The 136,870-nt window shown below is 49.3% G+C and overlaps 6 protein-coding genes and 3 non-coding genes across 13 annotated transcripts; 7 read left to right on the top strand and 2 right to left on the bottom strand.

Annotated features, from left to right (window-relative positions):
• Window positions 1–7,073: 7,073 nt before the first annotated feature.
• On the top strand, window positions 7,074–26,211 carry ZNF398 (zinc finger protein 398). Its single transcript, XM_066362969.1, has 6 exons — window positions 7,074–7,331; window positions 9,950–10,345; window positions 14,221–14,347; window positions 14,885–14,998; window positions 18,897–19,010; window positions 20,602–26,211. The coding sequence occupies exons 1-6, from the start codon at window positions 7,308–7,310 to the stop codon at window positions 21,753–21,755; spliced, it is 1,929 nt and encodes a 642-aa protein (XP_066219066.1). The 5' UTR covers window positions 7,074–7,307; the 3' UTR covers window positions 21,756–26,211.
• Window positions 26,212–33,436: 7,225 nt separating this feature from the next.
• Window positions 33,437–54,126, top strand: ZNF282 (zinc finger protein 282). Of its 2 annotated transcripts, none has more exons than XM_066362968.1 (8): window positions 33,437–33,761; window positions 35,914–36,333; window positions 42,441–42,567; window positions 43,606–43,725; window positions 45,064–45,177; window positions 46,542–46,655; window positions 48,447–48,560; window positions 51,777–54,126. In XM_066362968.1, exons 1-8 carry the CDS (start codon window positions 33,597–33,599, stop codon window positions 52,541–52,543), a joined length of 1,941 nt encoding a protein of 646 aa, XP_066219065.1. In that variant the 5' UTR covers window positions 33,437–33,596; the 3' UTR covers window positions 52,544–54,126. The 2 variants fall into 2 exon arrangements, with proteins under 2 accessions (XP_066219065.1, XP_066219064.1); XM_066362967.1 differs by having other exon boundaries at window positions 33,440–33,761; window positions 45,058–45,177.
• Window positions 54,127–59,638: 5,512 nt separating this feature from the next.
• On the top strand, window positions 59,639–70,462 carry ZNF212 (zinc finger protein 212). 4 transcript variants are annotated; one of them, XM_066362965.1, is made up of 6 exons: window positions 59,655–59,785; window positions 61,494–61,621; window positions 66,033–66,422; window positions 66,510–66,636; window positions 67,601–67,690; window positions 68,464–70,462. In XM_066362965.1, exons 3-6 carry the CDS (start codon window positions 66,171–66,173, stop codon window positions 69,306–69,308), a joined length of 1,314 nt encoding a protein of 437 aa, XP_066219062.1. In that variant the 5' UTR covers window positions 59,655–59,785; window positions 61,494–61,621; window positions 66,033–66,170; the 3' UTR covers window positions 69,309–70,462. The 4 variants fall into 4 exon arrangements, with proteins under 4 accessions (XP_066219061.1, XP_066219062.1, XP_066219058.1 ...); XM_066362964.1 differs by lacking the exon at window positions 61,494–61,621 and having other exon boundaries at window positions 59,639–59,785; XM_066362961.1 differs by lacking the exons at window positions 59,655–59,785; window positions 61,494–61,621 and adding an exon at window positions 60,318–60,504 and having other exon boundaries at window positions 65,989–66,422.
• A 7,833-nt stretch (window positions 70,463–78,295) lies between these two features.
• On the top strand, window positions 78,296–98,583 carry ZNF783 (zinc finger protein 783). Its single transcript, XM_066362960.1, has 7 exons — window positions 78,296–78,454; window positions 82,014–82,415; window positions 82,499–82,625; window positions 82,788–82,916; window positions 86,135–86,245; window positions 87,279–87,389; window positions 89,104–98,583. The coding sequence occupies exons 1-7, from the start codon at window positions 78,431–78,433 to the stop codon at window positions 89,964–89,966; spliced, it is 1,767 nt and encodes a 588-aa protein (XP_066219057.1). The 5' UTR covers window positions 78,296–78,430; the 3' UTR covers window positions 89,967–98,583.
• LOC136396422 (U6 spliceosomal RNA) lies at window positions 79,491–79,597 on the top strand. Its single transcript, XR_010749709.1, has one exon. It is a non-coding gene; the product is annotated as a U6 spliceosomal RNA (small nuclear RNA).
• Window positions 96,135–96,206, bottom strand: TRNAC-GCA (transfer RNA cysteine (anticodon GCA)). Its single transcript has one exon. It is a non-coding gene; the product is annotated as a tRNA-Cys (tRNA).
• Window positions 96,964–97,035, bottom strand: TRNAC-GCA (transfer RNA cysteine (anticodon GCA)). Its single transcript has one exon. It is a non-coding gene; the product is annotated as a tRNA-Cys (tRNA).
• Window positions 98,584–99,581: 998 nt separating the features above from the next.
• ZNF786 (zinc finger protein 786) lies at window positions 99,582–111,953 on the top strand. Its single transcript, XM_066362959.1, has 4 exons — window positions 99,582–99,662; window positions 103,029–103,155; window positions 107,085–107,237; window positions 108,854–111,953. The coding sequence occupies exons 1-4, from the start codon at window positions 99,645–99,647 to the stop codon at window positions 110,950–110,952; spliced, it is 2,397 nt and encodes a 798-aa protein (XP_066219056.1). The 5' UTR covers window positions 99,582–99,644; the 3' UTR covers window positions 110,953–111,953.
• A 4,851-nt stretch (window positions 111,954–116,804) lies between these two features.
• On the top strand, window positions 116,805–136,407 carry PDIA4 (protein disulfide isomerase family A member 4). The gene is made up of 10 exons (XM_066362958.1): window positions 116,805–117,147; window positions 122,991–123,168; window positions 124,372–124,577; window positions 126,137–126,275; window positions 127,372–127,577; window positions 127,694–127,852; window positions 129,529–129,680; window positions 132,793–132,949; window positions 133,252–133,485; window positions 134,893–136,407. The coding sequence occupies exons 1-10, from the start codon at window positions 117,060–117,062 to the stop codon at window positions 135,306–135,308; spliced, it is 1,935 nt and encodes a 644-aa protein (XP_066219055.1). The 5' UTR covers window positions 116,805–117,059; the 3' UTR covers window positions 135,309–136,407.
• Window positions 136,408–136,870: the final 463 nt, after the last annotated feature.

Below are 136,870 nucleotides of genomic sequence, written 5' to 3'. Positions count from 1 at the left end.
TTCAACTAATAATCGTGTTCTTGAGGCTAGTTATCAAATTTCTTTATTCATCACTAAAACTGGAGAAAATCACACTATAGGAGAGAATTTAATAAAACTGTCAATATCAGCATTTCTTAAAATGGTTCTTGAAAAAGATGACAAAGATGTAAAAGCTATGCCACTCAGTGACAATACTGTTAGCAGAAGAATAGACGAAATGAGTGAGGATATTGAAAAACAACTTATTGAAAAGCTGAAAACAAGAAAATTCTCCTTGCAAATGGATGAATCAACTTTGAGAGACAGTGAGGCAGTATTGATAACTTACATAAGATATATTGATAAAGGACATTTTGCTGAAGAAATGTTGTTCTGTAAAAGATTAGAAAGCACCACTACCTCCAAAGATATATATAATAAGCTAAAAAACTACTTAGATGTCAATGATATACCAATGAAAAATATAACATCCTGTGCTGCAGATGGTGCTCCCAATATGATGGGCAATAAAAATGGCTGCTTAAAATTGATGAAAGATGCGAATCCAGAAATGATTCTTGTGCATTGTGTTATTCATAGGGAAAACTTGGTAGCTGTATTAAAATTATTTGGAATTTAAATTTCTGTTTTTCATTATATGTTTTGAAATTTTACTTACTATGTTTTGTTAACAATTTCATAGTGATTTCTTCCTAGAACCTATCATTTATGTTTATTAAGTGAACAAATCAATTTTTTAATGTTAAAAATTATGTATGTTACATAGGGGGGGGACATAAAAATTTTAGAAAGGTTGCCCTGGCCGGTTGGCTCAGCGGTAGAGCGTCGGCCTAGCGTGCGGAGGACCCGGGTTCGATTCCCGGCCAGGGCACATAGGAGAAGCGCCCATTTGCTTCTCCACCCCTCCGCCGCGCTTTTCTCTCTGTCTCTCTCTTCCCCTCCCGCAGCCAAGGCTCCATTGGAGCAAAGATGGCCCAGGCGCTGGGGATGGCTCTGTGGCCTCTGCCTCAGGCGCTAGAGTGGCTCTGGTCGCAATATGGCGACGCCCAGGATGGGCAGAGCATCGCCCCCTGGTGGGAAGAGCGTCGCCCCATGGTGGGCGTGCCGGGTGGATCCCAGTCGGGCGCATGCGGGAGTCTGTCTGACTGTCTCTCCGTTTCCAACTTCAGAAAAATGAAAAAAAAAAAAAAAATTTTAGAAAGGTTAAGGTGGGGCATGGGAAACACTGGAGTAACCCCTTGTTTGAGCCAGCGACCTTGGGTCCACGCTGGTGAGCTTTTGCTCAAACCAGATGAGCCTGTGCTCAAGCTGGTAACTTTGGGGTCTCGAACCTGAGTCCTCCACATTCCAGTCCGACGCTCTGTCCACTGCGCCACTGCCAGGTCAGGCCAGAGCCTGAGTTTTATAGTGAGAAAGATGTGGGTTTGGATTCTGCTCTAACATCTGCCATCTTTTTTTTTTTTTTCCATTTTTCCGAAGCTGGAAACGGGGAGGCAGTCAGACTCCCGCATGCGCCCGACCAGGATCCACCCGGCATGCCCACCAGGGGGCGATGCTCTGCCCCTCTGGGGCGTCACTCTGTTGCATCCAGAGCCATTCTAGCGCCTGAGGCAGAAGCCACAGAGCCATCCTCAGTGCCCAGGCAATCTTTGCTCCAATGGAGCCTCGGCTGTGGGAGGGGAAGAGAGAGACAGAGAAGAAAGAGAAGGGGAGGGGTGGAGAAGCAGATGGGTGCTTCTCCTGTGTGCCCTGGCAGGGAATCGAATCTGGGTCTCCTGCACGCCAGGCCGACGCTCTACCACTGAACCAACCGGCCAGGGCCTACGTCTGCCATCTTTGTGACACCAAGCGAGTCCTTTGGACTCTTGGAATCTTAGTTTCCACATCTGAAACATTAGTGTGTCTAAGAATTACCGTATAGCCCTAGCCAGTTGGCTCAGCAGTAGAGCGTCAGCCTGGTGTGTGGAAGTCCTGGGTTCGATTCCCCATCAGGGCACACAGGAGAAGCACCCATCTGCTTTTCCACCCTTCCCCCCCTCTCCTTTCTATCTCTTTCTTCCCCTCTCGCAGCCAAGGCTCCATGAGAGCAAAGTTGGTCCTGGCGCTGAGGACGGTTCCATGGCCTCCGCCTCAGGTGCTAGAATGGCTCCAGCTGCAGCGGAGCAATGCCCCAGATGGGCACAGCATCGCCCCCTAGGGGGCATGCCAGGTGGATCCCGGTTGGGCACATGTGGGAGTCTGTCTGACTCCCTCCCTGCTTCTAATTTCAGAAAAATTCAAAAAAGAATTATGGTATAAACTTGTATAAAACCGTGTGCACTGTACTTTATCAGGAGCAAGTTGAGAGATGTTCAAGGTAATTTTGACTTTATAGTATATGACTTTTGTCGAATATGCTTGCTTTCTGCTAAGCCATTTGCAGGGAAGGAACACAGGCCAAGATCAGGCCAAGACTTGAGAAAAGAGAGCCAAGGAGACTTCCAGGAAAGGAAAAAGAAGGGCCTGTCAGCACAGTGGAAAATCTGAGGCCAAGCGACATGGGAAGCAAAGCACAGAAAAGAATAATAAATGTTAATGGAGAAAGACAAGAAGAAAAATAAATGCGTCCATCTCAGAATTTTGGTGGCCATTAGTGGTAAAAATACGAAATAATTTCAGCCTATTTACACCACATAACTATAAAATACATCTTTAATTTTAAAATAACATTACTAGTTTGGCCTGGGTGGGTAATGATCACGTGGAAATAGTCATCTATGATCACAGTGATGAGAACACCGCGTAGCTGCCTGGTCTTTGGAAATGCCCGGATGAGAACTGTGTGCATGTGTACTGGGGGCGCAGTGACTTTTGGCTTCAGGCTCGGTGTTTGGCCAAATTCGGCTCTTTTTTTTTTTTTTTTCATTTTTCTGAAGCTGGAAACGGGGAGAGACAGTCAGACAGACTCCCGCATGCGCCCGACCGGGATCCACCCGGCACGCCCACCATGGGGTGAGGCTCTACCCACCAGGGGGCGATGCTCTGCCCATCCTGGGCGTCGCCATATTGCGACCAGAGCCACTCTAGCGCCTGGGGCAGAGGCCACAGAGCCAACCCCAGCGCCCGGGCCATCTTTGCTCCAATGGAGCCTTGGCTGCGGGAGGGGAAGAGAGAGACAGAGAGGAAAGTGCGGCAGAGGGGTGGAGAAGCAAATGGGCGCTTCTCCTGTGTGCCCTGGCCGGGAATCGAGCCCGGGTCCTCCGCACGCTAGGCCGACGCTCTACCGCTGAGCCAACCGGCCAGGGCTTCGGGCATCTTTGACCGGAACATGAGTAATGACTGTGCGATTGGGTAGGTTTCCACCACATCGCATCAGTGCATCCATCTTCAGTAATGGAAACATGGCATGTCATTCACAGTTACGGTTCATCTCTGAATATCTACTTTCAAGTTTAGGTGTTCTAAATTCTAGATGTATCTCGAAAAGTGCAAAATCTGATGGTGAGCTTTATATGTTGAAATGCTAACAGTCTGTTGAAGAGTAGGTGACTGTATTTTTAACATTGCCAAAGTCAAATGCTATAATAAGTACTGAAGATTAATAAAGGTGTTAATATGGAATTAATGAGAAATTTCAAAAAGCTTAATCATTATATTAAGAGTTAATGTGACTATCGGGAGAATGTTATCCAGATAACTTTAGAAAGGACATTATATTGCTTTTGAGCCAAAAGATGTTTAGAAAAATATAAATATTACAACAGGGGAAAATAATGAAGAGTAGATTATATCATTATTCTAATTACTGTAAAATTATATGGTACAATTGCATTCATTACACTAAATAAAATAGTCTATAGAATCTAATGTTTACTTATTAAATTACACTTAGTCTGTGAATCTTAAAAAGAAAAGCCCTGTTTGGGACCTCTTATATATTAAGGGGATAAATTAAAAGCAGAATGTCAATATGGCCACCTCAAAATTTCACAAGGAAAAAATACTCATGTAAAACACATGTATGATAAAGTTTCTTTGATTGAAACATGATTAAAAATATAGAGAGAACATAAAGACAAGTTGAAAGTTTAGATAAAAATGAGACACCCCAAATATACTTGTTCTTTCTAAACAATGAACTTTACAAGAATGCTTTTAATAAGACAGTGCCTAGTGGTTTGGGATCTGGGAAGGCTAATATTTTTTAAAGCTTGCAGAAATAATTGCTTTAGACATAACCATTTTCAGCAGTTGAAGTAAAAAGGATATTTGAGATTTACCCAAGCTATAAATTCTAAATATTGATTTCCTTTAGAAAAATTTCTGAAAACTTTTTCCTGATTTATAATATGTGGTGTGTGAAAAGATTAATGAAATTATTAAATATGCTGTCACAATATATGGTATATGTGACATTTGGACATGAAGAATAAACCTTAATTTTTTTTAGGTTTGACAACATAGAGGAATAATGATTAATTCAGCTATGTTACCACTTTCCTTACTTGGAAGATTCCTGGGTTCACTCACATAGTGAACCTGACTTCAAGTAATATTTGTGGCACATAAAATCAGTGAAGAGAAATGCGTGAAATTATCATTGACTGTGGAACAAATATGTGAAGGCTAAGAGCACAAGCAGACTATAATTTGTTTACACCTTTTAGTTTATATTCAGGGATGATTATAGGTTTAAAAAATATAATAGGAAATGACTAGCTTCAGGCAGAAAGATTGTCGACCACTTCCTCCAGTAACAAATTAGGTGATACACAATAGATTTGGAAATTGTCATTACATATACAAAATATTGAAACAAGATGAGACAGCAGTTCTTAGGTCCTTCCAAGGCTTATAGAATAAAGAAGACCTTAGTTTTGTATTTTCCAGAGGCCATTGCGTAGTAAGACTTACTAATAACCTCTGGTTACTTGCAAAGAGAGCAGTGTGTAGGAACTTGCTGAATAAATTGACAGGCCTCCATGATTCCTGCTGAAAAGGTTTCCCTTTGATTCTACTCTGGGGAAGATGCTACAGTTGGTGGGCCTACAAGGAAAGCTAAGATGCAGGCAGAACCCTCAATTATTTTCTTAACTTTAAAATCAACTCAATTGCTCCATTGTTACATTTCTAGATCCAAACTTTAAGAACAAATCTTTCTCTAGTGATTGTGTATAGCAACAATAACAGGTGAAAATATGAGAAATGGGAAATTTTAAAAAACGAGTACAACAATCTTAAATCTACTTCTGACAATATCTATCTTCCTGAAACAGTGTGCAAAACTTTAGTCCGTGAAATTGCTTCAAAAAAATGCCATCACCATCCAAAAAATTTTCAAGACCAAGAGTTAAAAAGAAATAAAGTATTTTTAATTTTTTTAAAGTGAGGGGAGAGGCAGAGAGACAGACTCCCACATGCGTGGGGACTGGGATCTACCTGGCCCTGGCAAGCCCCTTACCTGGAGATGCTCTGGCCATCTGGGGCTGCTGCTCCATTGCTCGGCAACCAAGCTATTTTAGTGCCTCAGGTGGAGGCCACAAGGGCCATCCTCAACACCCAAGGCCAACTTGCTCAAACCAATCAAGCCATGGCTGCAGAAGAAGAAGAGGGAGGGGGTGTGGAGAAGCAGTTGGTCACTTCTCCTGTGTGCCCTGACCAGGAATCGAACCCGGGACTTCCACACACCAGGCCGATGCTCGCTGAGCCAACCGGTCAGGGCTAGAAATAAAGTCTTTATCTTAATAAGTTTCTGTTAGAGGAAGGACTATTTAATAAATTGGTGGAAATGTTACCATATATATTGGCAGAACTACCCTTGCTGCCTCAGTTGAAAGTATCTTACTTAGTAATGTCACTGTTTAATGGCCGTAGAGGTATCCAGCAGTTGACAGGGCTGTGAAATTACTGTTCTTGCAGGTCAGTCAAACTTTAAAATTTTACTATCTACATTTTAGAATGAACTACAAAAATTAATTTCCTTACCAGGAAAATTTAGATATTATTTCCTTTTTTTCCCTAGAAATTCATTGTCATGGTGATATTCTGATTCAGAGAATTGCAATTTTTAATTGCCAAACATTCCATTTGACCAAAATACATATTAAGGTAGACCTCAGTTTACATCCTGCAGGGTGTAGTTACTGTCTAAAAATACTTTAGTATGTAGGTGTCCCAACGGGATGGGTCTCATACTGTTGTGATTAATGTACTCTGACTGTTATGGACATTGGCTTGATTCGGTGGTTGAATTACAGGTTTGAGTAGACTTTTTAAATTTTATTTTATTATTTATTTATTTATTCATTTTAGAGAGCTGAGAGAGAGAGAGAGAGAGAGAGAGAGAAGGGGGGGAGGAGCAGGAAGCATCAACTCCCATATGTGCCTTGACCAGGCAAGCCCAGGGTTTGGAACTGGTGACCTCAGTGTTTCAGGTCAACGCTTTTATCCACTGCGCCACCACAGGTCAGGCTTGTGTGGACTTTGATTCATGTTCATAATATTTTAAATGAGGACCATACCATTAACTATGGGTAATATGGTTGTCAACCGGAAACACAACCTCCATAGAGAACGCATGTTTTCTGTCCATTAGCACAAACCCAGCAAACCATAACCTCAGTGATCTGTACGTAAGAACACTGTACAGTACGTTTTGGTCGCTTTATCTTGACAGCCACATTTGCGATTTATGCAAATGAAGAACGTCCTGTTCATCACAGCCGTGTGCCCCTGTGTCACTCATTCTAGCCCGCAGGCTCACAGGCAGCAGGCTCCTGCCCTCCGCCCATTTCCACCTTTCTGAATTGGGCCCCCTCCTGCCCCAGGGCCCTTCCAATTAGCTGTGCCCGGCAATTGGGCCTCCAGGAAGAAAACACTACCCGAATCAACCCTGGTTTGCGTCTGAGCCTTAAGCTTCAAACCTGTTGAGGGCTCTTGGTGTGAGAAAACAGCACGCTTGGTTCCCAGAGCAACCGCCCACCACGCACCAGCAGAGCCGACGCAGCCGTGGCGCGGAACTGGCCGCCGGCCGGCAGGGGGTGCGCTGCGCGGCGTGCAGGCGGGTGGCGCGTCTAGGCGGCAGCCGTGCCCGGCGTGCGCTCGGTGCTCACAAAGCGCCAGCTGAGGGGCCGCTGCGGATTGGGGGTTGAAGTGCTGCTGAGCTTCCCCGCCACCCGAGGTCCTGCGACCGGCCGCCTGTGCTTCTGTCGCGTCTCCCCGCGCCCCGAGCAGCTGGGCCCGACGGCCGCGCGAGCCCAGGCGCGGAAGTCAGGCCGGACGAGTGCCGCCTGCGGGGGGCCGCGCGGCGGCGGCGACGGCAGTGGCGGGCCGGACAGCGTAGGACCATGGCCGAGGCGGCCCCGGCTCCGGTAAGGGCGGCCCGCGCGCGGGGGGCTGCGCTCCCGGCGGTTTCGGGGTGCCTCGGGCTCGGGCCCCGCGCCCGCGGGACTGGGGGAGGGCGGGAAGCCGGGCCTGTCAGACGCAGCCCGGGCTGCCGAGCGGCGAGCGAGCGGCCTGGGTGTCGGGGCGGCCCGTCCCCTCCCGCATGGCGAGGCCCGCCCTCGGGGGGAGGCCCCGCTCTCCGTAGCCTCTCCGGGGTGCCCGGCGCGTGCAGGGTGGGGGACGCTTGGTGTGGCGTTGTCATCGGCCACTCTACAGCGCTGGGCACAAAACGGCTGTCAGCGCGGCCCAGACGAGCCTGGCGCAGCCACAGAGGCAGCGTGACGGCGACACAGGCGTGTCGGAAGACTGCGTGGGGAAGCGGGTCCCCAGGGCCCGGCACGCGGCGGTGCGGACCCGCGGGAGCCCCTCCATCGGTGCCCGGGGTGCGCGTCCCGTTCCTGCTTATTCATTTAGGGGGCATGCTCACGGCAGGCCCGCGGGCGCCGAGCCCCCCGCAGATGCTGGGCCGCAGGGAACCAGACAGGTAACGTGGCTGAAAAGTGTGGCGTGCGTTTGCCAGCGAAGCTAGACCCCGCCTAGGGAGAGCCAGACTGGGCTACCGAGGAGCGACTGGAAAGCAAGAAAGAGTAGAGGAAGAAGAGGGAGCAGTAGCGGGGGGAGGGGGGGGCACACACACAGAGTAGAGGGGAATGCCTTCTCTGCCATTGAACCTCCTTTTTATTTTCCAATTTTTTTTCTTTAATATGGTAGAGGTTATATGTGTCTGTGTCATCCCTGGCCAACAGAAAGATCACCGGAGCCACCTATATCACTTGGCGTTTGCTAATGGTCTCCTTTGAAAAAGCAAAAACAAACATGAAATTAATCTTAACGACCTATTTTATTTAACCCAGTGCCTACACACTTCTGTCAACGGGTGGTCAAAATTAAGAAACAAATCGAGATTTGCATTTTTCCTCCCCACCCCCATGCTACGTGTTCAAAATCAGGTCTGTGTTTTATACTCATAGCACATGTCAAAGTAGCCACAGTTCAAGTGCTCAGGAGCTACGTGTGGGCACCGTATTGAACAGTGTAGGTCTGTCCTACGGAGAAGCAGCATGAGAGATTGAAAAAAGGGGGGGAGGGGGGAAGAGCAATGAATGTACCTAAAAATGTGAAAGGAGTTGGCATGCAGAGCATGAATGGAGAGATGCATTTGAAATAGGATAAACCCTTTTCTTGTGGGAAGGAAAGAAGAAAGCATGGGTTGGTTACCTTATTAATGAGACTGAAGTGGGAAGAAAAGAAAAAGTCGACAGAGTTTTGGTCTAATTACTGTAATTTTTTTTTCTCCCTGGCATCTAAAAATGAGGGGCCCTGCAGTGGCCACCTCTTCCTTCTCAACCTGTGCTCCCTGCACTAGCAGCCTCCACATCACATCACCCAGGAGCTTGTTAAAAATGCAAAATCTCAGTTTTCCTCCCAGACCTACTGATTCAAAGTTTGCATTTTAACAAGACCTCCAGACGATTCTTATGTACATTAGTTTGAATCACGCTATAGTAAAAGTGTAAGAAGAGGGCTTGGGGGTTGCAGTGGCCACTGAATGGAATGAGGGGCACCAAGCCATGCTGGGTCCCCGCTGAGCTTAAAGACTACTGTGTAGTGATGCCAGTTTACCCGGTTGTGTGGCTTACCAGAGACGGATCAGACTGATTCAGACCTGGAGGTTAGCTGAGCAGGTGAGGCGGAAAGACAGGGTTGAAGGTGACTGAAGTTATCAGCTGAAGAGGAAAGCAAAACTTGGAGCAGGCTGGTAAACCTGGAAAGGTTTAGTGGGACTGTAGAGCAGGTGAAATGAAAATGGGTGGCTGAGCTGGAGAGGTGGGAGAGTGTGGCCAGAGGACCGGTTACCATAGTGTCAGAAGTCTTTGTAGAGTTCACATTGTCCAACCTCCTGTTTGTTGTAGGAATTTCTTTTTTAAAATATGCTGTTTCAATGAACATTTAGTGATGGAACGGCCTGTTATTTTCTTGGAAGATCTAGTTCAAAAGTTACTTATAAAAGCCAAAGTTTGCCTGCCTAAAAATACCACCATTGGTTCTAATGGTGGAGTAAGACAGTATAAGATTAAACAAATCTGTTCTGTTTTCTGCATTCACCTTCAAAGCTTACTCAGCTGTTCCTGACTGCTGCAGTTGTGGTTTGTAAGCAGGGTGGTGGACAGGGCCAGAGCATAAGTCAGTGAGGGGAAAGTTCCTGGGGTCCGTATGCCTTTCCCACACACAGATAGAGAACACCGCAGCAGCCTGAGCGAGTGGATGATTGGCTGATGTCCCTTGCCTCTAGAGAATATTCCAGGCTGGTTCTTGATCCAGTTTCACTCACTGTCTTAACCTAATCCATCCCTGACCCAGCAAAGCTGTTCTCTTTGCTTTTGATGCCAGTGAGCTCCATGAAGATGAGGCTGATGCAGGCATTACTAAAACTGTATTTAGATGAATCTCAGGTGGCCAGTTACACAGTCCTTATCTCATCTGAGTTTGGTTCAGGGCTCCTTCTAACGCTAAATGTCTTGTCTCATCTCTCCACCGCACACAGACTTCTGAATGGGACTCCGAATGCCTTACATCCCTTCAGCCCCTTCCTCTTCCCACGCCCCCAGCAGCAAACGAGGCCCACCTGCAGACTGCAGCCATCTCCCTGTGGACAGTGGTGGCAGCTGTGCAGGCTATTGAGAGAAAGGTGGAGGTCCACAGCCGGCGACTCCTGCACCTAGAGGGACGGACAGGGACAGCCGAAAAGAAGCTGGCCAGCTGTGAAAAGACAGTGGCTGATCTCGGGAACCAGCTGGAGGGCAAGTGGGCCGTGCTGGGGACCCTGCTGCAGGAGTACGGGCTGCTGCAGAGGCGGCTGGAGAATTTGGAGAACCTGCTGAGGAACAGGAACTTCTGGATCCTGCGCCTGCCTCCGGGTATTAAAGGAGATATCCCGAAGGTAGTACTTCACTTCTAGATGGAAAGTCCTTAGTATGGGATAGTCTTGGGAACCATAAAGTTGTTCTGTGTTTATCTATATGGGAAGCATTTCATGTTCAATTTAGCAATCATTTGAAGTGTCAATTTTCAGATTGGAAAACTTTCTAATACGAAGGTGGCGATCTGGCAGGTGGATTTTTTTCTCTTTTGCTTTCTCCCACTCATTACCCCTAAGTCACTTTTTTCTTTGTTAACCTGTCTGCCATAGTCTTGGTGTAGAAAGTAAATTAAATATCATTGAACTCCGTCAATTTGAAGTAATTGGCAATTCTGGTGAAGAAATCAGAGGGAGGACAAGGGAAGGGTTGTAAATGGTCAATGTAAGGGTTCGGGGTGATCGCTAGGTCTAGGATTGACGTCGACCCTGTCCTTCAGCCCCTTTACAGAAGTGTACTGCAATGCCAGAGCCCAGCCTTTCTGGAGGGAATAGCCTTTGAAACGATAGGAAATAACTGTCATACTTAAGTTGTGGAAGAGGCTGCTGGTTTCCAACCATGCCTGTTCATTCGTTCGTTCATTCATTCATTCATTCAACAAAAATTTTTGGACACTTACTGTTTTGTTTAATACCTGAGTTCTGAAGGTCTAGCAGTAAACAATTCATGTAAACTCTCCTGGAGCTTAAATTTTAGTGGGGGAAGAAAGATAATATAAACTAACAAGAGAATTGATACATTTAAGTGGCTTTGATAAGAATGAGGTGCTAGCTGGTGATTTGTTTTAGACTGGCTGTCAGAGAAGGTCTCCTAAAGGAGCTAATATTTAGGCTGAGACCAATTGACAGGGAGGACCCAGCTGGGAGAAGATCTGAGCAAGAGCTTTCTGGCAGGAAGAATACCTAGTGCAAAGTCCCCAAGGCACAAACGAACTTGGAGCATGGAGGAGAAGGGAAAAGGCCAGGTAAACAGGAGTATGACTGGAAAAACAAGTAGGGTCATGTCATTTAGGGCAGTGGTTTTCAACCTTTTTCACTTGGAGACCGGAGTAAACAGAATTATTTCAGGAACTGCTAAGGCAGAGATCACCCTGACCATAAGCAAATTGGACAGAGATCATTTGGTCTATAATCTTCATACAGTACAAGAGTAGTTAACTTTTGCGAATGGGCACAAAATTTCTGGTGGACCGGTGGTTGAAAAACACTGATTTTAGGCAGTTTTCAGCCCTGCCTGTACACTGGCATCACCGAGAGGATTTTGAAATTTTGATTGAGAGTTTGCAGCGGGCACTGAGAATAGCTTGGTTGGTCCTAGCGCATCAGCCTAAGGCACTAAAAAAACCTCGATTGATTCAAGCATCAGCCCCAGACAGGGGTTGTCAGGGTGGATCCCAGTCAGGGCACATAGGGGAGTCTGTCTCACTATCTTCCCCTCCTCTCATTTGGAAAAAGAAAAAGAAAAAAAATTTTTTTAAGCTATGCTAAAACATATAAAATTTACCATTTTAACCCTGTTTAAGTGTACAGTTCAGTGGCATTAAGTACCATTTACCTTGTGCAACCATCACCACCATCCATCTCCAGAACTTCCCGAACTGAAACTGTCCCCGTTATTTCTCTCCATTCCCCTTAACCCTACCCAGGGTCCCCCCTTTCTACTTTATTTCTCTCTGAATTTTATGACCCTCATACAATATTTGTCCTCGTGTGACTGGCTTATTTTACTGTATAACATCTCCAGGTTCACCCATGTTGTGGCATATCAGAATTTCCTTCCATTTTAAGGCTGAATAATCCATTTTTCTCACAATTTTAAAGGCATTGGTCCTTTGTCTCACAACATCGAATGCCATTGATGAAAAGTTTGCTACCAAATCCATTCTCATTTGTTTGTAAGAAATCTATTTTTTCCCTCTGGAAGTTTTTATCTTCTATTCATACTAGCGGTTCTAAAATTTATTGAGGATATGCCTGGGTGTGGGTCTGTCTAAATTTGTGTTGGGCAGTTGGTGTGACCTTTCCATCCAAAAACTGGTGTCTTTTTAGCCCTGGGAAGTTTTCCTCTATGAGTATATTTGTAACATTTCATCCCCATGTATTAGAGGTTTGATTTTCAGTTTATTGTTTTTTTTTCTCTAGGATCACTTGTGTTTGTTCATCTTGGTGCTATTAGTTTTTTGTATTTTTTCTTAATATTGAGTAGTCCTTGCTTGTATATCCATATCTGTTAAGTGGAGGAGTTGATTAATAAGTTAATTATAGAAAGCTGGCATGTCTTGGCCACTGCATAAGTCTGTTTAGCTAAAGGCTCTTCCCTTTGCAGGAGAGGGCTAGTTCTGTAGGTGCTCAATGCAGATGGACTTCACTTTAAGGTGCCGTGGCAGGGAGCAAGTAGGCAGTGCAGGGACCACTCAAGGCCGGGAGTAAGGTGGTACTCCTAGTTCTCAGCACCCATTTTAGAGTCCTGTGCTGTCTTCAGGCAGGTGGGTAAATTTCTTTACAGAAGAGGTTTGTGGTTTCAGCTTTGTGGGAAATGCTGTTGTTACCTGACTCTGCTAGAGCTGATGGGGATAACATTTGGGGCTCTGTTATTTTAAAGACAGACATTCAATTGCAGTTTATAGCCACTCATTGTATCTGCTAGCTTTGAACTTGGAATTCTCTGGGTTCTCTACCTGCAGTTCTTTCCTGTACACAGGGAGGTGCTGCTTCCTCATGGTCCTTGGGCCTCAGCTCGCGCCCATCTGCTGGGTCTCAGTGAGAAACTCGTCTTTCTCATTCTTAGTACTGTTCTAGGTACAGACTCTCTCGATCTTACAAATTGTCGTTTCAGTGGAACTCTGGGGAGAACGGGAAGTACATGTGTGCTTAGTTCACCTTGAGCCAGAAGCCCATCTTGACCCTTTATTTTTGTCATTATTTTATCATCTGCATTTTTGTTGTAAGCTATCATAAATTTTTTGTGTAGTGAGGTTAGATATCTATTGTTACCTACATTTGCCCTGAGACCAATTTTAGGTGCTGAGCAAAATGTAAATGAGCAATGAGCAATATATGGTTCTAGCCTGTTTAACCCACCTGTCCAGTATTTCCAAAATTTCTTGTCTGTCATTAATTTGAATACAGCCATGCACTCCTTTTGGGCAAAACGCTTCTCTTTAGAATCCTGATTGCTTAGGATCAGCGTTGTACTTAGTGAACATTCAGAACATGTCATGTGAATTGAATATTGCTTCTCATTTGTTCCTGTCTCTGTGAGTGACTGTAGCCCTGAAGCTTATCAGCTTTTTCCTTGAAAACATTGTCAATTCCTGGAGGTTGGATCTGTGTCTTAATTTTTTTTTCTGTATCTTTTCAGCAGCTCACATAGTTTTTTTTTTGTTTGTTTGTTTTGTGTGTGTATTTTTCTGAAGCTGGAAACGGGGAGAGACAGTCAGACAGACTCCCGCATGCCCCAGACAGGGATTCACCGGGCACGCCCACCAGGGGCGAAGCTCTGCCCACCAGGGGGCGATGCTCTGCCCACCAGGGGGCGATGCTCTGCCCCTCCGGGCGTTGCTCTGCCGCGACCAAAGCCACTCTAGTGCCTGGGGCAGAGGCCAAGGAGCCATCCCCAGCTCCCGGGCCATCTTTGCTCCAATGGAGCCTTGGCTGCGGGAGGGGAAGAGAGAGACAGAGAGGAAGGGGGGGTGTGGAGAAGCAAATGGGCGCTTCTCCTATGTGCCCTGGCCGGGAATCGAACCTGGGTCCCCCACACGCCAGGCCGATGCTCTACCGCTGAGCCAGCCAGCCAGGGCCTCACATAGTTTTTTATAACTGGAAGACACTTAGTATAGATTTACTGAATGATTGAATTGTAGTGGGAGGGACTGACCCCAGTGTCATTGTAATTTCAGGTGCCTGTGACATTTGATGATATCTCCATCTACTTTTCCACTCCAGAGTGGGAAAAGTTAGAAGAATGGCAAAAGGAACTTTACAAGAATATCATGAAGGGCAACTACGAGTCTCTCATCTCCATGGGTGAGGCTAAGTTGGCACCTTGTGAGGTGACAGCAGCCCCAGGAGGGCTCAGGGGTCCACCAGTGGTCCTCATTTTCATGCTGTCCTTACACACTTCAGATTCTGGTTCCAAGCCAGAGATCTCCTGTTCACTCTGGATAAGTAGGAACTACAATTTCTCCTTGTGCCAGTCACAGGAGAGAATGAAGCTCAGGGTTGTGAGTATGCCAGCTCTGGTCGTTTCCGTGGGTAGCCTTCACTTTGAGAGGGACTTGATCCCTCCCCTTGAGACTCACTGTCACTCCTACTCAGTGAGAACAGCAGGCAGGCTGTGCTAAAGTAGCATGTGTGCTTTTCCCACAGTACCTCTCGCCTTACCTGCTTCCCTGACAGATATCATCCATAGTTGGAGGTGACTGCATAGGGGGAAGTGATGTAGAATCTAAAAGAAATCCCCTTGGACTGTGGACCTCAAAGCCTTCAGCTCAGACTTGTTGGCAGTTAGTTGTCATTGTCGTTGATCTCTTTGTCATACCCACTCTCCCTTCTCCCTCCTAGATTATGCCATGAATCAACCTGATGTCTTATCTCAGATTCAGCCGGAAGGCGAACAGAATACGGAGGAGCAGGCGAGGCCGGAGGAAAGTGAGATTCCCACCGACCCCAGTGAAGGTAAGTGGGAGGAGAGAGTCGCCACTCCCTGTCTTTCTTTCCTGGTCCAAAATGGTGGCTCAGAACTAAGGAAGCAGGGCTAGTGGCGTCCAGAGCTGCTCAACACTCCAGCAGCTAGACTGGGTCAGTAGGGGTGCAGGCTCACAGATCACCTTGTCCCATGCCATCACTATTATGCAGCTGAAGGCTACTAACTGCATTCCGTGAGGAAGGTTGCGAGCCCCAGTTATTTAGAAAACAAACATGTCCCTGGACGGTAGCGCAAGCAGCAGTGCTCGTCGAGAAGGAAGTGACTCCTGGGAATGGAAACCTGGTCATTGAGAGGTGCTGGAGGGACTGGGAGTCTGCACGGTCCCTCAGAGCTGCACTCAGCCGGAGGACTCCAAAGCAGGTGTTGCCTGGTGTGGGAGCCAGCCGTCATTAATAACCCTCCCTGATAGTTTTGATTGACAGCTACTTGATATTGTATGGGAAAGACAGCTAGCCAACATCCAGCTGTCTCATTTCTTTCAAGTCCAGCCTCTGCTAGCAGGAAAATCTCATACCATGTTTGCTCTTTGCTGGATAGAAAGCTCACAGAAGGTTTATCCTCCAGATGTCTCTACCAGAACAAGATGAAAAAATTATTTAAAGGGTTAGAATTAAGTGGAGAATAATCTATCAAAAAGATATTTTAGCCCTGGCCGGTTGGCTCAGTGGTAGAGCATCGGCCTAGCGTGCGGAGGACCCGGGTTCGATTCCCGGCCAGGGCACACAGGAGAAGCGCCCATTTGCTTCTCCACCCCTCCGCCATGCTTTCCTCTCTGTCTCTCTCTTCCCCTCCCGCAGCCAAGGCTCCATTGGAGCAAAGATGGCCCGGGCGCTGGGGATGGCTCTGTGGCCTCTGCCTCAGGCGCTAGAGTGGCTCTGGTCGCAACATGGCGACGCCCAGGATGGGCAGAGCATCGCCCCCTGGTGGGCAGAGCATCGCCCCTGGTGGGCGTGCCGGGTGGATCCCAGTCGGGCGCATGCGGGAATCTGTCTGACTGTCTCTCCCTGTTTCCAGCTTCAGAAAAATGAAAAAAAAAAAAAAGATATTTTATTAGTTCTGTCACTGAAGTGGCCTAGAATTATTCTCTTTATTGTATTCATGTGAGACTATCTGTTATGCACCAAACAGTTTAATACCATTCTCCACTGAAAAAAAAAACAGGACTTTTTAATATGTAAGGAGAACATAAATCTACGCAGGCCTGTGTTATAAAGGCCTGCTTGCAGGGTTGGCGCCTGTCTGACAAACAGTTGCCTATGCTGATATAAATCCTCCCCTAAATGTTAAGAGTGCCACACAGGGCCTACATGTTCCTTCTGGGAGTCTGGAAATTTGGTATGTGCTTGGCAGAGAGTGCCTACGTGACCAACTCTTAGGAGCACCTTGGGCAGTGGGTCTCTAATCTCCTGTGGGAGACAGAACCCTGCAAATCTATTCACAAGTCCGTGCTGGAGGAATCAGGAGAGTCCTCTACAAAGAGGGCTCTGGAGGCGCCTCTGCCTTTCTCCAGACTTTGCTTTGTGCCTTTTATCTTTGCTGTTTTGCCTCGTATCCTTTTGCTGCAATAAACCTTAGCCCTGAGGGTGACTATACGCTGAGTCCTTTATGTCCTCCTAGTGAATTACTGAACCTGAAGGTGGTCTTGGGACCCCACACACAGCTACCTATGCAGGGAGAGAGAGACTAGAGGTGGAAGCTAGAGCTCTCTGAAGGTATCATCTTTTATAGTTTCAATTTTGGAGACTTGTAGAAGACCGAGAAGCAATGACAACCTATTAGCAGTTAGCATCTTTATCCAGACTGTGGTCTCTACATTCCATTTATCAGAGATCACTGATTGTGTGCTTAGAGCAGGAAATGTCCAAGGTGAACCTGGGATAGTTTGTGATATCAGAAATAGAAAAAAAACAGATGTTTGATAATGTGAAATGACATAGGCAGGTCTGAGGGACTCCTGTTGGCCAAAGAAGGGACAGTTTGAGCATTAAAAAGAATAATGATTACAGTGGATTGAAACTCATCAAATATATAACATTCTAGGAGTTCATAATAATAAACCCCCCAAAATGTCAAAACCACTTGAATCACTTTGGAAGTTTCTAGAGCACCAAGTAGTTATTCAGAAAATTGATGCAGAGAAGCAATTAAACATTTTTAAATTATCATATTTTTGAGTAGATAGTTCATCCTCTGTTTAAAGATCCTTTACCTTATACTTACCCTTTCCCCTCCCGCTTCGTGTGTGTATGTGTGCGTGTGTGTGTGAGAGAGAGAGAGAGAAAGAAAGCTGGAAGAGAAAACTTAGGTTTGACTGTTCAATACATTTCCGCCTTATAGCTCAAAGTAGGAAGTTGGAAAGGCAACCTGCTGCACGTGCTAAGTCCTATGTCTCTCCAGTCTCTCTGTGTGACCTGACAGTCTCCGAGGCCTTAGTCTTGTCCAGCCTCTTAATTTCCGCTTTGGGTATACCGTTAGATTTCAGTGGTCTCTGGTTGACTTAAAGGCGTTGGGAAAACCAGTGAGTTCTCATTTGCTAGGAATAAAGCCCTAACCTGCCTACAAGGCTTTTCTGAGAAATAATAGAGAGTGCATGAATTTACTCTCTGGACCTTGTTGGCTTGCCATCTTGCCCTTTTAGGCCAAAAAAAGGTTATATAGACCTCAGTTGGATTGGTAAGCGCAGCTCTCTCTGCACTGACCAAATAAGGCATGTTATGTGCAGAGCCTTTAGGGGCTGTTCTTTTTTCTTTCTTTCATTCCTGTGGCCTGAGGGGCTTACAAAAACTGTCTCCCCCTCCCAGTGTTAGGAAACAATGACTTGTATCATTTAATAGAAAAGGTAATATGATTTCTTAGATAGAGCCTAGAGCTGGGAACCAGAAAAGTATGTTTCTGAGGAGTCAGGTCTGTATTTAAACTGACCTGACTTTGTAATTCTGAAAGTTTGTTTTTTAATTAACATTTAAGAAAAAAAAATTTGGTCAGCCTCACTTCTTTGCTTTTATGTGTGTGTGCTGTATTTTTAAAGTAAACTTTTAATAATGTGTTTTACCATAAATACCTGTCTATTTATTTAACATCTGTGGGGCCTTCTCTACTTAAAAGGAGAGGATATTTCTGATTTTATTATTTCATAAAAATACTATGAAACAAAAAAATGAAAAGATGTTTAAAGTAGTTGTGCTAATAAAAGGAAAGGTTCTATTGATTTTAGGTTATTTCAGGGTGTCACCTCCAAAATAAAAATTGATTTGTTTTAAAATGGGTTCACTGAAAATAGTGACTTAAACTGAGTACATTATATAAAAATAAATTTGGTTTCATTTTGAATCAGTTCTCTAGGTATGGTATGCATTTTTTTAAAGGCTGACTCAGGTTTTTTTTGTTGTGTTTTTTTTTTTTTGTATTTTTCTGAAGTTAGAAACAGAGAGGCAGTCAGACAGACTCCTGCATGCGCCCGACCGGGATCCACCCGGCATGCCCACCAGGGGGCAATGCTCTGCCGCAACCAGAGCCATTCTAGCGCCGGAGGCAGAGGCCATAGAGCCATCCTCAGCACCCGGGCCAACTTTGCTCCAATGGAGCCTTGGCTGCGGGAGGGGAAGAAAGAGACAGAGAGGAAGGAGAGGGGGAGGGGTGGAGAAGCAGATGGGCGCTTCTCCTGTGTGCCCTGGCCAGGAATCGAACCCAGGACTCCTGCACGCCAGGCCGACACTCTACCACTGAGCCAACTGGCCAGGGCCTGACTCAGTTTTGTTATAGCTAGAGTTCAATTATTTAGGCAAAATGTAGTATTCAGCAAACCAACAGGATTATTTTCACTTTGTGATTTGTCCCTGAAGGCCATTCTCTTTCCCCCACATACAGAGCCCAGCATCTCAACGTCAGATATTCTGTCTTGGATTAAACAAGAGGAAGAGCCCCAGATTGGGGCCCCACCAGAGTCCAGGCAGAGTGACATATACAAGGGTACCTATGCTGGTGAGTAATGGATGGAAGAGACCCTCCTGCTCAGGTCCAGCTCACCGCAGGGCTGACGGAGACACAGCAGGTGAACAGGGCTGTGGAGACGAGGAAGTGGGAGAAGAGTGGGGGGAAAGACAAGCTCAAGTCAGTCAGAAATGAAACCAAAACCAAACTAAGGTAAATGTAAAGTGAGAAAACACACTCTTAAGTGTAGAGACAAATTAGAATTGTCAGAGGAAGTAAAGTAAGTATGGACAGATAGACCAGAAATTTGAGGATAGGGAAAGACAGGAAAATATTTAAAGACCACGGAGAAAGTATAGAACAGAGTGGGGGCACAACAAGCAGTGGAGACAGACAGGCCATTGGGAAGGCACAGATGGGACATCAGCAAAGAGCTGGCCCTCAGGAGAAGTGATGGGTCAGACACCTACCTCTAAGGTAGCTAGCACCATCTTTATTTTGGAAGGGGACCTCAAGGGCAGAAGGGACCCGATTGTTTATGTAACATAATGTTACCTGATTTTTAATATCTTTTATGGCTATGCCTGATATACTTTTAGACTCTAGGAAATAAGACAGTTTCTGCTCTTTGAGATATTTCTATTGGGAACACATCTGTCAGTACTAGGCGTGCCTATTGTTAAGTGCCAAGGGTGACTGGGATGGGTGACTTATATATAAGGAAGGAGAAGTTTGGAGAACATACATTGGTTTTAGTTTACGTTCTTAAGATAAGATCTGAGGAAGAATGTGAAGCCACAACTGGCCTGGGAAGATTGCCGTAATCTGGTTGGGTGTCATTCGGAAGAGGGGATGCATTCTATAGAAGTGAAGACAGACTGAGCAAAGATGGGAAACAGGAATGTGGGCTTCATTTTCAGGGGCAGTAAAGAGAGACCTAGCAACTGTGATGGATTTATCTGGCAGAATAAAGAGAAATAGGAGTAGCCTGACCAGGCAGTAGTGCAGTGGATTGAGCATCGGACTGGGATGCAGAGGGCCCAGGTTCGAAACCTCGAGGTTGCTGGCTTGAGCATGGGCTCATCTGGTTTGGGCAAGGCTCACCAGCTTGAGCCCAAGGTTGCTGGCTTGAGCAAGGAGGGGGTCACTCGGTCTGCTGTAGCCCCCTGGTCAAGGCACATATGAGAAAGCAGTCAGTGAACAACTAAGGTGCTGCAATGAAGAATTGATGCTTCTCATCTCTCTCCCTTCCTGTCTGTCCCTTTCTCTGACTCTGTCACACACACACACACACACAGGAATAGGGGTAAATTAATGCATAGATGTAGGCCATGTCACAACAAGCAACAGAGACTCTTCTAAACTTTGTGAGCAGAGGAGGAACATACTGAAAGGAATGCTGCTAGGAAAATTGATGTGAGGTTGTTCTTTTTGCGAACAGGGAGCACTGGCAGTTCAGCAGTAAATTCCCTGATGATTTGGCACAGGGACAGTGGCCAGCCTGCTGACTATCTCAACCCCCTGCGAGTTTCTCACTGGAGCCTATTGAGAGCTCAGGGTGGTCTGTGGGAGCTGGGGAGGGATGCCCAGGGTTGCTGTGTGACCTTTGTTGATGGGTGTGACTCTGAGTCCTTTCTTTCAGATGAACAGCTTGTCATCAAAGCTGAAGGCCTGGCCAGAACCAACTTGTGCACGGAGGCTCCAGTCACTTTCTCTTCCCCGCCAGCAGCAGCAAAGGACACTTTCTCAGATGTGGCTTTCAAAAGCCAGCCGTCTGCATCCATGGCGCCTTTCGGACGCCCAGCCACTGACCTGGCAGAAGCCTCTGAGGGACAGGTGACTTTCACACAGTTGGGTAGCTACCCCCTGCCGCCTCCAGCTGGGGAGCAGATGTTCTCATGCCACCACTGTGGCAAGAGCCTCAGCCAAGAGATGTTGCTGACCCACCAATGCAGCCACACTGGGGAGCACCCCCTACCCTGTGCCCAGTGCCCCAAGCACTTTCCTCAGCAAGCGGAGCTCAGCAGCAACCCCCAGGCCCACTCCAGTGAGACTCCCCCAACCTGTCCACACTGCGCCAGGACTTTCACGCACCCGTCTAGACTCACCTACCACCTCCGGGTCCATAACAGCACTGAGCGCCCTTTCCCCTGTCCGGACTGCCCCAAGCGCTTCGCAGACCAGGCCCGCCTCACCAGCCACCGGCGAGCGCACGCCAGCGAGAGGCCCTTTCGCTGCTCGCAGTGTGGCCGGAGCTTCAGCCTGAAAATCAGCCTCCTGCTCCACCAGCGCGGGCATGCACAGGAGCGGCCTTTCTCCTGCCCCCAGTGCGGCATTGACTTCAACGGCCACTCGGCCCTGATCCGCCATCAGATGATCCACACGGGCGAGCGCCCTTACCCGTGCACAGACTGCAGTAAGAGCTTCATGCGCAAGGAGCACCTGCTCAACCACCGGCGGCTGCACACGGGCGAGCGGCCCTTCCAGTGCGCACACTGCGGCAAGAGCTTCATTCGCAAGCACCACCTCATGAAGCACCAGCGCATCCACACGGGCGAGCGGCCCTACCCCTGCACCTACTGCGGCAGGAGCTTCCGCTACAAACAGACACTCAAGGACCACCTGCGTTCGGGCCACAGTGGAGGCTGTGGGGGTGAGAGTAACCCGTCTGGACAGCCACCTGACCCCCCAGGTCCACTCCTAACTGGGCTGGAAACCTCTGGCCTAGGCGTTAACACTGAAGGTCTAGAGGCCAATCAGTGGTATGGGGAGGGGAGTGGAGGGGCAGTTTTGTGAACATCCGTGAGCACCCAGGGCAACAGAAAGGCCCTCCACCCCCGCAGTAATCACAGTTCGCACATTGATGCGTTTGGGGTCCTATGCACTTGACTAGACACATGCTTTAGTCTGGGAACTTCACAGCATTATAAGAATACCACATTTTGAAAACTGGAAAGCCCTGGGAAGGAGCCCAGCTTCCCCGTCTTTTAAAAAATGTGACCTAAGCAGAAGTTGCAGAGAGATAGGAAAGCAAGATTTGGCCTCTGGTAATTCATTGCAGGGTGGTAGGTTGAGAATGATTGCAGCTCTAGGTAGAGACAGGTGCATGGCAAGAGCCTCGAAAGCTTGAAGCCCATCAGAGGCAGAGCACGCTTCACTGAGCCTTTCATTAGTTTCCTGATGGAGAGACAGTTGTTAGGAGAAAGTGCTCAAGCCTCAGTCCATGTTCCTAACTCCTCCGGACACCATCTAAAGTCTGCTCATGTGCTAAAGGATTGCCTCTCTCCAAATGATAGTGAAATACGACCTTCCTAGGTTGCCTAGACTAATTCTTTTAAGTACATTTTAAATACTGGGTAAGCAAGAAATATGACTTTAAAGTATTCTTAAGGAGAACAGTTCTTAACTTTCATCAGCTTGATTTGCAGCCTTCAGCCTCTCACTGGATTTAAACTGCTAGAAAGCTCTGCCCAGGTCCTGGCTAAAAAGTTGGGAGCAGTGTTCTCAACCCCAGCTTTAAAAGCTAGAGATCCTAGAGAAATGACCGACAGCCTAACATTTGGGTGTGTTTGAACCATGTTTCTTAGAGTTATTTACTTCAAACTCTTCCTTATTATTTACAAGCCAGTAAGACAGCTTTTCCATTTCTGGTGTTTGATATTCTTGACAATCCTCAGCAGAAATGATCACTTTCCAGAAGCATTATGGAGTTTCAGAAAGTGCCTTGGGACACCCAGCTTTCATTTGCTCAGTAGTGAGGTACTAGTGTGATAACGCAGCCTTCTTGAGCCATCAAGAGAGAGGGTGTTCACCCCTCTGACTGTTCCCGCATTGTGGGTAGACAGATTGAGGAACTTCATAGATCCCCGAGAACTAAGCACCAGATACAAATAGGGATGGCCTCTTCCTGTTTGTTTTGCTTTTCGAGACCTTGACTACTGTGTGTCCTTTTGTCAGGGTCATTCAGTCACTTGGGAGCATCTGAGCTTTGTTCTGTTCCTAAGTGGCTTTGCATAAGTCCCTTTCTTTCCCTTTGCAGATCTCAGATTTTTATCTGCAAATTGAGGCTAGTGAAAGGGAAAAAGTGAGCTTCTAAGAACACTTTTTAAAAAATCTTGTGATACATTCCTTCTGCCCAAATCCTCTCTCTGTCTCTGGCTTCCATCCAGGCAAAGCCAAATAAGCAGAAAAAGCAAAGCAGAGACATTCCTGCTGAAACTTGACTGAAGTCAGTTTGATTTATTGTTTTACTTGTGCGTGGAGCCTGAGGTGGAAGACAGAACGTAGAAGCCCTAAATCTTGGACAGAAAAGCTGTTTATACTCACACTCAGGTTTGTTTCCCCTGAGTTTTCCTGAAATGCCTGGAAAGGGAGGTCTGCTAGTAGTTAGGACATGTTGCTGATGAAACTAGGAAGAGAAGGACCCATCTTTTCCTTGTCACCTAGCCCAACCTTTACCCTGCCTGGTTGTGTGTATCCACACTGGGGAAAAGCGTTACCCAGCCAGCTCTGCTCCCAGGAAGGCTCTGTCTGAACAGGCTGCTCTTCGGGATACTCAAAGTTACAGCATCTGCTCTGGGACATTCACAGTACCAGGGATTGTGGGAGACCTAAGGGATGTTTGTGAGTCAATAACTTAGTCTGAAGCCAATGAAGAAACTCAAGGTGTAGAACAAACTGAGACAGATGAGGAACAGAACACTGGCACATTGGGAGCTTTCCAGCTAGGATCTAGACTCATGCTATGAGAAAATGAGAGGGCTCTGGGAATTCCAGTTTCATGGGTGACTCACTAGGAACTTGAGTTGAGATCCAGCTCTAGTTTGCATCTTGATCTCCCTAAAGGAAAGAAGAACCAAAGTGCTATCTTTAGGTGATGCATTCCCTTTTCTGAACAGATTTAAAGAGACCTGTGGGCTAAAATGCTGCAAATTGCTTCTCAGCCCCTTCTGCAAGGAACTGGAGTCAGCAAGGTCCCAAACTTTGGCAAGAAGTGAACACAGTTCAGATACCAGGGAAACAGGGGCCATGCCAGAAAGATGGAGGGGGCTGCTACCCTAATTTTTGGCCCTGGTACAGACTAGGAGGTCAGCGTGGTGCATTCAGTCTCCTTTCCTACCAGGTAGAAGTCCAGGCCAGCTCCAAATAACTTGCCCAAGATTCAAGAATGGATAAGTGGAATGGATTGGTAGAAAAGATAAAGTCCAACAGAAAGGTTTTGGGTTGTGGAGAAACTTAGTCCATCAAAGGCCTGCAACTCAGCAATTAAAGAAGTACCTGAAGGTTGGTTGTCCTGAGCAGACGTGATAGGAAGGAGGAAAAGCCAGAGATGTGCTCTTCAGTCTGCCCCCTGGACTAAGAAGCCTGTACTAGCACATAAACAGGCACCATCTCGCTGCGGTGGATCCAAGTGTTGACCGTAACCAGATTCACTCTTTGCCTACTAGGTTTTTTATTGGCACCATAAGATGAAACTCTGGTTTAGCTACAGATGTGAAAATAAATGGAGGTTGACTGTCTAGAAAGTGAGGGCTGATGGTTGATCCTTTCCGCTGGATATGTGATCCTGGCAACACCACAGCTGGGCTCTCGCTAGAATAGTGCTTTACATAACTTCCCTCACCAGAAACTATCTGCAGAGTTCCCATTGTGGATCTCTGCTGTGCTGGTGTTTTTGGAGCATTTTTGACAGATTTGAATGTCCATGCCTATCTCAATAGGACCAGACCCTGTGGCTTACTGGGGAATAACAAATGCTCACTGTCTGCAGAAGCCGTGTTGATATAAAAGGAGCGGATTCCATTATCCATTCCAAATGGTGTGGGGAACCTGAATTCTGCTCAGATTCCTTCATGAGAAGGGACAGGAGAGTATCTTATCCCTTCCCTCATTTCCTCATTTTGTAGCTTCCCCCAGTAGCTAGCTGCCCAAGAGCCACTCAGTAGCAGTGAATTACAGTAGGTCTTTCCCCACAGGACTCTTACAGACCAGGAACTGTTATCTTCAGATTCGAGTTTTGTCTGTATGCTTGGTGGATACCTTTGACCCTGTTCTCTTCACTCTACAAAGCAAACAGGGTTTGCACACAGAGGACAGTTTTTGACTAGCGAAGTGTTGGGTTCTTACAAGCTAAGTCAAGTCAGGGGGGTGGGGCAGTGCACAGGGCCTTAACGTGAGACCGCATCGCATGGTTAATATAGCTTCATTGTTTAGAGCATGGACTCAGACCTAGATTCAAGTCCTGGTACCAGCTGAAGTAATGTAATATACATGTATTATTTATCATGAGCCTAGTTTTCTCACCTGTGAAATAGGGAGAATGGTACCTCTGTCTCCAAAGTGTTAGGGGAAACCTTGACACGTAGAAGGTATCAAGATGGCAGCCATCAAGAGGACTGTAGGACCAACAGAGAGGGCCGGAAAGCTGTGGAGCTGGGAGCGTTGCCCAGCTGAGGCCTCTCTGCATAATCACGTGATTCTTGCTGTCTCTGTTTTTTGTTTCCGTGCAGTCTGTTCTCTACCTGTTGTGTAATCCTGGCTCCCACGGCTACTGTGTGCTGTGCCACCATGAGCTCTGGTTCCTTTAGTTTTTCTTAGTTCACATTCCAAGCTGTGGGGTCTGGCCCTGCTCCTCTGACTATACCAGGCCACAGAAGTTTCTGTCCAACCCCTGGATTGGCTGCCCATGGGTTACATGCTCATCTTGGTTCAGTCAGCTATTGTCGGGAGGGAAGGTCCTGTGGTCCCCACACCAGGATCTGTGACTTGGAAATAGGCAAATGGTGGCACAAGAGGGCATTTCTAGTACTACCAGGATGGAAGAGAATTTGCTGTACCTGCATCAGGGTTTCTGAAGACTTCTACTTCATTAGCACTGCCAAGAAACCAGAGCTCATTGTCCCTTGCATAAGGAACCTGGAAGGGGAAGTTTATCTTGAAAAAGGAGTAATTTGTCACTTTCTAGGGTGTCATTTCTTCCTGTCTGGCCCTGCTCCAGTATTTTTAAGTGTAACTCTGGCCAAAATTTTATACACACACACATGTAAACATCACACATACACATACATATACACAATGACTTTCATCAACTTGGTCAGATTGTCTGTTCAAAACAAAAAGTTCACCCCTGAGACCACCCATCCACTAAATGCAGAAAGATGCAGTCTCATCAGAGAACCCTCAGAAGCAGTGTGCTGCAATGCTTTGGAAATTGCCAGGTTACATTTCAAATAAAATATTGGATAAAACCTCACCGGGACTACGTGACTTTGTGTTTATTAGCAAAGCCAGTATTTGCTGTAAAATCTCGAAACTAGTCTAAAAAACCATCCAAGAATGGAGGCTATGTCTTATTTTATGTCCCTCAGTGCCCCCTGCTGTTAGGGGTGTGGATGCTCCATGAATCTGTGTAATGGGAAGACCACTTGTGCGCCAGGGGGTGGGAGTGGGGTGGAAAACTGGATGCTGGTCCTAGCTTAACATTTTCTACCTTCTTGATAGGGAGCAAGCCACTTAATTTGTGGAGATTCATTTTCCTAATTCAAATGTGCACATTGAACAGGATGGTAATATGAGGTCTCTTTCAATTCGAACATCATAGACTTCAAGATTTTACTTGCCGGTCCTGTTGTCCTTGTCTGGTTTCTCTCCAGATTGTTCCCTGAGTGATGGCCTCGCCTCAGCAGAACGAACGCTGTGGAGAGGTGAGCATCCTAACTGAATGGAGCGTCTCATGCTACTCATATTACGATTGCGCCAAAGCCACAAAACCTGACAAAATTTCAGCAAAACTAAAATTTTGTTTTAGATACAGAGGATGCAGTTGATTGCATTTTTTAAGAATAGGAAAACACCAAAATAACAATGGTTGTTCTAAGGCTCTGGGGACATTCAGTGGTTATTTTTCCCTGTAAACTCTGTACAATGTAAAATATCTTCTGTATAGATAGCATCCTTAATGGTTTTATAAGAACAGGGATTATTTTAATGAGAATGGCCCTGGAAAGGAAGTCAGGAGGCCCGAGTTTTAATCCTGCTTCGGTGTGCAGTGAGAGGGTAATGTGCACCTTACCAAGTTTACATAGGTATTGTGAGACTCAGAAGAGAGACAGTCTCAGAAAGTGCTCTGAAACACATTACAGGCTTAAGAAGAAAGTGTTGATATTGTAGGTGCAGGAGAAATACTTGTTGACCAGGGAAACAGTTTCTGCAATGTGGGTGCTTTTTGTTCAGGACTGGGCAGTGCTTATTGATTTGCTTCCAGCTGGTTTGCCTGCGCTAGGTGCTGGAGAGAAGCTGCCTGAGACTGCATTTGGGAAGCAGTGGGAGAATAGAGGTATATGTGGGCAGAAATCGAATACAAAGTGGGATGCAGAAAACACCAGGTTGACCTATATAATGTGTTGACTTCTACCAGCAACTTGTGCAAGATAACCAGTTATGTATACAGGGAATTATAACAAATCAGGAAAAGGCACATTACTGGAGATTGGGTTAAACAAGCAGAATTCAAAATTGAGGATGTACATAAAGCTATGTTGGGTTTTTTTTTAAGTCCCCCTAAGTGACTCTAATGTGCCTGTGAGTTTAGAAGATCATGGAAACAGTGAATTATTAAACTGGAAATGACCAGTTAGCCTGCCTTACTGGTGTGGGGAGCTGTTCACCAGAGATTGATGAAAGGTCTTTGAATCCACAGTGGGAAGTCATAATTTGATTCTAGAGGCAGGGCTCAGAAGCGAACATGGCTATGGGAATGACTGTTGAGAAAGTCCTGACATCTCAGTCAGCAGCCCCGGGGCCCGTGGGAGGGCAGCCACTCACCTGAGCTGTGCCCACTGCAGGTGCTGTGACCAGAGACCTGGCACATTGAATACCGTCAGGATACCCGGTGAGCACAGATGGGAATGGTCCCAGGGCCTGCACCTAGCCTTCCTAACCTCTGTGGCTGGGAGGCCAGCACCTCCTTATCAGAGCAGTTTGCTGAAGAACAAAGAGACCTCGGTGATGTCATTACCTACCAACTCAGATTTAATAGTAATACCTGGTTTTAATACCGTATCTGTTGCTTTTAGAAAAAGCAGTATTATTCTGCTTGAACGCTAGACTTTATTTTGTTTTGGGGTTGTTTTTTTTAGGTTTCATTTTTAAAGATCTTTGACCATTTATAGTAATCAAATCCGCACTTAAAAGTTGAAGGGTTGCCCATGGATTCAAGAGAACATACTGCAATTATTCCCAATATAAAACATGTCTTCTGCCTGACGTGGTGGTGGCGCAGTGGATAGAGCGTCGGACTGGGATGCGGAAGGACCGAGGTTCGAGACCCCGAGGTCGCCAGCTTGAGTGCGGGCTCATCTGGTTTGAGCGAGGCTCACCAGCTTGGACCCAAGGTTGCTGGCCCCAGCAAGGGGTTGTTCGGTCTGCTGAAGGCCCGTGGTCAAGGCACATGTGAGAAAGCAATCAATGAACAACTAAGGTGCTGCAACGCGCAATGAAAAACTAATGATTGATGCTTCTCATCTCTCTCCGTTCCTGTCTGTCTGTCCCTGTCTATCCCTCTCTCTGACTCACTCTCTGTCTCTGTAAAAATAAATAAAAAAACAAACAAAAAAAAAAACATGTCTTCTGCATAAAGGGTTTTAAGCTGTAGATGCCTGTTGCATTAGAACTGTTAAGTAGCATACTCAATTACCCCAGTGATTACACATTTGTTAAGACTGAGGAAAGAGGCCCTGGCTGGTTGGCTCAGTGGTAGAGCGTCGGCCTGGCGTGCAGGTGTCCTGGGTTCGATTTCCGGCCAGGGCACACAAGAGAAGCGCCCATCTGCTTCTCCACCCCTCCCCCTCTCCTTCCTCTCTGTCTCTCTCTTCCCCTCCTGCAGCCAAGGCTCCATGGGAGCAAAGTTGGCCCGGGCGCTGGGGGTGGCTCTATGGCCTCTGCCTCAGGCACAGAGCATCGCCCCCTGGTGGGCATGCCGGGTGGATCCCAGTTGGGCACATGCGGGAGTCTGACTGCCTCCCCGTTTCCAACCTCAGAAAAATAAAAAAAAATAAAAAATAAAGGACTGAGGAAAGAGCCCTGGCTGGTTGACTCAGCGGTAGAGTGTTGGCCCGGCATGTGGAAGTCCCCAGTTCTATTCCTGGCCAGGGCTACAGGAGAAGCGCCCATCTGCTTCCCTACCCTTCCCCTCTCCTTTCTCTCTGTCTCTCTCTTCCCCTCCTGCAGCCAAGGCTCCACTGGAGCAAAATTGGCCTGGGTTCTGAGGATAGCTCCATGGCCTCCACCTCAGGCACTAAAATGGCTCAGGTTGTAACAGAGCAATGCCCCAGATGGGCATGCCAGGTTGATCCAGGTCGGGCGCATGCGGGAGTCTGACTGCCTCCCGCTTCTAACTTCGGAAAAAGACTGAGGAAAGTACCATAGAGCCATTAAGAACTGAAGAAAAAAAAAACCAAAAACTGAAAACAGAAGCCAATGAACTTCACTACAATGTCAAGACTTGTAAGGAAGGTGATGAAATGCCTATTTGAAGAAGGCTGAGAATAAATGGAAGAAGGAAAAGGTAACATTTTCTCTGAACTTTACACAGGTATAAAGCAGAGATGTTCAAAAGTTAGAAGGAGGGAGAGGGAGTGAGAATGCATGTGTATGTGTGTGTGTTTGGCATAAGTTTGAATAAAAATGGTGGCTAAAAAAATGGTGGATCAGAAGAAAACTATTGAAGACTCATTAGCAAGAGCAAATTGACCTTAAAACTGTATAACACAAAATATTTGACTGTGATCCCTACATTAGCACTAGGTGCCTGTTCTGAGTTGTCTTGGAGCTTTACAACCTCGCCCACAGCGCCCTTCCCTTCCATAAAGCTCTGCCTCTGATTTGTAGTCACACTTAGGATGTCAGGGACTTTGACACCTAAGAAGTTACCCTTCCTTGGAGGTTGGCATAAGGGACGATTGTCCTAATGTGGAGACAGATTGTAACCATGGTCATGCCAGCAGGCAAGGGGAGCTTGAGGACTCCAGACCGCCATCATCTTTTCTTCATCCCATCAATTATTGGGTTGGGGAATAAGTTCGTAGCGTTTTTATATTTTCTTTTATTTTACAACGATTTGTTTGCTGTTTGGCAAAGGGTAAGTATTCATTCGATAAAACTCTTTCTGCTCTACAAAACTATGTTAATTGTATTTTTGAGTTATTTAATTTTTTATTAGTTTTGAGGCTTAGAAATGGAATACCCAGGAGGCAAAAATCAACATTTTCGACAACTGCTCTTCTTTGCTTTTCATCGAGGTCAAAAAGCTGCCGAAGCAGCCTGGGACATTTGCAACGTGTATGGAGAAGGTGTCATAGGTGAGTCTACAGCACGGAAATGGTTTGCAAAGTTCAAAAATGGCGACTTTGACGTCGATGACACGTGCCACAGAGGAAGGCCTTCTGAATTCGATGAAGAACTGGGAAATGCTCGAAAAGAATGCCACGGTCAACAAGGAGCTCTACATTGCCCAGCTACACCGCGTGAATGAGGCTATTCGACTGAAAAGACCTGATCGACATGGTCAAACCATACTCCTTCACGACAACACCAGGCCCCATGTTGCACAAGTCGTCAAAGCTGCACTCCAAGAGCTCGAATGGGAGGTCCTTCAGCATCCGCCGTATTCTCCCGGACCTTGCAACAACTTCCTTGACACCAGACCAGGCGATTTTTGGCGGAACGGCATCAACAAAGTGGTCGAGAGGTGGGAAGAGGTTGTAAACAGCAATGGCGAATATATAATTGATTAACTTATTGATATAATTATTGTTTTTTGTTTAAATAAAAGTCTTCAGTAAAAACACTACGAACTTATTCCCCAACCCAACACATTGTAGTCCTTAAGCCAACTTGTGAAATTAGGCATGGGAGACACCAAGATAGAAGTGCAAATCTGGTTACTTCCTCTTCCCTCGGCTAAGAGTAAACAGAGGTTTTCGTCCTCAAATAAAGCTTGTAGTTGTTGGAAAGGCTTGGAGTACACAGGGAGCAGCGAGGAATCTTAGGAAATGGTAGAGGTCTCCAGAGAAACAGAACCAAAAGGCTAAGAGGTGATTTATTACAGGAATTAGCTCCTGCAGTTATGGAAGCCAAGAAGTCCCACCATCTGCCATCTGCAAGCTGGAAAACCAGGGGAGCCAGTGGGGTAATTTATTCTAGCCAGGAGCACCGCTGTCCAAACGCAGGAGGGATAAAATGTCCCAGCTCAGAAAAATAGCAAGTTCACCCTTCCTCTGCCTTCTATCCCAGCCCTCAGTGGATTGGACAATGCCCATCCCCCTTGGAAAGGGTGATTTTTACTTGACTACTGATTCAAATGCTAAGGTTTTCTGGAAATACCCTCACAGGCACACCCAGAAATGTTTTCCCAGCTGTCTGGGCACCCCTTGGCCCAGTCGAGTTGATACATAAAATGAGCCCTCATGACACGTAAATGTTCTGGCATTTAAGAGTTCCCTCTCCTTTGACCTCTCCTACATCCTAGGGGTCAGCACCTATCACGTTAGATGCCCTGTCCAGAGCAGTAGTTTAGGGGCTCACCACTCTCCCGCTGGGTCCACTTCCACATTTTGTGGCCTGTGGTTGCTAGGTTGGGGATTGTAAAATAATGCTAGTACAATGAAGCCAGTTAAATTCTGTTAGAGTTGCCTGACCTGTGGTGGCGCAGTGGATAAAGCGTCGACCTGGAAATGCTGAAGTCGCCGGTTTGAAACCCTGGGCTTGCCTGGTCAAGGCACATATGGGAGTTGATGCTTCCAGCTCCTCCCCCCTTCTCTCTCTCTCTCTCTCTCTCTCTCTCTCTCCTCTCTAAAATGAATAAATAAAAAATTAAAAAAAAATTCTGTTGGAGTTGATAGCTTTGCTCATGATGGTGAACTGAATGTTCAGCCCTGGGCAGCCACAATCCCCCCAACCCCCCACCCTCACCCCTACCCCTGACACTGCAAGGGGTGAAGGTGTGGATGGCTGTGTGAAAACCCACCCACTGGCCACTGGGAAGGGGAAACAGGAAGTGGATGTACCCTCCCCATGGTGTCTTATTGTTTAAGAAGGGAAGTAATTAATAAACTGCATTAAACCCTTGGGATTAACCTAGCCTCTCCCTTCCACCTGAAGGCTGGGGAAGGCAGCTGATAGTCCACAGGTCAGAGTGTGTGCTCTGAAATGTGTCTCACTGGTGGAAATGAATTCACCCGGAGCTTTCCAGACTATACTTGCCTGGTTCTCCTGCTAATGCTGGACATGATGTTTAAAACTGGGGGCAGCCTCTGGCCAGGGAACAGAGGGAAGGAAACACTGACGTCTGGGAACATAGCCTTTGCTAGCCTGCATGCCCCTTGAGGATAGAACTAAGTCCACGGGGGTATTCATGCTGTATCCTGGGGGCGTGTCTAACAGAGGAAGTATTTGATAATTGTTCTTCTGAATATGGGGCTCTGAGGACATGTCTCACTTGGGCCAATAATGCCCTTTGTTTAATAAGTAGTACAGTGGAACAAAAGGGTGCCAGTCTGAGGTAGCTCTTTTTATTATTTATTCATTTATTTATTGGGGGGTACTTCTGCAGCAGGTCTGTTTCCATATAGGCAATAAATAAGCCTTGGAGATCTCCAAGTTAACAAGGTAGGGACACATCATGTAGGAATACAGAGTTGACACTATTTTGAGGATAATTTCAAGGACTTACCTTTTGGTGGTGACTGCCTTTGTTGAGTACTTCCTATGTGCTAAGCACTGTTCTGATCTTATTTGATTTTATAACTTTGGAGTTGACATTTTTTTATTGTTTTCATTTGTGTATGAAGAGACCAAATGAAGCTCTGCCTAAGCAGTACATGGTGCATAGTAAGTGCTCAGTAAATATTTGTGGAAGGAATGAATGAATTTCTCTTCTCCCTTCTGCATTTGCCTACGCTGGCCTCTCCCTCATTTCTCCTCTGCCTTGGCCTGACATTTCCAATTGGCATTGAACAGCACTTCAAGGTTTGGGAAGAGGCTGTTGTTGAAATGCAGTGTGCGTTTCCCAGGAAGAGTTCAGCCTTCTCCTGACACATTAGCCTATTACTTCGACATTATTCAGACCAATGCACACGCCTGGGACCAGTCCAGATAAACTTGGATTGGGAAACCTGAGATTGGGTAAGTTAAACCTGCAAAGGAGGGATGGAAAGGGAAAGGCCAAAAGAAAGAGTCTGGAGGCAATTCTTTGCAACATTTTCAAAAGGCTTAGACACCATTTTTCTTGGGATGCCCAACACATTTGTAGAATTAGCAGAAATCAGTACTATGCATTGTTTAGGACGTTAGGGCAGACCATCCCCGACTGAAGGACACTAACGAGCACATCCGCCCAGGGCCACTTTGGGTGGCGGTGGCCCCGGCCCGGGAGTGGTCCCGTCGGTCCTGCGAGGCGGGCAGAAGCTGGGAAGCCATTGGCTGACGCGCTGGCGGCGGAGGGGCGGGGAGCGCCGCTAAAGGGGACTGTTTGCTCCTACGGGCTGTAGATGGAGCTGTCCGGCCCCGGCGAGGGGGAAGGCGCCTGGAAAACGTTCTTCTTCTCCCTGGCCGGCCCGAGCGGGGAACAGCACTCCCAGGATGCAGTTTGTGTCAACACGGCCGCAGCCTCAGCAGCTGGGCATTCAGGGCCTGGGGCTGGACAGCGGGAGCTGGAGCTGGGCCCAGGCTCTGCCCCCGGAGGAGGTCTGCCACCAGGAGCCGGCGCTGCGCGGGGAAATGGCCGAGGGAATGCCGCCCATGCAGGTGGGTGCAGCCCCAGCCCAGCGCCATGGCTGCGCCGCCTGGCCGTGGGGGCGGGGCTGCGGGCACCGGACGGCTCCGGGCGTGTGGGCGCGGGAGCGGAGGCCCCGGGTGGGCCGGGGCGCGGGCGGGCTCGCGTGGCAAGCGGGCGCCGCGGGCCCAGAGGCGGGCCCGGCCCCGATCCCCGCTGCCCTGGCCGGTCGGGCCCGCGCGCCGTTGAGCCGCAGGCTCCCGAGGCCGCGTGCTGGCCGGGCCCAGTGCCGGTGCCGAGAGTAGGTTCCGCTGGGCGAAGGGCCCGGAACGAGTGGTTCCCTGTCCCCACCCTGGCTGGCCTCACCTCTGCGAGTCAGAAGGGTTTGCTGGCAGCATCCGGGCCGCCTCCGCAGGTTTACACTAGAACCACTTTGATGAAAAGCCGTTTTAATTGTATTACCACGTATCACCAAGTATAACGAGTATAATTCACTTTTCCTTTGCACCGATGTGACGCGGCCACTGAGAGGTGACTTTGCCTTCTACCCAGCGGTTGGCAAACTTGGCTGCACATTATAATCACCTGGGCAACTCCTGCTCCCCAAGCCTCATCCCAAACCAGTTAAATCAGGTCTCAGGCTGCAAGTAGGCGCAGGTCATTTCTTAAAGCTCCACAAGGACCTCAGTGTGCAGATGTGCAGAGGAGTCTGGGAGCCAGTGCTCCAGGATTGTGTACAAAAACCGTGGTCCCGAGGGAGGCCTGGAGGGGACTGCGGGAGCAGGCCTGGGGCTGGACCCCCAGAGCCCCTCTGCTGATGGCCTGGCTCTCAGCTGGTTCTGACCCGGCAGCCAGGAGTTGTGTTTGATCCTTCTTCAGCTTTAGGTCTCCAAACCTCAGAAAATTTAGCTGGGCCTGCTGACTTCCTGGACTTGGACTGTCAGCCCTTGCCCCCTTCTGCGGGCCAGACAGGAATGAAACCTAAAGGAGCCCAGCGGCATAGCTCTAATGGAAATGCCACCACCGCCTCTTCCTCAGCAGAGTCCAGGGCCCAGAGCCCTGGTGCGCTTTCTCCCATGTCCATGATTCCCTGGAAGCTGTGGGCTGTTCCTCTGTGGCTGTCACAGCTGTCCAAGCTAGAGGGCAGTTGGCTTGCCTGTCCCAGGCCTGCCCAGGTCACCTCTAAGCAGCAGTTCTCTGCTTTGCCCAGCCTGAGGGCCTCTTAAGCAGCAACAGGGAGAACAGAAAATGACACCTCCTCCGGTCCCTGGTGGCAAGTAGAAGCCGTTATTAAACCTGCCATTGCCCAGTAAGCCCTGGGTGCTGGTAAGGTATGGGGCCAGTTCCCAGGTCACCAGTGAATGGTCACCACCCTCACTTGGTCATAGGACTCAGCCTGCACCATGGGACCTCGCCTAGCAGGGTCCCCTCCCCAGGAGACAGGTAGGGGGCTAGAGGGTCTTTCTTCCTTTTCTCTTAGGGATGTCCCCTCCTCAGTGAGTTATATTTTCCGGCAAACCTATTTGCCTTTTGGAAAAACGAATCAACAGTTCTATATGGAAAAAGGGCTGCTTGTCTGTTCTCTTGCTTGGGCTCCCTGGTATCCCCCTTGGCACGGCCCTGCTGGGGAGGCGTGAGCAGTGCTGACCTGAACCATGTTTTTTGTTACCTGTGGTGGCACCTAGAGCCGCTCCAGGAGGCTGTGAAGCAAGGGGCTGTCGAATGACCAGCTACCTGGGTAGCTCTGCGCCTCGATCCCATCCTCCTTAAGGCAGAGATTCACCATCAGTACCCTAACCTGCCTAGGGTTTGTTGGGAAGATCAGTTAGGGTCATGCAACTTCCATGTAAATTCTTACTTTGAAAAAGAAAACACTAGGCCACGCAAAAGGGTTCATCCTTACGTCTAGCCCTGAAGGACAGTAGCTGTTCTGGTCAGAAAAAGTCATATGTGACATTCTAGTGACCAGCCTGACTCCTGCAGGCAGGAATTGGGGAGGTTGAAGGGGAGGCCGCTGGAGGTATTGCTGGGGACGTTCGTGAACACCGTTGCCTGAGCAGCAGGGGCTTGGCAGAAGGATGAGAATCTTTGGAATTGATTCCCTGTGTTGTTAGGCCGCCGTCCCCCTCCCCCACTTCACACAGGATCTCATCCGGGGCTGTCACTTTCTTCCTCTGCACCCAGGCTCAAGAATGGGACATGGACGCCCGGCGACCGATGCCCTTTCAGTTCCCGCCCTTCCCAGATAGGGCGCCTGTCTTCCCCGACCGTGTGATGAGAGAACCCCAGCTGCCCACTGCCGAGATCTCCCTCTGGACGGTGGTGGCCGCCATCCAGGCTGTGGAGAGGAAAGTGGACGCCCAGGCCAGCCAGCTGTTAAACCTGGAGGGACGGACAGGGACGGCCGAGAAGAAGCTGGCCGACTATGAGAAGACGGCCGTGGAGTTCGGGAACCACATGGAGAGCAAGTGGGCCGTGCTGGGGACCCTGCTGCAGGAGTACGGGCTGCTGCAGAGGCGGCTGGAGAACATGGAGAACCTGCTGAGGAACAGGAACTTCTGGGTCCTGCGGCTGCCCCCGGGCAGCAAGGGGGAGGTCCCCAAGGTATGTGATGGCCCCAGGGGCAGGGATGGAGGCGGGGACCAGTACGGATAAACCAACCCTTAATGTTGTCATTCTCACAAACTTTTCTGGCTCCCCGTTGTCTAATTTAAAATGTCTTCTTAAAGCCTGTCTCTTCTAAACAGCCTAGTCTGGAACATTCTCCCTTCGTGTGTTAGCCTCCGTATGGTCCCCGTGGAGTCTGCTATTTCTGTCTTTGAGCCTTTACCCCCCTAGGATGTCTGAGTGTCACAAATTCCTGAAGTTCTCATGCTTGGGTTTTCCACTTGGCACTGACAAGTGACCACTGTCATTGGTTATCTTTATTTATGCTTGTCTGAACGGGACTGGAATCCCTCGGAAGTCATGGCCACTAGCCTCCTGAGTCCCTGCTCGCAGTTCAGAATTCATGTCCCGGTTCCTGTTCTGTTCGTGGTTCCTTGACATATCAGCACTGCATTTTCGGTCCATGATCCCACTTTCTGTTCACTGAGAAAACAGACAGAGTCAGCCATGGCCTGCGTCCATCCATCCGTCCGTCCGTCTGCCTTGTGCACTCTGCCTGCTCATTCCTGTGGGCTCACAGTGCCCTTACTCTCTAGGAAGTCACTCCAGCATGTCCCCTTTCTCCTCTGCATCATCAGCTTTTCCTGTCTATGGGACTGGCCACCTGTGCGACAGAAAAGACCCCTGACACCTTCATCTCCCTCCAGTTAGTGCCTTGGATCTCTGTTCCTCCATAGAGCAGAATTCCATCAATGACTCATCTGTATGCCTCCAATCCTTGCTTCCCCTTTTTCTCTCCTTCCCTTTTTAACCTGTTCACTATAGAAAATTCAAACATGGCCCTGGCCGGTTGGCTCAGCAGTAGAGTGTTGGCCCAGCGTGTGGAAGTCCCAGGTTCGATTCCCGGCCAGGGCAAACAGGAGAAGTGCCCATCTGCTTCTCCACCCTTCCCCTCTCCTTTTATTCTATCTCTCTTCCCCTCCCACAGCCAAGGCTCCATGGGAGCAAAGTTGGCCCGGGCGCTGAGGATGGCTCCATGGCCTCCGCCTCAGGTGCTAGAATGGCTCCGGTTGCGGCGGAGCAACACCCCAGATGGGCAGAGCATCACTCCCTAGTGGGCATGCCGGGTGGATCCCTGTCAGGTGCATACGGGAGGCGGGAGTCTGTCTGTCTGGGTCGTGCCTCCCCCCCACTTCTCAGTTTGGAAAAATACAAAAAAATTTTTAAATAAATAAATAAAACTCAAACGTATATCAGAGTAGATAGACAAGTGTCACGAACCCTCATGAAATCATTATCTAGCTGTAGCAATGACCAGCTCTTGGCCAATCTTGTTTATTCTAAACTCCTACCCATGGCCCCCTCCCATTTTATGTTGAAGCAAATCTCAGATGTTAATTATTGTGTTTATAAATATTTCAGCATGTAGCTCCAAAGGGTAAAGACTCTTTTTTTTTTTTTATAGAGACAGAGAGAGAATCAGAGAGAGGGACAGACAGACAGGAAGGGAAGAAAGATGAGAAGCATCAATTTTTTTTTCTCGTGTGGCACCTTAGTTGTTTGTTCATTGATTGCTTTCTCATATGTGCCTTGACCACGAGCCTTCAGCAGACCAAGTAACCCCTTTCTCAAGCCAGCTACCTTGGGTCCAAGCTGGTGAGCTTTGTATTTTTCTGAAGTTCGAAGCAGGGAGGCAGTTAGACAGACTCCCACATGTGCCCAACCGGGATCCACCAGGCATGCCCACCAGGGGCGATGCTCAGCCCATCTGGGGCGTTGCTCCACTGCAACCTGAGCCATTCTAGTGCCGGAGGCGGAGACCATTGAGCCATCCTCCGCTCCAGGGTCAACTTTGCTCCCTTGGAGCCTTGGCTCCAGGGGAAGAGAGATGAGAGAAAGGAGAGGGGGAAGAGTGAAGAAGCAGATGGGCGCTTCTCCTGTGTGCCCTGGCCAGGAATTGAGCCTAGGACTTCCACACACTGGGCCAACACTCTACCACTGAGCTAACCGGCCAGGTCTCATTGATTGATTCTTGTATGTGCCTCAACTGGGGATTGAACCCTCAACCTTGGCACATCAGGAGGATCCTCCAACCGAGCTACCCGGCCAGGCTCTGTAATTTTTTATTTTCCATTTGTTTGTTTGATTCAGAACTTAAGGTCTCCATTGTGATTGCTTTGTCTCCTAAGTCTTTTTTTTTTTAATCTGTAGGTTTCTCTTTCATCTCTGTCAATGAGTTGATGCTTCTCTTTTGCCCCTTTTCTTTCCCCTCTTTTTCTCTATCACAAAAAATTAAAAGAAGAAGTAAAGTATAAGTCAATAATAATTTAGGAAATTCCCAGCTGGTCTCTGAGCTCCAGTGTTCTCATCTGGAAAACGACAGTGACAACATGCTTAGTGTGTGGAGTTGTGAGGATTCATTGACTTTGCTGATGGACAACACTGTGTCTTAGTTACCTATTGCTGTGTAGCAAGTTACCCCCAAATGTAGCTGCCTAAAAAATGTAATTATCGACTTGCAATTCCTGCGGGTTAGGAATTTGGGAGCAGCTTAGCTGAGTGGTTCTGGCTCAGAGTCTCATGAAGTTGTTATCAAGCTACCCACTGGGGCTCCAGTCATCTGAAGGCCTGACCGAGGCGGGAGGTTCTACCCACCCCCCCAACATGGCTCACTCACTTGGCTGTTGGTAGGAAGCCCGACTTCCTGGCCATGTGGGCCTCCCAACATGGCAGCTGGCTTCCCCCAGAGTAAGCGAATAATGATGGAGCCAGAATGGAAGCTGCAGTGCCTCTTGTGACCTAGTCTCAGAAGTCATATGTGGTCATTTCCTTTTTATTTCTCAGAAGCAAGTCATCAAATCCTGCCCGTGCTCAAAGAGGGGAGAGAAGTGGGCTCTGCTTTTCAGAGGGACTGTCAAAGAATTTGTGTACATATTTTAAACCGCCGCCACCATAGAGCACCATGAGAATGTAAATTCATGTTGCTAGCAGTAGTTATCATTCATTGTGGACTTTTGGCCGTGCTGGATGGATGCTCTTTGTCAGGTTCAATTCAAGGACTCTGTTGGCGCTCAGGTCCTCTGTGCCTCTCCGATGCTGTTGTGTCTGTTAATTGGTTTCCAGATCATTTGTGGGTAGTTATTTTTTTTCCTATCCATCTAGACTGTAGGCTTGGGCCATGTCTCAGACATCTGCTTTGTCCTGGTGTGGTGAAGTTTTCACAGAGTGACGTCTGTTTCCAGCTGTGAGAATATGATTTCAGAATGGTGACCGTCCACAGGAATGGTAGAGTAAGGAAGAGGAGTTGGGATGTCGGAAAAGATCATGGACTTGGTTTTGGATACATTTAGTTTGAGATACTTAAGAAGCGATTATTAAAATGGAGCCACTCAGAAGGCTATCGAAATGTGAACTCTGAAGGGGGCGAGGAAGGTTGAAGCATGTCTCATCTGCAAAGACGTCACTGCTGAAGTTGTGGAAGGAATGAAATTATAAGGGAGGAGTGAAGAAACAGGGAAGGGCAAGGGGCAGGACCTTGGGTCTTAGGGGAAGGAAAAGGAAGCTGGAAGGAAGTGAGCCCTACAGGCAGGAGGCAGCATCGTTGTGGAAACCAAGCAAGGGAGAAATCCCACAAAGGTGGGGTGACCTTTCAAAAAGGTCTGAAAGTGTGAGTTTAATAGCAGGAGGCTTCCAGAGACCTTTTGGTGTGAGGTCCTAGAGAGTGGGGGTTCTCAGACACAAGGGGGTCAGAGGATGCTCAGATTGTGAGGAAGAAATCCCAGAGTGTGTCTCTCAGGGTGTTTCAGGTCCAGAGAGCAAGGAGAGTTGGTTAAGGGAGTAGAGTTGAGTGGGGTTCCTCTTGGGTGGGAAGCCAGTGGAGAAGGAGAGACTGAGTGATCATGTGGGTTGGGTTTCCCGGGAAGGAAGTGGAGGAGAAATGAAGGGCACAGAGCAAGGGGTTTGGCTTGGCAGGAAGGAGAAGGGCGGGTCAGGGAGCTGGCCCACACTTCTGCATGATCCAGGATAGACCAGGGAATGCAGCGTGTGAGGAGTCTGGAAGAAGCCTCCCAGGGAACATAGCAAGGCGAGGTTACCAAGATCGGCGAAGGGTGTCCAGAGCAGCCTTGCAGCAAATGATATGAATGGGTGGTGGGTGTCATCTGCAGAGTTCTGTGACTTTTCTCTAAGCAGCAGGGAAGTAAAATGAAGAAAGTGGTCTGAATGAGTTTTCCCAGGTCAGGGACTCACCTAAGTCTGTAGGAGGGCCCAGGGAGTCTGTTTCTAAAGACGGCTGGTATACATTGCACCTGTGTAGGATGTCCTTAGGGTTATGAGCACATGATGCTAAGGCTGACATTACTAATTTATTGTAGAAGGGCATTGCCCACCTAGAAGGCTGTCTCTTTCCCATTTGCACAAAGGTGCCACATGCCACATGGGCCTGCCGTGGCCCTGGATGTTTCAGTTGGATACTGATAGACCAGGGTTAGGGCCTATGGGAGAATTGAGGAGTTGGATTTCAGAGTGAGGGTGAAGGGCTGGCTGGTCCATGAAGGATGTGAAAGAGATGGGAGGTCAGGCTCCTTGGTCAGAGTAGGGAAGTTCTTTTATTCAAGTCATAGAGGTGAAACCATTTTGCACGACTCAGTGCCAGATAAGGCCGTGCTGGTGAGCACCCTTATCAGCTCTTCGTCAAATTGAAGTAATGACTTAAATAGCAGATCAATCGCCTCAAATAATAATGAGAGAGACCCACATTAGAGGGTGGATGGCTCAGGCGACAGTGGCCACACAACTGCACACAATTCAGCAAACTCAACAAATGTCTTGACTTCGCCTGACCAGGCAGTGAATAGAGCGTTGGACTGGGATGCCGAGGACCCAGGTTCGAGACCCCGACATCTCCAGTTTGAGCGTGGGCTCATCTGGTTTGAGCAAAAAAGCTCACCAGCTTGGACCCAAGGTCGCTGGCTTGAGCAAGGGGTTACTTGGTCTGCTGTGGCCCCACGGTTAAGGCACATATGAGAAAGCAATCAATGAACAACTAAGGTGTCACAATGCGCAATGAAAAACTAATGATTGAAGCTTCTCATCTCTCTTCGTTCCTGTCTGTCTGTCCCTATCTATCCCTCTCTCTGACTCTCGCTGTCTCTGTAAACAAACAAACAAACAAATGTCTTGACTTCAAAGTGTGTGCTTCTCGATGCTTGAAGGGACATGGTGATGAACAATGCGGCCGCAGATTCCAGAGCGTTAGCACATGCTTTTAGCTTTTACGTGGGTAGTGACAGAAATGTCACTGTGTACCTGGAGCTGACCTGACCAGAAATACAGGTTTTATAACAAGGCAGTACTGTACTTGGCTCACGGATACCCACTTAGCGCCTACCAAACTCCAAACCGTGAGCGCCAAAATCAGCACACTGACTTCATGAGGCTCCACGTGTAGGAACCCAGTTACCAAAAACTGAAATCGCAAAGGCTATGGTGAATGCTTTAAAAATAAAAAGGCCATGTTGACCACCATGGTTCTGGAAGCATGAGGAAGTCAGGAATAGAGTGGACTGACCACCTTGAAATGGACTGGGCTGGCTCAGGAGGACAGGGAGTCCTGGAGAGCAAAGGTCAGGCTCCGGGGGTTACACAGACCCTGGGTTCCAAGAAAGGGAGCTGGAGGGAGGTACTGGACTAAAACTCTTTTTTTGTTGTTTTTGTTTTTTGTTTTTTTCTGAAGTTAGAAGCAGGGAGGCAGACAGACAGACTCCCACACGTGCCTGACCAGGATCCACCCGACATGCCCACCAGGGGGCGATGCTCTGCCCATCTGGGGTGTTGTTCTGTTGCAATCGGAGCCATTCTAGCGCCTGAAGCGGAGGCCATGGAGCCATCATCAGCACCTGGGCCAACTTTGCTCCAATGGAGCCTTGGCTGCAGGAGGGGAAGAGAGAGATAGAGAGAAAGGAGAGGGGGAAGGGTGGAGAGGCAGATGGGTGCTTCTCTGTGTGCCCTGATTGGAAATTGAATCCAGGACTTCCACACGCCAGGCCGATGCTCTACCACTGAGCCAACTGGTCAGGGCTGGATTAAAACTCTTGTTGGCCCAGGTTCCGGTGACTTTTGTGGATATTGCTGTGTACTTTTCTGAGGACGAGTGGAAGAACCTGGACGAGTGGCAGAAGGAGCTTTACAACAACCTCGTGAAGGAGAACTACAAAACACTTATGTCCCTGGGTAAGGACACCTTCCCCCACAGAAGGGCGTGGCATGCTCCCAGCCCAACACCCCTCCACCTCGGCAGGGTGTTTCCTGTTTATGGAAACCCAAGAAACGATTTTGCTCATACAGAGGGTCCTCAGGTTACGACACAGTTCTGTTCCTACAACAGTGATGTAACTCGAATTTTGGTGTAAGTTGAAACATACCCTAGCCCAGTGTTCGGTAAACTCGTTAGTTAACAGAGCCAAATATCAACAGTACAACAATTGAAATTTCTTTTGAGAGCCAAATTTTTTAAACTTAAACTATATAGGTAGGTACATTTCTTATCGAGGTAGTGCCTGCACGTGGTATTTTGTGGAAGAGCCACACTCAAGGGGCCAAAGAGCCACATGTGGCTCGCAAGCTGCAGTTTGCCGACCAGGGCCCTTGCCTAATACAAACAGAACCCTTGAGTTTTTCACAGTCCAAAATGGCGTAGGTAAGCATACTGGCGAACACCAACTCCCTCGCTCATATGCTGAGTTGCTACATATTCTTCTACCGCACACAACCAAACTAGTTCACCCACACAGTCTGTAAGTACATGCTAAGGGCATAAGCTGAAACACTCACGGCTCAATTTTTTAAAGTTTTTATGGGAGTGAGTGTCGTCAGCTCGAAACATCGTATGTTGAGACTGTTGTAACCCGAGGACCCCCTATAATGCTAGGAAGATAGGATGGCTCCTAACAGGATGAAAAGGAAAAGCCCAGGAACAGGGCCTGCTGCCATAGGATGGAACGTCACCGCTGTTTTGGAACATGGTCACCGAGCGTCATCTGCACCTCCCCGCACACTCCCTCCCAACGACCTCGATAAGCCAGTTAGCCTGCTGTTGGCTTTCTGAGACCAGAAATCGGGGAATCTCAGGACTCGATTTCAGGATCCTCATGAGAGATTATGTAACCTGCTCACATAACGGCTACCACCGAGTGGTAGGGAGGGAGGTGTGGGGCAGGGGACTTCTTGGTCAGCTTTACTCAGTGCTTCCTTCCTTCCAACTTATTCCAGACGCCGAGGGTCCAGGGCCCAAGCCGGAGGCCCCCTCGCAGGTGGAGCCCAGGGAAGAGCCTTGCGTGTGGGAACAGCGTGACCCGGAAGAGAGAGAAATCCTGATGGAACCAGAAGCAGGTGATGGCAGCTGAAAGACCCCCCAGGTCCGGGGCAGGGCTGGAGAGAGGCCCCGCCACCCCTGCCCCCTTGCCTGAGCTCAATAGGGGCTTCTCTCAAGTTGCTTGCGGGGCCAGTTCCGCCACCATTGAAAGTTGGTGGTCACTTAGAGGAAGAGATTTCAGGGCCTGAAGCCCAGCAGGGCACTGTGTCAGAGCTGCGCAGCTCTGGATGTCCAGGTGACCTGGGGAGAAAGAAGGCCGGGCAGGCTTGTGGCATCCCAGGCCTGGCAGTGACCCACAGTGAGAGGCCCGAGACCTGGGAGCAGCCCCAGGGGAGAGCGGAAGGGGACACAAGGTTCTGCTGTGCCCGTTGCTTCTTTCTCGGGGGTTCTCTCCAGCATTGTCACCCCCTTCTCACACAGACCCCCACGTCACAGGCAGACCTGCCCCTCAAGGCTCTCTCCCCTTCGTCCTGAATGTTTTGTTTTTTTTTATAAATAAATTTTTATTTTAATGGGGTGACATCAATAAATCAGGGTACATATATTCAAAGAAAACATTTCCAGGTTATCTTGTCATTTAGTTTTGTTGCATACCCATCACCCAAAGAGAGATCGTCCTCCGTCACCCTCTATCCAGTTTTCTTTGTACCCCTCCCCCTCTCCCTCCTTCCCTCCCCCCACCCCCCGTAACCACCACCCTCCTGTCCATGTCTCTTAGTCTCGCTTTTATGTCCCACCAATGTATGGAATCCTGCAGTTCTTGTTTTTTTCTGATTCACTTATTTCACTCCACATAATGTTATCAAGATTCCACTATTCTGCTGTAAGTGATCCGATGTCATCATTTCTTCTAGCTGAATAGTATACCATGGTGTATATGTGTCCCATCTTCTTTATCCAGTCCTCTATTTTTTTTACAGTGATTAAAGCCTTTAAGCAAACTCTTGGCCAATACAGCAAGAATCCATAAAAGAGTAGTGTCCTTAACATGTTCACCAAGTCCAAGTTGGCCCCATCACCATGCCAAATCCCTGAAAAATGCAACCCAACCACAGTTCAGTCTGTTAGGAGCTGTCACAGGGAGCAGGAGTCCAGGAAAAGTCCACATCTAGGAAAAGTCCGCATGGCACTGGAATTGTTGTCACCATCGTCCTGAATGTTGATTGCTTCTCTGCTCCCTCTCAGGACCTTCTGCTTGTCAGGGTCCCCGTGATCACCCTCAGGAATCCAAGGGCCCTGTGCTCTTTCTTGACAAGGGCTATCAGCCGTGCTGCTGACCCCAAGAGCATCCGAGTGACCATCATTCAGAGGAAAAAAAGACACCAAATGATGTGATTCTCTGTCCCCAGGAGCAGAGCCCCTGGTACCTGCCCAGGACGCATCCTCTCAGGTGAAGCGGGAGGAGGCCCTGTGCATCCGCGGTCAGCGGGGCCTGGAGGATAGGGCCATCCCCACGGAGTCCATTACTGGTGAGTGAGCCACGTTGCTGCCCAAGCCAGGGAGAGGGGACGTTCTGCAGGGTCAACAGGTCCCGGCATTGGCTGTCTTGTGTGGAAGATGCCTGAGCTGGAAACGGCCTGTTTCCCGTGGGGCACAAATGGGGTGCATGGCACGACGACCTGCCAGCACATCTGGGCTCGGTTTGTCCAGTTCCCTCTGTATTTTGTGATGTCAGGTTTTAACAATTCCTTTTGACAAGTGATATCAGTGCAGCTCTGTTGGCAGGGGGATGTGTCTGTCCATACGACTGGACCGAGAAGAGAGTGTTCACTGTATGATGCAAGTATTTATGGGCTGCAGCCTCCGGGCTCCAGCACGGCTGCAGTTCTGTGGGGGGGGGATCCAGAGAGTTCCTCCCAGATAGCATTGAAGCTGGTCTCTGCATAAGAACTATATTAGAGCAGATGTGTGTTAGTGCTCTCCAGAGAACCAAAAGGGTGTGTGTGCATGTGTGTGCATGTGTGTTCATACGTGTGCATGTGTGTGTGTTGAGACGGAGTGATTGATTGTGTAAAGGCATTGGCTTCCGTGATTGTGAGGCTAGCACGTCCAGAATCTGCAGGACAGGCCAGCAGGCTGAAGACACAGTTTGTAGGCAGACATCCTTCCATTTTCCCTGGGGGAGGCCAGCATTTCCTTTAAGGCCTTCAACTGGTTAGATAAGGCCCACCTACCCAGCAACCTCTAGAATCTCTGGGTACTATGGCCCAGTCAAGTGGACATGTAAAATTGGCCATCAGCAGATAGGTGCTCATACTGTAGCTCTTATCCGCACGTCAGAGCGCCACAAACCTTATTCACCTTAGAACCTCACAGGCATTACTAAGTGATAACACCCGCTGGATGAAGGCAAGCCCTCATCATCCAGCCTGTCTTCAAAGGGATCTCTCAGAGATGAGAGGGCATAAAGGATAAATGAGGTCTAATGGCCCCTGCAAGAGAAAGGAGATATAGACTAGGTCTTAGAGAAGACCCATGAAAATGATTAAGATAAAAGGCTTCCTGGAAGGCATCACTTTCCTGGAAAATCCCCACAGAAGGAGTACTTGTTTCCACGGTGGTGCTCAGGACTCGGGACTCAGGACTCGAGCATGAACTGCTTCTCAGGAGCTTAGTCCCCAGAGCACAGAGGACTCTGAAGTCACTGTTGCATCACTCCCCAATAGCGTCCCCTTATTTGCAGCAAAAGCCTCATTACTGATCAGCATAAGTTGACTAGACCTGATGTGTAGGGAAAAGCCACACTGCATAAAGGGAACGATTTACTCAAAGCGCAGACTCATGTGCATCTTCCTGTCCCCTGACCCCTTTGCCGGCCTGTTCCCACACGCAGACTCGCCAGCCTCTGCCCAGGACCTCCTGTCCCGGATCAAACAGGAGGAGCACCCGTGTGTGTGGGATCAGCAGGACTTGGCGGAGAGAGACATCCCAACAGACCCCAATTCAGGTGAGCACCGTCCTCTGGAATATCAGGAGGACAGGCTGAACTTGTAATTGCTGGCACATCCATCTGGTTGAGTCACTTTTGGTCCAAGACCAGGGAGGGCTGAGGGCATAAAATATGGCATGTTCCTCAATTAGTGAATTTAGAATAGCACTGTGAATGAAGTGGAGAAGGTTTGTCTAAAGGAGTCCTTAATGGATAATTGACTGTGTCAGTGTAACTAAGACTAAAATTACTTCAGCACCGATTTTTTTTTTAATTTTATTTATTTATTTATTTATTTATTTTTTACAGAGACAGTGAGTCAGAGAGAGGGATAGACAGGGACAGACAGACAGGAACGGAGAGAGATGAGAAGCATCAATCATTAGTTTTTCGTTGCACGTTATAATACCTTAGTTATTCATTGATTGCTTTCTCATATGTACCTTGACCGCGGGCCTTCAGCAGACCGAGTAACCCCTTGCTAGAGCCAGTGACCTTAGGTTCAAGCTGGTGGACTTTTGCTCAAACCAGTTGAGCCCACGCTCAAGCTGGCAACCTCGGGGTCTCGAACCTGGGTCCTCTGCATCCTAGTCTAATGCCCTATCCACTGTGCCACCACCTGGTCAGGCAGCACTGATTTTTTAAAAACAATATATTTGACCAAAAAGGCTTTTAAAAGTTGTGCATGTTTACTTAAAATTTTCTGGAATTTTATTTGAGTGTATATTAGTTAAATGTCTCCCAGGAAAATGTCTGGGGAGGGTCCAGGCATAAAGGGAAAATGTAAAAGAATAATAGGGATGCTCTACCCACCGCGCGCGTGTGTATGTGTGAGATTCACATACGCTTGCAGAGCTGGAGAACTGTAGTGTCACCTGGTTTAGTAGTTATGACCCCCAAGTCTTATCATACCCCCATACCAGGAAGAGAAGATCAGGTGTAAAGTCTAGCGTACCTTCAGTTTGTCAACTCGACAGCTTGCCCATGGGGAGGTTGACAGGCTCCAGGGCAGAAGGGAAAGCCACGCCTTCCTGGTAAAGGGCGATTCTTTTTTTTTTTTTTTTTTACAAAGACAGAGAGAGACAGGGACAGATAGGGAGAGACAGACAGGAACAGAGAGAAATGAGAAGCATCAATCATCAATTTTTCATTATGGCGCTTTAGTTGTTCATTGATTGCTTTCTTATATGTGCCTTGACCATGGGGCTACAGCAGACCGAGTAACCCCTTGCTCAAGCCAGTGACCTTGGGTCCAAGCTGGTGAGCTTTGCTCAAACCAGATGAGCTCGTGCTCAAGCTGGCGACCTCAGGGTCTCGAACCTGGGTCCTCCGCATCCCAGTCCGATGCTCTATCCACTGTGCCACCGCCTGGTCAGGCAAGAACGATTCTTATAATGACCTTCGCCCGCTGCTTCTGCCATTGCTGGTTTTGAAGTCCTACCTCTAATCCCTTGGTCCTGTGGGCTGTCGGTGACCCAAGCTGCCCTCTGGCTTGTCCTGGACCAACAGGCTGCTCTGGGGCTCTGTGGACAGAGTCAAGAGACCCGGGTTCTAGTCCTGGCTCTGCCACCACACAGCCTTTGGGACAAGCCTTCTCCTGACCACCTGGCCGTGTAGTGAGCACCAGTGCTGTCCCATTTGTGAAGGCCTGAGGAGGGCGGGCCACCAGGAAGTGAAATGCAGATACCAAAACCGCCACATGCCCCACGAGCCAGAGCAGCAGCCTTTGCATGTAACGGTTTTCAGATCTTTGGTGGGATGCTCACCGGACATGAGCAGAGCCTAAGACTGCCTTCTTCCCATGAACAGAGTCTCTGATCTCAGCACACGACATTCTGTCATGGATCAAGCAGGAGGAGCAGCCGTACCCGTGGGGCCCGCGCGACTCAATGGAAGGAGAGCTTGGATTAGACTCTGGCCCCAGTGAGTACGGTGTGCAGCGCCCCTGGGGCCCATGGGTGTCTGTCCAGAGGGATGGCTGCTCCCCCAGCCTACCCCCTGATAGCGCGGTGTTCTCTTGTGGCCGCTGTCCCACGGTCTGTACCAGAAAACTGTCCCCTTCCCTTTTGGAGGATTGCAGGTGTTTGTTTCCTGGGGTTGTCTTAGCAAAGTCCCACGTGCTAGGTGGCTTTAAAGGACAGAAATGTATCTTCTCACAGTTCAAGAGGCCCGGAGTCTGAAGTCAGGGACATGCCCTCTTTGAAAGCTCAAGTGGGGTGGTTCCCTCCCCAGCAGGTGTCTGACCAAATGTCTCACCCAGCTTAGGTCTCCTGGGTGTTTTCTGAAATTCCACTTATTAGCCAATGACCTCAGGCATATGTTCATGGATCTTTAACACTCTTAGCATCAAGCTAGCCTTCCTTACCAGACTCATCTACCCCAAAACAGCTGACTTTGTGTCTTCTGGTTGATTGGAGTGTTGACTCCATATTCCTGACACCCGCTAAGAGCTTGACATTTATGTAAGAGCTGAAGACACAGGGCATTTCTGATCTGAAAGGCCATTGCAAACTTGGGCAAGTGGATCCCACTTCTGTGTGAATCAAACTTAATTCAGTGTAGAGGCCCCTGCTGACATGTGAGCGGCTTTTTCTAGCCGACTTCAGCTGCTTGAGGGCCATGGCAACACTGGGGTTCCCCAAGCAAGCAGAACGGAGGACAGAGGGGAAGGGGGTTTCACCGTGAGTGACCACAGCACTGACCACAGAGCTAAGCTGGCTCAGGAAGGGGGAACAAAGGAGACAAAAGCAGACTGGTGCTCACACCGGGTTTTTTTTTTTTTTTTTTTACAGAGACAGAGAGTCAGATAGACAGGGACAGACAGACAGGAACGGAGAGATGAGAAGCATCAATCATTAGTTTTTCGTTGCAACACCTTAGTTGTTCATTGATTGCTTTCTCATATGTGCCTTGACTGCGGGCCTTCAGCAGACCGAGTAACCCTTTGCTCGAGCCAGCAACATTGGGTTGAAGCTGGTGAGCTTTTTTTTTTTGCTCAAACCAGATGAGCCTGCGCTCAAGCTGGTGACCTCGGGGTCTCGAACCTGGGTCCTCTGCATCCTAGTCTGACGCTCTATCCACTGCGCCACTGCCTGGTCAGGCCACGCCGGGTTTTGCAGAACTATCCAAGTAGCATTAGGATAGTTCTGGGTTGGGTTTCCAGGGAAACAGTCCCTGAGATGGAGCTTTAAGTGTGAGGGGTTTCGTCAGGGTCCCCCATGAAGAAGCGAGGGGGACAGGTGGGGGTAGAGGGGGCAGCATGGCCATAGCCAATGCCACAGGATTGAAGGCCCTGCCCTGGATATTCCGGATTTTGGCCTGAACATCACCTTGCCTCTGCCCTGGCCCATGTCACAGAGATGGTTCTTTGCTGGTCAGTTGTGATTGAGGTGGGAGGGGCAGGCTGGGCCCAGTCTGTTTAGGAGGGACATAGGAGGAGGACAGGCCTCAGTCAGATGCTCACGAGCAGGGGGGTTGGGTGAGAGCGTGGTGGGTGTGGCCTAAGGAAGTGGTCTCCAGGGAGCCAATACATCCTGGGCAGAGGAGAGAATGGGATGCCCACAAGAGGTGGGGGACAGAGCACAAGCTTCACCTTCATTATTCCTCCAGGAGCTGTCCCTAAACTGGGGAGGAGGTCCTGCAGGGAGAAAGGACTGCCAGCTGGGGGCTGGGGAGGTGTTGGGGAGCGTAGAGGGATGAGAAAACCCATCAATATAGTCAGTAAGGGAGTGGCTCCTCAGTCGGAGTCCTGGGCCCAATGTCACTGGTCTGATGCTCAGAGCCTGGATGTGCAGCCTCACTGACTCCCCCGGTATTGGGGAGGTTGGCCTGGAGGCTCAGGGGTGCAATGAAGAGGGCACCGTTTCAGGAGCAGGAGGCTGGCCAGGCACAAACGTGTACTTATTCCCAGTTACACGTGGTCAAGAGTGGGGCTCACACCAATCCAGCCAAACACCTGCTGCAAGTCAGAAGGCTGCTTGCCTTGTGAATAGATGACCACTGGTGAGAGGGGCCGTCATGGGCCCAGCTCCCTGTAGCCCACTCCTCTGGGTCTCTAGACAAGCTTTTCACCTTGGATAAGTTCTGGTATATTCCCTCCAGTTGAGAGGGTCTCCTTAGATACATTAGCCTTAAACATCAGAATATAATTAAGTCTGTTTTATTATTTCCAGGCAGTGCTGGCTTGGAAGGTGACTTATGTATAGCGCCCCTGCCTCTGCCCCCAGCATTCTGGGTGGTTTTCCTGTTGTACTTGTGAGCCACCTGCTATCCAGTAGGTGGCTTGGGGCAAGTCAGGGAGCCCTAGAGCCAAATGGAAAGTGACCGTTGGTCTAGTTCAATAATTTTATTTAAAAGGAACTGAAGCCTGACCTGTGGTGGTGTAGTGGATGATGTGTTGACTTGGAATGCTGAGGTTGCTGGTTCAAACCCTGGACTTGCCTGGTCAAGGCACATATGGGAGTTGATGCTTTCTGCTCTTCCCCCTACCCTTCTCTCTCTCTCTCTCTCTCTCTCTCTCTGCGCGCATGCGTTCTCTCTCTTTCCCCCAACCTCTCTAAAATGAATAAACAAAATTAAAAAAAAATAATAATAAGCAAGCCCTGGCCGGTTGGCTCAGTGGCAGAGCGCTGGCCTGGCGTGCAGGAGTCCCGGGTTCGATTCCCGGCCAGGGCACACAGGAGAAGCGCCCATCTGCTTCTCCACCCCTCCCCCTCTCCTTTCTCTCTGTCTCTCTCTTCCCCTCCCGCAGCAAAGGCTCCATTGGAGCAGAGTTGGCCCGGGCACTGGGGATGGCTCCATGGCCTCTGCCTCAGGCTCTAGAATGTCTCTGGTTGCAACAGAACAACGTCCCAGATGGGCAGAGCATCGCCCCCTGGTGGGCGTGCCGGGTGGATCCCGGTTGGGCGCATGCGGGAGTCTGTCTGACTGCCTTCCCATTTCCAGCTTCAGAAAAATACCAAAAACAAAACAACAACAAAAATAATAAACAAATAAAAGGAACTGAAGCCCAGACTGCCTGTGACTCGCACGAAGCCACAGAGCAAATTAGTTAAGGGCCTGAACCCCCTCTCAGGGGGCGTGTGGGGTCTTGGCAGAGCTCTGTCAGGATGTCATCTCCCCGTGTCTCTTCCTCCCTAGGTGACAACCTGCTGCTGGTGAAGAACCCAGCCCCGGCACCGCCACCGCAGCCTGCCCCGCCAAGCCTGCCCCCACCTCCTGCGGCCGAGAACGCGGCTGGACCCCCAAGCCGGAGCGCAGCCGGGGTCCTGGAGGACGGCCTCCCGGCGCTGGCCGGAGAGCGGGGCACAGAAGGCGGGGCGCAGGCCAGCGGCGGGGGCACGGGCCAGGGCGCGGGCCCTGGGGGCGGCGGGGGCTGCGGCAGTTGCTGCCCCGGCGGCGGGCTCCGGCGGGGCCTCCTGCACGGCGCGCGCAGCAAGCCCTACTCGTGTCCAGAGTGCGGCAAGAGCTTCGGCGTGCGCAAGAGCCTCATCATCCACCACCGCAGCCACACCAAGGAGCGGCCGTATGAGTGCGCCGAGTGCGAGAAGAGCTTCAACTGCCACTCGGGCCTCATCCGCCACCAGATGACGCACCGCGGCGAGCGGCCCTACAAGTGCTCCGAGTGCGAGAAGACATACAGCCGCAAGGAGCACCTGCAGAACCACCAGCGCCTGCACACGGGTGAGCGGCCCTTCCAGTGCGCGCTGTGCGGCAAGAGCTTCATCCGCAAGCAGAACCTGCTCAAGCACCAGCGCATCCACACAGGCGAGAGGCCCTACACGTGCGGCGAGTGCGGCAAGAGCTTCCGCTACAAGGAGTCGCTCAAGGACCACCTGCGCGTGCACAGCGGAGGCCCGGGTCTAGGTGCCCCGCGGCCCCTGCAGGCGCCGCCCGAACGAGACTAGGGCTGGGCTGGGGGAGGGAGGGCCGTGCAGCAGGAGCAGAGGTGCGGCGGGCCTGGGGGCCGCCTGAGGACCCTCAATCCTGCCCTGTGGCTCCCAGTGCGCCTTCCCTCCCTCCACCTGCCACCCGCTGGAAATCGGGAACACAAATTGCACTCTATACAGGGTCCCTCGGGGTTGGTCAGGGGTCCCTTAAATCTCTCCAGCCTGAATGGACAGCCCAGCTCATCTCATAGGGTGGACCAAGAGGCTGGCCAAGCGGCTTCCTACAAGGAAGGTGCCAGAGGGACAGTGATGAGGCGACAGGCTTCGGGCACACCCCTCAGACACCTAGAGTGCCCATTTGGCCACTGAGGTCACAGATTGTGATCAGGGGAAGCAGCCAGGGAGTTTTGGAAGCCTGAGATTAGGAAATCAGGTCCTGAGGTTGTGACCGAGCGAAGGGATGTGCTAAGGGTTACCACCTCTATGACAACACTGCCTCGCGTTTGAATAGCGCTTTCTACTTTTTTAAACGTGTTTTCTCTCCGTTACCTATTTTCACCCTTAGCCTATCCCTCTGCAGTAGGTGGGGGTAGAGTTTGCTAGACTTGGTCACGGGGGAAAGGAGGTGCAGGTCAGATGGTGTAGCCCAGATCACACAGAAGACCACGGCAGAGCTGGGACCAGGGCTCCTGACCCCCCCGGCACAGTGTCCCCCACCACACACACTGCCTACCTCTGCTGTTTGAGAGACAGACCTCTCTGGTCTGATCTCTCTCCCTTGCCCCTGACCCACCAAAAATAATCAGAAGCAACCCAGAGACAACTTCTGGAGTTCCCGGGAATGGGGAACAGCTTGCCTACAGAACGCGCCAAGTGGTGCTTCCAAAAGGCTCTTCCTAGGTGGGCACTTTGGGGCTGTTGGGCCTGGTCTCCCGCCTGTCCCTCCCACCTCCAGTCCCTCAATCTGGTGCAGCACATCTTTTCACTACACAGTAGTGACCTGGCCCTCCAGAGGCAGCTGGTGCCCTGGGTCAGACCTCACCCTGACGACTTAATTCAGTTTCCCCAGGGCAACGGGGTGAGTGCAAGGCTCGTGCTGCATGAGCCGCCACAGAGGAAGTCTCTTCCCAGAACGGCTAGGCATGTGGGTGCTAGAGGCCGAGAGCCCCAGTCTCTCTCCTGCCCTGAGCCTCCCAACCGGTGCTATCTGTTCACTGACCATGCTCATGGACATGGACACAGACCTCCTCTGCTTCAGACCCTGCAGGTGCCTCGGGAGGCGCCTAAAGGACTCCCTTGTGTTGGTGCAATGCTCCATGGTCCTGACGGGCCTCAGTCTCCATTTCTACGTCTTGCATGGCTAGGCACTGGGGTGGGGTGGCATGCCCCAGGACCCTTGTTTGTGTCGAGAATGACTTTTCCTGCTCCGCCCACCCACCCGGCTCCTCTCCTAGCCAGGAGGACGGTGGGCAGCCAGCAGCCAGCACCACATTTGTGAGCGCTCTGCTTCCTCCCTCGTTTGCGCCGCTCTGCTTTCCTCAGACCCTTTTTTGCCATGCAAAGGGGATTCTTGAAATTAAATAAAAGGTGTCCAGATTGCAGACTGTATGTTCGCGAGGCCGAGGGTTCTGCAGCTTGGCTTTGTACAGGAAAGCCTCTGTGGAACTATGCTAACTGGGATGTTTTTACCCCCTTCATTCTTCTGGACAGAGGCAAATTTTAAGAAAACAAGTTGAGAAATTAGACAAGTTCAATGGAATATTGTTAGAGCAGAAGGGACTCTAGTCCTGTATTTTTGGGGAAAGGGGGTAGTATTCAGCTTTTCAAAGGCAAATAAAATCAAACTTTTCATAATTTAAAAATAGAAAATAAGAGCAACAGATTTGGGAGATTGTTAAAAGTATAAAGACAGCCTGACCAGTCGGTGGCACAGTGGATAGAGGGTCGGACTGGGGTGCGGAGGACCCAGGTTCAAGACCCTGAGGTTGCCAGCTTGAGCGCAAGCTCATCTGGTTTGAGCAAAGCTCACCAGCTTGAGCCCAAGGTCGCTGGCTCGAGCAAGGAGTCACTCGGTCTGCTGTAGCCCTCCCCCCCGGGTCAAGGCACATATGAGAAATCAATCAATGAACAACTAAGAAACCCCAACAAAGAATTGATGTTTCTCCCTTCCTGTCTGTCTGTCCCTCTCTCTGTCTCTCCCACAAAAAAAAAAAAAGTATAAAGACGAGAAATCAGGATTGAGACATGGGTTTGAAACATTTGGGCACATAGTTCAATTGTATCTATTTTGCCCACAAGGAGTGATTCCCAAAGAGTTTTAGTGACTGAGCGAGTTAGAGTGCTGATGCTTAGTACCTGGTTCCTGCATCCTACTCTGGTGGACCCTTTGTGTCAAGAGCCTGTCAGCTGTGCCAGGAGTCACCTCAACCTTCAGCGCTGACCCCTGGGGAGTCCTGGAGTGGTCGCTACCCTGGTACTTACCAAAGGTGACAGTCGAGGTGGGCCTCTGCCAGGCAACATGGATCCCAAGTGTGGACCCTTGCAAGTCCATTTCCTGAAGGGCCTATTTTGGAGTGGGTTTTAATTTTCCTTCTGATAGTGTGTTAATTAAAATTAACCTTTAATTTAAAAGTGAATGCACACAGTAAAAATTCAAATGCTTTAAAAAATATATGACATTGAAGGGTAAAGCTCTTTCCTGCCTGACTCCCTGTTGAGAAGTATCCACTGCTAAGAGCTTCTTATATGTCCTTCCATACTGGAGAAGGCCCCAAAGGGAACGAGGTGATATGCCCAGAGTAAAGGAAACATGCTAAGCTGACATAGTTATCAGATGTCCACTTCACACATGTACACGGGGGGGGGGGGGGTGAAGCAAGCGTGTTCATGCTAGGGTGGATTCTCACTGATCTACAAGCCTAGTGCACCCCACCAGGTGCTTTTGTTTTGAGGGTGTTATTGGTGGGGTTTTTTTTTAGAGAAGGTACACAAAGGACATGTCCCCTGCTCTCTAAAGACTTGCAGGACCATAAGGGGAACACAATAGGAAGGGTCTCTACTAAGTAGAATAAAATATGTTCAAGCATGTATATGCCAATATACAGTGTGTCCATAAAGTCATGGTGCCCTTTTGACCGGTCACAGGAAAGCAACAAAAGACGATAGAAATGTGAAACCTGCACCAAATAAAAGGAAAACTCTCCCAGTTTCATACCTATTCAGTGCAGTTCGATGTGGGCTCACGCACAGATTTTTTAGGGCTCCTTAGGTAGCTATCCCGTATAGCCTCAACAGACTCGTCAATGACTGATGGCCTACCAGAACGGGGTTTCTCCACCAAACTGCTGGTTTCCTTCAACTGCTTATCCCACCAAGTAATGTTATTCCTATGTGGTGGTGCTTCGTTATAAACGTGCCAATATTCACGTTGCACTTTGGTCACGGATTCGAATTTAGCGAACTACAGAACACACTGAACTTTCCTCTGTACTGTCCACATCTTGACTGGCATGGCCGTGGGCTGCTCCGCTGTCTACACAGTGTTATGTCATCACCTGTGCATGCACACGCGCACATGCTGCCACATCATTCTACAGAAACTGGGGGGGGTTTCGTTTTATTTGGTGCAGATTTCACATTTCTATCATCTTTTGTTGCTTTCCTGTAACGGTCAAAAGTGCACCCTAACTTTACAGACACACTGTATATGCTATGAATCATCCAACAGAACATTTAAAGGTCCAGGTAAATATTTTAAAGCATTTTAAACTGTCATTTGTGACTCAAAGACTACATTTCTGTCCCTAAAAATGAGGAGGTGGGTGAGAACATATCCAAGGTCACATTCAGCTCTGCATGTTTCAATCATCCCACCAATGACAGGATGTAGGTCCTAAAAGTACATATATTGACTTCTCTGATACCGCCAGCACCAAGGGGAATAATTATTTAAAAGTATGTTTGGCCTGACCAGGCGGTGGCGCAGTGGATAGAGCTGGGATGTGGAAGGACCCAGGTTCAGACTGGGATGCGGAAGGACCCAGGTTCGAGACCCCGAGGTTGCCAGCTTGAGCGTGGGCTCATCGGCTTGAGCAAAAAGCTCACCAGCTTGGACCCAAGGTCACTGGCTCGAGCGGGGGGGTTACTCGGTATGCTGAAGGCCTGCGGTCATGGCACATATGAGAAAGCAATCAATGAACAACTACAGTGTCACAACGAAAAACTGATGATTGATGCTTCTCATCTCTCTCCATTCCTGTCTGTCTGTCCCTGTCTATCCCTCTGACTCTCTCTCTGTCCCTATAAAAAAAATTAAAAATTAAAAAAAAAAAAAAAAGTATGTTCGGCAGTTGCTCTTTGAGCCTGCCCGCGCTCTCTCTCTCCCTCTGAAAGTGTACTTTCCACTTTAATAAATCTTGTCATGGCCATTGGAACTCCCCAAAACATAAAAGTTTATTCAAAGGCGTGGGTCAAGATCTGAGTGTCATTGGGAAAGGACAAACGGGTGCCTTCTCAGCGACAACAAGGAAACATTTATCTTCATGAGTTCATTGTCGCTCAAGGCTGAGACCTTGCCAAAGCAAAGGCAGCCCAAACAGGAAAACCGCCTGTTATCAAGTGCTTGCTATGCGCCAGGCACTGAGCTACGTCTGCATTTTATTCACACAATGTCATTTCTTTTCATTCCATCGACAGCTTTTCAATATGGAGTTCATGTTCCCAGTGGGAAGACACTGGGGCACAGTGAGCATGTACCACACCACTTAGTGAAGGAGTCAGGACACAAAGAATAATAGCAATCATGAGTGCGTCTTGAGCTCTTAGGATGGCAGGCACTGTGTTAAGCACTTGAACTAACTCATTTAGTCTGCACAACGACTCTATGAGATGCTATTATGTTCCACTAATAATGAGAAACTGAAATAAGTGAATGACTTGCCCAAAGTTCACATCTAGTGAGTTGCTGTGCTGGACTAGGGACCCGGATGGTCTCACTCCTTGCCCTCTCCTTTTTAAAAATAATTTTTATTTATTTATTCATTTTAGAGAGGAGAGAGAGAAAGAGAGAGAGAGAGATAAGGGGAGGAGTGGGAAGCATCAACTCCTATATGCACTTTGACGAGGGTTTTGAACCAATGACCTCAGCATTCTAGGTCAACACTTTATCCACTGTGCCACCACAGGTCAGGCCCCACTTTCTAACTCACTAAGAAACCATCTTCAAAAGCCCATGACCCTGCAAAACAGTGCCTGGCACTGCCTCCCTTGCACATTGGAAATTTGATCTAAATATTCTAATAGAGTTTCAGACTCACAGTCAGGGATGCTGAATCATGCTGACTCTCAAGACACTGACTGACAGATAAGCCAGAGTATCAATTTAATAATTTCCAGGGGTGGGTGGGCAGTTGCATCAGCCTGACCTGCATGTTGTCTCTCAATAGCTACGTGGGGGCCTGCATCAGCATAAGGTTGTCTGGTGAACATAGAAAAATGAAATAGTGTGTGTGAGTTCTATATCTGAACCATTTAACAGGCTCAGTATCTTATGTTCTGATAAGTCTGTCTCCACAATCTTTTCCCCCCCCATTGATTGAGAGAGAGCACAGAAGGGGTGGGGGAAGGAGAGAAAGATGCATCAACTTGTTTCACTTAACTGTTCCATTTAGTTGTGCACTCATTGATTGCTTCCCGTATGTGCCCTGACCAGGGATCGAACCCGTGACCTCGGTGCGCCTGGATGACGCTTTATCCTTTGAGGCACTGGGCCAGGGCTGTCTCCACAGGCTTGATATATTATTTTCTGTCCCTGCAGTAAGCTTTTGTTGGCCAGAGAGAGTAAGTCAGACCCTGGAGGTCTTTCCATGGCTGACTAGTTTCTTCCACCTGGCCCATTTTTTAGATACATCAGTGATCCAACCAGTCTCCCTGGGCATCATGCCTTCTCTTGGAGGTGACTTTTCCTAGTGTTGCTCTCTGATTTGCTCTTCAATCATCCTAAAATATTTCTTCTGTGTGCAAGAAATAGAAGTACTGTGGAGGGACATTTTAGGGAAAAAGATATAATGATCATGTACACAGATGAAAAAATGAGGTGATTTCAGACCGTGGTAAATGCTATGGAAAAGTTTTCAAGGAGGGTCACTAACTAGACTGAGGATTGGGATGGAGGGAGAGGTTTGGCTGTAGATAGGGTGGCCAGGGAATCTCTCTCTGAGGAGGTAACGTCTGACATGAGCCCTGCATGCTAAGAAGGACTCAGTCATGTAAACATGAGTTTGGTTCTCAGGGGAAGCGCTTTACCTCTACCATTGGAAGTGGAAGTTCATTGCAAGTCTCTATAGAGACAATATGTTACAAACTAGGCAACTGTGTATACAAAACTCCACCTGTATCATTTAAAATGTAGCCTGTGCACTGGATTAAATATTTGAAATCATTGCTATCTTGGGGTTTCCAAGGAATGTGATTATTACACTGCTCACAAAAATTAGAGGATCAGGGAATGTGCAGATATCTAGTACTTTAAGCCTTTTGTACAGTGTGTTTTAGTCAATGAAACAAAAGTTGGTTTTGCATCTCATTTGCATAATCAAACAACTTTCTTTGACTTATGTTTGCTTTTCTGATGTTATTTAATAAAAAAAATATCAAATGCTTTTTTTTATTGCTTCATATTCATTTTGAAATATCCCCTAATTTTTGTGAGCAGTATATAATGAATAGGCTACAATGGGTTGGCCTGGGCGCTTGAAAGATGGGAAGTGTGTATCTGGTTTCTAAAAAGGAAAATTTTGAAATACAACCCTTGCCATTTGGGACCATGGCTCTTTTCCCCAACTAAATGACCTATTCTTCCCTCAGAGCCAACTTTGAGTGTTATACATTTTGTAATCTTTCAAAGCACCCAGCAGAGCGATGGGCACCTAAAAAAAAGCCAAACACACACTAACTCTGGTGGGTTTGCCTCAAGTTCCGAACCCAGCAACCCTGGGGCCCTAAATGCGGTGCTGCTCTTCGCCCTCCGGCCGCACGGGGGTGCAATGGAAATCCGGCGCGCTAAGTACGAGCGTCTGGTGCCGGCCTTGGCCCAGGAGGGCGGCACTCCCACAATGCACCTTGTGTCAACACGGCTCTGGTGGTCGCTACGAGGAGCGGCAGGGGGCGCCCAGTGGAGCGGCGCGCTGTCCGAGGGCTACCAGGCGGGGCTGCGCTGTTGACGGGCGACTGGCAGCCATGGCGGAATCGGCGCCGGCTCGGGTAAGAGTGCTCCTGGCACGGCTCAGGGTGGGAGGGCGCGTTCGGGACGGCGGGACCCCGCTGCGAGGCTGGGTGCCCCCTGGGCTGCCGCTGGCGCCAGCGAGCGCGGAGCTGTCCCCGCGACCCAGAGGGGGCTCTGCCCTCCACTGTCCGGTTCGTGCCTTCCGCGTCGGGCGGAGCCCCAGCTCCACGCGCCTCCGCCGGGAAACTTCTCGGAGGCTCGTTCCGTGGGGTCGGGCTTGGGAGCGACCCCGGAAAAAGCGCGTTTCTAGGCTTGGAGAAGAAGGTGGCGCGGATCGGAAAGTCTGGGTTTCCCCGTCGCTGTCTCCGGAGCCCGCCCGGGGAAGCTCCGGAGACCTCGGGGGGCTCGTGGCTTCCCCGCAGCCAGTCAGCTCGTCCTCGGCCATTGTGTTTCGCACATTGTCCCGCTCCGGACTTGTGTCCCGGGGTGGCCGCCGCAAGGCTGGCGTCGGGCTGGGCTGGTCGCCCCGGGGCGGGGCGGGGGGGCAGGTGTTATCTCGCCGCGTAGTTGCCGGGTTTTGTTCGGGAAGCTGTCGGGTCCTGCCCCGTCCATCCGCATTCCGGGATGTCAGGACGCGGAGCAGGGGGTCGGGAAAATGCTGGGCGTAGAGGCAGGAAACCGGGTTTCAGCCGTCACTCCGCTCTCGGCCGTCCGGCCCGGGGCCTCTGTGTTCTTCGCTGCACATTGCGCGTGTTGGGTTAGTTGCTACAGAGTCTCTTTAGGGTTTCTGCGGGCTCTGTCGGACATGCTCACGTTATTCGAAAGTAGTGATTAATTTGATAATACAAGAGGATATGCTATGGAAAGGGCAGTTGGAATTTGTTTTTTGTTTGTTTCTTTTTTAATTGATTTTTAGAGAGAGAGAAACATTAATTTGCTGTTCCACATATTTGTGCATTCATTGAGCTACCGGGCCAGGGCTTTTATTTTATATTTAAAAATTTTTATATATAGATTTTTAGAGAGAGAGGAAGGAAGAGAAAGAGAAACATCGACTGATGATTCCACTTATGTATGCATTCATTGACCGAGGATGGAACCCGCAACCTTGGCATATTGGGAGGACGCTCTAACCAAGTGAGCCTGGCCAGCTCTAATTGGTTTTTCTTTTTTAAATTTATTGACTTTTTAGAGGGAGACGGGAAGGGAGAGAGAGAGAGAGAGAAGCATCGATTTGTTGTTCCACTTATTTATACATTCGTTGGTTGATTCTTGTGTGTGCCCTGACCAGGGATCGATATTTATTGATTTTGAGAGAGAGAAGAAGGGGGAGAGAGTGTGTGCCCTGACCAGGGATCAATATTTATTGATTTTGAGAGAGAGAGAGGAAGGGAGAGAATATGTGCCCCGACCAGGGATCGGTATTTATTGATTTTTAGAGAGAGAGGAAGGGAGAAAGAGAGGAACATCGATTTGTTGTTCCATTTATTTTTGCAGTCATTGGTTGATTCTTGTGTGTGCCCTGACGGGGGATCGAACTTGCAACCTTGGCGCATTCAGAGGACAGACATTCTAACCAACTGAGCTCCCAGGCTGGGGCTGCTAATTGATTTTTAAAGCAGCATTTCCTGGTCTGGAAACACTTTCAGAATCATAGGAGGTCTTGTGAGAATTGAGGGCTATGGAGTTCAGTGGTGCAGACTTTACCTTGAGCAAGATGCACTTGTATTTGATTCTTGTAAGAAGTGGGTAAGAACTAAGGGAAGGACTGGAAGACTTGGAGAAAAACACAGTGTTTGCTCTCTGACAGTTGAACTGTGAAGACAAGACACAGATGTTTACAGTATTTACCTCCTCCGACTCCTTTAGCTAAGGTGATAGTCAAAGACTTGGCTCTTCCTCAAGACCAAATTAGTATTAAAGTGGGGCAGGAGGACAAGTTTACTGACTTCCAGAATGCTTCTTCCTGCCTGGTCAGTGCAGTTACTTACATGTCATAAACAGATCTTGTTAAAAGGAACCCTTAAAGATCCTCCCACATTCAAAACTACGCTTTAAGTAACTTATGGATCTGTTATTGTAGAATGTATTTAAATTGCCCTTGGTTGTATTTCTATTCTCAGACATTTTCTCTCCAGATGAGAATTCTGTATTTGACAGTGTGCTCAAGTAGGTACCATGATGAAATCAACTAAAAATGCTGGGAAGAGAACACAAATATATTTGAAATGTATGTTAGTAGAGTACTTGCGCCTGACCTGTGGTGGCTTGGTGGATAAAAGCATCGACCTGGAATGCTGAGGTCACCGGGCCAAAACCCCAGGCTCGCCAGGTCAAGGCACATATGGGAGTTGGTGCTTCCTGCTCCTCCCCCATTTTTTCTCTCTCTTTCTCTCTTTTTCTCCTCCCTCTAAAAACGAATAAATAAAAACCAAAAAAAAAAAAAAAAAAGGTTCTTGGAGCTCAAAAACGAAATGAAAGAGAGAGCTCTTAAGAGGTAAATAAGATTCTGAAACGAACTTTGAAGGCTTTTGCTGAGCCTTCATCTGTGGTGTTTATGACCTCAGGGAGCTTAGAAAACAGAAGGCAAAGCTCAGAGCCTGAGGTAGAAGTCCAGGAAGCCTCCTGCCTGAATCCCGTAAAGCTGAGACTTCAAAGGGCAATCAATATTCAGGGTGAACTGACTGGAAACTCTTAACCCTGTGTGTGATTGCAGAGAAAAGTACACATGTCAGACCTTGGTGCCAGGAGATGGGTGCAAGGTGCCCCATGAACATTCATGGTGGTTCTCTGGTGGGTTTATTGCCTGATTTTGTATGCCCTGGATGGTCCAAGAAGCCTCACACAGGGAATTTAAAGTAGAGCCTCCAGCTATCAAAAATAAATGTGAAACTTCTGGGGTGGTGGGAGAGTCTCCGTTTAACTCAGACTTCAAATAATTCTCATAGATATAATTTTTAAAAAATGAATTCTCAATTTAAAAAATTACCTACCCAAAAACTGTGAGGGAAAGTCAGTAAAAATAATGGGCAACAAAATGAGACCTTCAAAGATTTCAGATATTGAAATTCCAGAAGAAAAACATATTGAAAATCCAGGAGGAACCTGGATTCCTCCTGGAGGCCACTGGAGGCCATAATTGATGAGTAGCTAATAGCTGAGGGTACTGTTGGACAGGTGCAAATACTAATACACAGAAACCCAGTAGATCCCAATCAAGATAAACGAGAAGAAATCTCTACCTAAGCCCTGGCCAGGTAGCTCAGTTGGCTAGAGCAGTGGTCAGCAAACTCATTAGTCAACAAAGCCAAATATCAATAGTACAGAGATTGAAATTTCTTTTGAGAGCCAAATTTTTAAAACTATATAGGTAGGTACATTGTTACTAACTTAATTAGGGTACTTCTAAATTGGTCTTTGCTAAAACCATCCTCAATCTGATTGAGCAGCATGTGGCTCGGGAGGCGCAGTTTGCCAACCACTGGAGAGTATCATGCCAATATGCCAAGGTTGTGGGTTTGATCTCCAGTCATGGCACATACAAGAATCAACCAATGAATGCATAAATAACTGGAACAACGAATCAATGTTTCTCTCATATCTCCTTTCCTATCTAAAATCAATATGTAAAAAAAATGTTTTTAAATCTCTACTTAGATATATAGTAGTGAAAGTAGAGAATATAAAGCAGAAGGAATTCTTAAAAGCAGCCAGAGAAAAAAACAGTTTACCTTTAAACGGCACAGAGGATGGAGTGTTGACCTGAAATGTTGAGATCCCAGGTTCGAAACCCTGAGGTCGCCTGCTTGAGCGCGAGCTCACCAGCTTGAACATGGGGTAACCACGCCAGCTTGAGCATAGGATCATCAAAAGTATCCCAAGGTCGCTGGCCTGAGCAAGGGGTCACTGGCTCAGTTTGAGCCCCCATTACCCCCCTCTGTCAAGCAAGGCACATATGAGAAAATAATCAATGAAGAACTAAGGTGTCGCAACGAAAAATTGATGATTGATGCTTCTCATCTCTCTTCGTTCCTGTCTCTCTCAAAAGAAAAAAAATAAGTACTTTAATTCATAACACTAATTTATTTTAAAAAAATAACGAGTAAAGAAAAGATATTTGTAGACAAATTAAAACTGATAGTTTGCCACCAGTACACTATCATTAAAGAAAATTCTAAAGGATATACGTCAGATAGAAGGAAGATCATCCCAATTGGAAAGTCTAAAACGGAGAAGGTATAATGATGCATAAAAGTGGGTCAGTCTAAACAAGTATCGATGGACTGAAACAGTATCACTTGCACAGTAAAAAACAAAGGCAGAATCAAAATCCATGGCATCATTGATGTAAAGGTTAGGAAGAAGTGATCAGAATTCAGATGTTTCAGGTCTCTAGGTATGCCCCCTGTAATTTCTAGGATCATTGCTAAAAGACTAGAAATGGAGTATATAACTTAAAGGGGGGGTAATAAAATAAGAAAAATAAATCTAGCCTGACCAGGCGTTGGTGCAGTGAATAGAGCATAGGACTGGGATGCAGAGGACCCAGGTTCAAGACCCCAAGGTCGCCAGCTGGCGACCTTGAGCGTGGGTTCATTTAGTTTGAGCAAAGCTCACCAGTTTGGACCCAAGGTCACTGGCTTGAGTAAGGGGTCATTTGGTCTGCTGTAGCCCCTCGGTCAAGGCACATATGAGAAAGCAATCCATGAACAACTAAAGTGCCACAACGGGGGGAAAAAAAATCTAAAGGCAAGGACAAAAATGAAAGATGGGTTGAATCACACAGAAAAGGTTAAAAAAAAAACATAGGTCCACAATTAGAATACATGTAAATGGGTTAAATGAAAAAGGAAAAAATGGGTAGGATGGAGGTAATTAAACCATATGGTTTATAACAGATACAACTAAAGGGTAAAGCTGTAGAAATGGTTGAATATGAAAACATACCAGGTTAATGCTAATCAAAAAAAGATTGGTGCCTGACCTGTGGTGGCTCAGTGGATAAAGGGTCAAATGCTGAGGTCACCGGTTCAAAACCCAGGACTTGCCCAGTCAGGGCACATAAGAGAAGCAACTACTATGAGTTGCTGCATCCTGCTCTTCCCCCTTTTCTCTCTCTCCTCTCTCTAAAATTAATAAGTAAAATCTTTTATAAAAGGGTAGGTGTAAATTATATTGTATGTCAGGGCAAAATATCACTAATAGCCCAAAATATCAAATAGAAAGAATTGGTTTAAAAAATGAATCCTGACACAGAAAAGTCAGAAAATATGGTGCATGTGAAACACGGTTAACACAACATATGTACAGTACAATTTCAATTTTGTTGAAAAAGAAATAAGTTAAAAGATGGAAAATACACCAAAATTCTAACAACTTATTTCCGGAGAGTGGTAATTTACATGATCCTCCCTCTTTCCTTCCTTCTTACTTCTCAGTATATTTTGTTATAATGTACCTGTATAATTGGCAGTATCAGAATACAAAATAGGCCTGACCTGTGGTGGCGCAGTGGATAAAGCGTTGACCTAGAAATGCTGAGGTCGCCGGTTCAAAACCCTGGGCTTGCCTGGTCAAGGCACATATGGGAGTTGATGCTTCCTGCTCCTCCCCCCTTCTCTCTCTCTCCTCTCTCTCTCTCTCCTTTCTAAAATGAATAAAAAATAAAAAAAAATTATATAAAAAAAGAATACAAAATAATGTACATTTTAAGTTAAAAAAGTTTAAAGAAGTATAGAGGCTAGCCCCTGCTTCGTTGGTTGGAGCATTGTTTCGGAGCGCAGAAGTTACAATAAACATTTTATTTATTTTTTTTATTTTTATTTTTTACAGGGACAGAGAGAGAATCAGAGAGAGGGATAGCTAGGGACAGACAGACAGGAACGGAGAGAGATGAGAAGCATCAATCATTAGTTCTTCGTTGCGACACCTTAGTTATTCATTGATTGCTTTCTCATATGTGCCTTGACTGCGGGCCTTCAGCAGACTGAGTAACCCCTTGCTCGAGCCAGCGACCTTGGGTCCAAGCTGGTAAGCTTTCTGCTCAAGCCAGATGAGCCTGCGCTCAAGCTGGCGACCTCGGGGTCTCAAACCTGGGTCCTCCGCATCCCAGTCCAACGCTCTATCCACTGCGCCACTGCCCGGTCAGGCACAATAAACATTTTAAAAACATGGAGAGGCTAGGTACTAGCTCTAAGGGCTGCTGGGCCCAATGGACATGTCTGCTTTTCTCGATGTTCAGAGATGACACTGACTGACAGACTGACGCTGTGTCTCGTGCTTCAGAACAGGAGGAAGCGCCGCTCCACACCATTGCCCTCCTCCACGCTGTGCCCTGAAGAGACGGAGAAGAACTCATGTCTGCAGAGCACAGAGCTCTCGCTCTTGACTGTGCTGGCCGCCATCGAGACCGTGGAAAAGAAGATGGAGTCCCAGGCCGCCCAGCTGCAGAGCCTGGAGCGGCGCATGGGGACTGCCGAGAAGAAGCTGGCCGACTTCGAGAAGACGGCTGTGGAGTTCGGGAACCAGCTGGAGGGCAAATGGGCTGTGCTGGGGACCCTGCTGCAGGAGTACGGGCTGCTGCAGAGGCGGCTGGAGAACATGGAGAACCTGCTGAGGAACAGGAACTTCTGGGTCCTGCGGCTGCCCCCGGGCAGTACCAGCGAGGCCCCTAGGGTAGTCCTTTTATTTTAGATTGGGAATTGCTGGTTCTTCCCTCGTGGCTGAGACCAGAGGCGCTCATTATGACCTTTGTGATTCCAGGTGTCCCGGTCACTGGAGAATGATGGAGTCTGTTTCTCAGAGCAGGAGTGGGAGAACTTGGAGGACTGGCAGAAAGAGCTGTACCGGAACGTTATGATGAGCAACTACGAGACGCTGGTCTCCCTGAGTAAGTGGTCCCGCCTGCGGTGCTCAGACAGTGGTGGTGGGGGGGGGGGCATCTCCAGGGCCTCCGTGGACCAGGGCATGGGGAATGGTCACAGTGCTGTGCCTCTCTTCCCTGTGGTCATGGTCACATAGTCAGATCTTGATAATATTTCCTAGTAGATGTCATCATGTGCTTTATACTGTAATATGGCCAGGGGTCCCCATGCTGTTTTTAGTACTTAAGTCTGTTTGATAAGAAATCCCTTGTCACTCAGGATGAGACAGGCAGCACAGGCTAACCAAAACTTGTCTTTGGCACTTGGCAGGAATTACAGCCTTTCGTAGTCTCAGTGTTTATTTTGTGGTGATCAGAAGTGCTGCTTCACAGATACATATCTTGATATGCAAAATATTAGTTATGACATTATACATGTGTTTTGTTTGGTAGACAGATATTTTACAACCTCGGTCCATGGAGGTTTGTAGCATAGGACGCTGTGATGAGCAGAGTGGCGTGGGTAGGAAAGTGGCAAACAGGTCAGAGAGGCCACTGTGACCTCGGCTGGACCCAGTGTTCTGCCGGTGGCTGTTGCCTTGTCCATCCCAGGTGGAGGATGACTACCTGGCTTTCGTTGCAGTGCTTTAGCAATCAGCTACCGGAAGGGAAGCAACAACTGAAACGACACACTTGTGGGGTCGTGGTGGTGGGCAGATGAGTGGTGTTCCTTGCCGCTGACTGCCTGATCCACCGCTGGCTAAGGGTGGGGGTTCAATGGGGGTGTTTAGCAGAATCCATTATTCCAATGGGCTATAATTTTCTAATTGTCCCCAACTGCTAGGGGAAAGTGACAAGAACAAGACTTTGAACCTTAGGAAGTTTTAATATCAATTCCTTGACATTGGTCACCCTGCTCATTGGCATATGACCCGAGTGCCAAGAGATTTTTACTCTCTCCTGGGCTCACACTGTGTCATTTCCAACCCAGAGGTCCTTGGCCAGCCAGAAGGAGAGGCAGAGCTGGGTACAGGGATGCTGGGTGACTTGGAGGAGGAAGGCCTTGGTGGTGTCCACCCAGGTGAGTGGCTCCAGAATATTCCATTCCCCTCCCGACTCCCCACAGCGTATAATGAGTTTTCACACTGCTAAACTGCCAAAGGCTGATTATCAGTAGCCTCATTTATTTATTCTAGGCTCTTTTATGATTATCATCAGTTCACCTCTTATGTGTGTGTGTCTTAACCCCTTACCACTCTGTGGAGTCCTTGAGATTCATGACCTACGGAGTCAGACTTCTTCATGCCCTACAGGGCAGTGTTCTTACCAGGCCGTAGTAGAAGCCTCAGAGCATTGGCAATCAGGCTGGTCCCAGCTGCGGAGCTGGAGCTGGAGCTGGAGCTGGCGGGTGGGTGAGGGAAAAGCATTTGTAAGCCAGGGAATTTGGGGAGAATATGCAGGAAGAACACAGCTGGATACATGAATGTTTGAGCTATAGGATTGGGTGGGTTTTAAAAATGTTATTATTTTTACACTCTCCTAAATTAGTATAGTTTTTCAGTATAGTTAGCCATTTTTCAGAGATGGGATACAAATTTGTGGACACTCTTGGAGGACTATCATTTGTAATGTTGTTCTATGAGAATAATATAGTTGGATTTCCAACCAGCATGTCTCGACCTGAGCATAGGTTTCATTGCTCAGGTTTTAGGGCCCCATCAGTATCACCCTTCTCCAAATTGTTCTGAATTCTTTGATTTGATCCCATCTGGAATTCATAGGTATCTGTTTAGCTCCAAAGTAACCAAAGGGGTTAGAATGTGATCTTCTTGTTGCTTTTCTTTGTTTTGGCAGCAGAAGGGGTTGTGATCAAGCAAGAGATAGAGTACCCACAGGAGAGCTCCGAGGGTCTTCCTGGGGAGTTCCAGGGCATCGTGGAGGAGCAGGCCTTCCTGAGCCCAGAGCAGACCGTGCTCTGGGATGGCCAGGGTGGCTCTGTCCTCTTGGAGTCGGATCCCGGGGACACTAGTCTCGAGCCCACTGAGGGCAGTGGCCGAGGTCGCAGCTGCCCCCCGAAGCAGAACTTGAACAGGCAGATGCAGCTGGGTCCGGAATACGGGCCGGGCCTGGCGCTGCCGAGGGACACGTCCGGCCCCTTCGGGTGTTCTGAGTGCGAGCTCAGCTTCCGCTGCGAGCAGCAGCTGGCCTCCTACCTGCGAGCCCACTCCGGGTGGGAGTCTGCCACTGCCTCTGAGCCTGAGGAGAGCCTGAGGCCCAGGCCACGGCTGAAGCCCCCATCCCGGAAGACCAAGCTGCATCAGTGTGACGTGTGCATGAGGAGCTTCAGCTGCAGGGTGAGCCTGGTGACCCACCAGCGCTGCCACCTGCAGGAGGGGCCCAGCAGTGGCCCCCGTGTCCAGGAGAGGTTCTCCCCCAACAGCCTGGTGGCCCTGCCCGGCCGCATCCCCTGGAGGAAGAGCCGGAGCTCGCTCATCTGTGGGTACTGCGGCAAGAGCTTCAGCCACCCATCAGACCTGGTGCGCCACCAGCGCATCCACACAGGTGAGCGGCCCTACAGCTGCTCTGAGTGCGAGAAGAGCTTTGTGCAGAAGCAGCACCTCCTGCAGCACCAGAAGATCCACCAGCGGGAGCGCGGAGGGCTGGTGCTGGAGCCCGGCAGGCCCAATGGCCTGCTTTAAGGGGGCCAGCCCTTTGCCCATCCGGGGGCGCCAAGGAGGCTGGCATTGGTCCCCCAAAGAGACACTGTGCAGAGCCAGGGACTGACTTCTTCCAGAGGGGGGCGCTCTGACTGGCCCTCCCTCAGCCGAGCAGCGGGATGGGCTGTCTACCTGCTGTTTACTTGCTCTCTGCCCTGCTGCTGGGTCTGCCGTGTCTGCGGCACCTTCGAGTCTCGGGTGTTCCCATCCACGCTGATGCTTGTGGACCAGGGTTGGGTCGAGGGCCTGTCACAGCATTTCAGGTCTTCCCACAGGGTGGCGTTGGGCCAAAGGTGTGAACAGGTGTACAGAGAGTCTGGGAAGCGTATCCCTCTATTTCCTCTTTTGTAGTCTTCATGTTAATAACAAGTAGAAGAAATAACTTAAAAGAACTGCTCACCCTGCTCTGAACAACCTTTTTGGAATTAGATTTTAGTTGACTTAAAAAAAAATACAGCCCGACATTTGTTTTTTAATTTCCAAAGTTGTAGAAGTTGTTCCTAACATGGGGACTGGGCCTGCCCTCTGGGAGGGAATCATTTCTGGGGCTCTTATAGCCCGCCCACACTTAGTTAGGTCATAAATCAGGGTGCATAGCACGGGCTCCCTATTGTGGGGGTCTTAGCACTCTCAGATGGGGCTCACCAACTCAAAAGGACCAAGAGGGAGAGAGCAGTAAGGATGGACCCCAAAGCCCGGCTGAGAACAAGGAGTCTGGTACAGGAGCCAAGAGCACGGAGCTGCTTCCTCCCGGGAGTTCAGAGCTCAGGTATCTCCCCACAGCTCGCTTCCCTTCCATCCAGGTCCGTGTCTGGTTCCACAGCCGCACAGGGTAGACAACTCCTTTGTTACTTAAGGTTGTTCAGCTTGTATCCTTGGATATTTGAGTTTGTTCTTGTTAGACCAACAGTTGTTCCTTGAGGTTGTTCAGATGACACACTTTCCAAATTAGTGTTCTGGAATTGCCTGTCCCAGCGATGATGGAAAAAAGGTGCACGGTGCTTGTTTCCCAGGGGTGTTGAATGCCTGCTGCACTGTTTGGGAGTGGGCTCCTGGGTCCTGTGTGAGTGTCCCCTTTGATGACTTGCAGTTGCTTAGAATAAAACTTGCTACTGGCAAAAAAAAAAAAAAGTGCTCATGTCAGATGTTTTTCTCCAGTTGTCAAAATTACACTCCTGGGCCCTGGTCAGATAGTTCGGTTGGTTAGAGCATCATTTCGAAGTGCAGAGGTTGCCGATTTGATTCCTGGTCAGGACACATACAGGAACAGATTGATGTTCTATCTCTCTCTCCTGTCCTCTCTGTAAAATCAGTAAATCAAGCAAACAACCCTCTTGGGACCATGGTAGGGAGGTTCCTGACCTCCCTATCATGTCAGGCCTCCAACAGAGGCCTGACTTAAATCTAGGACAGATGAGAAGAGGGCATGTGGGTTGCAGTGGTTGAGGGCTGCAGATAGTCTGGGAGCCTGTTGGAAGGCAGTAGGTAGAGAGGGCAGATGCACCAGGGAGTGCTGGGTAGCAATTGGGAATAGGGGCTTCAATATACATATAGTCACATGGTTAGATCTTAAACATACAGATCTTATACAAGGCTGGGTGGAAAATGTAAGAAATTGAATGAGATTTACAACAGTGCCATTTATGCAAATTTAAAATGCACATAAGCAAAACATTTTGTAAGAACACATAGAAATGAAATATTACACAGTAAAGGCTTTACATTCATCCACGAGAGGAGTGAGTTGGCTACGAGGAAATAAAGGAAGAAATAAGTAGATAAAAATAAACTTGGGCCCTGGCCGGTTGGCTCAGTGGTAGAGCGTCGGCCTGGCGTGCAGGAGTCCCAGATTTGATTCCCGGCCAGGGCACACAGGAGAAGCACCCATCTGCTTCTCCACCACTCCCCCTCTCCTTCCTCTCTGTCTCTCTCTTCCCCTCCCGCAGCCGAGACTCCATTGGAGCAAAGTTGGCCCGGGCGCTGAGGATGGCTCTGTGGCCTCTGCCTCAGGCGCTAGGATGGCTCTGGATGCAACAGAGCGATGCCCCAGATGGGCAGAGCATCGCCAACTGGTGGGCGTGCCGGGTGGATCCCGGTCGGGCACATGCGGGAGTCTGTCTGACTGCCTCCCCATTCCCAGCTTTGGAAAAATGCAATAAAAATAAAAAAAATAATAAACTTGGGTCACTGGAAGGTATGGGATTGTCATCGTGTAGAAATAACGTGGAGGGAAGTGGCACAGAACAGGCACTGGCAAGGGGCTCGCCCCACTGTGTACAGGAGAAACTCTGGGAATGTCTCTCCTAAATCCCTCCATAGTCTCCTAGCCCCAGCTTTTGCCTCCTAGATCCCCCGGATCTCTTCCTTGATTATTCTCACCTCCCATGTCTTTGTTGAGCGTTGTAATGTGACCAGCCTTTGCCCTGCATTGTGGGTGTAAAAGCAAAGGACAAGACAGAGTCCCGCTTCTCCAGCAAGTACAAGTCCTCCCTGACGCAGGGCTGTAATTGTGGTCAGCAATCGAATTACTGTGATAATAGCTAATATTTACTGAGCACTCATGTACTAGTCACTGTTCTAAGTTCTTTACATACAAACTAACTTAATCCTCACATGGCCCGATGCAGTGGCTATTATTATTACCCTATTTTAAACGTGAGATGTAGGAAGAAACTTGCGAGGCAGAATAGCAGGCAGAGGTGGCCGTGAACCCTAGGTGGCTTGTTTCACTTGACCACGGGCTCTGTTGCTTCTGGTTGCCCACCATTAAGTACCTGGTATCCAGGTTGGTGTCAAAGTCCTTGTTACCCGGAGTGTGGTCTCTGCCCCAGCAGCAGTGGCATCCCCTGGGCACTTGGTGGCATTGCAGACTTGGACCCACTGAACCAGAATCTGCATGGTAACAGGATCTGGGGTCACTGCACACACAGGCGCTGTCTTGAGTGGCAGAAAAAACCCAAGCTCTTGCCTCTCTGTTGTCCTCGGAAGGCCTGCTCTTCCCAGTGCTCAGGAGAAAACAGGAAATAGGACTGTCTGCAGACCAGGTGTGATCAAAATAGGAAGACGCGAAGCAACACACAGGGAAGAGTTAAATGCCAGACCTTGAGTGACTAATCTGTCCTATCTTCTTTCTCCTGTTTGTACAGGTAAGATTCTGTCCACCTACCTGATCCATTCAACCTAACTGGCACCCTCCCTGTAATCACATCTGTTTGCCACCAGAGTTATTTTCCTAGAACACAGATTGGATGCGGGCTTTCCTCAGAGCCTTGCACGCGTTCAGTTGGCCCCACTGAAGGGCCAGCTTCTGAGTGTAGAACTCAAGACTCCTACAACCTAATCTGAGTTTCTTCAGTTCTCACTCTCAGTTCCCTAGGCTGTCACCACACTGGGCTCCTGTCATTTAGTGCAGAAGCCATACTTGGCTACCGCCACACACAGTCCCTGCTTTTCCTCCCAGGCATGCCTTCTCTGTGAACCAAATTCTGTTTGCACTGAGTTGGTTCATCATCTTCTTCCGTGAAAGCTTCCCTTCCCAGTTTCTCTTAGCCAACAACTATAGATTGAGTAGTTGAGCAGGCACTGTTTTATTTTATTTTATATTATTTTTTTGTATTTTTCCGAAGTTAGAAGCAGGGAGGCAGTCAGACAGACTCCTGCGTGCGCCCAGCCAGAATCCACCCGGCATGTCCACCAGGGGGCTATGCTCTGCCCATCTGGGTCGTTGCTCTATTGAGACTGGAGCCATTCTAGCACCTGAGGCGGAGGCCATGGAGCCATCCTTAGTGCCTGGGCCAACTTTGCTCCAGTGGAGCCTTAGCTGAGGAAGAAGAGAGAGATAGAGAGAAAGGCAAGGGAGAAGGGTGGAGAAGCAGATGGGCACTTTTCCTGTGTGCCCTAGCTAGGAATCAAACCCAGGACTTCCACACACCGGGCCAATGCTCTACTGCTGAGCCAACTGGCCAGGGCCAGCCAGCACCGTTTTATTTTTTATTCATTTTAGAGTGGAGGAGAGAGAGAGAGAGAGAGAGAGAGAGAAGGGAGGAGGAGCAGGAAGCATCAACTCCCATATGTGCCTTGACCCGGCAAGCCCAGGGTTTCAAACAGGCGACCTCAATGTTTTAGGTCGATGCTTTCTCTACTGCATCACCACAGGTTGGGCTCCAGGCACTGTTTTAAATACTTAGAATACGTCAGTATACAAAGCTCTTTGGCCTAGTGACATCCTGTCAAAATCCGTTTCTTGCTGTAGTGCACGTTTGCACAGTCCTTGCCCAGAAGGGCTCGCTATTCCGGTCTGTCTTAGAGTTTGTTCCCTCACAAACAGAAGTGGCCTCCGTGTGCAAAGTCTGCAGAGGGATGCAATGGGAAACCAGAGATCCTGCTCTTGGGTTTACAGGCTGTTAAGCGAATGTAATGCAAGTTAAAATATTTTATGTATGTCCTACATGAAGCCAAAGGTCTGCAAGAATTCAGGGAATAATTACATTTAGTTGTGGGACACTGGGGAAGGCTTTGTTGGACGTGATTTTTTTTTTTTTTCATAGTCAGATAGGGACAGACAGGAATGGAGAGAGATGAGAAGCATCAATCATTAGTTTTTCATTGCGACATACACCTTAGTTGTTCATTGATTGCTTTCTCATATGTGCCTTGACCGCGGGCCTTCAGCAGGCCAAGTAACCCCTTGCTTGAGTGACCTTGGGCTCAAGCTGGTGAGCTTTTTGCTCAAACCAGATGAGCTCGCACTCAAGCTGGTGATCTCGGGGCTCGAACCTGGGTCCTCCACATCCCAGTCCGACGCTCTATCCACTGCGCCACCACCTGGTCAGGCTTGGATGTGATTTTTGAACTGGACCTCTAATGATGGGAAGAGGACATCCTAAATGGAGCGAAAGGTCCAAAACAGGAGACATGAGCATGTATAAATAAATACCCAGTCATTTCATTTGGGTAGAGGGTGGGATGTGAGGAGTAGAGTATTGGGGAATGTGGTTGGAAAGAGAGGTTCAGGTCAGGCCAAGGGGTTTGGATTTTATTGAATTAGTAATGGGGAGCTGAAAGTTTTGAGCAAAAAGGTGACCTGAATCTATGTGTGATTTGGGAATATTAACCTAACAAGAGTGATATCATGGTTGTTTGTTGTTGGGGTGAAGGGATATATTAGAAGGTTTTTGAATGACGTCAACAAGAGCCAATGAGAACCTGACAGAGTCCAGTGGCAGTGGGAAGAGAACAGTGGACAGGAGCCATGGACAAGATTGACATGGTAGAGCCAATAGGATGTGATGCTTTTTGAAGGCAGGGATAGACCATGTCTTAACTGCGTCCAGACTCCACAGCTCCCAGCACAGGGGCTTTGCACATTGGTGCTCACCATGTTTATTGAATGAACAGGTATAAAGGGAAGTCACAGCATAGGAAGCTCAGCATTGTCTGCTTCCAGGAGAAAGGGGGCCTTGGCTATACTTCCAGTCTCCCTGGACTAATACGTCCCCTCCTAAGTTTCACACACATGGGTGGGTCCACTTGAAAATTGATACCTCTCCAAATGAGGTGCACCCCTGGAATTTGGGGCAAAGTTAGGGAGTGTTACTCTAAGGCAGAGGTAGTCAACCTTTTTATACCTACCGCCCACTTTTGTATCTCTGTTAGTAGTAAAATTTTCTAACCGCCCACAGGTTCCATAGTAATGGTGATTTATAAAGTAGGGAAGTAACTTTACTTTATAAAATTTATAAAGCAGAGTTACAGCAAGTTAAAGCATATAATAATAATTACTTACCAAGTACTTTATGTCGGATTTTCTCTAAGTTTGGCAGAATAAATCTTTATAAAACAACTTATTATAGTTAAATCTATCTTTTTATTTATACTTTAGTTGCTCTACTACCCCCCACCATGAAAGCTGGAATGCCCACTAGTGGGTGGTAGGGACCAGGTTGACTACCACTGCTCTAAGGTAACAAGGGGTCAAATCAATACATGGAATTGTTCATTATGAAATTCCTTGTTGAAGTAATGCAACCTAACAGACAATTTGCAAATGAATGCTAAAGGCATTGGGAGGGCCTGACCTGTGGTGGCGCAGTGGATAAAGCATCGACCTGGAAATGCTGAGGTCGCCGGTTCGAAACCCCGGGCTTGCCTGGTCAAGGCACATATGGGAGTTGATGCTTCCAGCTCCTCCCCCTTTCTCTCTCTCTCCTCTCTAAAAATTAATAAATAAAATTAAAAAAAAAAAAAAAAAAGAGTTCAGATTTTAAAGGCATTGGGAAGATCCCTAGTGTGGACCCTGAGAAGAAAGATTCATTTAATGTGTTCCTTAGAACATTGTCCCAAAGTACAGAGGCTGCTGGTTCGATCCCCAGTTAGGGCACATACTGAAATAGTGTTCCTGTCTCTTTCCTTTCCTCTTTTACTAAGATAAATACATTAAAAAAATTTTTTTTTAAGGACCTAATTGAGAACCTGGGCCTAACTGAGAATTTTTTCATAAAAAATGGCTGCCCCTTTGTCTTGGTGGAACACAGTTTGGGTTGCTACTTAGTCTGTGTCTCCAGGGGTGGAGCTCCTTTTTGCTCAAATAACTGCCTTTATTTCTTTATTACAGTCTAAAATTAATTTCGGTTAATACTAGGAGCTCATCAGAAACTGGTCATACCAATATATTGAGGATTATAAAATACTGGTAAATTGTGGTCTTGGAAAATAAAAAAAAATTAATGCCCCATGTGAACAAGAGTTTGTGGGCTTGTTGGACAAAGATGAATGGGAAATGCCGAAAAGGCAGAAAATTTATACTGCATACAGCACATTTTGCCTTATATTCAGGGATTAACTGGTTTCCTCAGTAATGCTCTTACAAATGAGGGGAATGGGTCCTAAATTGAGTGGTTTATTCAAAATGCCTTATGGCCTGAATCAGTAGCAGTGGATTTACTCTTGCTACAAGCCCAGCCTGGAGCCCAAACTGCAAGGGTCCCAGATGGTGGCTGATGTGCAAAGGAAGACTGGATGTTGTCAATGTAAAAAACATTTAAACCTGTAGAGAGGCCCTGGCCTGGTAGCTCTGTTGGTTGTAGTGTCATCCCGACATGACAAAGTTAAAGGTTTGATTCCTGGTCAGGGCACATACAAGAATCCACCAAAGAGCCTGACCTGTGGTGGAGCAGCAGATAAAGTGTTGACTTGGAAAAGTTGATGTCGCCAGTTCGAAATCCTGGGCTTGTCTGGTCAAGGCACATATGGGAGTTGATGCTTTCTGCTCCTCCCTACCTCTTTCTCTCTTCTCTCTCTCTAAAAATTAATAATAATAAAATTTTTTTTAAAAATGAATCCAATGACTGCATGAATGGTTCTTTTTCTTTCTCTCTCTTCCTTCTCTAAAATTATCAATCTAAAAACAAAAGACCTGTAGAAAAATTTTAAGCCAAACTAACGACAACTGCCAGGAAGCAAAATCTCAACAGATTAAGAAAATTCTCCAGAGGATAGCAGTTTTTCACCTTATTTTATACATTACTATCAAAGGAGGCAGAAGCGGTTATATGAATTTCATGAAAGTAGACATGATAGATTAGGGAGGTGGGAAAAAGCAAAGACGGGAATCTGTAGGATTTCAAAGTAAAGTGAAGAGACACATACTTCTTTTATACATTGTAAAAGTTGAGTTAGCAGTTAACATAACAGTTAACCATGAGGGGTCTTGTGGCCTCTGCTCTGGTGCAGTCAGGGGTCCAGAAAAAAGGAAATTTACTAACATTCTAAAGGAATATTATCACAGATGCAAAAAGCAGCCAGGCTCAGTTCAAGTGAAGATGGGCCTTTGTCAGAGAAGTTACTGGCCCTAGGACATGACTATCAGCACGATCCACTTTTAGTCAGTTTTAATTTCATCCCATGGTTACTTCGGGTCTCTGAGTTTATAAGGCCTGCCACACAAGCCTCCCTGAGCTGGTGAATTTTAGTATGTGCCCCCTTTTTCCTCCACAGTGTGGCACAGAGGTCTTAAGGCTCTGTTCCGGTGGGAGGCGACAGGGCGGGAGTGGGCGACCCAGGATTCCCAAAGCAGTTTGGGGGAGAAAGGGCTTTTTCTATTTTATTTTTAAATGAATTAAATTTTTTCCTGCGGTCTTTCTATATGTTCTGAAAAAATAGAAATAAAAATAAATGAGTTTTAAAACACTTATCTATCCCCCACGTCTTTTTCTGGGCATGAAGTACACTGCTCACAAAAATTAGAGGATATTTCAAAATGCACTTTCGAGATCAGGGAACCTGCGGATACTCCAGTACTTTCAGCCTTTTTTGTATAGTGCATTTCCACCAACGAAATAAAAGTTGGCTTTGCATCTCATTTGCATAATTGAACTTTCTTTGACTTGTCTGTTTTTCTGATGTTCCTGTTTAATCCAAAATCAAATGCTTTTTCTTAATCGCTTCATATTCATTTTGAAATATCCCCTAATGTTTGTGAGCAGTATACTACACTCAAACTGATAGTCCCATTGGGTCCATTAGAGATGTTAAAACGTGGACTCTACATACACCTGAGATTCCCGGCAGGGACTGCCCTTTTATATCCGGCGCTGGGGTGGGAGTGGGGCTCCCAAAGTTTCGGAAAGTCGGCGCGTTTCCTCCATCAGGTCCTTCGCCTGGTTCCCCGGAGTGGGACGCTGGGGTCCCCCGGCGCCACCATCTTACAGAGGGTTCAGCCAGCCTGGCCACGCAGCTGCATCTGCGCGTGGCCCGCGCCCGCCCGGCGGCGTCGACTCCTGCGGCCCAGGCGAGGCTGGTGGCCGCCCCTCCCCCTCCGGGTGGCCCTCGCGGCCGCGGGGACTCAGGGCCGCGGGCCGCGAGCGTACAGGCGTGCGGTCCTTCGGGCTGCAGGGGGCGCTGTGCGCACCCTCGGGCCCGGCCGCGAGCGCAGCTCTTGTTTAAAGGGCCGGCGAGGCACGTGGCTCGGACGCAGCTCGCGGCCGCGGGCAGAAGCTCCGAGGCTGGGCGGCTCCGCTCCGCCTCCGCCGCCGCCGCCGCCTGCGCCGCGCCGGGCCCGACAGGCCGGCACGAGTGGAGCAGCAGAGAGAGGGACGCGGGCAGCCATGGCTGAGGCGGCGCCCGACCGGGTAAGCGCCCCAGCGCGCGGACGCGCGGACCGGCCAGGCCGCTGCCGCCTGGACCTGCTCGCCGCGCCGGGCCATTCGCCCGCGCCCGCGCCGCGCTCAGGCCGAGCAGCGGGCGGCCCAAACGCCAGGCCGGGCAGCGGGGCGCGGCGAGCGGCCCCAACGCGCCCGGCCCGCTTTCCAGGAACTCTTCAGGTGACATGTCTTGCACTGGAGCAGAGCGGCCAGCCCCCCACCCATTGTCTCATTGGAGGCCCAGCGGCCCCGAGGCGGGCTGGCCGGGCTGGGTCCCCAGCTTCGTTGGGTTTTGACAACCCAAGTCTGATGCTCAGGGAAGGGACCGGCCCAGGGTGACTCATGCAGTGAGGCCAGGCCAGGGCTTTGGAATGACACCCCCTTTTTAGGTACCCAGTATTCTACTTTTACTTAAAACTAAGGTATTTAATGCAAACTGTTTACAAGCGTGATTGAAGGATGTTTTTTGTTGGTGGTGGTGGTGTTTTAAAGATTACTTTAGCACATGTTGGTTGGTAAGGTGCTCTATGTACAGACTGGAGAAAGCAAGTCCTCTTTGCCCGTTCGGACACAATAGAGACACACTTGTAAAGAGAGCTCTGTAAATGGTGTCTACTATTACCAGTGCATATGAATGAAGTTTTTGGAACATCGATTTTTCTGCATGGTTCTTAAGGAGGAATTCCCTCACCCTCCCCTTGCTTTAAATCTCCCTGAGTGCCAGAGAGAGATAGGGGTGGCAGTTCTGTAGGTTTATGATCCTGTTCGCTGGGGCGGAGGTGGGGGGGAATGGCTTTTCTGTAACTGTACAGGTGACATCTTCAGCTCCGGCCTAGCACAGGACCCCTCCCTCAGCGCTCTTTCTGACCTTTCCTACCCACCCGCTTTTTTTCCAGCATCACCTGAGATTCAAGAAGAGCTCTCAGGCCCTGGCTGGGTAGCTAAGCTGGTTAGAACATCCTGCAGATACACCAAGGTTACAGGTTTGATCCTTGGTCAGGGCACATATAAGAATCAACCAATGGTGCTCGCTTCGGCAGCACATGTACTAGAATTGGAATGATACAGAGAAGATTAGCATGGCCCCTGCGCAAGGATGACACGCAACTTCGTGAAGTGTTCCATATTTTTAAAAAAGAAAAAAAAAAAAGAATCAACCAATGAATGGGTAAATGAGTGGAACAACAAATTGATGTTTCTAACTTCCTCTCTCTCTCTGAAATCAATAAGTTAAAAAAAATAAAGTTAGTAAATATAAATTTTAAAAAGAAAAGAACAAAAAACTCCCAAACAGGACTGACTTACCCTCCACTTTTGTTAGCCCATGGGTATCACTCTTGTTTATTGTGACTATTTCTATACAGAAATTTTCTCCTGGAGAAGGAAACGAGAAGCATGTAATTTCTATGCATCCTCATTGTACCTTAGTAATGACAGATGTTCCATAATTGTTACTGAGTGAATGTGTTGTTGAATTGTTTAGTCATTCATTCATTCAACAGGTATTAATTGAGCATCTACTGTGAGTGGGAAACAGAGCTGGGGATACAACAGTGATGAGGACCTACACTCATGGAGCTTATGTTCTTATGAGGAAGCCAAAATCCAGGCAGACACACAGAGCTGTGACAGGTTATTGGTGCCATAAAGGAAGGGACTAACAGCCCTATTTTAGATGTGTGGGTGGGTCTGTGAGGGTCCTTGTGAGGTGATGTCCAAGCTGGAGGTTTGTATGAGCGGAAGCCAGGAGTGCGTACAGGTGCAAGGAGAGCCCATGCCAAGATGAAGGAGAGCGGGCTGTGCTCTAGAAGCCTGAGGACTCCAGGGCAGCTGGAGAGCTGTCTGTGCCCAGGAGGAGGAGACGAGGTCAGGGAGGTGGGCCGCAGTCTGGAGAGAAGTTCAGGTTTTATTCTGGGTACCTTGGGGAGCTGAGCAGAGTGTATAGCGGGGGAGGAGGAGGAAGTGGGGAAGCCAGTTGGGTGGAGTTGCAGCAGCTCAGGTAACAGATGAGGTGGCTCGGACTAGGTGATTGCAGGGGTGAGGGGAGAAAAGAGGATGGATTTGGATTTGAGATGATTTCAGAGGTCAAAGGGTAGGATTTAATGATGGTTAGACCCAGATGGATGTGTGAAATGGAGGGGTGAGATGTCAATCCATCGCTCCAACAAGGCTTTTAGCAAGATGAAATGGGACTGAGGCCGTCATACATGCTCAGGGAGGCTTGTCATGGGGCACCAGGGTAAGCCAAGGCCCTGCAAAAGTCTTTCCAGGATGCTGAAGGACTGTGGAATAAAAGAAGTGGAACAATTGACCACCTGCACTATCCATACTACATCCCTGAGCCAGTCAGCATCCCCAACATGATCATCACGATCATCTTAGCGGTGTCCACACAGGGCTCACATTCACTGAGTAGCACAGGCTGGACGTGGTGCTGAGTGCTTTTTACCAAATTGTGTGGTTAATTCTCACAGCCATGTTGTGTAAGTACTCTCATTCTTTCCATTTTCCCTGTGCGGAAGGGGTGTTGAAAGAGGTTTAAGACACCTTGCCCAAAGTGAGCCAGCTTGTGAGTGGTGGGGTTGCTAGTTGCACCCAGGCTGGCTGAGTGCAGAGCTCATGTTCTCTGTGCCTCATTCAGAGCCTGTTTCTTCATTTTAGTTAGTTTGTTTGTTATTCTGCAACAATACCATCACCTCGTGTTTTTTTTAAAGATTTTATTTATTGATTTTAAGAAAAAGGAGAAAGGTTGGTTTGGTGGATAGAGCATCAGCCCGGCATGCAGACATCCTGGGTTTGATCCCCAGTCAGGGCACACATGAGAAGCAACCATCTGCTTCTCTCCCCAACCCTCTCGCCCTTCTCTCTCTCACTTCTCCTCTTGCAGCCAGTGGCTCGATTGGTTCAAGGTCGGCCCTGGGCACTGAGTGAGGATAGCTCAGTTGGTTCGAGCATCGGCCCCAGATGGAGGTTGCCGGTGGATCCTGCTCATGAGGGAGTCTGTGTCTGTATCTCCTCTTCTCTCACTTTAAAAAAAAAAAAAAAGAAAGAAAAAGGAGAAAGAGAGAGAAAGGTGGGGGTGGGAGGAAGGGTTGGGTTCGAAGGCAGGGGAGGAGGAGGAAGCATCATAAGTTGATTCTCATATGTGCCTTGACTGGGGAAGCCCAGGGTTTTGAACCAGCAACCTTAGCATTCCAGGTCGACAGTGCTATCCACTGTACCTCCACAGGCCAGGCTGTCCCTTCATTTTCAGAGGAGAACACTAAGGAGGTGCCTGTCTTGAGACCACAGATACTCTCTCTCTGGCCATGTTTTTCTTCTGTTTCCCACTTGCTAATACATTGGTCTAGCCAGTGTCTCCTGTTCCTGAGGCTGGACTTGTATCTGACGTCTCCACCTCCCTATCCACCATGTGGCTGCCAAACTGGCCTTCTGGGTCTCAGATGGGGCTTTACCTGGGCAGGTGCCATTCAGAGGTTTCCTTTGGAGATGGACATTTCAATGATATAATTTAGATAACGTTTCTCTTTTCTCTTCTTGTGGACAGGCTCCAGAAAGGGACAAGCAAACTGGGGACAAAAGGCCTTCGACACCTTCTCCATCACCCCAGCCGGCTGCCGAGAAGAGCTCGTACCTCTACTCCACAGAGATCACCTTGTGGACCGTGGTGGCCGCCATCCAGGCCCTGGAGAAGAAAGTAGACTCCTGTCTGGCCCGCTTGCTGACTCTGGAGGGACGGACAGGGACAGCCGAGAAGAAGCTGGCTGACTTCGAGAAGACGACCTTGGAGTTCGGGAACCAGCTGGAGGGCAAGTGGGCCGTGCTGGGGACCCTGCTGCAGGAGTACGGGCTGCTGCAGAGGCGGCTGGAGAACATGGAGAACCTGCTGAGGAACAGGAACTTCTGGGTCCTGCGGCTGCCCCCGGGCAGCAAGGGGGAGGTCCCCAAGGTAACCTGGGCACCTGGGGTGGGACAGCCCAAGGGGCTGTGCCTATAAGTGCAAGTAAGTGTGCATGATACCTGTGGTTCCAGGTGCCCGTGACCTTTGATGACGTGGCCGTGTATTTTTCCGAGCTGGAGTGGGACAAGTTGGACACTTGGCAGAAGGAGCTGTACAAGCACGTGATGAGGGGCAACTACGAGATGCTGGTGTCCCTGGGTAAGGCCGCATGGTAGCACCTGGGCGCCTGCCCACAGATCGGCCTCCTGCAGCCTGTCTTTGCTCCGGCTTCTGTTCCTCTGGTGTCTCTGCACCGCCATGGTTAACTGGATTACAGGTATCTGGTCCTGGCCTCACTCTCCCTCTCTCCGTTCTGTACAGATTATGCCATCTCCAAGCCGGACATCCTGACCCGGATGGAGAGGGGAGAGGAGCCCTGTCCTGAAGGCCTGTGGGGCCAGGAAGAGGGAAGAGAGAGCGAGGCAGCTCACCCAGCGAGGTCGGGAGCTGGTGAGTGGGAGCAAGGGGGCTCGGGCAAACTGAACCGTCCCCGTTCTCCTGGGCTCCCCGGCCCCGAAGCGGGCCCTGTCCGGGCTGGTTGGTCAGGGGTGGGGGCAGGACCTTTGCCGTAAGAGCCGTACAGTTTCTGCCTCTGTGCAGGAACAGCAGTACTCATCTCACTGGGTGGTTGCGAGGACTGAATGCTGTGGCCAGCTTTGTAAAGCTGAGCATTTTGTAGTAAGCGGGGACTTACTACTAACAGTAATAGGCTGCCTGACCAGGCGGTGGTGCAGTGCAGTGGGTAGAGCGTCGGCTTGGGATGCGGAGGACCCGGGTTCGAGACCCCGAGGTCACCAGCTTGAGCGCGGGCTCATCTGGTTTGAGCAAAAAGCTCACCAGCTTGGACCCAAGGTCGCGGCTCGAGCAAGGGGTTACTCGATCTGCTGAAGGCCCGTGGTCAAGGCACATATGAGAAAGCAATCAATGAACAACTAAGGTGTCTCAATGCACAACAAAAAACTAATGATTGATGTTTCTCATCTCTTCGTTTCTGTCTATCCCTGTCTCTGACTCTCTCTCTGTTTCTGTAAAAAACATAAAAAGTGATTAGTCTCTTGTTAGTAATAAAAATAACTTTTAAAAACAAACAAACAGTAGCCTGACCAGGCGGTGGCGCAGTGGATAGAGCACCGGACTGGGATGCAGAAGGATCCAGGTTTGAGACCCCAAGGTCGCCAGCTTGAGCGCGGGCTCATCTGGTTTGAGCAAAAGGCTCACTGGCTTGGACCCAAGGTCACTGGCTCCAGCAATGGGTTGCTTGGTCTGCTGAAGGCCCACGGTCAAGGCACATATGAGAAAGCAATCAGTGAACAACTAAGAAGTCGCAACGTGCAACGAGAAACTAATGATTGATGCTTCTCATCTCTCTCCGTTCCTGTCTGTCTGTCCCTGTCTATCTCTGCCTCTGTAAAAAAAAAAAAAAAACAAAAAAAAAAACAAACAGTAATAGGCAGCGTTGCCACCGCCTCCTGGTTCCCCTCCACCTCTGCTTCCCGCTCTCCCCACTGTAACCTGCAGCTCCAAGGCCCAGAAGGAACATATGGGCTTCCCTTTGAGGAAATGGAGGAGCCTGGGGCCGACTTTGTCCCCACAGCTGGTGTGTATAGGACATTGGTTCCAAATCTGACTACATAGCAGAGCTATTCTTTGCTTGGGAGCTTTTCTTTATTTAATAAAAATTTTAAAAATAAATGAGAGTAGAGAGGATAGTACAGCAAACCTCCAGAATATCACCCCAATTTCCCAGTGATTAGGAGTTCACCACGTTGGCTTTATCCATCTCTTTTCCCCCTTAAACGTAACTGAAGAACTTCTGTGTCTGGCTTCTTCTGCTTAGCATAATGCTTTCAAGGTTCATCCAGGTTGTACTGCATATTGATACTTTGTTTCTTTTTTTATTGTGGTCAAATACACATAACATAAAATTTACCTTCTTATCCATTTTTAAGGATGCAGTTCAGAGATCTTATATACATTCATGTTTACAACCCTCACCACCATGCATCCCCAGAACTTTTTTTCATCTTGTAAAACTGAAATTCTGTCCCAGCAATTTTCAACCTTTTTCATCTCATGGTGTACATAAACTAATTACTAAAATTCTGGCCCTGGAGCCAGTTGGCTCAGTGATAGAACATCAACCCGGCGTGTGGAAACCCTGGGTTTGATACTGGGTCAGGGCACACAGGAGAAGTGCCCATCTGCTTCTCCACCCCTCCCTCTTCTCTCTCTTCCCCTCCAGCAGCCTTGGCTGGAATGGTTCTAGCAAAATTGGCCTCAGGCATTGAGGATGGCTCCATGGCCTCACCTCAGGCGCTAAAATAGCTCCGGTTGCTGAGCAATGGAGCAGTGACCCAGAAGGTCAGAACATCACCTGGTAGGGGGTACTTGCTGGGTGGATCCTGGTTAGAGCACATGCAGGAGTCTGTCTCTGCCTCCCCTCCTCTGACTTAATAAAAAAAAAAAATTCTGGAGCACTGCAAAATATATATGTTGTATTATATTATACATATTTACTTATTATTAGTTCTAACAGTTTTGTGGAATTTTTGTGGTTTTCTAGGTATATTAGATCATCTGTAAACAAATGATTTTCTTCTTTTCTAATTTGAATGCCTTTGATTTCCTTGTCTTGTCTAATTGCTCTGGCTAGAACTTCCATCACTTTGTTGAATAAAAGTGGTAAAGGTGGACATCCTCCCCTTTTTCCTACTCTTAGACTAAGAAAAGCTTCCCCATTAAATATGGTGCCCACTGTGGGTTTTAAATATATATGGCTTTTATTATGTTGAGGTAGTTTCCTTCTATGCCTCCTTTGTTGAGTGGTCTTATTAAGTGAAAGTGTTTAATTTTGTCAGAAGCTTTTTCTGCATCAGTTGAGATAATCTTGGGGTTTTTTCCCCCTTCATTCTGTTAATATGGTGTAATCCATGGATCTAGTTTTATATGTTGACCGTCTTTGCATTTCAGGAATATACTCCATTTGGTCATGGTGTTTAATCCTTTTAACATGCTGCTGTTTTGGTTTGCCGGTATTCTGTGGAGGATTTTTTGCTTTGATGTTCATAAAGGAGACTGATCTGTAGTTTCCTTGGAGTGTCTGCCTGGCTTTGGTAGCAGTGTGGTTCTAATGGTACCTTTCTTATTATGAGAGTGGTTGCATATCTTTTTATTTGCCTACCATTTTAACTTATTCTTTGAGATGTTGGTTCACCTCTTTTGTCCAAGAAAGCTTTATAAAAATAAGACTCCCTTGGCCTGCCCAGAGCTACTGAAAAGAATCTTGGGGGTGCTCCCCTGAGGGGCCTTATACACCAGCTGGTTGGAGGACTTGGGGTTGGGAGTCATGGTTGTAGTGTTCTGAGCCAGGAGTCCTGAAAAAGCCAGTTCCTTGGTTGGTTGGCCCTATCGTGTGACCTGTCTGGTGCTATTCGATAAGTCACCATGCTGCTCTATCTCCTTCTCTCAGACGTGGAAGCTTTAGCCTAGAATATAGTCACTGGATGACCTGTGAAGTCCACTTAATTGTCATATCTTGTGTTTGACCTGATGTCCCAGGTCCCTGTGCCTGCATTTAGCCATTTCCCACAGGCTTGTGGCTACCCGGGGGAACGCTATGTTGTCCTCAGGGTCACTGACTTGTACATCCCCACTCTCCCCCCTATCAGAGCACATTCCGAGCTCGGTTAGGGCTGACCCAGAGGGACCGAAGGAAAATCAGGCCCCCGAGCGTGAGAGAGACTCGGGAGCGGAAGGAACCCCTCCTGGAACGGGCACGGGCACAGGTGAGTGAGGGCCGATGGTGGCAGCGGGACTGGGCTCCTGGCCGCAGTACCAGCAGCGGTTCTGAGACAAGGGTGGGGGAGGAGGCTGGGACCAGCTGGGCTGAGTGGAACAGGCTTCCCGGGAAAGAGGTCACACAGACAGGCATAGAACAAGAGTCGATTTTGCAGGGAACATAAGGCATTTCAGCGGGAGGAAACAGTCTGAGCAAAGGTGTAGATTCCTCAGTGTATTGAAGGGAGGCATACTGGTCTGGCGAGAGTGAGGGGAAGAGCACATGAAGGCAGGGGCCAGGCTTCTCACAGTGGGTACACTAACAAGGACACACGTGTCACACACGTGGTGCGTGGCCGGCCTGTGTGCTCCTCAGCAGGGTCCTCTTTCTGAAGCCTGTGAGCTCGATGGCGTCAGTCACCCTTCCCAGTGTTCTCCATGTGCTTCCATTGGAAGGAAATTGCTGCCCAGCCTTCCATAAGCACGCAGTCTGAGTCAGAGAGCACTAGCCTAGAGTTTGGCAGTTAATCCAGAGCCTTGCTTTCTGTCTTCACGCTGCACCCTGCTGCCTCGGCCTCCCCTGGGTCTTCCTTCCCACAGGCCTGACTTTCCAGACTCAGGGATCTTTCTCTCCACTTATTTCCATGCATCTCCCACTGAATATGGGCTCCCTGAGCTGGAGGTGACACCCCCACCCTTTCCCGTGTTCCTCCTTCCCAGCCACTGTATAGGGAGAGAGAGGACCCTCTTGTCCCTGTTCTGTCACAGACCTGGCACTGTGCCCCAGGGACCTCCCCAAACCCTCTGTCCTTTTGAGACCCATCAGACTGACACGCGGGTGCAAAGGACCAGTTGTGGGCACTGGGGGGCGTGGCCTCTGAGGCAGGGCTGCAGCCTCCGGACAGAGCAGCCCCTCTTCCTGGGAGGTTCTGGAGCATGTTCAGGGCCTGCTGGGAAGTAGTAGCTGCATCCCCCTGTTCCCCTGCAGGGGCCGGTGTTGGGAAGGGGTCGCACTTACCAGCTTCTCTCCCGCAGGACCCCCAGCCAGCACCAGCACTCTGTCCTCAGTTAAACAGGAGGGAGAGTCCTCAGATGGGGATTCCCCAGCCTCCCCTCCCAGGGACATCCTGCCCAGCATGGGGCCAGGTGAGTGCAGGGGAAAACCCCTGTGACCACAGCAGAGTCTCAGAGGGGCTTGGGGTCTCTTTGGGACTGGACTGGGGGATTCCTCCTAAGGGGTCCCTTCCTCACCCCCTAGGTTTTATTTCCCTGGGACTCTGGGGACCCAGATCCTTTGTGGTCCTGGTCTGCCCTCGCCGTGGTCCAGCATGGCTGCTGTTGAGAAGCAAGCTGTCTGCTGTCGCGGGATTTGTGGTCTGGTGACAGAAAAGCCTCCTGGCCGCCATGGAGTGGTCCAGGCTCACGGCCTCCAGTGTCACACGGCTTGTATGTGGTGGCCTGCAATTTAAATTTAGTTACCACTTAGAATATTTGCCTTTTCTGTAAACTGGGCTGACACTGATAAGCAAGAAAAAGAATGTGATTATTGCCCGTGCTGGCCTCGGGGCAGGTTTTCTGTCCCAATAGAGAGGGGCCCAGCTCTCCCCTGGTTCAGCTGTGTTAGAGCAAAGGTGAGATTTGGGTCCCCCGTGGGGTTGTAGCGTGGTCCCATGAGCAGAGGGGCTCTCATGAACAGATCTGGGGGCCTTGGCCTTCGCAGAGAATAGAGCCTGAGATTTTCCCTAATCCCTAAATTCAGGATTACCATGGTCACCCATGAAATACATCGTTTTACTCCCAAGTTTAAATGAATCTTATAAAGTCTTAATGCTTCTGTACCTATGGGACTAAATAACTAAATACCAGTGGGCCATTTCTAATAGAAATAAAGTTCTGTCCTGAGATATCCGTGAGCTGCAGGGAGTGGAAAACCCAAGACCTGCCGTGGAGCTGCCCCGCAGGTCACCAGTGAAGGGCTCTCCTTGCTCCGGCCTCCCGGCTCGTGCTTTAAGTTCAAGCTTCAGCGAGAACAGAAATTACTCTGGCTCGAGACTTTGGAAGTTGCTCATAAAGGGCTGAAGATTTTCATTTTAATATGCAGAGGGCAGGGTGCATGGTCACCCGTTGACGAGACCTCGTGGTCTAGCAGCTAAAGGCACCGGGTGCTGGGGGGATGGTCAGAGAAGAGAGGGGGGGGGCTGACTGCTGAGACCAGAAGTAAGTCAGGTCGGAGAGCTCCAGATGGGGCTCATAGTCAGGACACCCCTTCCCAGCGTGAGGGGTCCCTGGGGCCTGTTGCCTCAGCACCCCCCTCCCTTTTCGCTGCTGTGTTCTGACAGCTCCTTTGACTCAGTCCCATCTCAGGGTCAAGTGCAGCCCCCACTGAGTCCCTCAGTGTGGATTTGTTAGCTGGATGAGCAGCTCTGAGTGTGGCTGTCTCTTATCTGTCTGGAGGCAGTCGGGGCCCACAGGGTTCACTGTCATCCAGACAGCAGAACTAAAGTCATCAGAACTCCTGAGGGTCCAGGGTTCTGCTTGTCCACGGCCCCTTCATTTTCCCACCTGTATGTCTCCCACTGGTCTGACCCCTGACTTCTGGGCTCAGGGGCTCAGTGTTTTGCAGCTTTGTCTTTAGCTTGGCTTATAGCCATAGGCTACCTGACAAACAGACTGAGTGACACTGGGAGGCAGTGCCTGTGGGTGGGGCTGAGTGAAAAGGTCACCTGCCCCCAGCCGTGAGCCCTGCAGGAGACAGGGTTCAGTGAAGGCAGGAGTGGGCGGTGGCTGGAAGGCCAGATCTGGGTAGGGGCCCTGGGTGGGCCGTGGCCCTCAAGAAATCCACGGGGATTCCCTTCCGCAGGCGGTCCTGGTGGTGTGGTCATCAAGACCGAAGAACAGTCTGAGGACGAGATGATGCCGGAGCAGCTCTTCCTGGGGAAGACCCCCAGCCCGACCCAGAGTACAATCCCCAAAGGGCCCAAGAGCAGGCCTGGAGGCCCCCGCCGCCGACTTCATCCCCAGGGAGTGCCCCGGGTGCAGGCCGGGGACGCTAGGCCGGCAGGGGTGGTGGGGGAGGCACCCCGCATCCTCCCCCGGCGACGTGAGCGGACCTTCCCCTGCCCGGACTGTGGCCAGAGCTTCCGCTTGAAGATCAACCTGACCATTCACCAGCGGACGCACGTGGAGGAGGAGCAGCGGGAGGCGCGGGACAGCTCGCCCACCGGGTGGGAGGAGGCCCACTCCACGCTGGAACCCGGGGAGGTGGTGGTGCCTGGGCCCGTCATCCGCTGGCTCCCGGAGGAGCCCGAGGACCACCGCTCCCTGGCCGTCAGGTCCTTCGTGGGGCGGAGGCCAGCGGCCACCAAGGTGTACCACTGCAGCGAGTGCCTGCGCTTCTTCCAGCGGCGTAAGAGCCTGCTGCTGCACCAGCGCCTGCACACGGGCAACAGCCAGGGCTGGCCAGCCTGCCCCTACTGCGGCAAGGCCTTCCGCCGGCCCTCAGACCTCTTCCGCCACCAGCGCATCCACACTGGCGAGCGGCCCTACCAGTGCCCCCAGTGCGGCCGCGCCTTCAACCGAAACCACCATCTGGCCATCCACATGCAGACCCATGCGCGAGGCCAAGCCAACCCGCACTTCGCTGCTTCCTCCGCCCACACGGGGAGTCCAACCCGGCCGCGGCCTCGGCCCCGGCCCCGGCCCAGCCTCTCCGAGGAGGGCTGACCGGGTAGGAGTCCCGGGCACCGGCAGGACCTTCTCTCCACCTGCGGGCCCTTCCACTCAGGCCTGATGCTGGGTCCTCATTCTGGGATGGCTTTGGAGAGATTTATTTTTCTTCATTCAAACGGGAAACAGCAGCTTTTTTTGGTGACAGTGTAGGAGTGTGACAGTTTCCTCCATGTGACACTCTTTGCTGCCTTTTCTACATTCCTGACTTATAAAAGATCCTTAAGGCTTAGGAAATGCTAGGTTTTGGGTGGATGCCTTGGCAGGTTCCGTGGACAGGCAAGTGGACCAGAGACTTGGTTCCTGCAGCAGGGTCAGTGAGAGCACTCCTCCCTGGGGTGTCGCTCTGGTGCACAGGGGTCTGGTACCTGCTGCAGTGGGAGAAACAGCAGCGTGGACAGGGGGCCTGAAGAGGGGGCACTGGAAATTGGACTTTTCTACTTTGTTATTTTGAAACTCTTTATTCTTTCCTGTTAGAGCTTTTCTGGTGCTTTTTTAAGTTGTGTGTGTTTGTGCAAAGGGGACCAAGAGCTCCTGAGGGGCAGGATTGTTTTGATGCCCACTTATGTGTGGGGATGGTAGAGAGGCTGCCCGGACCAACCTGGGCGCTGATGGGGATGTCTCGGCTGCTGCCCTGGTGTCTTCCCAGGTGTGTGTGCCTTGGCCCAGAGTGATTCCCAGTGTTCCCGGTCCTGCCCGCTGGGTGGGTATTGATTGACTTTGGTTATCAGTAGAGAAGGGGAAACTGAAGCCCAGAGTCTCAGTGTTCAAGGGTGTGTGGGCTCCATGCCTGTAGGTCACCCAAGGGGGCTGCCTCAGGAAGCTCCTGAGAGAAGAATCTGGTTTGGGTGAGGCTGGTCAGCCAGCTGGATGGTTTGTCATGTTAAAGGAGAGGGCTATCTCCAAGATGTTAAAGGAAAGGGCTGTCTCTGAGAGCGTCGGCTGTTAGAGTGGGAGATCTGGGTAAATCTTTTAGCCTCCTCCAGCCTCACATTCCGTTCCTTGTTTGTCAAAGTGAGGGAATGAGCCCAGTGCTTCCTACCTCACCTTAGGGTCGTCAGGATCATAAGAGATGAAGAGGCAACCGGACAAATTAGGAAGCCTGGTTTCATCCATCCTTTCAAGTTCAGGGCCCCCTCTCTTCCAGGTGGATCTCCAGGCATTCCCTTAGTTAGACTCCGTCAGGAAGGACCTTTATTTTCTGGAGTGAGGGGAAGGTCCCATGAGTGCACAGTGAGGATACTTTCCCATTGGGCTGTATCCCCGGGAGTCTTTTGTCTTTTCAGTGGGACAGCCCTTCCCAAAGCAGTGAGATTCACACTGGAAGTTCAGGTGATCACATGGGGCCTCACGAAGTCCTGACAGCAGCTAGCTCCTTGTGCTTCTTCCATCACACCACTGTGGCTGCCGCCTACAGACCAGCCTTCAGGTTGAGGGATTTTGAAGCTGCAGCGATGGGTCCTTGCTGTCTTGATCGTCTTGTCTGGCCGGCACTATGTGAAGTGGACCGCATTCAGGCCTGCACCCAGGTGCCCCGGCCCCTGGCTGTGCTGCTTCCTGTTGCCCCTCTGACCTTCACACCTCTCCCAAAGTCCTGAATGTCGCTTGGAGCAGGTAGTAACATTGCCATCATCTCGGGCATGAGTGTGTATGTGATCCAGTGACAGCTCAGCTGAGCTCCCCTGGATGTGGGGAGAAGTGCCACCCATCTACTGTGGATTGTGCTAGTCTGCTCCGGCCTCCCTGCCCCTCCCCCGGCCCCTCCAGGAGCCCCACAAGGTATGGCTGTCAGCAGGTCCTCAGACAGGATATGGTGCAAGTGGAGCTGCTCTGAGCTTAGCCCTCCACTGCAAGAGTGGTCTCGGGTTTCCTGGGGATGCCTCAGGGCTCAGAGTCCTAGGCCCGTTTTGCTAATGCGAAAAGTCCTGTGTCAAGACAGGCACTCTTAAAAGCCAAACACGAGAAATTGCAAGGCGCTAGCACCCCCTTTTCTTCTCCAAAGCATTAAATGTGCCAAGCCCCAGGTGAGGCCTTGTGAGTTCTGACACCAATAGATGTTCAAAGAAAGTTCTTGACCCTGAAATGAGTTGGGAGCCCACATGGTGCAGAAGCAGAGCCGACCTCTGAGACACAGGAGGCTGGAACCTGGTATGGCCTGAGACTCACTCCCAGCTCTGGGTCTTGGTCTCCTCATTTGTAAAACAGAGAAGGGTTAGGGTGCTGGTGTTAAAGGCCCTCAAGTACTGAGGCCGTGGCACGCCTTGACCACGTCAGGGCTCAATAAATATGTTGGACTTTGAGTGTGCACGTGACCTGGTTCCGGCTCTTCTGAGTGGGCTGCTACGCACTGGCCCAGGGTGCTTGCCCCAGTCCCAAGGGAGCGCTGCTTGGGAATGGGACCGGTGCCCAAGAGCACGCTGAGGGGAAGGGGTTTTCTGGAAAACTCCTAGGCTGAAATAGCAGTTTGCGAGAGCATTAGTGTCCTGGAAAGTCTGGGCCGAGGTTTCTCACTTCCTGTCTCCTGCTAGGCTGTGTTCCTGGGTGAAGTGGTTGGTTAAGAAATTGACGAAACTCATATTGCTGTTCTGTGGTGGAGCTGGGATTCAAATCCTTTACATTCTGTTCATTTAATATTGCTTATTATAATGCTTTGTTCCTCTTCCATTGCTTCAAGGTTCTTCTCGTGGGGGCCTTGTGGGGTCAAGTGTCTGCTGTCTTGACATTCTTCCAGGAGGTGTCTGTTTGGAGGTCTGACCAGTGATGCCTTGGAGGAAGTTTGCCCCATTCTAGAGCATTCTGACCTTCCTGTAGCTGGGAACGGGCGGCCTGGACTCCTCTCTTTGTGGCTGACTCACCTCTTTATGTCTAGTCACAGGAATGGTCTATGGGGAGCCCAAACACAGTTCGCAGAGACTTCCCTTTGGCCATCTTGGCGGCCATGCAGACCACGGAGTGAAGATGGCATTCCCAGGCTGACTAAAGAGCTTGGAGAGACAGATAGAAACAGAGAAGAAGCTGGCCAGCTGTGAAAAGACAGTGGCTGATCTCGGGAACCAGCTGGAGGGCAAGTGGGCCGTGCTGGGGACCCTGCTGCAGGAGTACGGGCTGCTGCAGAGGCGGCTGGAGAACATGGAGAACCTGCTGAGGAACAGGAACTTCTGGGACCTGCGGCTGCTCCCAGGCAGCAAGGGGGAGGCCCCCTAAGTACAGGAACTGGATGGAGGTGGAGGGTCCTACTTGGATTCAGCAGGGGCCATAGACTTAGTGGAGAAATGGCATGTGGCTATGAAAGCCTGACCTCGGCTTCTAATACCAGTAACCAGGTGACTTTAAAGGGCTTCAAAAATGTCAGAAGAAAAGTATGACACAGCAGAAATGTCTTCTGTGGCAGGTGGAGTGGGATTGGCTGGGAGAAGTGTGACTGCCCATTACTCCGAATGACCTCTGAGGGTGAGGACTGGCTCAAGTAGGGACCATCACAGAAGATGTGTATGGATCTAGGCGAGGGGATGACCCAGGAGCCCTGACCCTGAGTCCTTTCAGCCGCTGATCCCTGCCGTTTATCTGAAGCAAACGCAATGGAGATGCTTTTGCGTTTGGTCAGCATTTGACCAGCAGTGTCCTCTGTTTTGGGAATGGGGAGTAGAGACAAGCTGATTAGAGCTATTTTCTGAAATGGCTGTAACTCACACTGGCCCGGGCGCCCTGTACCTCCAGGTGCCTATGACTGTTGAAGGTGTAGCCATGATTTCTCAGAGCCCAGAACACTGGGGGAAGGAGCTCCACAAGCTTGTCATGAAGGGAACCATGAGACACCTGTGTCCTTCAGCAGGAGGTGGGCCCTGAGTCCTTAGTTTTATTCCTTTCATGAATCAAATGAGCTTTGTCAATCTGAGGGCTGCAAGCACTTTGAGATCATTTGATCAGCTCTCTGTCTTCAGGCATGTAGAAGTATTTTTAACATTTTTAGATGTCATGGAATGAAAGACAAAGAGGTTAAATGACTGCCAAGGTCTCATGGGGACTATGAATTGGCCTCTGCTCCTCCTGTCCCACCCCTCTCGGAGCACCAGGGGCAGCTCTGACTCACACATCTCTCACTTGCTAGCCCGTTTGTTTCTGGGGAGCTGGGGCCACCCCTAATTTACATTTGCAGCCATAGGGCTCCTGGAGTTGTACTCTGCATGCTGTGAGTTCTCAAGACACTCCAGCTGAGTGTGGACATAACTTTAAGGGTGCCCCAGGCCCAAAAAACGAGGTCCAGTCCTGCAGTATGAAGTTTGTCAGGCTGAAGATATAGCACAGGTGTGTGCACGTGCATGCTTGTGCAAGACATGGTTAGACTTGCTGTTGGCAGTGACCCCATTCCCTGTGGCCCCAGCTTTCATACCCGAGCTCTTCCACTGCTGTGAGCAGGTGCAGCGGGATTTCTGTCCATCTTCCCCTCCTCAGGAGGCTGCGGCCCAGAACAGAGTCCTCGACTTCCCTTCGCCTGGCCACGAAGGCTCCTCTTCCAGAAGAGGGTCCCAGTGTGCTGGGCCTTAGGAGACGGGGGTAGGGGGACATGTGGAAGGGAGGACAGGAGGGTAGGCCCGTGCTGCAGAATAAACAGTGGACCACACTGACAGCTGACTTGCACATTTGCCTGAAGTGGCTGTAACATCAGCACAGGGAAACCTACTTCTGGGTCTCAGTTTCAACATCTGTCAAATGAAGTGGTTGGACTAAGGGTTCCTCATCTTTCCTGGTTTCCACTTCTTCCCTTGTGAGGGCAGCAGGATGGGAGCCTTCCATCTGGCCTCGTCACCTGCACTGCCGGCTTGGTGAGGGTGGGAGGCTCAGTTCTGCCCCATTCATCCCATGGTGGGGCATGTGTTTGATCCCTGGTCAGGGCACATACAAGAATCAACCAATCAGTGCGTAAATGGAACAACAGATCAATGAGTCTCTCTCTCTGTCTCTAAAATCAATCAGTTAAAAATAACAAAATACCATAAAAATTTGCATGCTAAAAATATCTTGCATGTAAATTCTTAAATCTTAAGTTAATATCTTTATCTTCCTCCCAAATTACATAAACACTTTAATTCTTATGACCCCACTCCTTATATATGATTGTTAACCAGTATTTTATATTATTTACCAGTATTTTAGTTCTATCTTTTAAAAAACTTTATGGACATTAATGTTGTATTATGTGTTCAATGATTAAAATAATTTTTTCCCCATTGATTTCAAAGAGAGGGAGGGAGAGAGGATGGGGGAAGAAGGGGGAGAGAAGCATCAACTCGTTTCATTAGTTATGCACTTATTGGTTGCTTCTCAAATGTACCCTGACCGGGGTGCACTGGGACAGTGCTGGATCCACTGAGCCACCCAGCCAGAACCTGGTCAACGAATTTTATTTAATTTTTTAAGAGTTTATTGATTTTTACAGAAGCAGGGAGACAAGAAGTAGTTGTTTCATTCTAGCTTTTTATTGATTGCATCATTGTATGTGCCCTGACTGGGCAAACTCAGGGCTTTGAACCCGCAACCTCAGTGTTCCAGATCAGCACTAGGGCCAGGCAATGAATTTTAAATTTCTTACATATCTTACAATTTCCTTGTTCAACATTCCTTGTACCTCAGACCTCCCATCTGGGATCATTTTTCTAAAAGTGTATATTAAAATTTTTCTTTTAAGTATATTATTTATTTAAAATTTTCTTTAGTGAGAGTCTGTGAGTAGTAGACTCTCAGCTTTTGTCTGTTCTTGAAGAATAGTTTAGCTGGGAATAGAATTCAGAGCTGACTTATTTCCTCTCAACATATGGAATGTGCATTGCACTGTCTTCTGGTTTCTCTTGCACCTGTTGAGAGGTTGACTAGCATCCAACTAGTGTTCATTTGTAGGTGATCTCAGATTTCTCTCTGGCTACCTTCAAAAGTCAAAGTCCTCAACTTCATCCAGGAGATCAAGTCCACACTGGAGAAAGGTGACCCGGTGAGGGGAGAGTGGGAAGATCAGAGAAAGGGGACAAACTCATCACCTGAGCAGAGCTGCCCTGCTCTGGGCGGGAAGGGCCTCCTCAGCTTCTTCACCCTTTGCAGGAAGACTCAGATCAGATTCAGAAAGAAGAAGGAAACTGGAACTCCTTTCCAACCTTTAGGGTCTAAAATGCTAGGGGGCACCCAGATTTGAACTGGGGACCTCTTGATCTGCAGTCAAATGCTCTACCGCTGAGCTATACCCCCTGCCATACCATTAAGGCTCAATGAACACCTTTTACTGTGTAGTCACACCCAGAGCTTCTGTCCCAGGTGCCCCTTCCGCATGGCTTGGCTGAGCTGCCAGACCTGCTTTACTGCAAACTTGTCCCCACATCAAAGGGAGCAACAGGTGCCCTCCTCCCACAGTTCCACAGCCTCTCACCCCTAGTCCCTGGAGGAGGGCATAACCTGGAGAGCACCCCTGACAGCTGGAAGGAGCTGCAGTCACGTCTCTGTTGTAGTTTTGATGTTGAGCATCTGAGACCAGACTCAGAATGCCCGATGGCCTGACCACGCATGGAGCACCTCAGAGACAGAACACCCATCAACTGGACACGGATCAGAGCTCTGCACAAAGCCACACGTGAGCATGCGGGCTGACCACTCTCCTGTTCCCCAAATCTCCGTATAGTCAACCCTTTAACTGCTGGGGGAGATGAAACATTTGAAGAAATGATTGTCTCCAGGTCCACCTTTCTGTCCTCTGCTCTGCGGTGCTGGTCTGGGCTTCTGTAAACCAGGCTTCTCCTTTGCCAGGTGGCTTCCTGGTTGATCCTGCCAGTAGGGTTCCAGAAGGACATGGAAGATTGTGCATTGCCTACCTGGAGCCTAACAGAAGGGATGGCCATAAAGGTGCCATTTCATAGGCTCTAGCCAGCCACCGCCTGTAAGGAGACTACAGTGTGGTTGTCATAGAATTGATTTTGTCAATCTGGTTCAAGAAGGAAAAGAGGACTCTCAAAGGGGGCACCCGGATTTGAACCAGGGACCTCTTGATCTGCAGTCAAATGCTCTACCCCTGAGCTATACCCCCTTTTGCCAATAGTATATAGCTAATAAAGTTCTTTATTCTTTCTCTCATATGTGGGCTGTTGATTTCAATTCAACACAGAGCTGTTATTAGTCCTGCTCAACTGTACTTGCAATTCTTACACCATAACTATTCTCTTTTCCCAGAAAGGCACCCTCTCTTGTTGGCATCAGCTTAGAAAGCAACTGAAGGCTGCTTTTGAGGCAACAAAGTCTGGACCTTGTTTTGTATATCAGGCAGAAGATGAAATCCAAAAGGAAATTGATACTTCATAAGCAACTACTAGACTGTTCTTCACTTCCTTTTCAATTGAGATTACTTTCAAGGTATCCACAGTGTGGTTCCAAGACAACCTCCCCCACCTCCACTTCAAATTCTGCTTATGTTTAACACATTTGAACAACAGTTCTTATTTCAGCGTTTTGTCTCAGGTATCCTGCCCTCATGCTCACTTCTTCCTGTCTTAAGCCATCCCCTCCCATCCATGATGACCTACATCTTGAAACTTTGTTTCTTTGGCTTTCTATCTCATCACCAAATCAGTGTCTTTCTTGTGCTTCCCCAAGAGGTCCAGAGGCTTGGTAGATTCTAGGAGAGGTATGTCAGGATCGATGGCCGAAGGACTCTGTATTAGTTAGATACTACTGCATAACAAAATACCCCAACAACTAGCAGCTTCAACTGATAGGTACTGTATCCTCCAGTTTCAGAGGCTCAGGAATCTGGGATTGATTTAGCTGGGCAATTCTGGTTCAGGGTTTCTCATGAGGTTGCAGATAAGACATCAGCTGGAGCTGTTCATCTGAAGGTTTGACTGGGGCTGGAGGAACACTCACATGCTGTTCGAAAGAGGACTCAGTTCCTCACTGGCTGTTGGCAGAAGGCTGTCATTCCTTGTCACATGGGCCTCTTCACAGGGCTGCTTGTATCCTCGTGACATGGCAACTGGCCTTTCCCAGTGTTAATCTCTTTAAAAAAAAACCCTCACAGACACACCCAGAGTAGAGTTTGACCAAATATCTGAGCACCACGTGGCCCAAATTAACATGTAAAACAAACCATCATATATAGTAAGTGTGTATTTAGTTTGGTTAAGAACTTGCCAGACTCTTTTTCCAGAGTGGCTGTACCATTTTACATCCTTACTGCTATATATGAGTGACCCGTCTTTTTCTGCATCCTCACCAGCACTTGATGTTTCACCTTTTGTATTTCAGTCCTGCTGATAGGTGTGTGGTGACATCGCACTGTAGTTTCAGTCTGCACCTCCCTGATGGTAATCATGTTGACATCTTTTCAAGTGCTTATTTTCCCATCCGGATATCCTCTTTGGTGAAAAATATGTGCTCATGTCTTTGTTCCATTTTCTAATTGGACTCTTTTGTTGAATTTGGATAATTGTTTATATATTCTAGGTACAAGTTCCCCTAAATTCTTTTATGTTCATGTCTAAGTATCCATAAACAATATTCAGTATTCTGTATATGTTTTTAAAACCCGAATGGCTGAATGTATAGTTCTGCATCTTAAATTCTTCTGCACATGGAAAAATAAAATTCTTCTGCACATGACATCATGTCTTTGAAAGCTATCTGTGTCACTTTTGCATCTGGTACATTGGACTCGTAGGACTCGAGGAAATAAAAGCAACCTCATCTTTGCCTCTCATCTCTGTCCCTTCATACTCTGTCGGTGACATATTTCTCTTGTCCAAGTGACTTTAATGATAGTTCTGAGGTGACAGAAAGCCAGTCTCATGCAATAATTAATACTCGGAAATTGATTTCAACTTTTCTCCTCTAGAAGTGGGTGAGTTGGGACGTGGTTCTTTGTCTCTCTTCCTCCACCCACCTGTATGTGCTCCTAGCGTTTAGGGTGGGGAGAAGGAAGGGAAGGAGGAGAGGGAAAGGAGAATAAGGAAGGTCTTACTAGATGAGTACTGTAGTAAGATAGATTTGCTTTGTCTGCACCGGTGTTTGAAGTTACTCCTGGGGCGTTTCCATGGGATTCCTCCGAGGCCTCCATTGGAAACACTCAATTGCTTCTGTGACCTGGCAATGCATTTTTGCTAGATTGGCAAGATTTTTGGATTCAGCTCGCAGATGACCCTTGAACTTAATCGATGATTGGGGTCGGCTTTGGAGAGAAATCAAACCCCCGCACCTCCCTCTCTGTCTCCGTCTCAGTAGAGTGCCCCCTTCCCTGTCCTCTCTCCATCCATTTTCAGCTCACTCTGCGTTTCCACCTCTATCTCCGCCCCTCTCCAGCACTTTCAACTCGCTTTGTTCTGTCTCCCACCCTTGATCCCCCAAGGGAGTGCAAGGATCCGTCCATAATAGGCAACAGCTACCCTGGCAGTCAGACTCGGGCTCTTCCTCAGGTACTCGCAACTCCGGCGGCTCCTGCAGGCGGCGTTCGCTCCTCCCGACTGCAGGGGGCGCTGTGGAGGGCGGAGTGTCGGCCGGCCGCAAGTCCCAGCGTGCACCGCACCGGGGCGGGGCCTGCGCGTGGGGGCGGGGCGGGGCGGGGCGGGAGGCGGGAGGCGTTGGGCAGCCGGAGGCGGCCGAGTCTGTGGAGTACGCCCGCGGGGTTCGGGTGGAGCTGTCAGGGCCATGCCCGGGCCGGTTCCGGTAAGCGGGGTTCGGGACGCGGGAACCCAGATTCGGGGCAGGTCTGCGGCGGACAGGTTGGGCGCAGCCTGTGGCCGCGCTAGGGTCTGCGTGTGGGGTCCAGCCCTGGATGGAGCCGGTGACCACCACACTTGGGGCTCCTATGTGGCCAAACACCTGAACGAAGCCCAGCGTGGACCGGGCAGATCCAGGAGCGGGCCAACCCTGGTCAGGCTCCTGGGCAGACGCGCGAGGGGCGGACAACAGTTCAATTAATTGCAATAGAAAACAATATACATATACTGTTTATATATATACTATATATCATATATGTACACATATAGTATATATACATATACATATGTATATATATTTGCAGTATATATGTACAGTATATACACACAGGCATATACATATGCAATATATGCAGTATATATCCATATGTACATATATGTACACATATATGAGTATATATGTGCAGCATGTATATCCAGTATACATACACATGTGTACACATACGCACACATATGTGAAGCATATATACATGGTATACACAGCACACATACATACGCATACACATGTACATGTATGTGCAGTAATATACAGTATAGGTACACGTGTGCACATGTTTGGATATATGCAGTACATACATGTGCGTGCATAAGTGTGTGCAATATATGCAGTGTGCACGTGTACATACGTGTGCAGCATATATACATGTGTGCATGTATGTGCAGTATATATATACACACACAAAATTAAGGGATACTTTATCACTTCATATTCATTTTGAAATATTCTCTAATTTTTCTGAGCAGTATATATTTTAATTTTTAAATTTATTGTGTTGATGTTACCAGACTAAAACTGGTCCCGGGTTCAGGTCATTCTCTGCCGCACTAACCAATAAGCAGAGACTGGGTGTGAAAGGGTTAACAGGTACCTTTAATCATGACTGTCAGCCACTTGAGAAGACAGGCGGCACATCCTAGCCCAAAACCTGCCTTACAGTCTCAGTTATGAGGTCTGATTATTTACATACTTTTTCAGGTGAAGTTAGTACAATGGAGGGCATGCAGTTAGTCATAAAATAGGATAGCTGGTCCCAGCATTGTAAGAGTCATCAAGCAGAATGGCCAGTTCCAGGAATCGTAATTTCTTCTCTATGGCTTTGCAATCTAATCACAGTCTTAATTGCTTCTTGGGTGCCAGTCATGTCCTCAGGGTTATGGGAATGTCCTGCTTCAGTAGTTCTCCTCTGGGCTATGGTAATGTCCAGCTTCACTCATTCTCCTGCATTCCTGGATGGGGGTGCTAAAGAAAATCTAGGAAATAGGTTACATATGGTGCACTAGCAATCATATAGATATATTATTGATTGTATACTATATCAATACCCTATGACATGTTTTCAAGTGTTCCACTCATTATAACACAGTCTGCACACCGCATGGTGCCCTCCATGCCCCATGCAAAGGAAAACAGTATATTTGATCCACAGTTGGAAATCTGCAGATGCAGGGGGCTGACTCACCCCTTGTTCTGCGCCATTTTACATAAGGGACTTACTCTTCCCTGGATTTTGGTATCCAAGCTGGTCCTGAACCAGTCTCACATGGATACCAAGGGATGACTGTAAGGTTTTGGGGAAGTCAAAAGTTACACGCAGCTTTTTCACTGCTCTGGAGTTGGCACTCCTGACTTGAATCGGTGTTTCAGGGGTTAACTATAGATGCAAAGGCCAAAAGTTAATATTTCAGTCTAAGGAGAAAGATTGGTGTATTTAATAGTGTTGTGTGATTGGCTGTTCATATGTGTGTAAATAAAGATGTCAGTTGCATCTGTAGAATTAAATTGCAAATCTAAATGTTGAAAGAAAATAGAATAACTTTTTCATGTGGGAAACAAAGTGAAAGAAAAATCTGGAAACAGGCCCTGGCCGGTTGGCTCAGCGGTAGAGCATCGGCCTGGCGTGCGGGGGACCCGGGTTCGATTCCCTGCCAGGGCACATAGGAGAAGCGCCCATTTGCTTCTCCACCCCCACCCCCTCCTTCCTCTCTGTCTCTCTCTTCCCTTCCCGCAGCCAAGGCTCCATTGGAGCAAAGATGGCCCAGGCGCTGAGGATGGCTCCTTGGCCTCTGCCCCAGGCGCTAGAGTGGCTCTGGTCGCAGCAGAGCGACACCCCAGAGGGGCAGAGCATCGCCCCCTGGTGGGCAGAGCGTCGCCCCCTGGTGGGCGTGCCAAGTGGATCCCGGTCGGGCGCATGCGGGAGTCTGTCTGACTGTCTCTCCCCGTTTCCAGCTTCAGAAAGAAAAAAAAAACAAAAAAGCTGGAAACAATAGGAAAAGACTCGAATTTTTAACTAAATGAAAGGGTCAAAATGTTTGGCAGAAGATAAAGTCCAAATACAAATGATATACTGGGAGAAAACATTTGCTAGTCAGTCAAAGAGTTATTAACCCTAATATTAGAAAGTTCATTCAAATTATAAGAGACCACTAGAATGTTGAACAAAAGATATGAATAGGCATGCACAAAGATAGGTGGAACCCCCCCCCCAAAAGTATGAAAAGGATGCTTCCCTTGTTAGTTGGCTCAGTGGTAGAGCATCAGCCTGTGGATGTCCTGGGTTTGATTCCTGGTCAGGGCACACAGGAGAGGTGCCCATCCATCTGCTTCTCCATCCTCCTTTCCCCTTTCTCTCTCTCTCTCTCTCTCTCTTTCCCCCTCCCCCTCCCCCCCTCCCCCCTCTCCCCTCTCCCCTCTCCCCTCTCCCCTCTCCCCTCTCCCCTCTGCCCTCTTCCTCTCTCCCCTCTCCCTCTCTCCCCTTCCTGCAACCATGGCTCAATTGGTGATTGGTTCTAGTGAGTTGGCCTCAGGCACTGAGGATGGCTTGGTTGCTAAGCAATAGAGCAAAGGCCCCAGATGGGCAGAGCATCGCCCCCTAGTAAATATGCCAGTGGATCCTGGTGGGGGCCCATGCAGTAGTCTGTCTCTGCCTCCCCTCCTCTCACTAAAATAAAAAAGAAAAGAAAAAGATGCTAAAGATCACAAGTTAATGAATATTAAAACAATGAAATACAATTGTTTTACCCATCACATTAGCAAAATTTAATAATAAGGTTCAAGATGTGCTGGCAAAGGTGTAAAATATTTCATCTTCTTAGCAAAGGTAAAAGTGCTGGATTCTTTTTGGAATGTGGAAATGGTTGTTGTGGTTGACATCACCACCACATCATTGGAACGGGGAGGAGCTGTTCCCAAGGAAGAAGCTGGCAAACAGACAAAAAACAATGTCCACTCGAAAAGTGTTTTAAATCAATGAGAAGGAGCCGGGGAGTCATTCTGAAGCAATCATGACTGTGTGTGTTACATATATAATTTCAGATACCTCTGACCTTTGAGGATATTGCCATTTACTTCTCGGAGCAAGAATGGCGGAATCTGGAGGTCTGGCAGAAGGAGCTGTACAAGCGTGTGATGCGAACCAATTACGAGATGCTGCTTTCTCTAGGTAAGAAGCTTTCGACTGGCTAAGTCATGGACCTGCGTACTGTGACAGGGCTCAGTCACGTGATCTTCCTGTTTGTCAGCCAGATTTCTCAGGAATTAACTCTGAAAGGCACTTTTTACTCCGTGTTCTTCTGTTATTACTTCTCTCAGCATTGCTAATCCTTACTCAAGGGTAGACATTGTTATGTGAGAATTATTTGAGACAGCATGTAATGGTGAGGTGGTCAAGGTGACTAAGTATATTTCAGGGTATTTGGTCACTACTTATACTCACATTCCAGGATTTTCCACATTGGCACCTGCCTAGATCATATCCATAAAGTACCAGTAATTTCTAACCTAGGGTGTTCGTGTCTGTCAACTTTTCCAGCGGTATCCATGTGCCTCCAAAAAGCTGACATTACTTTTACCTGCAATGGAATTTGGCAAGGCTTTCCACTGAGTTGAACAGCATATCTCTCTGCGTGGCTATGGTAGTGGATATTCTTTTTAGTCTTGTTGCTTGCTGGGTCTTTATATTTCCTTTTTTTTTTTTTTTTTTTTGTATTTTTCTGAAGCTGGAAACGGGGAGAGACAGTCAGACAGACTCCCGCATGTGCCCGACCAGGATCCACCCGGCACGCCCACCAGGGGCTATGCTCTGCCCACCAGGGGGCGATGCTCTGCCCCTCCGGGGTGTCGCTCTGCTGTGACCAGAGCCACTCTAGCGCCTGGGGCAGAGGCCAAGGAGCCATCCCCAGCGCCCGGGCCATCTTTGCTCCAATGGAGCCTTGGCTGCGGGAGGGGAAGAGACAGAGAGGAAGGGGGGGTGGAGAAGCAGATGGGCGCTTCTCCTATGTGCCCTGGCCAGGAATTGAACCCGGGTCCCCCGCACGCCAGGCCGACGCTCTACTGCTGAGCCAACCGGCCAGGGCTATATATTTTTTTAGTATCAAATATTTTATTTATTTTGGCCCTGGCTGGTTGGCTCAGTGGTTGAGCATCGGCCTGGCGTGCAGGAGTCCCGGGTTCGATTCCCGGCCAGAGCACACAGGAGAGGCGCCCATTTGCTTCTCCACCCTTCCCTCTCTCCTTCCTCTCTGTCTCTCTCTTCCCCTCCCACAGCCAAGGCTCCATTGGAGCAAGGATGGCCCGGGCGCGGGGGATGGCTCCTTGGCCTCTGCCCCAGGCGCTAGAGTGGCTCTGGTCGCAACAGAGCAACGCCCCGGAGGGGCAGAGCATCGCCCCCTGGTGGGCGTGCCGGGTGGATCCCAGTCGGGCGCATGCGGGAGTCTATCTGTCTCTCCCCGTTTCCAGCTTCGGAAAAGTACAAAAATATATATATATATTTTTTATTTTTATTTTATTTGTTTGTTTATTTTTTAAGCGAGAGACAGGGACCGACAGATAGGAAGGGAGAGAGATGAGAAGCATCAACTCATAGTTGTAGCACCTTAGTTGTTCATTGATTGTTTTTTCATACATGCCTTAATGGGGGGGAGCTCCAGCCAAACCAGTGACCCCTTGCTCAAACCAGTGATCTTAGGCTTTAAGACAGCGACCATGGGGTTGTATCTTTGATCCCAGGCACAGGCCGGTGACTCCATGCTCAAGCAAGCAACCCTGTGCTCATCCTATGAGCCTGCACTATAACCAGCGACCTTGGGCTTTCAGACCTGGGTCCTCAGCATCCCAGGCCAATGTTCTATACCCTGCACCACCACCTGGTCAGGCTCAATTTTTTTTTTTTGTTTTTTTACAGAGGCAGAGATAGACGCGGACAGACAGACAGGAACGGAGAGAGATGAGAAGCATCAATCATTAGTTTTTCATTGCGCGTTGCGACTTCTTAGTTGTTCATTGATTGCTTTCTCATATGTGCCTTGACCGTGGGCCTTCAGTAGACCGAGTAACCCCTTGCTGGAGCCAGTGACCTTGGGTCCAAGCCGGTGAGCTTTTTGCTCAAACCAGATGAGCCCGCGCTCAAGCTGGCGACCTTGGGGTCTCGAACCTGGATCCTTCCGCATCCCAGTCCAATGCTCTATCTTCTGCGCCACCGCCTGGTCAGGCAGGCTCAATTATTTTTATAACAAATCAGGCATTTTAGAGAAGTGTCAAATGATAGAAGTCTCTTGTTTTGTTCTCACCCCTTCATTCCTTCACTCAGTTCATTCCCCAAAGGCAACCACTTTTAGCCATTTATATTTTAGTTCTTACTGTGGTTTCCTTAAAGCTTTATAACTGTTATGCTTACGCCTCTGTTGATTTATCAAGAGTAGGCAGCATTAATGAACTCATCACCCTGAAAAATGAGGCATTCGCTCACTTAAGCTCCCACTCTTGTGTCTCCTTTTTCCCTCTCAGATTTTGATAGCTTTTTCATGCCTCTGTTGGCTACCTTTATAATTTAAATAATAAATTTCTAGATTGTGTTCCACCAACTTTGCATTACATCTCTTGACTCCTTTAGCATATGAAGATAAGATAGGTAGTCCTCCTGTACTTCCTTCTGCCTCTCCTGCCAGTTCCTGATGGCCACACCATTTCTCCTACAAGGTTTGAAAGTCATATTTTGTTTCATTACCATAATTTTTCCAAGCTCTATTTATAGATTCTTTCTGAGACATATAATCCAAGATGCACACTATTTTCATTATTACCGAAGAACCAATGAAAATAATTGAGTCTATGAAGAAAGAAATACACTCCTATGTCATTAACCCTGTGCCACCCAAAAAGAATGTTCCAAGCAACAAAATCAAGTATCTGTGAAGTCATTGTGGTTGTGGTCTGCATTTCCCTAATGGCTCATTGGGTCAAGCGTCTTTTTTTTTATCTCCTTTGGAGAAATGTCTATTCAAATGTTTGGCCCATTTTTAAATGGGGCTGTTTGTCTTTTTATGGTTAAATTTTAAATGTTTTCATTTGGTCTGTATACTAGATCTTATTAGACACATGATTTGCAATAGTTTTTCCATTCTATGGGTTTTCTGTTCACTTACTTCACGGTGTCCTTTGAAGCACAAAAGCTTTCACTTTTTTTTTTTTTTATAAATAAATTTTTATTTTAATGGGGTGACATCAATAAATCAGGGTACATATATTCAAAGAAAACATTTCCAGGTTATCTTGTCATTCAGTTCTGCTGCATACCCATCACCAAAAGAGAGATCGTCCTCCGTCGCCCTCCATCCATTTTTTTTTTGTACCCCTCCCCCTTCCCTTCCCCCTCTCCCTCCTTCCCTCCCCCCACCCCCCGTAACCACCACACTCCTGTCCATGTCTCTTAGTCTCGAAAAGCTTTCACTTTTGATGAAGTTCATGAAGTTCAGTTTATTTTTTCTCTTGTTGCCTGAGCTTTTGGTGTCAGCAAAAAACCATTGCCTAGTCCAAAGTCACAAAGATTGAAAGATTCACTCCTATGTTTTCTTCTAATACTTTTTTTTTTCTTCTAAGACTTTTATAGTTTTAGCACTTACATTTAGGTCTTTGATCCATTTTGAATTAGTTTCTGTATATGGTGTGAGAAATTTAAAAAACTGAGTGTGCCTGACCAGGCAGTGGCGCAGTGGATAGAGCGTCGGACTGAGATGCTGAAGACCCAGGTTCGAGACCCCGAGGTCGCCAGCTTGAGCGTGGGCTCATCTGGTTTGAGCAAAGGCTCACCATCTTGGACCCAAGGTCACTGGCTCAAGCAAGGGGTTACTTGGTCTGCTGAAAGCCTGCGGTCAGGGCACATATGAGAAAGCAATCAATGAACAACTAAGGTGTCGCAACGAAAAACTAATAATTGATGCTTCTCATCTCTCCATTCCTGTCTGTCTGTCCCTGTCTAGTCTATCCCTCTCTCTGACTCTCTCTGTCTCTGAAGAGAAAAAAAAAAAAAGAACTGAGTGTGCTTTCAATTTCATATCCAAAGAAACCAAACTCTCATCTGACTTTTCTGTACAGATGGTGGACTTCCCAAGCCGGAACTGATATCCTGGATTGAACAGGGGAGAGAGCTCTTCAGGAATTTAGGAGAACCACAGAAACCAGGAAACATAATTTGCAACCCTGCTGATTTGCATTTTGATCCATTTACAGAGAAACAGCAGCTTTGGGGTGAGTATGAAGAAACTAGGCCCCAGTCCTTAAGATGTTACATTAAGATTTCTTAGTTCTAATTTTGTGATCTACAGGGGGGTCCTCATGTTACAACAGTCTCGACATATGATGTTTTGAGTTTACAATGCTCACTCCCATAAAAACTTTAAAAAATTGAAACGTGAGTGTTTTGGTTTATGCTGTTAGCATCGTACTTATAGACTAACTACATGGATGAACTAGTTTCATTGCATGTGGCGTAGGAATACATTGCAGTGAACATATGAGTGAGGGGGTTGGTGTCCCCCAGTACACTTACCTATACCATTTTGGACTATTTAAAGCTCAAGGGTTCCATTTGTGTTAGGCTAGGGTATGTTTCGACTTCCATCAAAATTCGAGTTACGTCACTGTCGTAGGAATGGAACTGTGTCGTAACCCGAGGACCCTGTCATCTCCTTGTTTGTCTGGGCTGAGCCTTGACATGTGCATTCTAGAGAAAGGCAGTTAAACATAGTGCTTAGGATTATGGGTTCTGGACCCTGAGTCTGGACCTTCCTTTTCTGGGTGACCTTTGGCAAGTTAATCAACCTCTCAGTGTTTCATTTCCTACCCTATGAAATGAAGCTAATAAGAGTACCTGTGTTATAGGCTGAAAGTTAAAATGCTTCCTGAGTTAAGAGCTCAGTAAGCGTCATCTCTTAATAGTGGGTGGGGGGGCATGACTCCTTTCCCTTGGAAACTGTCATCTCTGTCTGAATGGCTAAAGCCTGGCCCTCTGCCCTTGTTTCTTACTCTGATGGAGAGTGGGACTCTTGGGTTCCTCAAAGTCAGCATCAGGTATGGAATGAGAAAAGTCAAGTGGGCGCATTGTTCCGAGAAGTTTGTGTAGCTTTTAGCTGCTGCTTTCTGGAGAGTACAAGTTTTTCTCCACAAATTATTTCACTTTTTGCCGCCTGTTATTCTTTCCAGAAACCTTTTTTAACAGGTTGGAAGGAATAGTGTGCAGAGGGAGGAACAGAGACAGGCCTTGCTGCCTGGCTTAGGGACAGCTGGTGGGTCACACAGAGCCATGTGTCAGTTGGTGCTCCGTCAGTAATACCATCGTCACCCCTTCCTGACTCCAGGAATGTCTGCACAGCAAAACAGGGCGAGTCTGACAGCCCTGCAGTCATAATAGCAGGGCACGTATACAGAGCTTGTGCAGTACGCGGGCCCACCCTAAGCATTTTGCACACATTAACTCATGTAATTCTCACAGTGGTCTCATTGTTCTCCCGTTTCTGCCGGAGAGGGATCTGAAGCCCAGAGAGATTAGCTGGACGACAGTCGCAGTGGGCACCTGGGATTGGAACCCAGACCGTCTGGTTCCAGAGCTTAGGTCCCACATTTGTGTCCTGTATTTTCCTCTTTTCAGTATTATTCTAAGAATGTCTGTTCAGTTTAGTGTCAGTAGACCCCACCACACTCCTGCTCATGACATAGAACCAACTGAAATAATGCCTGTGTACAGCTCAGTGGAAGCTGTGTGCCCAGTCCAGCATAGGTCACTGTCACAGATCGCTTTACTGGTGACATAAGCCTGAATCATGCCACGGAAGGAGTTCTGACTGAATTTTTGTTTGCATTTTCAGGAAGCCAGCAAGCTGTAGGGTCAGGAGCACCTGACTGCTGTTGTCTGGTAGATCTGCGTGAGAGTCATTGTTCCTCTGAACCCTTCTCAGTAAACAGTGAGGATGTCTCCTTCAGGCCTGACCGAGGCTTCACCCTCATGAAGACAGACAGACACAGCCCATGGGCCCAACTCCCAATGGTCCACTATTCTGGGGGACCCACCCAAAGGGACAGAATCGCAAACCCCAGAACTCTGGGTCCCCCAGGCTTACAGGAAGTGCCCTCCTGGGAGGGCACCCAGCACCCCTGCCCTGAATGCGGGCAAAGCTTTTGGAAGATGAATCACTCAGAGAAGCGCCAGAGGAGCCCCTCGAAGGACCAGCTGCATGGGGCCTGGAAGAAATTCAGCAATCACACTAATCCGCAGCATCAGCAGGGCCTCCCTTGGGGACAGAGGCACTTCCAGTGTCAGGAATGTGGGAGGAGCTTCTGCCGGAAGCAGGACTGGCTTAGACACCTGGCTGCACATGCAGGGAAGTGCCCATTGCAGAGCCCTGACTGTAACATGTGCTCCCATCACAAGTGGACCCTCCTCAGCCACCACCTCCTGCAGCAGGGGGAAAGGCCTTCCCACTGCCCCCGATGTGACAAGCGCTTTTTTCCGAAGAACAGCGTGCTGGCTCACCAGGGCCAGTCCGGCGAGGCTAGGCCAGTCTCCTGCAGAGAAGACAATGGGACCTTCAGTGAGAAGGCTGAGCTTAGCAGTGTGCACTCAAGAGAGAGGCCAGGCCCGTGTCCAGCTCATGAGGAATGCTGTTGCCCATTGGGGGGCATGGAAGTCATCCTCCAGCGCTGCCCCGCTGGGGAGAGATGGTTCTCTTGCACAGAATGTCACAAGTGTTTCTCTAGTAGGGCCAAGCTTGCCAGTCATGTCAGAGTCCACGCAGGAGAAAAGCCCTTCCCGTGTGTGGAGTGTGACAAGAGTTTCCAGCTGAACGGCCCGCTGAAGGTGCACCAGCATGTGCACAACGGAGAGAGACCCTTTTCCTGCCGGAAGTGTGGCAGGGGGTTCAACAAACAGTGCAAACTCACCGAGCATGCCCGCATGCACAGCGGGGAGAAGCCTTTCTGGTGTACTGCATGCGGCAGGAGCTTCCGCCAGAGGGGACAGCTGCTGCGGCACCAGCGTCTGCACAGCAACAAGAAGCCCTTCCAGTGCCCCGAGTGCGAGCTGAGCTTCCGCCTGGAGAGCATGCTGAGAGCCCACCGGCTCCGGCACAGCGGGGAGCGGCCATTCTCCTGTGGCGAGTGTGACCGCAGCTTCGCCCACCAGTGCAAGCTCCGGGAGCACCTGCGTGTGCACAGTGGGGAGCGGCCCTTTCGGTGCCTCGAGTGCAACAAGAGCTTCCGGCTGAAGGGCATCCTGAAGGCCCACCAGCGCACCCACAGCGCGGAGAGGCCGTTCTCATGTGCGCAGTGTGGCAGGGGCTTCACCAGACAGTCCAAGCTCACTGAGCACCTGCGCGTGCACAGTGGGGAGCGGCCCTTCCAGTGCCCTGACTGCGACCGCAGTTTCCGTCTCAAGGGGCAGCTGCGGAGTCACCGGCGCTTGCACACAGGAGAGAGGCCCTTCCAGTGTCCCCAGTGTGACAAGCGCTACCGCGTGAAGGCCGACATGAAGGCCCACCAGCTGCTGCACGGAGGCCAGATGCCGTTCTCCTGTGAGTGTGGCAAAGGCTTTGCAAAGCAGTCGAAACTCATCGAACACATCAGGACACACACGGGGGAGAAGCCTTTTCAATGTCCGAAATGTGACAAGAGTTTCCGCTTGAAGGCACAGCTGCTTAGCCACCAAGGCCTGCACACAGGGGAGAGGCCTTTCCACTGCCCTGAGTGCGACAAAAACTTCCGGGAGAAGGGGCACATGCTGAGGCACCAGCGCATACATAGGCCAGAGAGGCCGTTCGCCTGTGGCGACTGTGGCAAGGGCTTCATTTATAAGTCGAAACTTGCTGAACACCTCCGAGTGCACACGAAGTCCTGTCGTGCTCCAAGTGGGCCTGACATTCAGAAACGTCTCAGCCAGCTTTTTGCAATGATTGAGGCCGATTGGAGCTGAGACGGTGGTGGCAGTCCAAAGCAGTCAGTGGGCGGGTCGTGCCCGGGGATCCGCAGCCAAACCCGTAGGAATGTAATACGAGTTAGGAATATGAGAAACCACAAAGGGTTTTATTCCTTAAAACATCACCAGGTGTATTTCTTATCCACTGATAAAAAGAAGCATTTGTTTTCCCTACCATCTTAAGTGGTAGCATTCCCCAAATGCTCAGCCATCTTTGAAATCCCAGCTTGATTATAGACAGGAAATCGCTCCAGTACTGATTGTTAAATGTCCATTCCCCTTTTGTCTTTTTCTTAATATGATCTGAAACGGGGGTTTAAATCCATTGTGTTTTGTTGCATGCCTGATATGACATTAGATTTGGTTTAGATGGACTTATTTTAAAATTCATTCTCTGAATCGGAGTTTATGTGAGTGCTAAAGTTTCACAGCAGATTAATTATGCATAGTAATTATGCATAGTTTCTCCCAAGGAAAAGATGATGATTTAGGTACAGATGTATATATAGAGAGAGGTTTCTTTCCATACCTTTTATCAGCAGTGTCTTAGTGAAATTGGTTGTATTTGTATGACATCTGGGTAAATGGTGCTTACGTTCCTCTCAGCAAGGATTCACAGGAAACTACCAAGAAAAACAAATCCTGGCTGGACTTTTTTTCTTTCTTTTGTGAAAGACAGAGACAGATAGGAAGAGAGAGAGATGAGAAGCATGGACTCATAGTTGAGGCACTTCAGTTCGTTGATTGCTTCGCATATGTGCCTTGACTGGGGGGCTCCAGCCAAGCTAGTAACCCCTTGCTCAAGCCAGTGACCATGGGATCATGTCAATGATCCCACACTCAAGCTGGCGACTCTGCACTCAAGCTTAAAATGATATTGAACTGTTTGTTATTCTACATATACTCTAGTGTTAATGTTTTTCTGTCCTACCCAAATGAGGGGGAAATCATCAGGTTCACAGGAGTTCAATAAGAATATATTAAATTAAAATTTTCAAATTGCTAAAACCTGTCAGAGGCTGGCTTTCTTCCTTAATAATCTGTATACACAGAAAAATACTTAACTATTTATTTTTACGCTATTTGTGTCTTCTGTAACTACAGTGGTACCTTGTGATACGAGCAGACCAACATAAAAATCTTTTAAGATACGAGCTGCGACTCGGTCTGTATTTTTGTTCGAGATCCAAGCAAAATTCCCAGATACGAGTTGTGATTCGGGAAGCTGCCGCTAGTTGGCGCTTTGGTGCACAGGCCAAGTATCGGCAGCACAACACCAGCATCTTGTTCTTTCTCACGTGTTACCCGCAGAATCAAGTCGAATCTCATGCATTGTACTTGTTCTTACATCATTTTTGCATTTTTTACTACTTTTGTGTGCTATCATGGGGCTGAAGAAAGTGAATGTAAAGGGCAGTGGTGAGAAGAAGAGAATGATGTTGATAGAAGTAAAGCAAGAAATAATAGAAAAACATGAGCGTGGTATAGAGTGATTGAACTGGCAAGGCTGTACGACCGCAATACATCTACAATTTGTACCATCCTTAAACAAAAGGATGCCATCAAAATGCAAATCCAGCAAAAGGAACTACAATTCTGTCCCAATTAAGGGCAAATATCCATGAAGAAATGGAGAAGCTTCTGCTGGTGTGGGTGAAAGAGAAAGAGCTGGCAGGAGATACAGTGACAGAGACTGTAATATGTGAAAAGGCACGTATTATTTATGGCAACTTAAAGAAGAAAGAACCATCAACCTCAAAAGAGGCAGCAGAAGATACGTTTAAGGCAAGTCAGGGCTGGTTTGAAAATTTCAAGAGGAGATCTGGCATCCACTCGGTGGTGAGGCTGCTAGTGCTGACGTTAAGGCAGCTGAGGAGTACATCACATGTTTTGCTGCACTTATCACAAAGGAAGGCTACATCCCCCAAGAAGTGTTCAACTGTGATGAAACAGGATTGTTTTGGAAAAAATGCCCTGGAGGATTTTCATCACTGCAGAGAAGAAGCTGCCAGGCCATAAACCCATGAAGGACCATCTGACCCTTGTATTGTGTACAAATGCTAGCGGTAACTAAAGCAGGGGTCCCCAAACTACGGCCCGCGGCCCCCGCCGCACTTCTGGAAGGGGCACCTCTTTCATTGGTGGTCAGTGAGAGGAGCATAGTTCCCATTGAAATACTGGTCAGTTTGTTGATTTAAATTTACTTGTTCTTTATTTTAAATATTGTATTTGTTCCCTTTTTGTTTTTTTACTTTAAAATAAGATATGTGCAGTGTGCATAGGGATTTGTTCATAGTTTTTTTTATAGTCTGGCCCTCCAACGGTCTGAGGGACAGTGAACTGGCCCCCTGTGTAAAAAGTTTGGGGACCCTTGCTGTAAAGTAAAGCCACTGCTAGTGTATCATTCCAAAAATCCTTGAGCCTTTAAGACTCATAAGATTCTTTTATTTTTTAATTTTATTTATTTATTATTATTATTATTTTTTGTATTTTTCTGAAGTTGGAAACAGGGAGGCAAGTCAGACAGACTCCCGCATGTGCCCGACCGGGATCCACCTGGCATGCCCACCAGGGGGCAATGCTCTGCCCATCTGGGGCATCGCTCTGTTGCAACCAGAGCCATTCTAGTGCCTGAGGCAGAGGCCATGGAGCCATCCTCAGCGCCTGGGCCAACTTTGCTCCAATGGAGCCCTGGCTGCAGGAGGGGAAGAGAGAGACAGAGAGGAATGAGAGGGGGAGGGGTGGAGAAGCAGATGGACACTTCTCCTGTGTGCCCTGGCCGGGAATCAAACCCGTGACTCCAGCACACCAGGCCAACGCTCTACCACTGAGCCAACCGGCCAGGGCCAAGACTCATAAGATTCTTAAAGAAAAACTGCAGGTTATGTGGTACGCCAATGCTAGGTCATGGGTTACACGGCAGTTTTTTATTGAATGGGTAAATCTCGTCTTTGGTCCTGCAGTGAAGAAATATCTTCAAGAAAATAAACTCCTGATGAAAGCATTACTAATCCTTGATAATGCTCCAGCCCACCCACCTGGCCTTGAAGATGACATTCTCGAGTTCAAATTCGTGAAAGTCCTCTACCTCCCACCCAACACGACTTCAATCTTGCAACCAATGGATCAGCAGGTCATTTCCAACTTTAAAAAGCTTTACACAAAGCACTTGTTCCACCGCTGCTTTGAGGTGACTGAGAATACAATTCTAACCCTTGGAGAGTTTTGTAAAGATCACTACAACATTGTGATATGTTTAAGCATTATTGACTTGGCATGGCAAGAGGTTACAAGAAGAACCTTGAACTCGGCATGGAAAAAGTTATGACCTGATGTTGTTGCAGACAGGGACTTGGAAGGATTCAAACCAGAGACCGAGACAGAGGTAGAAGCGATGGAGGAGATTGTGCCCCTCAGAAAGTCGATGGGTCTGGAGGTAGATGAGGGTGACGTAAACAAGCTCATCCAGGAACCTGAGGAGGAACTCTCAGCTGAGGAGTTGAAGGAGCTACAGATGATCAACATATGGAGCTTCTGCAAGAGATTAGTAGTGAGGAGGAGGTAGAGTCAGAGGAAGTGATTTCTACAAGTGAAATTAAAGACATGCTGGCAATGTGGGAGAAGCTTTCAAACTTCATTGAAAAGAAACACCCAGAAAAAGTTTCAACTGGGCGTGCTTCAGCACTTTTTAATGACACTTGTTTGTCACATTTCTGTAACATTTTATATTTTTTTAAATTCTTATTTTGTGACAGAGACAGAGTTAGAGAGAGGGACAGATAGGGACAGACAGACAGGAACGGAGAGAGATGAGAAACATCAATTCTTTGTTGCAGCTCCTTAGTTGTTCATTGATTGCTTTCTCATATGTGTCTTGACTGGGGGCTACAGCAGTCTGAGTGATCCCTTGCTTGAGCCAGCGACCTTGAGCTCAAGCTGTTGAGTTTTGCTCAAACTAGATGAGCTCGTGCTCAAGCTGGCGACCTCGGTGTCTCTAACCTGGGTCCTCCGCATCCCAGTCCAACGCTCTATCCACTGCGCTACCGCCTGGTCAGGCACATTTCTGTAACATTTTAAAAGGCAGGCAAAAGCAAACCTCTTTGGATAGATTTTTATTCAAAAGTCCTGCAAGTGAGAGTGCCGAAAGTGCAGCCAAAAAGGCAAAAGCAGGTGATGATTAAATGAAAAATACGTAATGTTAAGCTTAGGTTAAGTTTAAAATTAAGAAAGTGCATTTTTTACAATTAAGTTTCTATGGTTTCATTTTAAGTAAAGAAAGTGCAGTTTTAGTTTTGTTTAAAGAAAATGCAGTTTTAGTTTATATTTAGTGTTAGGTGCAGTTTTAGTTTATGTGTCTACAGTGCCTGCATCCCTTCTTCCCTCCCTCCTCCTCCTCCGCCATTTACCTCCGTTAGCTGCACTCGTCTGTCTCCAAGGTAGGAATACAGTACTAAATAACACTTTTATTTCATATATTTTGTTATGCATTGGCAAAGTATACATGTGTGTTTCTTAATGAAAAACATGTCTTTTTTCATAATTTAGGGTGGTTTGGGGATGTTTCACAGGGCTGGAACAGATTAAATCTATTATTTTAAATGGGAGAAATTTGTTTGATGTACGAGTTGACTGACTTACAAGCTCAGTTATAGAACGAATTACACTCGTATCTCAAGGTACTACTGTACAAAGATACTAAGCCTCGGGCGCTAAAGAAATCTCAAACCTTTTCTGGCCGGTTAGCTCAGTGGTAGAGCGTAGGCTTGGCGTGCAGGGGTCCCAGGTTTGATTCCCAGCCAGGGCACGCACACAGGAGAAGTGCCCATCTGCTTCTCCACCCCTCCCCCTCTCATTCCTCTCTGTCTCTCTCTTCCCCTCCCGCAGCCAAGGCTCCATTGGAGCACAGTTGGCCCTGGCGCTGAGGATGGCTCTGTGGCCTCTGCCTCGGGTGCTAGAATGGCTTTGGTTGCAACAGAGCGATGCCCCAGATGGGCAGAGCATCGCCCCCTGGTGGGCATGCCGGGTGGATCCCAGTCGGGTGCATGCAGGAGTCTGTCTGACTGCCTCCCAGTTTCCAACTTCAGAAAAATACAAAAAAAACAAAAACAAAACTCAAACCCTAATAATACACACCAGGCTCTACATTCGAAAATCATTATCTTACCTAGTTTTCTTCTAAATTGTCAAGAGGGAAAACCTCAAGGTTATATATTTAGACACTTGTAAACCACTATAATTGTCTACCTGCAGAAAATCAGGAGAGAAATAAATACCTTAAGGCAAAGTTTAGATACGAATCTGCTGGCCTCTTCATAGGCAAAACCATGGAGAGACCCAGATCCTAGTTCTGGATTCCCTTTTAGGGTATACTCATGCTCTCTCCAAGCCCACGTGTTGTAACCCAGGAAAGAAGTGCAAACTTTTATTTGCTCAAGGAGAAAAGAGAAAACAAAAACACGAGCTTGAGCCTGGCTCAGGAGTCCTGTCCTCTTATCACCAGTAAACTGGTAGAGAGGGCTCCCCCAAATTGGTCCCCAGCTTCTAGGGACTTCAGCAGGGTGTTCAAACAGCCCTTATCCCCACCACTCGTCTAAGAACGCGTGTTCTTCCTGCCAAGCTCAGTGGCCTAACCGGAGCCCCGCCCCTCACCTCCAGCCAATCGCGCCTGCGTGCGTAGCACGGTCCCCGCCCCTCCGGTTTCGGTCCGCTGCCTTTGTTCTCCGGGTCTCCCTCTCAGCCTGTGCGCTCCGGGCAAACCGAGTGGCAGCTGCTAATTGGTGGCCGCAGCGCAGCCAATCAGAAGGGGGCACCTCAGGCTAGGGCTCGGATCTTTAAACCCGCGAGCCGCGAGGCGCGCGGAGGAGGCTGGGGAGGAGGGCGGTACGGCGTAGCTGGGACGCGTAGCGAAGCGAACGCGCCTCGCGCCCCCAGTCGAGCTTCGATTGGCGGGTTCGCGGCATCTCTCGCGCCCAGCCAGTCACCAGCGAGGATTTTTTGGCGGGGGGTTTCTCCCCCCCCTTCACGTTTCCCCGCCAGGCCAGAGCCGGAGGTCCGGCATCGCTCAGCCGCCGCCGGCGCCGGGGAACTGCGTTCACACTGCCGCGATGAGGCCCCGCAAAGCCTGCCTGCTGGTCCTGCTGTTGGCGCTGACGCAGCTGCTGGCCGTGGCGAGCGCCGGGGAGCCGGACGAAGGTGAGCAGCCGGGCGTCGGACCGAGCCTGCGGGCTGGAGAGCGCCGCGCGCAGCGCCGCGGATGGGCGCGACCCGGGGCCGGTGGGCTCCGCGTGGAGCCGCTCTAGAACTGACGCCGGCGCCCACCTGCTGGAGTGTAAGCGGCGGAGGCGGGTGGCCAGCATCGCTCAGCTCCCGGGACGGCAGCGCGGTGAAGGGGCCGGGGCTGCGGCGCTTAGCAAGCCCCGTGCCGCCGCGGCTTGGACCGGCGAGGGCGCCAAGTGCCTCCTTTGCTGTTGGCTCCTTCGTCCCGGTTCTGCTCAGATCTTCCTCCAGGCGAGGCTCCCGGGAAGGGGAGTTTGAGATTTGCTTAAAATTTCCAGGCGAACACGCCCGAGGAGTGGGGAGAGGGGACCCTGTTTTCCAAACAGGTTTCAGGGAAGGCCCGAGTGGGAGCCCGGGGCAGCCGTGAGCAGCAAGCATTTACAACAAAATGTCCGTGGGTTTGGAAGTAAGTGACCCAAGGGTTCGAGGGAGAAAGGGGTGGCTTGGTTTGCATCTTTTCGGAGAAGCCAGTCCCTCGCGAGCGTTTACTTAGCACCTAATTCGTGCCCGTCACCGCGCAGGGTTCCGGGAGCGGAGGATGAGACGTGGCCCCGCTCTCCCAGGAACGCTAGGCAGCTCCTTAGTCCTGGGTCCTGCATTTTACTTTGCAATCAGCTGGCTCAGAACAAAAAGCTAAGAGAACTTTGGAAATGAGAAAGTACAAGGCAAGGAAAGAAGGCCGCTCCTAGAGAACCGGGCGTCCTTTTAGTGGGTCTCCGCTTTCTTCCTCGCTAGCCTTTCTCCCAGCGAGTTTGTTCCAATATAAATAATCCCTCTTTTCTGATATTAATGTGTAGGGGGAAATGTGACCTTTATACTCGTTCAAACAGATTGAGGAATTTCTCAGGGGTCACTGAATCAAGAATCTTGACCAGAATAGAAAAGGAAGCAAAAGCCAAGCACCTAGTGAAAAAAATACCTGCCGAAAGGAACTTGATCGCAAGTGTGACTTGGGAACTTTAGCCACATCATCTGGTGCTTATTTAAATACAGAGTCCCAAAAATATACCGAAGCAGAAGTAGGGCTAATGGAGGGTACCCCCCGGATCTGCACTTTAAACAAGTTCTTCATGGGTTCATAGGCAGAACAAACTTCGGGGAGCACAGTAAAGGTTAAGGATCAGTGGGGATGGAGGGGACAGTAGCTACACAGCAAAATTGCCTGGACACCAAGGGCTACTAATAACCAGTGCATTTATCATTTGGGTCACTAATGCAGTGGAGGCCTTGGGAAGCAGTTGCTTTTGGGGTGAGCCCTGGAACCTCTGGGGTTGTCATGGCCAAGGCAGGTCTCCCAAGGCGTCCTCTGGGGTGGGGTGGGGTGGGCTTCTAGCTCGTACCTTGACTCTTTCCCATTTCCATGGGCATCCCTGGCCCTTCATTTTTAATGCCTATCACAGATAACTTGTTTTGTGGATTTATTGTGGGGTCCCACTTTGCCCTAGAAATTCCAAGCCTGCAGGGTTTTTAGTTTTGTTGGCTTTCCTTACCTTTTTTTTTTTTTTTCTTATGTTCTAGATTCAAACAGTACAGGGATGTCTGGGTTCTAAATCCCCCCCCCCCCCATCTTAAGAATATGGTTACTAAATAGAACTTGAGCTCTGAGGGCTAAAGCCTCAGTTTGTAGGGCTTTCCATGTCTCTGGTTAGAAGTCACTTCTATGCTACGCATCTTTCCTGTTAACAGTGAAGGAAGATATTTTGATGCCTGCTCTTATTGGGGATTGGTTTAGATTGTAAAGTAAGTGGAAATTCATTTGGGTCTAGTGCTAATAAAACTCTCCAACTGTCTCTCTCTTTTGATCCCTGAGAAGTAATTGTCAAACGATGCCATGTAGAACTTTGGACCTATTGGAAAGAAAATCTGATAGAACGGCATAGAATAGCAGTTGAGTGGTCAGAAACCACCACTGAGGAGCTTTGTGTGACCCTTGGGCAGGGGGACTGAGGCTCTCTGCACCTCAGTTTCATCACCTGTAAAGTGCATGTGATGTGTTTCCCTCAAGGGATGAGAGAACGTTTAAAAGTTGGTATAGTCCTGTCAACCATATCAGCTGCAGTGTTATTTCTGATAACAAGTATCTCTTCTCCACTTTTAATATAAACTGTTTGGGATTGACCTAATGGTAGGCTTTACCCACCTGTTACAGGGGTATCTCTAGTGGGGGTTGGCAATGCCCAGCTAAGAAAGTAGGTAGGACATCCTGCAAGGAGCAGCCAGCATCCAGACTGGACAGGGGCCCAGTCTTTTCTTCAGATGTACGGGTGGGAGTGGGCAGGGACTGCACTGACCTGGTTAGAGGAGGGGCAGGGCCCCCCATGTCAGGAGTGTGGCCTTACCATGTGGGCTGAGCACTGTTGAGAGGATCCGAGAGGCCTCATGTGAGGAGGATGGCACCCGTCTGGAAGGTGCTGGAAGGCTGTGGATGTATTTCTGCCCCAAAACATCCAACTCTAAAGTGAAGTCTCCTTTAATAGTGGTCTCCTCACTGAAATATGGGTGTTTTCTTTGCAGGGAAGTGCGGGTTTCTTGTAGGTGGGAATGTAGAGCCAGCACCTTCTCAGATTTCAGAGAAATCAGCCCTTGGGTTGTCTGTGAGTGGAGGAGAAATGCAATGTGTCTGTGTAGTAAGTTTATTGATTTTAAAGAGAGAGGAAAAAAATATTGATTTGTTGTTCCACTTATTTATGCATTCATTGGTTGATTGTTGTATGTGCTCTGATCTGGGATAGAACCTGCAACCTTGGCATATGGGCTCAGTGCTAGTCCAGTGATTGACAAACCGCGGCTCGCGAGCCACATGTGGCTCAATCAGATTGAAGATGTTTTTAGCAAAGGCCAGCTTAGGAGAACCCTAATTAAGTTAATAACCATGTACCTACCTATATAATTATAGTTTAAGTTTAAAAAATTTGGCTCTCGGCCTGACCTGTGGTGGTGCAGTGGATAAAACGTTGACCTGGAACACTGAGGTCACCGGTTCGAAACCCTGGGCTTGCCTGGTTGAGGCACATATGGGAGTTGATGCTTCCTGCTCCCCGCTTTCTCTCTCTCCTGTTTCTCTAAAAATGAATAAATAAATAAATAAATTGGCTTTCAAAAGAAATTTCAGTTGTTGTACTGTTGATATTTGGCTCAGTTGACTAATGAGTTTACCGACCACTGCTCTAGCCCATTGGTTTTCAACAGCCTGTCCACCAGAAATTTCGTGCCAGTCTGCGAAAAAGTTAACCACCCTTGTGTTGTATGAAGATTATAGACCCAATAATGATACCAGTCCATGGACTGGCAGTTGAAAACCACTGCTTTGGCCTGACCTGTGGTGGCGCAGTGGATAAAGCGTCAACCTGGAAATGCTGAGGTTGCCGGTTCAAAACCCTGGGCTTGCCTGATCAAGGCACATATGGGAGTTGATGCTTCCTGCTCCTCCCCCTTCTCTCTCTCTCTCTCTCCTCTCTATAATGAATAAATAAAAAATCTTAAAAAAAAAAAAAAAAAAGAAAACCACTGCTTTAACCCACTGACCTACCCGACCAGGGCTATAGAAAGTGTATATTTTTTTAAATCAAGAAGTGAGTTCTCTTAGCTCTGGTCTGTGGTAACTCATGGATACCCATTTAATCTTGAGAGCCCTGTCACCAGTAGTGCTGCTGGGCCACTTCTGCCTGAGTGCAGGTAAGGGAGCATCTTTGCTTTTCCTTGTAAAATTCACCTTAATCTGAGCAAATTACAGAGTCCCTCTTCCTGCCCCAGCTATGTCTCCCAGTTTGAAGAGTAGACGGAGTTCCTCTTTGCTTTCTTTCTAGCCTTCCTCCAATCTTTCCAGCTGTCTGCAGGTAAATTTGGTTCTGCTGGTGCACCTGACTAGCAAGGTGGGGCGAGTGGACATGCGTGGCCCACAAGCCCTGCCCAGCTGCCCACTGTGGCTGTGCAGCCCAAGTGGGCTTCCAGATCTGGGCCAGGGTGCCCCAGCTGGAACAGAGAACCCCGCATAGAGCCTCAGGTTTGCAGCCCTTGGGCAGGTCATTTTGGTAGGGCATGCAAGTGAGGTTGTCTTCCCCTGCGTCCTGGCCCCTTCACATTCAGAAAGCCTCATTCTTGTTGCTGCCTGGTGACAGTGCTGAGGGCCTGAGGCCTGCCTCTGGGCATGTCCACCCCCCAGAGGAGCTGTGGCCTGGAGTGCAGGGGGTGGACCGGAAGGAAAGGTGATGGCAGGGGTGCGAACTTCTCCCAAGAAGCACGGGAGTCTGCTCAGTTCGTACTTCTCAAATTGGTAGGTTTTCTTTTGGGACTTTAGAGCTGTTTCTCCCTCCCTTGACAAAGGAATGTAGAAATCAGGAAACAGCAGTGAGGGGTTTAAAGGGACATGGTTGAAGATAGCGGCTGGTGGGGTTGGGGGGGGATAGGTTTTTGGTTTGCTTTTTTAATTTGTTTTCAGATCGGTAGTGTTAACAATAATGAACAAAACTGCCCGCCCCACCCAGACCAGTTTCCTGGCCCCTCTGAGCGCTGTAGGGCCAGGCCTGGAGTAGTTAGGGGCGGGACTGGGACTGGGCAAGTCCCAGGCGGTGCAGGTCCCAAAGGCAGGTTTTCATGCCCTGACCTCATCCTCAGCCCCAAATGCAGTAACTGTCAGTCTTGGTTTATCTCCTGGGAAGCATGTCCTAATAGGAATAATTGGCCCCTTGGAACATTCTGGCTTTGGAGTTATGAAATCCTCCCGCTTGCTTCAAATGCACTTGCTGATATGACTGAAGCTGGGGGACCTGATTACTAAGAACTGCAGTTCCACAGTCTGTAGATTGGCAAAAAATTAACTGGATCTTGATAATGAGATGTACTTGTGATGTAATGAGATTCTGTGTTGAGATGAGATGTAATGAGATTCTGTGTTCTGGGAAGAGGTTTGCTTCCAGGCTGGAAGCACAGACCAGTGGGAACCATATAATGAGGTATTATTCCTAAAATGCAAAGTGCTGGCTGTGCATAGAGGAGTCTTGCTACAGGGCAAGGCCTGGAAAGACTGCAGGGGTTTCTGAGGGATAATGGGTCAGATCTCAGTGCAGAGGGGGAGAAGAGCTGATGTTGGATCTCTTCTCAGGCAGAAAGAACAGGAGGTGCTACCTCTGGGGAGCATTTAGACTTCAAACTCTAGGTCTGTGGTTTTCAGACATCTTTTTTATTTTTAATTTAATTTTTTTTACAGGGACAGAGAGAGTCAGAGAGAGGGATAGATAGGGACAGATAGACAGGAACGGAGAGAGATGAGAAGCATCAATCATCAGTTTTTCGTTGGGACTTATTAGTTGTTCATTGGTTGCTTTCCCATATGTGCCTTGACCGCGGGCCTTCAACAGACCGAGTAACCCCTTGCTGGAGCCAGCAACCTTGGGTCCAAGCTGGTGAGCTTTTTTTTGGCTCAAGCCAGATGAGCCTGCACTCAAGCCGGCAACCTCAGGGTCTCGAACCTGGGTCCTCCACATCCCAGTCCGACGCTCTATTCACTGCGCCACCGCCTGGTCAGGCCTCAGACATCTTTTAACCATGCCCTCCCTTTAAGTGAAATCTCAGGTGGCCACTCATGCATAGTTACAGTAGAATTGCCGAGGTAGGAACTTCTGATGTCACCACCCTGTCTAGTGGGGCCCCCATGGACTACTCAGGACTCACAACACATTTTGAAAGGTTAGAAGTTCTTCAGAAATTTTTAAGGAGGAGAGTCACATATTTTCTAACCAGTCTGCATATTTTCTACTCAGATTCTAATAAAGAAGAGGCCATTGAGGATGAAGACGAAGAAGAGGAAGATGAGGAGGAGGAGGAGGAGGATGACTTGGATGTTAAGGAAGAAAATGGTGTCTTAGTCCTAAGTGACGCCAACTTTGATAACTTTGTGGCTGACAAAGACACGGTGCTGCTGGAGTTCTACGCTCCGTGGTAAGGAAGCATGTTCCAGTTCTTCTCGGGTGGGCGAGGGGTTCCTCTGCTCATGAGCTTGACCCCGGCAGGGCGGTAGTGGGGGGCGCAGGAAACCAAGCCCTTGGTTCAGGATCCCCGGGAGCTTAGCATTCCACCAGTTTGTGCGGAGCAGCCCATGAGCCAGCGCTCTCAGAACACGGTCCCCAGTAGTCTAAAATGTGAACAGGTCCTCTGATAGTTACACTTGGGAAGGGGGTGGTATTTAACAAGCTGTGATGATGACAGAAACCTCTGTGGGTGTCAGACATGTCTGACCCGGCTCGAGGCCACCCACGTCCCTTCTCCTGTCAGTGGTCGGGCAAGCTGCCGTCCGCCCCCTTTTCCATCCTTCACCCTCACAATGCAGTACTAACTGGGTCTGTATTCCTCCCCCATCTCCTGTTGTCTTGTAATGCCTTCTTTCCCTTTTGCTCCACCCTCCCTTGTTTACTCTGAAGTCATGGTCCAGATACTCATGTGTGCACAGTGCTTGATGTTCAAGCACAGTAAGAGCTGTTTTATATAAAACACTTCAACAATACTTTGAACATGTCTTTGAGGTTCTATTTCTATTTTATAGATCAATAGTTTGCCAACTTTTTAGTTTTGGGATCCTTAGCATTTAAAATTTGAGGGCCCCAAATAGCTCGCATGTGGGTCGTGTTTCTCAGTCTTTACCACATTAGAACTGGGAAATTGAAAAGTAACAGTAATGCATTGCATGTTAACATCATTTTTAGGGTAGCCTCTGGAAAACTCTGTGTGTGTCCAAAGCAGAACTGGACATTGAACCTTGACCTCTGACTTCCAGCCACGTTGACCTCCTGTGATGTTCCGTTGTGTCTCGTCTCTTAACTGCAGATATTTCCTATCCTGATGTCCCCCCCCCCTTTTTTTTAGAGGAGAGAGATGAGAAGCATCAGCTTGTAGTTGAGGCACCTTAGTTGTTCATTGATGGCCTCTTACGTATACGTTGACTGGGGGGGGGGGGGGGGCTCAAGCTGGCAAGCCTCCACTCAAGCCAGCGACCTCAAGGTTTCTGTCCTGAGACCTCAGCATCCCAAGTCGACGCTCTGTCCACTGCTCCATTGCCTGGTCAGTCCTGATGCCCATTTGTGTGTGTCTTGGAGTTAAGCCTCCACAGGGACAGTTAGCCTTTCTTTCCCCAAACCGAATCCTTAGGTGTGGACATTGCAAGCAGTTTGCTCCAGAATATGAAAAGATCGCCAGTGCCTTGAAGGAGAACGACCCTCCCATTCCTGTAGCTAAGATTGATGCGACCACGGAGTCCGCGCTGGCCAGCAGATTTGATGTGAGTGGCTACCCTACCATCAAGGTTCTCAAGAAGGGACAGGCTGTTGACTACGAGGGCTCCAGGACCCAGGATGGTGAGCGGCACTCAAGCTGTTGGGGGAAGCTGAGACCAGGGCTCTGTCCCCTGGGACGGGGAATTTCGATAAGAGGAAGGAAGACAAGTTGAGGGGACTGAGAGTGACCCTGGGCACCAGTTTCTGGGAGTGCTCCTTCCTGGAATGTTCGAGGTTACCAAGATCAAAATAAACTTGTCCTTGGGTGGGAGCAGTATCTTCCCATTTCAGACCATGAAACAAGATCTGGGGTGGATGTGTTAAAAAATGGCATATGGTCAACTATAATTGAAAATTTTAAAAAGAAAGAAGTGATACAGGAGGTGGGGGTTCTTGATGGCGTTTTAGAGCAGCAGTCTGCAGCCGGTGATTCTTGGCACAGCAGTGTGCCGCAGGAGCATTGAAAACACGCGGTGCTGGGCTGTTTGGTCAGGGGCACGGACCTCTTTTCCCTTAGATTGTCAAATGAAAAAATGACAACAGCCAACACAACAGTAGCCATTCGGTGTGAATGAATCTTAATTATACTGTTTTTACTTTTGTCAGATTGGCCAAAAATATATTTTTGGCTGTGTCTCAGAATTTTAGCAATTAGTTGATGTATGCGTGGGATGAAAATGGTTGGAAATCGCTGTTCTAGACCAGTGGTTCTTAATGTTCAGCTTACATCAGAATCACGGGGGGGGGGGGGGGGTCATTAAGACAGATCCCAGAGCCCCATCCCCACGTTGCTTGTTAAGTGAGTTCCAGGTCAGGTTCAATGCAGTTCTTACAAATGCTTGGGGTGCCGAGGCTTCAGGCCCAGACTTGACATTGAGCACTGTAGTGTGGGGAACTAGGCAGGTCTTGAACCAGGCCTGTGGATCCCTGCCGGCTCTCATTAGGCACTAAATACATTTTATTACATGAATGAACAAAGAAAATGGTGGTAGACTTCCACAAGAGCATGTCTTCTACCGGCCCTCTGAGTGCATTTTCATAAATGGGCATCCCCCACAGTGACTGACGTGGGACTCTGGGTCCTCCACAGTGATGGACGTGGGGCTCCAGGTGGGGATGGGACAGTGTCCTGCGCTGTGGATTCACCTTTCAGTCTGCGAGCTCGTGCTGTGCAGGAGTGGCTCTCAGACCTGGTTCTTCGTGGGTTCCATAGTCAAAAAAAGCAAAGGAAGTGTTACAAGTCTGTTACCATTGTTCCTAAGAACCACTTGGAAAATGCTTTGTGAGAATATGCTCTGTGTCCCACTCCTGTCATTGAATCCACCTCTGGGGACTGAAGCCACAAACGGGCCATTTTATAACAGGTGACGCCAGTGCAGCCTGAGCAGTGTGGGAGCTGCCGCTCTCTTCCTTTTCTCGGTTCTTTCTTGTGTTGCATGATGCTCCGATATGCGGGTGGTAGACACATCCACATGAAGGGACAGCTGCCGGGACCATTGATCAGCACACTGGTCATAGCACTGGGAGATGACGTCTTGGGGTTTATGTGCCGTTGGGACCCTAGGCTGGTTCTCCTTCATCAGCCAGTCTTGGGCTGTCAGGAAGTCTGCCTGTGCTCAATCTTCTTGGCTTTATTGCAGAAATTATTGCCAAAGTCAAAGAGATCTCCCAGCCCAACTGGATGCCCCCCCCAGAAGTCACACTTGTGCTAAACAAAGATAACTTCGATGAAGTTGTGAACGATGCAGACATCATTCTGGTGGAGTTTTATGCCCCGTGGTAAGATGGTGTTGGGTAGCCTGTTGGCATTGGGTGGGTAGCAGAGGTGACCAACGAGCAAGGTGGGTGCAGCGTGTCCTCCTTGCACTAAGGGTGAAGTGGAGCTGCTCAGGGTTCTTTTACAGGCTGTTCCTGGGGGCTGTAATCGGGCAGAACACAGCGGGGGGGGAGCCCACATGACCCCCATGGGAGGGCTGCTGGGTGATCTGGGACCCCCCAAGACTGGAAGACACAGCTGAGCACAGGCCTGTGCCTGCTGGAGTTCTGTGTGGGGTTAGGCGCATCCCTGAGGAAACATGTGAGGGCTGTCTGACAGCCGTGCCCCTCTAGGCAAGGAGGTGACATCTTTCACCTCCGGTAGGAGGCCTGGAAATGCTGTTTATAGGAGTTCTCCGGCTGGGGTGGGGAAAGCACAGACAGGCCCCAGCAGTGAAGGGGACGTGGCAGCTGATGGCCTCACTCCGCCTGCCCCAGCCTTGTCACGCTAGCCCTGCTGTCTCCCTCCCGAGGTGTTGGAACCGTGGTTTCAGCTGCCTTCATCTCTGCTTCTGGCTGTTTGTTTCAGAGTGAATAGAAGGTGACCCTCAGCCTTGCTCCACACTCGAGATGTGTCCCCTTCTCACCCTGGAGCCTCAGGGCTCCTACAGCTTTTCTGCCTTGTGTCCCTCCCTTCCGCCTTCTCAAGCTCCTGCCCACTTCCTGTCCATCCCTCATGGCCCAGCTCAGCTATCACATCCTGTATGAAGCTGTCCCTGACTGTCTCCATACCCGACCCAACTCTCCAGTGAAGAAAATTCCCCTTCTTAGGATGTTGTCTGTCTTGGCCTTTCCCACATCTCATTCCACGTCATAGTCATGCTCTGGTCTGTGCTCCTGTGTGTGTCTGTTTGTTCAGTGTGTCCCCAGTGGGTGAATGCCAGGTCGTGCTGGCTCTCCTGAGGCCCTGGCTCAGCGCCCTTGGCCGGGAGCCATTCAGAGGTTGGCTGAGTCTCACCAAGTTGCTCAGGAACACAGGTTGGGCTTCGGCACCTTGTGTAGCTGGAAGGCTGTGTCCACACTGGAACAGGTCGCTGACAGCACTGGCTTCCTCCGACAGGTGTGGGCACTGCAAGAAGCTGGCTCCCGAGTACGAGAAGGCTGCCAAGGAGCTGAGCAAGCGCTCTCCCCCAATCCCCCTGGCGAAGGTCGACGCCATCGCGGAAACAGACCTGGCCAAGAGGTTCGATGTCTCGGGCTACCCCACCCTGAAGATCTTTCGCAAGGGAAAGCCTTTTGAATACAATGGCCCACGGGAGAAGTACGGTATGGCCGCTTCCTTCTCCCAGCTCAATGGGGCAGAGAGGTTCCCTGGCACATGTGGGTGTGGGCAGAGTACCCTGGAGCCCCAGCCCCTCCTCAGGCGGGTGCTCTGCTCCCAGGGATCGTGGACTACATGATTGAGCAGTCTGGGCCGCCCTCCAAGGAGATATCGTCCCTGAAGCAGGTTCAGGAGTTCCTGAAGGATGGAGACGATGTCATCATTGTTGGGGTCTTCAAGGCAGAGAGTGACCCGGCCTATCAGCTGTACCAGGATGCTGGTGAGTAGTAGTCCTCTGCACTGGACAGAACGCCCCCCTGGGGAGCCTGCTGCTTTTGCATAACACCCCTGGGTGTACGTTTAGGGGACGACTGCATGTGTTGCCGTAGCCTCTGTGGGAGCAGGCTTGCTTTCACACAGGTCAGTGGTTGGAGGTTAGTTCCTTGTTACTTTAATTGCCCATGGAGAGTTGGGGAGGGGCACAGTCAAGTTCTTCCAAGTTTGTTTTCTATCTCCCTCACCTTCTAGGGTCCCCTTCCAGAGCCCCTCTGAAAGGGGGGCTCTTCAGCGGAAGGTGAGGGTTTCGACCTGGGTTTGAGTCCTGGCCCTGCCAGTTGTTAGCACTGTGACCAACCACAGGCAGTGACCTGATCAGCCAACTTCTGTGCTGCGCAGTAACAGTTGTGCAGATGTCAAATGCAGATTAGCAAAATTCCTGTCATGCGTCCTTGGTCTTTATCAATTAGGTAACCCTGTCATCCACTCCTAACTAGTCAGGAAGAACCTTGCAGAGGGGCCGCCAGACCCAAGTCATGTTTGTGTGCATGCGCATCCTGGCGTCGGGGTCTGTGATAGTCCAGGCCTGGGGCAGGGGGCAGGGTGGTGGTAACACTGCCAGTCCAGGCACCACACTTCAAGTCGGACACGTGTGCCTCACGTGGCTCGATCTGGGCAGGCTGCAGGCAGAGGTGAGAGGCACCGGGCCCGGTGTGCCAACCCATTTACTGGATTGCGTGGAGAGCCAGAGAGCCCCAGGGATGCAGGGTGGTCTACAGAGAACGGGAGAAGGGGGTCTGTAAGCATGCAAGGCGGCTAATGGAGTTCTCAAGGTAATTCTGTCTCCTCACCCACAGCCGAGTGCTGATATCTGGGGCACCTGGAGGCTTGAACAGGGTGGCCTGCCCTGCAGGGGTCTGGGTGCCTCAGCAGGACCAGAGCGAGGGCCTGAGGTGTGGTTACCCCAGGCCCAGGGCAGGGGCTGACGGACCTGCCCCACCTGGTTTTGTGGTTGTTGGAATGCAGCCACACTCACTTGTTCACACACTGTCCAGCTGCTTTCACACTTGAGTACGGAGTGGAGTGGTTGTGGCAGTGTGGCCTGCAAAGCCAAGGGCGTTTCCTGTCTGGTCCTCTCTGGAAAAAGTCTGCCAGCCTCTGTTCTCAGTATCTCCAGACAGTGGGGTTTTATTGGGAGTTTAACAAGATTTTAATACACTATATATAGTATAAGAATCACAGTTAGGGGCCCAGCCCACCGGCATGCCACCCCCCACCTTGAGGAGGAGAGGCTCGACCCTGGGAAGGGGCACGTGTGGAGACTCGCCCTGTGCACATAGCAGGTGTGCCACTCGCTGGCTCCTCAGGACAGGTTGGCTCTCTGGGGCTAAGTGCTCCCCGACCTCAGAGACAGCAGTCTGCCGGAGCTCCTGACACATTAGTTCTAAATTTTTCTCTGAACATTCAGTTAAAATTACAAACATCAGGACACAGATTTTAAGGTATTAGGCCTGTACTGAGTTTTGAAATCTAACATTTAAGCTTGAAGCAGGTCCACACAGTACTCACAATGGTCATTACACTATTTTTCTGGACACTTGTGGTTGATGTTGGTAATGAGTTAAATCTAGATTGTTGAAGCAATTGAACAAACTGTGTATTTATCATTCTGTTTGTCAGCTAACAACCTGAGAGAAGATTATAAATTCCATCACACTTTCAGTACTGAAATAGCAAAGTTCTTGAAAGTCTCTCCTGGGAAGTTGGTCATGATGCAGCCTGACAAGTTCCAGTCGAAATACGAGCCGAGGAGCCATGTGATGGACATCCAGGTGGGTGAGGTGGCTTGGGTCTCTGGCCCTTCTGAAGTGCCAGCTACTGGGTGTCCAGCCGTCATGAGGATCCTGGTGCTCCCACCTCGGGGGTTTTGGAGCATGGGGATTTCTGTCCCTGCAGGCTCTGGGCCCTGGAGCCCAGCCAGCAGGCTGTTCATGGTTGGGTTTACTGGGGCAACTCACACACTGGGCAGTTGCAGGGCCCTGGCCCCTGGCAGAGCTCCACCTGCTTTTGCCAGAAGAGTTGCTTCCACTCATACCTTCTGGTACCAGCCTCCCTTTGGTGCCCCCACTGTGGGTCTGGCCTGGGTTGTTGTTGGTTCTGGCCAGAATGTGCTGCTGCTGGGAGCTAAACCTCATTTTCTAGCGGGCCCAGACACTGGGGGCTGTGGGCATTGCAGGCCTCTCCGCCATGTGAAGCTGAGCGGCGTGGGTCGTGGACTGGGCCTTTCTTTCCACAACCCCCCAGCCCCACCTTCCTAAAGGGTGTGCCACTTACTTCTAGAAAGGAGAGGGACTTCTCCACTCAGTGTTCCAGACAATTCAGTGAGCAGTTCTTCAGGTTTGGAAAAGACCCTAGATCTTGAATTCAAAGCTTTGTTGTTGTTTTTCATAGACTGGGATGCAGAGAAGTGAACTCTCTCACCCAGGGTCCCACAGCCAGTTAGAAGTAACGGAGGGAAGGATGCAGGTGTCCTTCCTGGGCCAGGGTGCCCCCTCGGGCCATGACCCTCGGCACTTGGGCCAAGGGCTCTCACACGACCTGCAGGACGTGTGTGTCACTGGGTCCCTTGGGCATGTGCCAGGGAGCAGCCATGCTCCTTCTGGTCTGTTTCTGTGAACTGGCAACATGACGGCCTTGGAGGCGGCCCTATGATTCCCGGGGTCTTTAGTCCCATTCTCCTTCTCAGAGTCTCTTGTCCAGAAAGGGGTCCGGTGCACGTGGGGCAGTGGCCCTGGGGAGTCAGGCACAGCCCTGTGTGGTGTGTACATTCCCAGGAAGGGGGTCTGTAGCTTTTGACAGATCCTTGAAGAGGTCCTTGACCTCAGAAAGACTAAGACCCTTGCTGTCCAGTCTCATATCTGTTAGTGCCACTTGTTGGGTTTCCTTTAGCTACATTTTAAATTTTAAATGGATTGATATTGTTTACATACTACCTTTATTCCATAAACTACATGAGGCTACTTTGTGAAAACTCATACAGTACAATAACATGCAGTGTTTTTAAAGTGGCTTTAGAAATCAGGACAAAGGAAAGACAAGGGCAGGACAGGTGAGTAAAGCGAGGTGTGGGTCAGCACCTGGAGTGGCTGAGAGAGGACAGGTTGTCTGTGAGCCGGCAGATGGGCAGGCAGCCCCGCATGGAGTCGGGCCGAGGCCCCTGGGGTGTGCGCTCGGTTCCAGCGCAGGTTCCCCGCTGCTCCTGCCGCTTCACTCCTGAGGTTGCCTCCGGGGTGTGGTTCCAGTTGCCCACCTCGCCGCTTTGCCAGCACTTCCCTCCCACCCTCCTGGTGCTCTTGGACCAGACCCTCAGTGCTTTGTCTCCAGCTCTTCCTCCCACATGGCAAGTCCTGCCCATCCCCAGCACTGCATGGGCCACCTCCCTGACTGTCCCATCCAGAGGGGACTCAGGCTCTAGGGGAGGAATGTGGGGTCTGTCTACCACGGCCTGCTGTGCAGCCTTGGGAGAGCAGCTGAACCTTGCTGAGCCTCAGTGTCTCCATCTATGTGAGCTGGCAGTGCCTACCCTCGGGTGGTTATGAGTCTGGCGTCTGCAGGGCTAACTCAAGTTCATACTTGGTGGGAGCCCCTGTGTCAGGGCACGCTGCATGTCCCTCAGGGCCGTCACCTCGCCTCTGACAGCCGGGTCTCAGTGTCCACTGCACTGTGCCCGGTTGGTCACGACTGCTGTATAACTCAGAGCTAGGCTTGTCTCACTTGATCCCCCTCACCCAGGAGCCACCTGGGTACCAGAGGAAGCCGAGCCTGCATATCACTCCGTCTCTGGCCACGGTCTCAAGCTGCTGCCCCGCTGTACAGCTCCAACCTGCACTCTTGCCCGAGACCACGCTGCTTTGGTGTGGTGGGCAGTCACGGGGTGCGCTCCGGGCAGCATGTACCCACGCTCTTGCCCGAGACCATGCTGCTTTGGTGTGGCGGGCAGTCACGGGGTGTGCTCCGGGCAGCACACACCCACACTCTTGCCCGAGACCACGCTGCTTTGGTGTGGCGGGCAGTCACGGGGTGCGCTCTGGGCAGCATGCACCCACGCTCTTGCCCGAAACCATGCTGCTTTGGTGTGGCGGCAGTCACGGGGCGTGCTCCAGGCAGCATGCACCCACGCTCTTGCCCGAGACCATGCTGCTTTGGTGTGGTGGGCAGTCACAGGGTGCGCTCTGGGCAGCACGCACCCACGCTCTTGCCCAAGACCATGCTGCTTTGGTGTGGTGGGCAGTCACAGGGTGCTCTCCGGGCAGCATGCACCCACGCTCTTGCCCGAGACCATGCTGCTTTGGTGTGGTGGGCAGTCACGGGGTGCGCTCCGGGCAGCACGCACCCACGCTCTTGCCCGAGACCACGCTGCTTTGGTGTGGTGGGCAGTCACGGGGTGCGCTCCGGGCAGCACACACCCACGCTCTTGGCCGAGACCACGCTGCTTTGGTGTGGTGGGCAGTCACGGGGTGCGCTCCGGGCAGCACACACCCACGCTCTTGCCCGAGACCATGCTGCTTAGCGTGGCAGGCAGTCACGGGGTGTTCTCCGGGCAGCACGCACAGCCCAGCGTGGCCACTCACCAGTTGTGTGCACTTGGGCCCCTTCCCCTCTCCGTGCCATGTTCCTGTCGTCTGTGAGCTGTCCTGATAGGACCGTGTTAATAATTGTCAGGCTCCTGCAGTGACCCAACAAGCTCACTTAAGGTTCACTGGAGGAAAGGGGATCTTGGAGATCACAGAAAATCTGGGGTTGCTTGACTGGGGGTGAGCTCAGAGTCTATCATTGTTGCCCCCACCCATTCCATCTTCACTCACTGAGACGGTCAGTAAACGGTGGGCGTGTCTGCCGAGCCTGTTTGTCAGGCTGGCCTCACCTGTCCTTGGTTGTGTGCAGGGGTCTACAGAGGGCTCGGCCATCAAGGACTACGTGCTGGAGCATGCCCTGCCCCTGGTGGGTCACCGCAAGCCCTCCAACGATGCCAAGCGCTACACACAGCGCCCTCTGGTCGTCGTCTACTACAGCGTGGACTTCAGCTTTGACTACAGAGCAGGTGAGGGACCCTGGCCAGGCATGTGGGCTAGGACGCCAGCCCCAGGCCCTTGCGGTCAGTTACCAGCTGGGTGTTCCTTTACAGCTTCGGGGTCATTTTCCTTCTGCGCTTCAGGCAGGCAGGGACACCAGGCACAGGTCTCTTGGTCTCACTGAGCTTTTGACCGAGGTCTCCCGCTCACCAAGAGGGTTTTCAGAAATGCTTTTCTTCTCAGTTGAGGCCAGAGCCCGAGCAGAGGATCTGAGGGAGAGAACTGTGAACCTCACCTCCTCACCTCCACAGCTCACACCCTCTCGTTGCAGCCACTCAGTTTTGGCGGAGCAAGGTGTTGGAGGTGGCCAAGGACTTCCCCGAGTACACCTTCGCTGTGGCCGATGAGGACGACTTTGCCTCGGAGGTGAGGGACCTGGGGCTCAGCGAGAGTGGGGAGGACGTCAACGCTGCTGTCCTGGACGCTGGCGGACGGCGGTTCGCCATGGAGCCTGACGACTTCGACTCCGACACCCTCCGCCAGTTTGTCACAGCTTTCAAAAAAGGTGAGCTGCGTGTGGCCAGTCCTCCTCTGCACGGGTCTGGGTGGGCCGTGGGTGCACTGGATGCCTCTTCCTTCCCGTCGCTTGTCCTGAGCCTCATCCTGCTTTTCTCCCGAGGACCTTGGGGAGGATAGACGGAGAGTCCCCATTCTTTTGCTTTTTTTTATTTTAATTTTATTTATTCGTTTTTAGAGAGGAGAGAGAGATAGAGATAGAGAGGGAGAGAGAGGAGAGAGAGACAGAGAGAGAGAAGGGGGGAGGAGCTGGAAGCATCAACTCCCATATGTGCCTTGACCAGGCAAGCCCAGGGTTTCAAACAGGCGACCTCAGCATTTCCAGGTCGACGCTTTATCCACTGCGCCACCACAGGTCTGGCCTCTTTTGCTTTTTAAAATTTTATTTATTTAATCACTGATTTTAGAGAGGGATAGAAACATTGCTCTATTGCTGTTTGTGGCCTGACTGGGTTATCCAGCCGGCAACCTGTGTGTATCAGGATGATGCTCTGAGCTATCTAGCCAGGGGGGTTTTTTGGCGGGGGGGGGGGGGAGGGTCGGGTAATATATAAAAAGAGCAGGTGTGTCTTGGAAATTTCAAGAAGCCTACTTTTTAAAATATTTTAGCCTGACTAGGCAGTGGTGCAGTGGATAGAGCATCGGACTGGGATGCTGAGGACCCAGGTTCGAGATCCTGAGGTTACCAGCTTGAGCGCGAGCTCATCTGGTTTGAGCAAAGCTCACCAGCTTGGACCCAAGGTCGCTGGCTTGAGCAAGGGGTTACTCGGTCTGCTGTAGGCCCATGGTCAAGGCACATATGAGAAAGCAATTAATGAACAAGTAAGGTGTTGCAAGAAAAACTAATGATTGATGCTTCTCATCTCTCTCCATTCCTGTCTGTCCCTATCTCTCTCTCTCTCTCTCTCTCTCTCTGTCTCTGTAAAAATAAATAAATAAATAATTTTTAAAAATTTAAATAGGCGCTTGGTGATTGTAGAAAGTTATGTGCTTGTGGAACTTGCTTTACAGCATTAGACGCATGTGTTTATTGGTCTGTTAAGCACTTGGCCCGCTCCCCAGCACCAGCCTATTGTGGGCAGACCTCCTGGATCACTGTCTTTTAGTCTGCTCGGTACTTCTTCCCATGTGGCTTTGCAGGCCTGGTGCTCCCTGGAGCCCTCTTCACTGGACACTTCTCTTGTGACAGCCTAACTGGGCAGGACCCAGTGTCCTGCAGGCCTGCCATGGACTGCCTGCACTGGCCGTGGCTTTGCAGGGACAGGGAGAGGGAAAGATTGGGGGAGACCAGGAAGCTGAGGGCTGGCCTTTTGGAGACAAGGTACTGCTTGGTTCAGGCAGAACCACCGGGGCCTGTCCATCACTCACACCCCTCACCCCTTGCTTTCCTCAACAGGAAAACTGAAGCCGGTCATCAAATCCCAGCCAGTGCCCAAGAACAACAAGGGGCCAGTCAGGGTCGTGGTGGGAAAGACCTTCGACTCTATTGTGATGGACCCCAAGAAGGATGTCCTAATCGAGTTCTATGCGCCCTGGTGCGGGCACTGCAAGCAGCTGGAACCCGTGTACACCGCCCTGGGCAAGAAGTACAAGAACCACAAGAACCTGGTCATCGCCAAAATGGATGCCACTGCCAACGACATCACCAACGACCGCTACAAAGTTGAGGGGTTCCCTACTATCTACTTCGCACCCAGTGGGGACAAAAAGAACCCAGTTAAGTTTGAGGATGGAAACAGAGATCTGGAACATTTGAGCAAGTTTGTAGAAGAACATGCCACAACGCCGAGCAGAACCAGGGAAGAGCTGTAAGCTCTGAGGTCTGCACGGGCAGGAGGACCAGACGCGGCGGCTTCCGGCAGCCCCCGGTCATCTTCCAGAGGCACCAGTCAGCACAAAGGCAGTGTCTGCAATTTTTTGGTTTTGTTTGTTTTAATTTTTTTATACTCTGGTTTTTCACCTCACGCTCTGAGTACTGACTAGGTATGAATAACCCAGTAGATAGTCCAGATTTTTACAGAGGATAAATCTATTTTTATCATTATTTGGGGTTTGATTTTTTTTTTAACCCTCTGCATTCTTTAATATATTTCTTAAAACCAGATAAGTTGAATCTCTTCTGTGTGAATTATGTTTTTTAATTTAAAAATTTAGCCTGACCAGGCCGTGGCGCAGTAGATAGAGTGTCAGACTGGGATGTGGAGGACCCAGGTTCGAGACCCCGAGGTCGCCAGCTTGAGCGCAGGCTCATCTGGTTTGAGCAAAGCTCACCAGCCTGAGCCCAAGGTTGCTGGCTCGAGCAAGGGGTCACTTGGTCTACTGTAGCCCCCTGGTCAAGGCACATATGAGAAATCAATCAATGAACAACTAAGGAACCGCAACAAAGAATTGATGTTTCTCATCTCTCTCCATTCCTGTCTGTTCCTATCTTTCCCTCTCTGACTCTCTCTCTGTCTCTGCCACAAAAAAAAAAAAAAAAAGAAATTTAAAAACCTTTGCCAAATCATGTTGATCTTTGCCATTTATCTTGTTGTCTGAGGACTTACTAGTTGGGGAGGAGTAGATGACCGGCGGGCTCTGAATTTTTGCTTCTTCCTGTTCTGGCTGGCACAAAGCCTGTTCTGGCTAGCACCCTGCGGAGGATGCCACATCAGCCTGACACCAAGCCGCCGCCTGGTCCGGCCAGGAGCAACATCTGAGGGGCTGGGTGCTGCTGTGCTTACTCCAAGGACTGCGCGACAAGGAGCCTCCTCCAGGTCCCCACGCCCCTCAAGGCCGGTCCGAGGTGCAGCCTCACCTCTTCAGAATTGACGTGGCTGGAGAAGAGATGACCCAGGACACTTTTCTATCTAGGGGAATAGAAGGGTAGGGGAGGCTGTCGGGATGGAATAAAGGAAATGCTGAAAGTGAACCTCCATGACTGTCAGAGGATACCCGCCCCTCCTGGAGTCTTAGTTGAGTTGAAGATGGACAGGCCCTGCCTGGGCGGGCTGGGGGGGGGGCTCTCCTGCCTGACACAACATCCAGGGCGTAGGTGGGTCATCGCAACCCAGGCGAGGGGCTTTGTGGTCTCTGCTAGGTTGTATGGAGGTGAGCAGTGGCCTGTTCGTCAAGATGGGGATGAGGATGGGGGACAAGGGGCCCACCGAGGACTTGTGGGGCCGGGAAGAGGGATGGGACTAGCCCTTCCTCGGGTTGCGCAGTCGGGATGTGACCCACCAGGTGTGCCATCTCCCCTGCCCTGTCACCTGATTTGACTGAAACAGGTGGTGAGGTGAAAGTCCCTTGAGCTGGCAGTATTCAGAGGGACTGGTGTGTGTGTCATGGAGGCTGGGTGGGGGCAGCCAACAGGGACTTTTCTAGGTGAGCTGCTC

The sequence above is a fragment of the Saccopteryx leptura genome, chromosome 2, assembly GCF_036850995.1.
Source record: "Saccopteryx leptura isolate mSacLep1 chromosome 2, mSacLep1_pri_phased_curated, whole genome shotgun sequence".
Taxonomy (NCBI): Eukaryota; Metazoa; Chordata; class Mammalia; order Chiroptera; family Emballonuridae; genus Saccopteryx; species Saccopteryx leptura.
The sequence above is the reverse complement of the archived record's forward strand: the minus strand, read 5'-3'. Positions and strand labels throughout refer to the sequence as shown.

Excerpts from the sequence above, each read along its gene's own strand:
- ZNF398 (XM_066362969.1), top strand. The coding sequence starts at position 7,308 with ATGGCCGAGGCGGCCCCGGCTCCG. Across the intron at positions 10,346-14,220 it reads TTAAAGGAGATATCCCGAAG|GTGCCTGTGACATTTGATGA; the intron begins GTAGTACTTCAC and ends TTGTAATTTCAG. Across the intron at positions 19,011-20,601 it reads ATACAAGGGTACCTATGCTG|ATGAACAGCTTGTCATCAAA; the intron begins GTGAGTAATGGA and ends CCTTTCTTTCAG.
- ZNF282 (XM_066362967.1), top strand. The coding sequence starts at position 33,597 with ATGCAGTTTGTGTCAACACGGCCGCAGCCTCAGCAGCTGGGCATTCAG. Across the intron at positions 36,334-42,440 it reads GCAAGGGGGAGGTCCCCAAG|GTTCCGGTGACTTTTGTGGA; the intron begins GTATGTGATGGC and ends TTGTTGGCCCAG. Across the intron at positions 45,178-46,541 it reads CCCCACGGAGTCCATTACTG|ACTCGCCAGCCTCTGCCCAG; the intron begins GTGAGTGAGCCA and ends TCCCACACGCAG.
- ZNF212 (XM_066362961.1), top strand. The coding sequence starts at position 60,372 with ATGTCAGGACGCGGAGCAGGGGGTCGGGAAAATGCTGGGCGTAGAGGC. Across the intron at positions 60,505-65,988 it reads CTGCACATTGCGCGTGTTGG|AGATGACACTGACTGACAGA; the intron begins GTTAGTTGCTAC and ends CTCGATGTTCAG. Across the intron at positions 66,637-67,600 it reads CGAGACGCTGGTCTCCCTGA|AGGTCCTTGGCCAGCCAGAA; the intron begins GTAAGTGGTCCC and ends TTTCCAACCCAG.
- ZNF783 (XM_066362960.1), top strand. The coding sequence starts at position 78,431 with ATGGCTGAGGCGGCGCCCGACCGG. Across the intron at positions 82,917-86,134 it reads CCCAGCGAGGTCGGGAGCTG|AGCACATTCCGAGCTCGGTT; the intron begins GTGAGTGGGAGC and ends CCCCCCTATCAG. Across the intron at positions 87,390-89,103 it reads CCTGCCCAGCATGGGGCCAG|GCGGTCCTGGTGGTGTGGTC; the intron begins GTGAGTGCAGGG and ends TCCCTTCCGCAG.
- ZNF786 (XM_066362959.1), top strand. Across the intron at positions 103,156-107,084 it reads CGAGATGCTGCTTTCTCTAG|ATGGTGGACTTCCCAAGCCG; the intron begins GTAAGAAGCTTT and ends TTTTCTGTACAG. Across the intron at positions 107,238-108,853 it reads AGAGAAACAGCAGCTTTGGG|GAAGCCAGCAAGCTGTAGGG; the intron begins GTGAGTATGAAG and ends TTGCATTTTCAG.
- PDIA4 (XM_066362958.1), top strand. The coding sequence starts at position 117,060 with ATGAGGCCCCGCAAAGCCTGCCTGCTGGTCCTGCTGTTGGCGCTGACG. Across the intron at positions 129,681-132,792 it reads GCCATGTGATGGACATCCAG|GGGTCTACAGAGGGCTCGGC; the intron begins GTGGGTGAGGTG and ends GGTTGTGTGCAG. Across the intron at positions 133,486-134,892 it reads TGTCACAGCTTTCAAAAAAG|GAAAACTGAAGCCGGTCATC; the intron begins GTGAGCTGCGTG and ends TTTCCTCAACAG.